Source organism: Prionailurus viverrinus, chromosome D1 (assembly GCF_022837055.1).
Source record: "Prionailurus viverrinus isolate Anna chromosome D1, UM_Priviv_1.0, whole genome shotgun sequence".
In the NCBI taxonomy this organism is placed as follows: domain Eukaryota; kingdom Metazoa; phylum Chordata; class Mammalia; order Carnivora; family Felidae; genus Prionailurus; species Prionailurus viverrinus.
Genome location: NC_062570.1, coordinates 55,737,691 through 55,879,592, shown reverse-complemented (window position 1 = coordinate 55,879,592; position 141,902 = coordinate 55,737,691). Strand labels below are relative to the sequence as shown.

General features: G+C 52.1%; 2 protein-coding genes across 4 annotated transcripts; both read right to left on the bottom strand.

Moving 5' to 3' along the window:
* Positions 1–35,123: 35,123 nt before the first annotated feature.
* Positions 35,124–49,011, bottom strand: LRRC32 (leucine rich repeat containing 32). Of its 2 annotated transcripts, XM_047823654.1 has the most exons (3): positions 48,874–49,011; positions 43,980–44,070; positions 35,124–39,139 (listed from the first exon to the last, which is right to left on the bottom strand). In XM_047823654.1, the coding sequence occupies exons 2-3, from the start codon at positions 44,064–44,066 to the stop codon at positions 37,235–37,237; spliced, it is 1,992 nt and encodes a 663-aa protein (XP_047679610.1). In that variant the 5' UTR covers positions 44,067–44,070; positions 48,874–49,011; the 3' UTR covers positions 35,124–37,234. The 2 variants fall into 2 exon arrangements, with proteins under 2 accessions (XP_047679610.1, XP_047679611.1); XM_047823655.1 differs by lacking the exon at positions 43,980–44,070 and having other exon boundaries at positions 48,874–48,906.
* Positions 49,012–63,116: 14,105 nt separating this feature from the next.
* Positions 63,117–92,324, bottom strand: LOC125146801 (guanylate cyclase D-like). Of its 2 annotated transcripts, XM_047823652.1 has the most exons (19): positions 92,290–92,324; positions 91,795–92,149; positions 88,373–88,457; positions 87,651–87,747; positions 87,439–87,567; positions 86,048–86,128; positions 84,598–84,774; positions 84,213–84,369; positions 83,770–83,919; positions 80,135–80,283; positions 79,626–79,714; positions 79,359–79,413; positions 76,980–77,143; positions 76,362–76,554; positions 69,918–70,092; positions 68,803–68,901; positions 67,875–67,969; positions 67,470–67,555; positions 63,117–63,406 (listed from the first exon to the last, which is right to left on the bottom strand). In XM_047823652.1, the coding sequence occupies exons 2-19, from the start codon at positions 91,808–91,810 to the stop codon at positions 63,298–63,300; spliced, it is 2,106 nt and encodes a 701-aa protein (XP_047679608.1). In that variant the 5' UTR covers positions 91,811–92,149; positions 92,290–92,324; the 3' UTR covers positions 63,117–63,297. The 2 variants fall into 2 exon arrangements, with proteins under 2 accessions (XP_047679608.1, XP_047679609.1); XM_047823653.1 differs by lacking the exons at positions 79,359–79,413; positions 79,626–79,714.
* Between the last annotated feature and the right edge of the window lie 49,578 nt (positions 92,325–141,902).

Below are 141,902 nucleotides of genomic sequence, written 5' to 3'. Positions count from 1 at the left end.
ACGGGTATATAAACAACCTATATAAAAAACCTATGTGTTTCCCCTATAGACAGGGGAACCCGGCTAAGCTGAGGTTGGGTGGGGAGCATTGTCAAGAGAAGCTTCCCTGAGGAAGTGATGCTTGAGTTAAGATGGAAGGATGACATTGAGAGACCATTGCGGTTTTTTTAAAGTTTATTTTGAGAGAGAGAGAGCACAAGCAAGGGAGGAACAGAGAGAGAAAGAGAGAGAATTCCAAGCAGGCTCCACACTGTCAGCACAGAGCCCAACGCGGGGCTCGAAGCCACAAACCGTGAGATCACGACCTGAGCCGAAACCAAGAGTTGGAGGCTTAACCGACTGAGCCACCCAGGCGCCCCAACAGACAATTCATTTTTCACAGTGATGCCAAGACCATTCCCTAAGAGGGAGGACGGCCTTTTCAACGAACGGTACTGGGGCAGCTGGATATCCACGTGCGGAGGAATGAAGTTGATCCCCTATCTCACACCATACACAAAAATTACCTTAAAATGGATCGGCAACCTCAATGTGAAGACTAAACCTCTTAGAAGAAAATAGTTGTAGATCTCTGTGACCTTAGATTAGGCAATAATTTCTTGGATATCACGTCAAAAGCATAAGCAACAGAAAGGAAATCAGAAACTTTGGAGGGGATCAAGATTAAATACTTTTATGCTTCAGAGAACACTATCAACAATGGGGAAATCTTTTTGCAAATCATATATCTGAAATATATATGAAATTCTCATAATTCAGTAATAAGACAAATGTGAACATAGGCAAAGGATCTGGATAGACATTTCTCCAAAACAGGTACACACAGGGCCAACCAGCACATGAAAGTATGCTCTGATGTCATTAGTCATCAGAGAAACGCACTCCAAGCCGCAGTGAGATATTGCTTCATAGGCACTACAATGGCTGTATATATTTTTACAAAAAGACGTAATAAAAAGCATTGACGAGTATGTGGAGAAATTGGAACCCTAATACCCTGCTAGTTGTACTGGAAAACGAAGCAGCCTCTGTGCAAAACAATCCGGCTGTTCCTCAAACGATTAACCCTAGAGTTGCCATATGATGTAGGAATTCCACTCCTAGGAATACACGCAAGAGAAATAAAAACATATGTCCGCACGAAAATTTGCACATGGATGTTCATAACAGCATTACTCATAATGGCTACAATGTGGAAACAACCCAAATGTCCCTCAATTTATGAATGTATAAATAAAATGTGGTATCATCCATGTGAGGGAATATCATTCAGCCATAAAAAGAGGACGAGGTGCATCATCTACTACGATACAGACGAATCTTGAAAACCTCATGCCAAGTGAGAGAAGCCAGTCACCAAAATGTAAGACTCCATTTATAGGAAACGTCCAGAATAGGCAAATCTATAGACACAGAAAGTAGATTAGGGGTTGCCAAATGGTGCGTGTGGGGGAGTTGGGGGGCAGTGACTGGTAAATGAGTACAGGGTTTTAGACGGTGATGCAAATGTCCTAGAACTGATCGTGGTGATGATTACCCAGATCTGTGGACATACTAAAAACCATTGAATCACATGTTTTAAATAGGTCAACTATATGACATATGAATTATATGTCAATAAAGCTGTTATTTTAAAAAGAAGGAAGGATGAAGAGGCATTAACTGTGGACATGGAAGGGGCTGGGGCTTGGGGCACGTCTTCTAAAGTAAGGGGACTGTATGTGCAAAGGCCCTGTGGCTGGAAGCCTGGTATGTTGAAGAAAGCAAGAAAGACCAAGTGACAGGAGCTCATAGGGCAGAGGGGGAAGAGGGAGGAGAAAAGGCCGGAGGGCCAGCTGGGCTAGGTTGCCCAGGGTCTTGGGGACTATGGCATGACCTCAGGTCCACGTAGAGACAGAGGAATGCAGTTCCCACAATGGTGCAGGTGATGGCATTATGGCATGTAGTTCATCAGGCTCAGGCTATCCTGCACTTCCCTCCTCCTGACATCTTCCGTCTGCCTGGGGGACCCTAGGATAGGATGTGCATTCTGGAGGAAGTGTGGGAATCATCTGAGTCAGAAGTCTCTGCGGATGATGGGCTTTGTGGCAGAGCCAAGGTTTATGTCCCAGCTCTGTGACTGCTGTGGGGCTTTGGGCTACTTTTTCCTCTTCTTTCCTCTTCCTTCCTCTCTCTCAGAGCCCCAGTTTCTGCATCTGTATAGTAACAGCTCTTCCTGGTCTACCCTCCTGAGAGGGCTGTGGCCAGGGGGGTCCATGTGATGGCGTCCAGTGCTTTGCAAAAAAAAAAAAAAAAAAAAAGTTTAAAAACGCAGACAAAGGTCGTTGTCTATCTGCCGCCAGCTGCCTTCTTTCTGAATTCCAGGGTCCGCAGACAGTCGGCAAGGCTGCCGCACCCCCGCTCTGGGGACCATGGGTTTTTCTGAGGAGCTGGCTCTCATCCTGAGATTGGAGAGAAAGTCTCCGGCCTGCACGCTGTTCCTCCCCAGCTCCAGGGCATCGGGGTTGGGGTGGGGGTGGGGGTCAGGGAGTGGGAGAGCTGGGAGCGGACAGGCTGTGTCCATGTCCTAGGAGCTGACTAATTGAGGGCAGGGGGGAGGCCAACTGTCCTGCGAGGCAGAGCTGAGCGTGGACTCCCGGGGATGAGCAGAGTCTGGGGCTTCGGCAGCTGGAATCTGCTGGCTTGCTCTTTGAACAAACACTGAGGCCCTGTGTGCAACCTTAGAGATCATGCCTGTCTAATACAGGCTCTGGATTAGAGGCAGCTGGGGCCCGGCGTCGGGGAAGCCTTGCATAATGCCTCCCAGTCAGTCAGGGGCAGAGGAAGACAAGCTGGAAAAAGTCAGAAGGGGAAGGGGCTTGGAGGCCTTCTAATCTAAACGTCACACTGCGCGCACGGAACGGGAGCCCATAAAGCTGATCCGTGATTAGAGGGATGGGTCCCCCTGTGGATGGAAAGATGGGCCGAGTGACCCAGGCTGCTCCCAACGTTTCTGTTGTCCTGACCCCTGAGGCCTCCTTCCCAGACCCTGGGGAGGAAGACACCAGGGGCCTCTTCCCAGTGTCCTATTTCTAGTCCTAGTCACCCCCCTTACACTCCCCTGCGATGGCCTTTCCCACCCTCTCCCCGACCCCTCCTCCCCGTTCGGTGCCTGACGCGGGGCCTGCGTTCCTAGGGTCAGGCCCCGAGCCCAGGATCTGGCCACCATATATCAGCGCTTTGTGGGTCCCAAACAGAACCTGTCTCTGGGCCCTGGCACCACTCCCCACTCTCTAGTCTCCATTGGTGATGGACACCATCACCCGCACGGTGCCCAAGCCAGCCACACACCTGGGGCCACCTTTCCCTGATGCCCCTTCATCTCTGAAACAGCCCCTGCCCTCGACAGGGTTCCAGTCTCCTTCTCTCTTGCCTATGTCCCTAGTGCCCTCTGAGCCTCCCCCTCATCTGCCCGCTCTGGTCCAACCTCCTCCCAGGAGCCAGAGACACATTTGGGACACACTGTTCCGATCATGCTCCTCCTCTCCTCAAAACCATCCCATGACTCCTCAGCACCCTCAGGGGAAAGCCCAGGCTCCCTAGCCTGGTGTTCAAGGCCCTTCCTCATGTTCTGCTGGTTCCTGCTGACGTGGCGAGCCCCTGTACTCCAGCCGTCTATCCTCGTTGGAGACAGACTCCCACCTGGGCTCCCGCCTCCAGACCTTGGCCCCCAGCTCGCCCTACCCAAGGCTTTCATCTCCGCTAGTCTGCCTGGCAAACACCCACCCATTCTTCAAGGATCATGTCCCCAAAGATTTCCCCACAAAGAGTCTTGACCCCTCCCTCACTCTAGGACCCTATCCCACTGTATCCTGTACAGACCTTGATCTGAGCCCCTGTGACACAAAGCTTATAGCCCTCTGCCCAGCCTGGGAGCCTCTCAGCCCAGGGACCAGATCTTATTGGGCTGGAGTGGAGAAGGGAAAGCAAGGGAGGCAGGCAGGAGGGAGGGGAGAGGAAAGGATTTATTTCAGGTTCCTGCTTAATGCCTCCTCCCCCAGGAAGACGGGCAGACGGCCTCTTGCTTGCATTTCTGCTGGTGCAGTCACTGTTACTCGGGTTCACACAGTCTAGAATGAGCCCGGGGCCCTGGAAGAGCATTTAGGCGGCACCTTGTTTTACAGATGGGGAAAATGAGGCACAGGGATGAGCAGCCCCCCTGAGTGTCATTCTACCAGATTGGAGCAGAGCCATCTGTCTGACCCCAAACCCCATGCCCATGCCCTTTCCCTGCTCCTGCTGCCTGATGTTGGCACCTCTGGGTCTTGGGAGCACATCATAAAGGGGACTCTTCAACCCGGGAGCCCCAAGCCACAGGTTCCAGCCCGATGGGGCCAGTGGGGGCCTGGGAGCAGGTGGTGGGGAAGCGGCCCGAGCCTTGCGATGCACGCACACTGGGCTGACCCCTTTCCATCTCACTCCATCTCAGCCAGCCGGGACTATTTGTGCTTGGACCTCCTGATCACAGCTTCCACCACACTCTACAGAGTGAGGCCTCTGGGGCTTGAATCCCAGCCCTGGCAAGTTGTGAAAACGCTGTCACCTCCCTGTGCCCCGGCTTCCTCCTCTTGGAAATGGATACGTTCACAAGGTTACTTTAAGGGCTGTGTGATTTCAAGGAGTTGATTGGAGCCAATCGCTCAGCAGGGCACAGGGCATTAAAGGACCCCCAGGCTGGGATTCCCTTCTCCCCTGCAGGCAGAGATGCAGGCAGGGAATGGGGGAGGGGGACAAGGGCTGCCCCCCCCTCCCCCACGCTTCTGCTTTGTGTCATCCCCGTCCTTTGGCTCATCACAGGGCTGTGTGGCAGGCATGTTTACATTCCCGAGTACCCCAGACGACAGCGGCTGATAAGGATGTCTCTGGTCTGGGAGCCTCCGCAATGACTTTATCTCCCTAGATAGAGCTGGCTGGCCCCGGTTGGGGGACGGAGGGTGACTTCGGTTTCTGAGAAGCCTCCGAAACCATGTTTGCGCAGATGTAACTGAGTCCACCTGGTTCTGGTGGGGTTTCCCGGTCTGTCCTCCTTGACCCGGATCCTGCCCCCTGTGCTCTCCGCTGCCGCCCCCCCCACCCCCTGTCAATCACCCTTGACCAGATTCTGGCAAGCCTGCCCAGCCTCACTTCTCTTCTTCCTGCCTCTGGGTCAATCTGGGAGCAACCTGAGGGCAGCGTCTCCTGGGGACCCATCCCTGCAGGAAGCCGGGCTTCTCACACTTGATGTCCAACCAGAACTGACCCCTTTTCAGCCTCCCTGAAGCACACTCCTCCCCTTCTCCCTTGACCAAGTCAGAGACTGGAGCCATGTCTTGGGTCTTGTCCTTTCTCCCCAGCCTCACACACCTGCACCCTTCTAAGGAACACTCCCTCTGTGCCAGGCACTTTCGTTAATCCCCGGGCTCCTGGGAGGTACTGTTATAATTCCCATCACAGAGGCTGGTGACCCGCCCAGGGGCACGTAGTTGCAAGTGACAGAGCTGGGCTCAGTGGTGGGCAGAGGACTGACTCCAGGTTTCACTGAGACATCTCGGGGGTGGGAGTGGAGTGTGGGAGGAGCTTACTTAAACCAGGCTGGGGTGGCTCACAGGTTGCCGGGGAAGCGGGAAGGCTGTTCTTGTTACTCAGTGCTGTGTATCTAAAACCTAAGTGCTTGAAACAAGACATTCATTTTGTTCTCAAATCTGCATTTGGGCAGGGCATGGAGGGGATAGTTCATCTCTGCCCCACTTGACATTACCTGAGATGGTTGCAGTCAGGAGCAGGAATCATTTGGAGAGTCGTTTGTGCACATGTTGAGCACTGAAGCTGGCCTAAGGTGGAGACCTTAATGGAGGCTGTTGGCCCAGAGCACCTACAGTGGCCTCTCCGGGTGGCTTGGGCTTCCTCACAATATGGCTGGTGGATTCCAGAAAGAGACAGAGACAGACAGATAGAAGCCTTATCACATTTTAAGATTTAGCCTGGGAAGTTAATGTAGTATCACTTTTGCTCTATTCTGTTCACTGAGGCAGTCACAAAGTTCTGCCCAGTGAGAAGAGGGGCAATAACCCACATCTCTTGGTGGAGAATGACAAGGCTCCAGTATGTAGAACTGGAAATCTTCCTGAGGCCACATGTTTTGGAAGGTATGCTCTGCCACAGGAACCTCCTCCTCTGACCTCTCATGACTAGTCCCAATTTCCTGACCTGAGAAGACAACTCCAGAGGCTCAGTTGATACTTCTCAACTTTGGAAGCATGGTCCTAAGTGGTGGGAGCGGGGGGAGACCATGAACCGCCATTTACTCACTGTATGCTGGGCCCTACCTGGGCATAGCGGTCCACCCCCCACTATGATCCTACTTGATGGTCAATGAGGTGCCCATTCACCAGGTAAGGGAACAGAGGTTGAAAGAGGTGAGGTGACCACCCAGGCTACAAGGAGTCATCGGCAAGGCTGGAATAGAACCCAGGTCAGGTCAGTGTGGCTCCAAACGTCCTGTTCTTACCCTTGCACAAGCTGTCCCCAGGCTCAAGGTAAGGAAGGGGTGAGAGGGTGAGGGACTAATAACATGGGCTTTGGGATCAGAACAACTTGGGTTCTCACGGAAGCCCTTTGACCCTGGGCAGGTTACTGCACATCTCTGAGCCTCAATTTCCATATCTGTCCAATGGGGTCATAACCTCTATGTCAGTGAATTTCAAAACAAACCAGTGAAATAAAGTAATCTCTCCCACCAGCTTGGCACAGCCTGTGGCATGTCATAAATGAACCCGGAGCCCTCCTTACACAAGACCCGCGCATCTGTGGGCCAGAGTGGGTGGCGGCTGCCTGGGGAATGGGCATTCTGCAGCTCACCAAGGGGGAGCCCCCGGCGCCCGGTGGCTCTGTGCAGGCAACCACAGAACCACATGTGGGGTTTACCACGGTCTGGCCAAGGCCGGAAGAACAAGAAAACACATCTGATGACGGAGGGTGGGCACCTGAGGTCGGAATGGGCCTCTGTCCTTTCTGGCATCTCCAGGTCGATTCAAACAGAGTAGGAGGGCTGTGTTTCCTCATCTGGGAAGTGGAGACGATCACAAGCACAAAAGCCCACCTTTTGGGGCTGCTTACCATGGGCCTGATGCAGATAGAGCAGCTCACCTTGTGAGCTCAGGGGATCTCACCCGACCCCGGCTGAGAGGGACGCTGCGGGGCAGGAGCAGCTCAGATAGAAGAGGCAGCAGGAGCGTGACCAGGCCGGTCCTTTTCACCACTCTGCTCCCAGCCTCCCCAAACACACTGCAACGAGTTTGTTGCAGGACTAGCCGAATTATGGACGTGGGTATGATTTCAACATTGTAAACTGGAATGCAAACAGAGCGGGCCCAGGGACAACCTAGGCTTCAACTAGAACTGTGTTCTATGAGGTTCTCCCCACCTCCCTGACCCTGGCCTTCAGCCATGTGTCTCCACTTACCCATCTGTTTTCTGGACAGGGGGTCCTTGTGAGATGTTATATTGGCTCTATGAAAGAGAGAAAGAGAGAGAGAGAAGGGAGGAAGGAAGGAAGGAAGGAAGGGAGGAAGGAAGAAGGGGCGTAGAAAACCACTGAGGGGTGGACTGAAGTCCCAGGGTGGCAGGAACACTCCCCAGGGCACACAGTGGGCGCTGAGGCCCCACGTGTCCCAACGCCCTCACCAGCCCGGTCCACAACAGTAGCCCCGGGAGCCTCCGCCCACTTCTCAGAGGCCAAGCCTCAGGCCGTCTGCTTCCTCACTCACATGGGACCTCTGACATCGGTACTTCTCAGGTCCAGGAAACCATGCTCCTGAAAGAGCCACTCAGAAGCCCCGTAATCCCCCAAGAGGAAAGGAAAGCAAAGCAAAGGACAACAAGGGAATGTTTGTATGTGCTCATACCTGCAGTTATATGCACTCATGCACACTGTGCATATCACACATGTGCAAGGCACACATTACGCACGAATCCACCTGTACACACACACTTGTAGATCTACACACACACGTGTGCACAAAGACGCAAAACACTTATTCCCCCCGGCACCCACGCACACACGCCACACCTATCCGTATTCCTACATTAAGGTGCACCTCCAAAGTACACACACGCCTTACACGAACATACACGCATGTCTCATACACGCATATGGATTACCATCAGGCACAGCATGCATTTATGCAAGAAAGCACAAATGTGCACAAACATACATACATATATATACATGTATATATATATATATATATATATATATATTTACACACACCCAATCAGCATACGCTTCCACGGATAAACAGATACATATATTCAATATACTTGCACCACGAAAGCGTATATATCAATGGACACTCATGCAAACACACACATTCCCATACAAATGTAAGTGCACATTTAAGCTTCATGTCTACATAGGCATACACAGCAACACACAACACCGATACACAAGCATCCGTAGCTACACATCCCCGCGTTCCGCACATGCGTGTGCAAACACACGTGCACACACACTTGCATGCACACGTTTAAGCTCCACACTGCACGCCAAGCGTGCACCCTGCCTTTTCGGGCTCCATTGTCGCTGAGCGATCCTGCAAAGATGCAAACACCTAGTTCCACTTCACCTGAAAACCCCCAGCCCCTGGGTGTGTGGGAGGGTGAGCCAGACGCCCTCCCTGCAGGGGGCACAGTGGAAAGTATGACCCAAGTTGACTTTTGCAATAAGAGCAGAGGTGAGGGTTTTTTCCACCCTGTTACCTCACTGTGTCGGGAGGTGACCAAGGCCACCACTGCTAACCCGCCTCCCATCCCCTCAAACCTCACGGGCGTTCGGGCCCAACACCAGAATTCCGAGTTTTTAGTTTTCTCAGCAATGAACTCACCAACGCCTGACTCCAATGTGCCAGGCCCTGGGCCAGGCATGCGGGGCTGAGGGAAGAGCTTGGTCTGGGCCCTCCTCGCAGGGCTCACAGTCGGGAGGAGGGGTGGGGAGGGCTCTAGGTCAAGTCCTTTAACGTGTATTCACGTGATGGCCAATTTGCCAAGTGATCGATCTTTCAAAAGACTGGTTTGCTGAACACATCACCTTATCAATTTAGCGTTACTTTTTTCTTTCTGTTCAGAAGTACACAGCAATTTTATTCGATGCATTGAAACTTGTTTTCATTTTGTCTTTGGAACAGCATCTCAAGGAATATTCAGATGTTCAAAAGCTGAGGGTCAGGGAGCGGTTTGGGTTAATAAAGGCACTTACTAGTTATAACTGGAGCAGGGCGTTCTGGAAGCCCTGTGGCATGGCAGGCCTCACGGGACCCCCGGCCCCCAGATGCATGTGACCTGTACCTGGGTTCTCACCTGGCTTCTCTGTGATCCTGGCCAGGTCCCTTCTCCTCCCTGATTCTCAGCTGCTTCACATACAAAGAGCTCATCTTTAGGGCCTCGCCGACAGTTAATGAGACCCTGGGGCTCCCTGGGACCTCCATCTCCCAGTGTGGCCTGCGTCCGGGCCCACGGGATGCAGAGGGTGCTGACTCTGTTTGGGGTGGCCTAGCCCTGCTCAGAAGTCAAAACCGTAAGTCTGCACTCACCCATACTGTGTGAACCATGACATTTCTGGGTCCTGTCCCCAGCTCCAGGCAGAAGGGCCTAGTGTGCTGTGGGGGGCAGTGGGGGAGGAGCGTGGGGCTGCAAAGGGTGGGGCGCAACTAACTTTCCTTTCCTGGTAACACGCTCGCTCGCTAACCTCATTTCCTTTTTCTGAAAGGAAATGCCATTGACATCACACAACTGGATTTTCAGTGAGGCCCAATGAGAGCTCATGACCCCCTCTCGGGCAAGAAGGATGCACGCAGAAGGCGGGGTGCAAATCTCTCCGGGGTGGACGATCTCCGTGAGCTTCCCCCACCTCCGTCTTCCCCTGATTTGCCCCCCTTTGCTCCTTCAGTGCTGAGATTACTTGCCCCCGCCCAGATGGTGGAACCTTCCTGCACTCGCTCACACTATTCCCTCTACTGAGAACTCTTCCTTTCACAGGCACATTCCTGCCGTTCACCCCTAGGGAGTCAGCTCTCTGTCTCTGCCCCCATCTCCACCTTGGAGGGAACGGATCCAAGTCTCCCTCTCCACTTCCCCAGCAAGGACGTCTCACTGTGGAAACCTCTAAGCATGCACAAAAATACACACACAAAATGCCTCTTCTTCACTCAGCTTCCACCCTTAGCAACTCAAGGTCACTCTGGTTTCTCTGATAGCCCCCAACTCCTCCCCTATTGGATTATTTAGAGCAATTCCAAAACATCAAGCCGTTGTATCCACAAATATTGCAGTGTGCGTTTCTGAAAGATAAAGGCGTGAACAGAACACCGTTATCATACTTAAGTTTCTACAACAATTTTTTATTTTCATCCCATATTCAGTAGTGTTTACACTTCCCCAACTGTCTTGTAAATGGCCTTTTAAAGCTGGTTTGTTCGAAATTCAGGATCCAAACAAGGTCTGTACATTTCACTTGGTTGCTGGGTCCCTTAAACTTCTTTCAATTTGTAGGTTTCTCTCCCCCCCCTTCTTATTTTTTTCTCACGTTCATTTATTGAGTAAACCGGGTTGTTTGTCCCCTGTAGTTTTCCCCATCCTGGACTTTCTCCACCGCATCCCCCATGGTGTTAACATAGTCTTCAATCCCTCCCCTTTCCTGCAAATTGGCAATTAGATCCAAAGGCTTGATTAGATTTGATTAGATTTGGATTTGATTAGATTTGGATCCTACCTCATAGGAGGAGTGTGCACTTTCCCCCAAAGGCACGTAGTGTTTGGTTGTCTGTCTGTCCTTTCAGAAGACTTGGGTGATCGTTGCCTAGACCCACTATTTGGTTAGAGATTTGCAAAACAATGATATTGTAATTTTATCGATCCTTCTCATTTACTAGCTAGAATACTTCCATAGAAAGAAACTTTCCTCATCGGCTCTGGGTTCTCTGAGGTACAATTTATTTAGGAAAAGTGGGATAAATATTGGATGCCTGCACCATGTTTATCAATTTTCAGAATAACCAGTGGGTTCTCTAACATCTTCTCCAAAGATGTCCAACAAGGATTTTGTTTGTTTGTTTTTAGTTTAGTTTTTGGTTTTTTTGTACCATGGTTGTCTCATAGTTTCTAATACAGTTGCTATTTCAATCCATTTCGTCATTATCCTTGTCATCACTCAAAGTGTCCCACATCTGGCCAGTGGGGACCTCTTTAATGGGTGTCTGAGCCCTTCTGACCTGAGGAGTGTTTATTAACTCCCTGACTTTCTAGTGTGACAAATGTTCAGGTTTGCCTTCTGCATTTTCTGCCCAGACAGGGAATCAGCGAGTTCTCCAAGAGGCTGTGGTTCTTTTAGTGGGAAATGGTATTTACAGACCATGACTCTGGATGCTAGGAGTGTTCAGTGCTGTTTGGATGGCCATCCAGACCAAGAGCTGGATGCTTAACCGACTAATCTAGGTCTCTTCAGCGTACAGAGCTAGGAAATACTTTTTTCTTTCTTTTTCTTTCTTTCTTTCTTTCTTTCTTTCTTTCTTTCTTTCAGTTTGTTTATTCTAAGAGAGAGAGAGAAGGAGAGCACTCGGGACAGGGGTCAAGAGAGGGGGAGAGAATCCCAAGCAGGCTCCCAGCTGTCAGCACACAGCCCCGTGCGGGGCTTGATCTCACAAACCGCGAGATCACGACCTAGGCGGAAATCAAGACTCGGATGCTCGTCCCACTGAGGCACCCAGGCACCCGGAAATATCTTTTTCTTAAGAAAATATACATCAAGGGGCGCCTGGGTGGCACAGTCGGTTAAGCGTCCGACTTCAGCCAGGTCACGATCTCGCGGTCCGTGAGTTCGTGCCCCGTGTCGGGCTCTGGGCTGATGGCTCCGAGCCTGGAGCCTGTTTCCGATTCTGTGTCTCCCTCTCTCTCTGCCCCTCCCCCGTTCATGCTCTGTCTCTCTCTGTCCCAAAAATAAAATAAACGTTGAAAAAAAAAATTAAAAAAAAAAAAAAAAGAAAATATACGTCAAAAGTTCATACTGATACTTGAACGAAAACCTAAGGCTATAGATCTTTTAGTTTAGGTTTTTGGCTTTATATTCGTATGTCCTTGTTTCTAATGCCGAAAAGTTTCACTTCTGACAATATTCACAAGATTACTTGTTTCCTCTTACTTTCTCTACGTACGATAAACACCTCAGAACAAAAAATACCAGTAGTATGACTAACTATATGATGCCTGAACACACTTGATGATTTGTCTGAAGTTCTTTTGCCCTTAGAATATATATGCTACTGATGCAGTCAGGGCACGGGGTTTCCAAATCACTCGAAAGAATTCAATTCTGCATAGTGAAGTCATCAACTCAATAGGCAGATTCATTTATTTCATTTTGCTTTTGATTTGGGGAGATTGCTTTTGACTTGTTTTGATTTAATTTTGCCTTTTGTTTTGAGAGAGAGAACATGTGTATGTATGTGGGAGTGGTGGGGAGAGGGAGAGAAAGAGACAGAGAGAGAGAGAGTTTTTTTAGTTGAGAACCTCTCCTTTAATGTTGATTTATTTATTTTTTTTTAATTTTTTTTTCAACATTTATTTATTTTTGGGACAGAGAGAGACAGAGCATGAACGGGGGAGGGGCAGAGAGAGAGGGAGACACAGAATCGGAAACAGGCTCCAGGCTCGGAGCCATCAGCCCAGAGCCTGACGCGGGGCTCGAACTCACGGACCGCGAGATCGTGACCTGGCCGAAGTCGGACGCTTAACCGACTGCGCCACCCAGGCGCCCCATTGTTGATTTATTTTTGAGAGGGAGAGAGAGCATGAGAGAGAGGGGCAGAGAGGGTGCGGGACGGGACAGGGGATCCAAGGCGGGCTCCATCCTGACAGCAGAGAGCCCAATGCAGGGCTCCAACTCACAAACTTTGAGATGATGACCCGTGCCCCCCAAGCACCCCAGAGAGAGAGAATCTTAAGCTCGATCCCACAACCACCATGACATCATGACCTGAGCTGAAATCAAGGGTTGGATGCTTAGCCGACTGAGCCACCCAGGCACCCCAGTTTTGTCCTATTTTTATGGAAAGCATTCACCTGGTTCTAGAGTTAATCTAGAAGATGAGGCCCATTCATAGAGGTCTAGCTTCTGCCCTAATTCCCTTTACCACCTTTCCTCTGTCATCCAATAAAAGACAGTTTTGACATTTTATGTTTTCTGTTTTAGCTGCTTGTTTTAATTAAAGAAAACATGAATGTTTGCGTATTCCCTTCCCTTTCTTTGATAAGTGACAATGTACTATATGCATTTTATTCTACTTTGCTTTTTCACTTAGCATCATACCCCAGAGGTTATGTCATCATCTGAGTGATCCTCCCCTGCCCTTTGCTAGATGCGGAACCACCCATTGTGTGGTCAGCTCACCCCTAGTGATGGGCATTTGAGTGGTTCCTAGAGTTTTACTTCTATGATGGTGCTTTCATGAATAGATATACGTGTATATCTTGTTTAATTTTTTCAGCATATCTTTTTTTTTTAGTTTTTTTTCTAATGTTTATTTATTTTTGACAAGGAGAGAGACAGAGCATGAGCAGAGGAGGGGCAGAGAGAGAAGGAGACACAGAATCCAAAGCAGGCTCCAGGCCCTGGGCTGTTAGCACAGGGCCTGATGCAGGGCTCGAACCCACGAACCACGAGATCATGACCTGAGCTGAAGTCAGATGCTTAACCGACTGAGCCGCCCAGGCACCTCTCCAGTGTATCTTTGAGGATAGATTCTTAGAAGTGGATTTGCTGAGTCAAAGGGTAAACACACATATATTTTTGCTAGAAGTTACCAAATTCCTCTTCATGTAGGGCTTGTTTTTTGAATTTTTTTTCAAACATTTATTCATTTTTTGAGAAAGCGAGCAGAAGCAGGGGAGGGGCAGAGAGAGAGGCGGAGACACAGAATCCGAAGCAGGTTCCAGGCTCTGAGCTGTCAGCACAGAGCCTGACGTGGGTCTCGAACCCACGAACTGTGAGATCATGACTTGAGCCAAAGTCAGACGCTTAACCGAGTAAGCCACCCAAGCACCCTGCTTGCACTATTTAGTATTCCCATCAGGTGACCTAAGAGAGAGCCTGTTTCCCCACAGTCTTGCCAGCGAAAGACGTCCAATTTTTGAGTTTTTGCCAATTTGAGAGATAGGATTTGGTACCTCGGCTTAGTTTTAACTGGTATTTTTCTGATTATGAACAAGGTTAAATGTATTTTTGATATGTTTAGATTCTGGTTCACTTGTGGGCCCCCGGTGCCCAGCCGGTGCCGGTGAGGTTCTCGAGAGAGATTTCTGGAAGGAAGGAGAGAACAAATGAACAAACCAATGAGGAAATCAAGTCATGAAGAGGGTGATTGATTTGCTGAAGCGCTTGTGTCCAATTAGCACCAGAATTGGGGCTAAAATGTATCTCTTCCTCCCCTCCTCCGCTAATTAATTTTTTCTAGTCATCGAACGAGTAAAAGTTTATAGCAAGTTTGTTTTCAGACAATAAAATGAAGAGAAGTTTATAGAGGTTTCGGAAAGTACAAGGAAGTAAAAACCTAGGAAAAATTTAATCTTTCTGCCCCAAGTCAACCATTTTTAACATTTTAGTCTATTTCTTCCCAGTCTGTATGCTTTTCTTTTTTCAGTTATCATCATACTACACATATGGTTTTGTATTCTGTTCTTTTTCACTTAGTGCTTTTCCATGTTAAGAACAACTTGCAAAGATCATTTTAATGGTTGTACAATATTTCACTGTCTGAACAGACATGAATGCACTTAACCTTTCCGTTAGTGCTAGTCTTCTAGATTGTTTCCAGACTTGCTATTGCAAATAAATTCTGCCATGTTCATCTTTGTTCACATTCTAGATGTTTCCCCTTAGGATTAATTCCTGGAAGTGGAGCTCCTAGAATCCCAGCACTGAGTTCCAAGTCCAGGGATTTTCTTGGCTGCGCTCGAAGAGGACTGTTTGTTAAGCTTTGCCTCTGTAGTTTCCCAGAGCCCTGGGCCTGGCTCGCTTCTCAGTGCCTGTGATCTGGAGTAGGGACATACTCCCACCCAAGTCAGATCAGCAAATGGGCTGAACCTGGTGGAGGCTGCAGGTGGACGGTGAGGCCAAGTGGACGTGGTCTCTGTTTTGGAAGCAGTCACCATCCAGGGAGGCACGCGGCTGGAGTCAGACCCTTCCACCGCGAGAAGGGCTCCAGCGCAGCACTATTCAGACAGAGATGGAGGGATCTGGGAAAGCTGCCTGGAGGGGGCATCAGTTGAGTTCAGTAGTAAGGAACATAGGTCTTATCTCACAGATGAGGTTGGGCAATGGCCAGTACCGAGAGGCTTATAAGCCAGGTTATGGACCCTGGATCTTGTCCTAAAGGCAGTGAAGCAGGGGGATGACAGAGTCAGGTCTGTGTCAAGGACAATCCCTCTGGCTTCTGGGGGAGGGGGCAGCAGGTTTGCAGGTGGGAACTGGACAGACTGTTGGAATGAGACCAATACTCAGGCAAGAGAGCATGAAGCCTGAACAGGAGTGGTGGCCACGGGGACGGAAAAGGAGGATCAAGACAAGAGACACCGTGTATACAGTTGTCACTCAAAACGGATAAAGCCCCATCAATGTGTGGCCTTTCTGTGGCCTATGGGAAAGACTTTTGGACTAGCAGTCAAGGTACCGGGGTTCCAGTCCCAGTTCCTTGGGACGCAGGTAAAATTTCTTGCTTGTACCTGGGCCTCAGTTTCTACTTTTGTACAGCAAGAAGTTGCACTGGGTCGTCTCTGAGGGCTCTTGTTTCTGAAAACTCTATGATCTGAAGGCTGCAGAGTGGCCGAGGTCCCTGGAGGTGACAGGAGGGAAAAAAACAGAGGCTGAGTCGTGGGGGCGGGGGTGGGGGAGGGAGCCGGGCCTGGGGTCTTGGGGTCCAGGCTCTCTGTCTCCCCACCCCATCGCAGCATTAATGTCAGTGGGCTGGCCTGGGCCAAGGCCAGAGGCCAGCTGCGGGGAGGGAGGAATTGTCTCTGGCTCGAGGACCAGAGAGGAAAGAATGCAGAGCTTCCAAAAAGCCGTGAACCAGTCGTCAGCCCTGGCCGGGAGCCCAGAGATTTCACAACTGTCCTCTGGGCTTAAACACTAGAGTGAGCCAGCGTGGGGAGGTCTGCTAGTTTCTCCTCTGTGCATTAAAGACTGTCCGCGGATGAGGAGCCCTGAAGATGCCTTCGGCTGCAAGTAAGAGAGACCCTGCCTCCAACATCTCAATAAGGCAAGGACACAATCAGCTCCCTCCACTGCAAGTCCAGAGTGGCTCCAGCGCCAGCGGCAGCTCCTGGGGGCACGAGGACACAGGCTTTTCTACTTCTCTCTTGTCCTTAGCTGGCGCCCCTGTGTCCCCATGATGGCTGTCACTCCCCTCTGGGTTGAGAGACGGCTGCCAGTGACAACAGGGGCTGCATGCTTCCGTGTACGTGTCTGGCAGGAGAGTGCAAGAGGCTTCCCTCCCAACCCTGGGCTGTAAGTCCCTTTCTTTGGCTTGGATTGCACAGCTAGGTCATGTTTCCAATCAATAACAGTCTCTCGCGGGGACTGCCGTGTGCTGACCGGCTTAGGTGAATTGGGATCTTGTGTTATATCCAGGTGGGGGGTGGAAATGAGCAATATTGGGGTCCTAGGAGGACGGAAAAGGAAAACAGGTGCTGGATGGGCACCTAACACATCCCCATGGTAACGAGCTTCCCCTCCTCATCAGCTCACCCGATCCCTACCCAGCTCGGAGCGCAGTAGGACAGGCATCGCGTCCAAATGACCACTGAGGTCACGGAGGCACAGAGAAAGGGAAAGGCTCGCTTGGGTCACCCTGGGTAAGTGGCAGAGCCTGGACTGAGAAAAAGAAATGCACGGCAAACAAACCAAGCAGGCCTCAAGCTGCCAGGCCTTGGCTCAACCTCCTGACCCTGTCCATTCAAGCGCCGCGCCTGCTGCCTCCTCTAGGCCGCCACAGTGCCTGCCCACCAGCGACCCCTGACTCAGAGCTCACCTTGCGGTGCTGGGAGGCTACCTCCCTCCTTAGTCTGAGCGTGCACACTCCCACTCATGGCATGAGGCTTCCCAAGCGCTTCAGGATCCAGGGCCGGGGACGTGGGTTCGAACCCTGGCTTTGAGCTTCCGTGTCCTCCTCTGTGCAATGGGCCCTTGAACCTCACCTATACCTCTTGGCCTAACTGTTGGGCGATGGAATGAAATGAGGAGATGCTTAACTAATGAAGTGTTGTGGGACCATCAGGTGTCCCTTCTCGCTGGGAAAGGGTCATTCCCTGGGCCTCATCTGCACTGGAAAATACCAAACGGCAGCCAGAGAGACCCATGAGACAGCCAGGTGTGGATCATTCGACCACAAATGCCTAGTTTGAATCTGTCATCTGATAGATGAGGAGATATGTCCAGAGAGGGGCGGTAATCCGCTCAAAGTCACACAGGACTAGAACCCGCCCTCCATCCCCGTCCCCCCGGATCCCAGTCCTGCCCTCCTTGCACCAGGCCCCAAGGATCGGGTGAGGTCCACTAAGCAGTCCGAGGTGGGGTGCTGCGGCTGTAACATTGGTGCCTGCCCGCCAGCACGTCCCCAAGTTTCTCGGGGGCCATTCTTCAGGGGTTCACTGAGGCGAGGCCACATTTCCCCTTGGGCGGCTTCCTGTTTGGGCCAAACAATGACTTTTGCCGGGACATGATGCCAGCTGGCTGCAGCTGTTGCCAAGGCCTTGACTTCTCGCATGCAGAGAGAGGAGATCCTGGCCCGCGGGGCTCTGCTGCTGGACTCCCCCAGCCAGGAACGCCACACTCAAATGCGGCCTTTGGGCCTCACTGAACTCGGTAATCCTTTCATGTACCGATCACACACACACGAGCACCTTCTGTTTGCCAAGCTCCGTCTGGGTACCTAGGATACAGATACCTAAGATGAGAGTTGGACAATTGTACAAATATTTACCCTCTGCCCGTGAGGAGTAGGTCATCATACTAGGCACCAGCGATGCAAACCTGAATAAGAAACACCCTACAAACTCACTGACTCACTCAACTGCTTGTCCTCCCCGTCCCTTGCAAGACCTCAGAATTGGTTGTCGGACATTTACGTGCTTGTGTGAATGAGTGAATGCAGCTCCTTCCTGAAATAGTATCTCAGGGCACACGGGAAAGGGGTACTAAGGGGTGCGGATCAAAAGAACAAAATGTTTGTAATGCCTTTTTAAGGGAAAAGCACGCTGCAGATATGTGAAGGGAGGCACGAAGGTAGGGGATGGAGCTAGGACCTTGACCCAGGTCTTTAGACCCCAAGCCTTGCACACCCAGATGCTTCAGAGAGCTTCCAATCTAGTGTGAGGATTCACGGGACTGGAGGTGCTGTGGGGGTGGCCCTGTGTACAGAGGGGGGGGATGCTTGCTGCTGAATAAAAGATGGGGGGGAACCTGAGAACAGAGGGAGACGTGGAGGGCTTGTAGGTGACGGCAGCCGGCTACTTATGGTTATACCAGCTCCCCTGATGCGGAAAATCAAGAGGTGGAAAATCTCCCTGAGCATCTGGAAAACAGTGCGGCTGGCGCTTTCACCCAGGCTCCGCACTGTGCGGGTCGTTCTCCGTCTGCCCCAGTCCACCCCCCATCCTGCTCTGTGTCCTAGGGGGCTGACTTTTGTGGCTGCTCTACCTTTCTGTTAGGTCCTGCCGGTGGGAGGCTGCGGCAGCACACGGATGGGAGCCATGGGAGCGAGGAAAGGGAGGTCCAGGCTTTGCGTCAACCTGCTCCTCCCTGCCTGGCCACAGCCCTGGCAGCTCGTCGTCCTCCAGCTCCGAGCACGCTATCGGCTCTGGAACACCTGTTGACCCTGGAGGCGGTGGAGGGTAACCGCTTCCCGCTGTTGGTAGCCTGGGTGCCCCTTACCCCGGGTTGGTTCCTGTCACCCTGCCCATCTGTTCATTCATCGCTCTCCAGCACCTCGCTTTGAGTGCCCCCACTTCCTGCTGGGATCCCAGCCAGGCCTGCGCTGGGGGCTTCTCCCAACCCCCTGCCTTGTTCTGGGCCTCCATGGGGATGCCCCCCACCACCCATCCGCACCCGCCTGAGACAGGGCAGTGGCTTGGCAAAGTCGGCTTCCCCCTGGGTCTCCTCAATTGTTTCTGGGCCGGGGCTGCTGTGGAAACAAGGAGAGGGAGGCTTCCAAGCCCTGGGACGGGGTCCCTCTGGGTCCCCCATCTCCTGGGACAGGCTGGATCTCCCCGGCCCCTGGCCAAGAAGAAGCAGAGTATCCTGCTGGTGGGAATGGGAGGGGGTCTTGGGAGAGGAGAGGTCTGGACCCAGGCTTGTCTGCCTCCATCCTCAAGTTGGTGGGGAGGAAGGTACCGGAGGCAGGGGGGCTGGGAGACTGTTAGGAGTCAGGCAAGGCAACCCCTCTTGGTTCAGTAGCGGGAACAGGCCCAGGAGTGACAGATGCCACCCAAGTCCCTAAGTAGACACCAAGTCTACGTCAAGCCCAACTTCCCTCCTAGGGAGAAGGAGGGCTTTGTAACCCACGAGAACCTATACCTAGCATGTCCCCCTCCTCCCGGACTCCTGTTCCGTGTCCCCAAGTTCTCACCAAGTGCGCCAGTTCGACTTTGCAAACCACTCTTGACTCTGACATCGTCTCTCCAGGCCAGCACCACCTCCCTCGTCTGGGTTTCGTCATCTACACTCGATACGACCATGGCCTCCTCCCTTGTCTCCCTGACCCTGGTCTTGTCCCCTCCAAGCTGTTCTCCGGGCAGCACCAGCGTGCTCTTTCAGAAATACAGGCCTGAGCATGTCTCCTCCGGGCTTACATGGGGCCAGACCCTTTAACCTGCGTGCACGGCAGGCCTTCCGCGCCAACTGTACCTCTGAAGTGAAACCCTATTTGCTGGTCCGTGATCCACTGGCCTTTCCCGGCTTCCTGCTGTGTGGCTCTGAGTCTGCCTCAGCGTGACCCCTTGGAACGGGTTCCTCCTCATTCCCGGCAGCGCCGGCACTGGGTCTTAATCTGGGTTCCTCCGCAAGCAGAGTATGATGCAAGGTCTCGGTGTGAGTAGTCTGTTTGAGGGGGGGAGGGGGGTGATCCCAGGAAGCAGGAGGAGGGAAGCGGGAAGAGGGAAACGGGAAGGAAGAAAGGCCGTGCTAGGGCGTGTGGGGGACGGTAGGGGACGGGGCTGCCTTCCACCTGGACCCCCGGCAGAACACCTCCCAGAACCTGCCAACTGCAGGATGGGAAGCTGGAAGCCTCTCTGCTGACCAATCCCCCCTCTCCCCGTTCGGGTGAGGCCCTTCACACCTCTTGGCCGTGCTCACCTGCCCGAGCAAGCTCTTATGGCGCTGAGGAGCCTGTAACTGTGTGGAAACTCAACCCAAGCTTGGGGCAAGATGCTGGCCATGGGAGAAGAGCTTCAGCTGAAATCAAAGGTGAGCCGAGGGATGTGACAGTGGCTTCTGGGGTGGCTGTGCAGAAATGTACCTTCATCAGTCCACGTATCTGGGGCGTCTGGATGGCTCAGTCGGTTAAGCGTCCAGCTCTTGGTTTCAGCTCAGGTCATGATCTCATGGTTTGTGAGTTCAAGCCCTGCCTTGGGCTCTGTGCTGTCAGCACAGAGCCTGCTTGGGATCCTCTCTCTCCCTCTCTCTCTCTCTCTGCCCCTTTCCCCACTCACACACGCACTCTCTCTCTCTCTCTCAAAATAAATAAACAAACATTAAAAAAAAAATCAATCCCGGGGCGCCTGGGTGGCGCAGTTGGTTAAGCGTCCGACTTCAGCCAGGTCACGGTCTCGCGGTCCATGAGTTCGAGCCCCGCGTCAGGCTCTGGGCTGATGGCTCAGAGCCTGGAGCCTGTTTCCGATTCTGTGTCTCCCTCTCTCTCTGCCCCTCCCCCGTTCATGCTCTGTCTCTCTCTGTCCCAAAAATAAATAAACGTTGAAAAAAAAAAAAATCAATCCCTACACCTGGCTTGTTGGAGCTCAGCCACACACAAGGTGCCTTGAATTGCCGAAGAGGGGACCGTGGTCAGAGCGCACCTGAGGAGCTCCAGAAGGAGCATGGGCTTTGTTGTCGGGCTTCCTGGGTTCGAACCCCGCTTCGGCTGGTATCTGCCGTGAGACGCCCAGCAGACGACATCACGCTGGAACCACTGTCTCCTCAGCCCTAAGTTAGGGACAATAATATTTCTACCATACGAGGTGTTTATGAGAATCAAACGTGCCCCCAGAAATGAATGCATATGGCAGAGTCTGATGCCAAATACAACTGGCTATGTCCATTTCTTTCTTCCCTCGGGAAGCTGCTGCCCTAGACCCTTCCTCACTCCACTCCCTCTGTCAGGAGCGGCCTGTGTTCTCCATGCCATGGGTTTAACCTCCGTTCCCCACAAGCCCTGGCCTCCGGTAGGCAGCACTGGCTTGGCCCTGTCCTGGCTTTGGGGCCAGCACGTGTACAATCCCCAAGCCTGTACAGAGCAGAAGTAGCTTTTGAGGAGAAGCTGACAGGGCAGGCCACACAGCAATCACATTGTTTTAACCCCCTGGAGCTATCTCCGTCTTTCTCCCAAACCTTCTTCTGGCCTGGCTGCCTTTCTCACTTGGGCAACTCCACCTTGAGCTAATGCCTCCCATTTCGCTCCTCCACACTCATCCCTGCCCTTGGGGCTCTGGCCTCTACTCACCTCTTTTGGGTTGAATGTCATGCCTCTGAAATTCATATGCTGAGGTCCTAACCCCTCTACTTCAGCGTGCGATCTTCTTTGGAAATAGGGTCTCTGCGGATGTTAATTAGTTGAGAGGAGATCCCTCTGGAGCAGGGTGGGCCCCCGACCCAATATGACTGACGCCCTGGGAATTTGTGCACAGAGACCTGCACACGGGGAGGACGCCCTGCGACTGGAATTGTGCCACACAAAGCAGGGAACAGCCAGAGCCAGGAGAGATGCCTGGCACACATCCTTCCAGAGCGCCTTCCGAGGCAGCACGGCCCCGCCCAGCCCTTGACCTCGGACTTGCAGCCTCCAGAACTGGGAGACCATATGCTTCTGTTGTCTTAAGCCATGTAGTTCATGGGACTTTGTTCTGGCAGCCCTGACAGACTCATATGCCACCGAAAAGGGCAACTTCCTTCTCTGCTACAAACACCATTTTCCAATCCTTCTCTTCTAATCTCTGTGTCTGTGTTTGTGTGTTTCCCTTTCTCAACTCCCTGGTAGACTGTGAACTCCCCGGAGGCAGGGCCCGTGTCATTCTCACTGCTGTGTTCTCACGGCCCAGCAAAGACGCTGGCCCACAGGAGCCACTCAGCAAGGTTCTTCTGGAAACTTCTTGAAAGAGGTAGCTTTGATGCTTGCCCTTGAAGCGCAGTCCCTTTGGACAGGCGGAGCCGTCAGGGGGAGGCATTCTAGCGGGGAGAGCCGCAGGGGAGGGCGGTGTGGGAGGAGCGTGCAGCCCGTTTTTGTGGGGGGTGGGGGTGGGAAAGGTGGGATGCTGGCAGGGGGCGGGGGCAGGGGCAGGGTGGGACCAGAAGGTGGGGGTTAAGGTATCAGGGTTTGAATAGGCAATGGGGTCACGCAGAACAACATCAGGGCTCTGGGAAGAGTATTCAGCTGCAAAACAGACTGAAGACAGGAGACCAGGGAGGTCAGGGGGCCCCAATCCAGTGGCCCAGTGATGCCAAAGGCCTGAACCCTCAGACGGAGAGAACATGAGAGACTTGAGAGACGTAAGGAGGATGAAATGTGGGCCTGATGACTGATTTGGAAATACTTCCCCTCTGAGGTGCTTGCCTCCAAGCTCCTCCTTCTTCTGAAGATGCCATACTGAGAATTTCCATGATGTCGGCGGTGACATATAAATCACTCCACCCCCGGTCCCTCTCTGACAGCTGTCAGTCTTGGTAAGGGAGCAAAGGAATGAGCCACCCCCGCCCCAGGCTGCTGAGGTTTCTTCTGGTCCACAATTCAAAATGTCAATTCATGGAAGCAAGTCATTTTTCACCTTTTTTTTAATGGCAATTTTTTCTTACCGCTCCTGCGAAAGGTAAGTTAACTGTATAAAAAACCTGACAAGACAATGGCATTGGATAAGGTGAAAACTGCATTCAGTAAAAATGACCCTGGATAGGGGCGCCTGGGTGGCGCAGTCGGTTAAGCGTCCGACTTCAGCCAGGTCACGATCTCGCGGTCCGTGAGTTCGAGCCCCGCGTCGGGCTCTGGGCTGATGGCTCCGAGCCTGGAGCCTGTTTCCGATTCTGTGTCTCCCTCTCTCTCTGCCCCTCCCCCGTTCATGCTCTGTCTCTCTCTGTCCCAAAAATAAATAAACGTTGAAAAAAAAAAAATGACCCTGGATAATCCCTTAAGTGGAAGGACCTGGGGTATTAGAAATTCAAAAGACAAAGATTACATTGTGTAATTATCTTTACCTCTTGACTGTGACCTTCTTTTCCCTGGAGCTCCAAAGGGGTTTGGAGGTGGGGTGTGGCTGGATTCAGGGTTTTCTGGGTGTGAGGCCAATATAAGCCATGTAAGTCAAAGAATGTCAAAATCACCTGAATTCCTCTTCCCGCTCTTCTGTTTTGGCAAATATCCTCTTTCCAGTCTTTTCTCCCCCTAATGCATGTGAAAAGCCACACTGGGTGGATGGAGTGTGAGGGGTCTCACGATGCGGTAACCTGAGAAAGAAACCATCGCTTCTGTGCTATTCAAGACCCGACAGGAAATGTCAGACAAGACCGAATTGAAAACCAGTCTACAAAATAATTGGCTCAGACTCATCAAAGGTGTCAGTGTCACAAATGACAATGAAAGAGGAGCTGTTCCAGATCAATGAGATGAAAGAGAGGTGGTAACCGAATAGAGTGCAGGATCCTGGATTAAATCCTGGATCAGAGGAGAAACTGTCAAGAGGACATAATGGGCGGCAATTAGCGAAATTTAGATCTGGCTGGAAGATTAGATGATAGGATCATAGCAATGTTACATTTCCTGAGTTGACAACTGTACTGTAGCTATGTAAGAGAGTGTCTTTTTTTCTTAGGAAGCAACATGTTGAAATATTTGGAGTAGTGGTGTATATGCAGCTTACTCTCGGATGGTTTGGGGAAAATACATATATAGAGAGAGAGAACGTGACAAAGCAGAATGTTGACATTGCTACCAGCTGGGGAATCTGGGTGAAGGCTCTCTGAGCATTCTTTGTACTATTCTTGCAATTCTTCTGCAAGTTCGAAATTGTTTCAAAACTACAAGTTAAAAAAGAAAAACAAAAAACCCCACCACCAATTCCAGTCCAGTTCAACTGAAACTTCAGTGTCTGGGAGAAAATATCTGCAAAAGACCTATCTGATGAAAGACTGCTCTTAAAAAAAGTCTGTTTGAAAACACACACACACAAAAGAAACTTCAGTCTCCCACTACACTCGGATTAAATAGATTAACGCACAACAATATCAAGTGTTGCTGAGGATGAAGAAAAACTAGAAGTCTTACACGTTGCTGACGAGAACTAAACATTGAACGATCGCTTTGGAAGACAACTTGGCATTGGCTTTGGGAGCTAAACAAACACCTGCCTTAGGACCCAACAGTCTGACTCCCAAGGTTTTGCCCAAGAGAAACGAAAACTTACGTTCCAACCCAAACCCGTATGTGGATGTTTACAGCAGCTTTGTTTATAATTCCAGCCCCAAACTGGAAACAACTCGAAAGTTCTTCGGCAGGTGAATAGTCACACACACTGTGGCCATCTGTTTCATGGAGAACCGTCCAGTCATAGGAGGGAGCCTTGGTACTTTCAACAACATGGATGAACTTCAAATGCATTGTACAAAGTGAAAGAGCCCAGACCCCAAAGCATATCTACTGTGTGATTTCGTCGATACGACATTCTGGGAAAGGCAGAAACCGTAGCAGAAAACAGACCAGTGATTCCTAGGGCCTGGAGATGAAGAAGGGGGCTGACTATAGAGGGGCACAAGGGAACTTTCCGTGGTGATGGCGATGTTTTATGTCTTGACAGTGGTGGTGGCGACACGGCTGTGCGTATTCGTCAAAACTTCTGGAACTCCACGCTGAGGGCGAATTTTACCGTGCACGAATTATACCCCAGTTACACAAGCAAACACATGAAGAAACAAACTTGAGTTTCTCAAAGCTTCGCTCCTACCCTACCGCTCTCAGCCCGAGTTCAGAAACCTCTCTTTCTGTTCCGCATCTTCGAATCAAGGCTCAGTGTGGAGAGGAGGGGGGTGGGCAGTAAAGTGCCAGGTCTGCTCAGAATGGGGGTGTTGTAAACTGTCCTCAGGCCCCTCTGGGTGGCAGATGCCCAAATTCTGGCCCTTGCTTTCTTTCTTTCTTTTTTTTTTTTTTTAAATGTTTTTAATGTTTATTTATTTTTGAGACAAAGAGAGGCAGAGCATGAATGGGGGAGGGTCACAGAGAGATGGAGACACAGAATCCAAAGCAGGCTCCAGGCTCCGAGCTGTCAGCACAGAGCCCGACGCGGGGCCTGAACCCATGGACCATGAGATCATGACCTGAGCTGAAGTCGGACGCTCAACCGACTGAGCCACCCAGGCGCCTCTCTGGCCCTTGCTTCCATGAGGCAAACACTTGTGGGTTGTGAAGAGCCCCTTTTGTGGTCTCTTCCCACTGGTCCCTGGGCTTAGGTGACATACACCTGCTGACCACCTGAGCCTGTTCTCTCCACTCCTGCTGGGGAATCCTTCTGGAGAGACAAGGCAGACATCTTGGGTAGAGATCTTTCCGGATGACTCATGCTCAGCTTTGGTACACCGTGTCCAGTAGGTCCCACAGCAAATATTCCTTTCTTTTGCTGGCAGGCTCTGGAAACACAGGCTGCTCCCGCAGCAGCCCCCTCCCACCTTGGGCCATCACCCTCTTAACTTCAGACTTATCCACGCGAGAGGTGGGCTCAGCTTCCGTGTCCTCTGAGCTCCAGGGAAGCCACCGTCGCTGGGCTTGAGCCGTGTGGGGTAATGCCAGGCACTTGGTCAACTCTCCCCACAAAAGCTTCAGCAACAACCCTCCTCTCCCGGGCCCATGCCTGCTGCGAGGCTGGAGGCAGGTGACGGGGGTGAGGACATCACCGTCTCTGCTCTAGTCCTGCTGGTCTGTGTCTGGTGCTGCTTTCAAGGCTCTGGGGGACAGCAGCAGTTCTGAGACGGAGAGGTCCCATTTAGCGTCCTGTTACATGTAACTAATAATGTTATTTTAGCCAAGTGGGATCTTACACATACTTTATAACCTGTTTATTTTTCACTTCATACTATGTTTTGAGCATCTTTCCATGTCAGTAAACACACCTCTACATTCAGATCATTTTATTTGTTTTTTAGATGTTTATTTTTGAGAGAGACAGAGCAGGAGTGGGGGAGGGGCAGAGAGAGAAGACAGAATCCTAAGTAGGCTCCAGGCTCTGAGCTGTCAGCACAGAGCCCGACGTGGAGCTCGAACCCACAAACCACGAGATCGTGACCTGAGCCCAAGTCAGATGCTTAACCGACTGAGCCACCCAGGCACCCCATACATTCATATCATTTTAAATGACTGATCAGTATTTCCCTGTATGGATATACCATAACTTCCTATGTCAAACTCCAGTTGTTGGCTGTTTTAGGTTATTTCTAATTTTAGATTATTATTACTAACGCTACGGTTGCATCAATTGATGTGAAGCCGATGAAGCTTTAGTTGCAGGGTCCCTCTAACTGGTATAAATTCAGGCCCCACAAAAGCTGGATGGGCCCTTGGCTCTGATAAACATCCTCACACTCCACTTTCCTTTGGCTACATCTTTATTTCCTTAGGATAAACTCCTAGAAACAGAATTGCTAGGTTAAAACAGATGCACATTTTTAAGATTCTTGGAACATATTGCCTAAGAGGCCTCCAGAAAAAGTGATCTAATTTACACCCCAACCCCGCCCTAAACAAGAACACCCAAGACTGGGCTGGTTTCTATGGGATTATGTTTCTCTGTTATTGTGGCTCCGTTGTAACTGCCATTAACATCTTCTCCCCGAAACAGAGTCCTTGACCTGAGATCCACGGGACCCACGGGTAGAAGTCTTGATGTCTGTGAACTTGGATGAGAAAAACAAATACATCTTTATTTTCAACATTACCTTTGAACTGAAACGTAACGGCTCTTTCCGTCATGGGTGTAGGCCTTTGACAAACCCCTGTAATATTAGCAGTACCTGTTACGTTAGCAGTCCCTTCATCAACCAAAATCACAGATGTTTTCACGCCTTATTACAATTGTTGTTGCAGAGCTCTCAAAATCTTGTTCGTGCTCATCTGTGCTTTGAAAGTGCCGTAGTTATTAGACCTCCCACTAGATCTCATCATTTACTATGTTAATAAAAACATATAGGACTCAATCACAATTATTACCTTAATATTTTGATAACTGCGTTCAGTGCAATTCGCTCCTTTTATAATCATGTGTATTTTTTGTCTTAAAAATTAAAAAAAACTTGTCCTGAGAAGGGGTCCGTAGGCCTCAACAGATTGCCAAGGGGTCCATGGCACAATAAATGTCCGGGCCCTGACTGTAAGAGACTCCTACCTCATGTGTTTCTGAAAGTTGTGCACGACACAGAAAAGAAAGAAATTGAACTTTCATGACCCCTGCCTGGAGCCGGGCTTTGTGTCAGGTGCTGGAGGACAGAGGAGGCAGGATGACACCAAGCTTTTGAGAAGCTCAGAGTCTAGGTGGGAGATACCATTTCGCAGCTCCTGCCACTCATTGTCCTGTGGGCTGGGGGCCAGGTTCTCAGATTTTCCAGGATTTTACGAAAAATCAGAAAGCCAGATTCTTCCATGTTTTCACATAAAACAACTCTTCCAACTTTTAAACGTTGGCAATTAAACCGGACTTTAATAAACCACTGTGTGGGCCAAATCAAGCATGCCTGAGGGCTAAATCTGGCCCAGAGGCCACCAGCTTTCAACCTTTGCTCTAGGAGGAGGACGGAATGAATTCCAGTTCGGGTGGAACAAAGCAGCAGAGCTCGAGTTCCCCTCACCCACCCCTCCACTCTGCTCCTGCAAATCAGGGAGACAGAGGATGAGAGCCCTGGTCTTGGGAAAAGAGGACATGGAAGAAGAAGCTCTGTGGTGGGCAGTTGAGGGGGGAGGGGGTCCCTGCAACCTGGCTGCAGGCCAGATGAGGAGGGGCCTGGCTGGAGGCAGATGCTGCTGTAGGGAGGGTAGCAAAGGGAGTTGTGGGAACGATGAGGTCATTAAGTGATCGTATACCTAGAAAACCCAAGAGGCTTTAGCAGACAAACAGAGAGCAAAAACACATGCAAAAACAAAAGAAACAAACAAAAAATCTTATCTGAATGAAGACAAATTGATAAGGTTATTGGGTGCAAGATAAATATACAAAACCAAGCACCCGCTCTCTGTTTGGACAATAAACACATCAAAATGCAAATAGAGAAAATACTCCATTTACAATAATGACAAAAGAGGAATAGATTTCGCAGGAAAGACACAGGCCTCACATAAAGAAAGCGATACAATCTTGTAGGAGGGTTGAAAACGAGTTCTGAACAAATGGAAAGACACATCATGCTCTTGGACGGGAAGCTTTGATAATCACAGAGATGTCAAAACTCCCCAGATCAATTCCAAACAGCATGAAATGTTTATTTGGAAGAATAAATGCTTAAAAATAGCCAAAATTTCATGAAGATAATAGCAGTGCAGGACTTACCTTATACATGTCAGAGCGAACTCTAAAACCGATCACTTGAGTATTGGTACAGGGATAGAGACACAGATCAGTGAAATACACAGAGGAGGAAATCCACAAGTAGATACCAAACATATGTCAGAATTTGATATTTGACAGGGTGACCTTTCAAGTATTTAGTAAATGATGCGGGCACAATCACTGTCCATCTAGAAGCAAATTAAAATTTGCCCCATTATCCAACTTCATAATCAAAAAGACACTTCCGATTATTTAGAGATTTAAATGGAAAAAATAAAAGAAGAAAAAAATCAAGAGACTTTATGAGCAATCCGAGTGAAACAGTCGAATCAAGAGCTGTAAGGGAAAAATGAGGCCCCAAAGTGCTGTGGAGCAAAGATACAGAAGCAGAGTCGACAGACAAATGAAAGATTTGGAAAACATTTGTTTAAAAAGCGCTAGACAAATAACTACAGTGCACGATGAGGTTTTACAAATTGACAAGGAAAAGATAACCCAGAAAAATGGGCAAAGGACAAAAATGAGTGATTCATGAGAGACCATCCAAATGGCAAACAAACATGAAAAGCTGCTCAGATCCAGCCTAGGGAAATGTGATTTTTTAAAAAAAAATTTTTTTTTTCAACGTTTTTATTTATTTTTGGGACAGAGAGAGACAGAGCATGAACGGGGGAGGGGCAGAGAAAGAGGGAGACACAGAATCGGAAACAGGCTCCAGGCTCCGAGCCATCAGCCCAGAGCCTGATGCGGGGCTCGAACTCACGGACCGCAAGATCGTGACCTGGCTGAAGTTGGACGCTTAACTGACTGCGCCACCCAGGCGCCCCGGAAATGTGATTTAAAGTAACAGTGAGAGGGGGGTGCCTGGGGGGCCCTGTCAGTTGAGCTTCTGATGTGAATCTGACTTCCTCTCAGGCCACGATCTCAGTTTGTGGGTTCGAGCCCTGCATCGGGCTCTGTGCTGACAGCCTGGAGCCTGGAGCCTGCTTCGGATTCTGTGTTTCCCTCTCCCTCTGCTCCTCCCCAGCTTGTGCTCTCTCTCTCAAAAATAAATAAATAAGCATTAAAAAAATATACAAAGTAGCAATAAGAGACCATTCTATACCTGTAGGTACCACCTGCGTTGCTGGCAGGGAGGTGCAGAAAAAGATACTCTCACAAATTGTTGACAGAAAGGTGAGACATTACCGTCTTTTAAATGAAGCTTTATTAAAATAGACATAACTTATATTTCATATCTATCTGTTTGATCTGGAATTTCACTTGTAAGAACTTATCTGACAGAACTACAACTCCCAGAGGCCATGAGCATCTGAACAGGGATGTTTTTGCAGCAGGTTTATAGTTGCAAGAAAATATAAAAGAGTGAATGTCCCTCCATTGATAAACAGCTGAATAAATTATGAATATTCACACTACGGAATATGAGGTATTGTCAAAAATGAATCAGAGCTATATCAGTTGGTTTAGAGGGGGGATTTCCTTGCAGTATTGTTGAGTAAAAACAAGATGTAGGAAAATGTATTTACTGTGATCCTATTTTTATATAACAATGTACATGCATATGTGTATTTGCATGCAATTTACATGTATCTGTCAGTGATAATTATGGAGACAATACGCAGAAGGCTAAGAGATGAGAATGTTAATAAGTTACCTAGGACGAAAAAGGAGGGTCGGTGCAGGCTAATATGGGTGGTACCAGAATGGAGGAGGGAGCCAAGCCCATTGTACCTGTCCTACCCCTGCATCAAAATTAAACAGCGAGGGCCTTTGGAATTGGACTCTTAGCCTGCATCTAGCCCCCCCCTACCCTCCCAATGCTTGGCTCCTGGGACCCCCTCCCTTGGTGATCCCTCCCACCAATCTATATGTGGCCTTCCCTATTTTTCTCCGTGATTCTAGACTAGGACAGTCAAGGCACTGAGAGGGAGAGAAGGCAGAGAGGGTCCCAGTGTCAGGGGCACCTTTCAGTGCGTGAAAATTGGCCTCGGGGTCTAGAGTGCAGCTCTTACTTTCCTGGGCATTTTGGCAAATTCACGCGAGTGAGGGGAAGAGGCCAGAAGGAGTGTTATTAATTCACTCTCTCGATGTGAGTCTTCCTTTAGGCTCAGCTTACAGGTGGTTGTCCTCCGAGAGGACATCTCTGTCTGCCCGTCTCAATGACATCTCCCTGTGGTTGTCCTCTCACGGGACTCTTCACAGTTGGCCATTTTGTCCTTATTTGTGTGTGCCGGCCTGTGTGTGAACGCCCATTTCTCCCAATAAACAGCGAGCACCGCAAGGGGAGGGGTGGTGTATGTATAGCACCTAGTACGGAGTGTAGCCGGGGCTTAAGAAATGTCAGTTGAATTTAGTAACTTACTCACTTATTCCCTTTCTCATTGACTCACTCTTTTATTCATTCCCTTATTCGTTTATGCCCTTATTCATTCCAGAAACATGTGCTATTGGGGCCAATGACTTTTCCCCTGATCTGGGTCTTCCACTTTCTAGGGTGGTTGAGGGGGGGGGGGGGGGTGGGGGCGGCGTGGGGACATGACTGCAGAATTCCAGGAACACGTCCACAACTTGGGAGAGCTGGACGAGTCGGAAGCTCTCCAGGGAGGGAAGGAAGATTCTGGAAGGCTGCAAGGTTGGGGCGGAAGGTGCTGAAGGATCAGAGGAGACACGGTTGGGAGCGTGGCGGGGGAGGCTGGCATAGGCAGACTCCTCTCTGCCCCACCCAGACCCGGCTTTTGCCGGCTCCCGTTTGCTCTGCCTGGAGGAACCTCTCCCCGGGCTCCACATGTTGAAATCCTACCCTTCCCGGCCTGGCCAGCCCAGATGTCCTCGATGTCTCCCCTCACTCCTCCAGCTGGAAGGGCCACTCCCTGCTGCAAACAGTCTTCCCGAGTACAAAATCTGGACCTCCCTCATGGCGCTGACCACTTCCTGCCTGTGCTGTGGTGTGGCCCCTCCCTCCACCCAATAGACCGTGGCCCTGTCCGACTGTTCCCAGGAACCCTTCGGGGCCCAGCACAGAGCGGGTGCTCAAGCTACTCAGGCCTAACCCGTGAGCCACACCGTGCGTTCGGGCAGTGATTGTGACCCCATTTTAGGGATGGGGAAATGGAGGCACAGACAAGTGGCTTGACTTGCCCTTACTCCCAGAGCAGAGCCTAGACTTAGCCCTGCGTTTCTGGCCCCAGAGGCAGGGCTCTTTCCAGGGCAGCTTGGTGGGAGGTGGGAGGAGGGTGGGGTGGGGTGGGGTGGGAGCTGGGTCCTGAGAACCAGCAGGCCAGAGAGATTTGAAGTTCGAATGGCCAAGTTCAGGAAAAGCACAGCTGGGGAGGAGCCAAGGTATTTATTATGCTTGGTTTCCCGCTCCAAACAGAGCTGATGGATGGCGCTGCTCCCGTTCCTATAAACAGCTCGGGCCTCCCTCCCCTCTGCCCCTGCCCACTCTCAGCCACCACAGCCCCAACTGCTTCTAGGGAGAGAGGGGTTGCGGGAGAGATGACCAAGGGAGGGAAGGGAGAAGAGTGGGGGGAGGAGGAAGAGAAGGAGGAGATAAGACGGGGTCCCAGAGACAAGAAGAAAGTGGAGGGAAGTAGGGGGTGTTGAGAGAATATTCTTCCTTTGCCTCTTCCTCTGCGTCTTCTGTGTCCCCTGCATCTGTCACCCCCTTCTCTTTCTAATCCCAAGTTTTTAAGTCCTGAAGGGTGGGGGCCATGCATTCAGGAAGAGCTTTCTGAGCTCTCCTTCTGTGCTAGCTCACGGGCCCTGGGGACACAGAAAGGATTCTGGGTAGAATCTCCCCCCAGGAGCTCTTAGTCTGGTGGCAGATCAGGCAGAGATTCCGCCCCTCCCCCCAGCCCCCTGTGGCCCGCAGCAGCCTGGGGCTGTGGAGGGAAATCAGGGCAAACTCCCCGGAAGAGGTGGTGCAGGCAGGGGTTGAAACAAGAGTTTGGCAGGTGGGTCAGTGTAGGTGAGACACTTTAGGGGGAGGAGGCGGGAGAGAGCCTGGTGTTGGCAGGTGGACAACCCCATGGTTAAGACGGCTGGCTCTGGAGCAGCACATACCTGCGTTCCATCTCGGCTCTGGAAGTTTACGGCTGCCGGAACTTGAGCCTCAGTTTCTTTAAAATGAAGCTGATAACAATAGAAGTCTCTTCAAAGATGGTAAGAATTGCACATAACAATGTACATTAAGTGCTCAGTGCAGGGCTGACTCAGAAGTGCTCAATGATTATCAGCTCTGAGCACCGGGTTGGAGATGGCCAGAGAGAGACGGAGCGCAGGGCCCTTGTGAGCTCCCTGAAGAACAGGGGCACAGAGAGCAGACTGTGGCTCCTGGGCCCTGGGCAGGGGTGACAGCACAGGGGACTGAGAAGGTGAGGCAGCTTGCGGGGCCGTGGGTGCTGCCTTCCTCCCCTCCTGCCCGGCCTGGCCTGCGAGCCTGGCTCCTGCGGGGCCCTGTGCCTTCGGGGAATGCCACAAGAGCTTACTGAATTGAATGGGCTGAGCGACCTGGCACGCAGGCTGTGACGTGGGCGGACGGGGGCCTCCCCTCTCCCTGGAACTTGCCGGATGCTCTGATGACCTAGTTGGCAGCTGTGTCCCTGTTTGGCCGAAAACAGGAATTTCTGCCTTGCTGGGGGTCTTGGCCAGGTAAGCAAACTCCCCTGTTTGCCAGGAAAAGGGGTCAGGGACCTGGTGGGTTCCAGCTGGATTGGAGGTCTGCAGAGCCCTGGGCCGAGCTCAGCCTATGCTGTTGCCTTCCTTTACGCCTTCACTGAGCACGTGGTCTGTGCCAGGGCACTGAGTCACATGCCTTCTGACGCCACGAGCCCCATCTATGAAATAGGCATTTAAGATTTTCCTTTAGGGCACCTGGGTGGCTCAGTGAAGCGTTCGACTTCGGCTCAGGTCATGATCTTGCAGTCCGTGGGTTGGAGCCTGCATTGGGCTCTGTGCTGACAGCTCAGAGCCTGGATCCTGCTTCAGATTCTGTGTCTCCCTCCGTCTGTGTCCCTCCCCCACTCTCTTTGTGCGTGTGTGTGTGTGTCTCTCTCTCAAAAATAAAAAATAAATAAAAATCAACATAAAATGTTCTTTTGGAGGGGCGCCTGGGTGGCTCAGTGGGTTAAAGCGTCCTACTCTTGGTTTCGGCTAAAGTCGTGATCTTGCGGTTTGGGAGTTCGAGCCCCACGTTGGGCTCCACGCTGACTGCTTGGGATTCTCTTTCTCCTCTCTCTCTGCCCCTCCCCTGCTCGCATACTCTGTGTCTCATTCTCTCAAAATAGATAAATAAACTTAAAAAAAATTTTTTTTTTTTTTGCCTTTGGAGTAGGAGCTCTGAGGTGAGAGGTCACAGCCCAGAGGAGCTACCGTGGAGAAATCTCCAGGGTGCTTGGAGGACAGAGGAAGTGGAGCGTCACTAAGCGGGAATTTGTGGGAGAGGAAGAAGGGAAGAGAAGGCACTTCTAAAGGGGATAGTGTCTGGGTGTCAGGCAGCTGAGAAGGGCTGATGGGTCCACATGAGGACAGGCACAGGGGTCTGGGAAGTGGGGGGTGGCGTAACTGCCTGCCCTCCGGACTCCACCTCAGAGCCCCTCACCTGTCCCCCACCTCCACCCCAGGTGAGGTGGCTCTTGTCCCCTCCCCGAGACCTCACAGCCCACACCCTCCAGCTCCCTTCCAGGGACCAGGAATGCTCTCCTCCTTGCCCCCCTTCCCATGGTCTTCTTTTAAGCTCGGTCTTGAACTGCAGCCATCCATTCAACTGACCATCGATTCAATTCTCTGGCCCCCGGGAGACCATTAGCTCTCCAGCTGGGGAGGCCTCTGGGTATCAGGGCCGGATGCTCAGGGCTGACTGGGGCTGGAGCTAGAGATGCGGGCATCAGAGCCACGGAGTGGCTACAATCCTGAGGGTGATGGCATTCCTGAGGGAAGAGGGCCTGGAACAGAGTCCTGGCAATCACCACTCAGACAGCTGGATGGAGATGAGCACATAGCAGAGTCTGAAAACAGGAGCTGCCGAAGGAGGAAGGGTCAGGCCGGGTCAGGGCTTGTTGAGTGCAAGGGTCAGAGGTGTGGCAGAGGAATGAGGGCGGAGGCCCCAAGGTCCCGGGCGGCGAGGACCCAGAGCCTCAGTCTCCCCTCAACAGCCCTCAGCCCATCTCTCCCTGGGTTAGCCATGAGGATCCAAAGCCCGCAGGGGAAGCAGAGGGGGCAGGGCTCAAGCGGATGCCATGAGGCCAATCACCCGCAGTGAGGAGGAGGCTGGCAGGCCACGCTGTTTCTCCCAAATTATTTTTTAATACATTCATGTGGGTTATACAAAGAGCTGGTCCCGAGGCCAGGGCTGTGGCCTGGCTCCTGGGAGGTGAGAGCAGCATTGCGTAGTGTTTTCGAAGATCAGGCACGAAGGGGCCCACGCCCCGCCCTCCAGGCCTGAGGAAGAGTGTTTATGTGCAGTGACCACTTGCGGTTGTGATCCCAACCAGGGCTGGGTCCACCCGGCTGTCCCACATACCACCCGGGCCCCAGGCTGGGGCCAGGATACCAGCTTCTAGCCCCGGCTCTGCCACTGACTCCCTGAGTCCTTGACCCTCTCTGGGCCTCAGTTTTCTTGTCTATAAAATGGGGCCGAGAGAGGGGTGTTTTCATTGTCTCACTCAAGCACCATCGTGAGCCAGACCACGGGCCAAGCATGGGTAAGATGGTGAGGACAGTAACACAGGGTCTTGGGCTGACCCCAGGGCTCCCTGGAAAGCCCGTGATTCCATGGGTGTGAAGAATAGGGAGTTACACCCAGATGAGTATTTCTACTCATTTGTCTAAGAGGAAAAAGTCCCCGCCTGATGGGGACCCGAAAGAGTTTGGAGCCAGCATTCTCTTGTGATATGGCAGCTGAGAGAGAAGGGAATCACTCAGGTCCAAGCCCTAAACCCCCCTCACACCCCCGGGGAGGTCTGAACCCACTTTTTTTCACAGGCTTTGCCACCGACTTGTGAAGCTCTCAGCAAATTCCATTCTCTTCCCCAGCCTCAGTTTCCCTATCTGTGCAACGGGGAGGTTGGACTCAATAGTCTCAAACTCAGGACTTCGCTCAGTGGAGGAAGAGGGAACACAAGAGCAAAACAGAAAAAGGTGAATACACACAGGTCTGCAAAGGAGCGACTAAGGGAAACTGAGGCAGAGGAGGAGGGGAGGGCCTGTGCCTACCTGCCTAGGAGAGAGGCGGGAGAGGAGTGGGTGGGTATATGTGCCCCCAGGGCCTGTTCCCTCGATGTGGGTCCATTTCCTGTCCACCTAACGGCCTACAGCCCCCACAGTGGCAAAGGTCAGGCCCTGGAGACAGGAGGATTTGAGTCTGAATCTCAGCTATGTCGTTTCTTAGCTGGAGGACCCTGAAGGGAGAGTTTTGGAGTTTTGGTGAAATGGGATAAAAGACCAACCTCAGACGGTTGTCGTAAAGAGGCAGACGTGTCACCGCTGCCGAGCCTGGTGCAAAACAGAACCAGATACCTAAGCTTCTAACTCCTGGCTCACCAGCCGGCGTAGGGCTGGGACTGAACAGCATGCCTGCATATGCCTGCAGAGGAGCTGGGGGGCTGGAGCGGTGTTTGGGCTAGTGTGGGCACCACGAGGGTGCCAGGTGGGGAAAGAGCCTGTTTGGAGTGGGAAACGGGATGGTCTACCACCCGGCCGGAACCCAGGGCAACCGCCTCTTAACCAGGAGCCGCTGCAGCCCGCCTAGTAGCCGGATCCATGTGGCTCCACTTCTCTTCCGGTCACAAGCTCTTCATGTTCCAGAGAGGCTGAAAGTCATTATCAGAAGATGTGACAAACAGTCTGCTTGGAACCGGCTCAGACAAGTCTTCTGGGTCTCGCCCCTCCTTTGCTCTGGCCCTGCTGAGGCAGGGCTCGCCACGGAGCCCCAGGACTCAGCCAGCTGGGGCTGGAGAGCTTTGGGGCCCTGGATCTCCACACTCCGTGTGGTCACTGCCTGGCTTGGCGACCACCTCCCCACCAGGGCCGGGAGATGCCTGAGGGCAGGGATGTGTCTCAGTCACCGGGCGTCCCCAGTCCCCAGAGCAGGATGTGGTGCAAAACAGATGCCGGGCGAAGATTCGTTGACTGGATAGGTCGACCTTATTTTCTGTCGCTCCTGAAACTGCTTGACTTCCGGCTTCCACAGCTGGACCACATGTGTGGCCTGGGAAGTGGGTCACCTGCCAGTACAGCGGGATCCAGGGAAAGGAGCCCTGGGCTGGGATTTAGAGAGCAGAGTTCTCAGACCCTGTGTGACCTTGGGTCAGTCCCCGCCCTTGTCCGTGCCTCTGGCTCCCCAGCTGACCCGGCGGGGCTCCCGGCCGGGGCCGTTCTACAGTCTCTGGCCTCCCTAGGCTTTGTACTGCTGGTTGAACTTCTGCCGGCGGACACAGCAACAGGTGGCCAGTGTGGTGAGGAGGACGGCAGAGACCAGTGCGAAGGTCAGGATGATGATGAGGTTGACATTCTTGAGCCCCCCCTTCTCACAGTCCTCAGGACGCACGTGGCTCAGGGATACCTCCTCCCGGGAGCCGAAGCGGCAGGTCAGGTCCTGGGTGGCATCCACGTCCACACGGCCCTGGTGCAGCTGGGCTGCCAGCCAGCCGTTGCCGCAGCAGCTCAGTGGATTCCCCTGCAGGTAGAGGCGCCGGAGGCTGGTCTCGAGGCCGCCCATGGCACTGCCCGGCAAGAGGCTGAAGCTGTTGTTCCTCAGGTCCAGTACCTCCAGTGACACAGCCTGCGTCCAGGCAGGCAGGCGGCTCAGGCGGTTCTCGGCAAGATTGAGTCGCTTCAGGCAGCTGAAGCAGGGCAGGTCTACTTGCAGGATGGCCAGCCCGTTGCCCTGCAGGGCCAGGACCTCCAAGGAGGCCTCCAGGCCCGCCAAGGCCGCCGTGGCCACATCCAGCCCTGGGTTCGCGGAGAGGTCCAGCTCAGTAAGCGGCGTGTGGAGGAAGGCACCCGGCCGCAGCACCTCCATCTCGTTGTCCGCCAGGTTCAGGATGCGGAGGGAAGAGATGTCTGAGAAGGCCACACAGCCCGAGGGGCCAGGCTCACCTGGCCCCCCGCAAGGCCTGATCTGGTTCCCCTGCAGGTTAAGCTTCTGCAGGCTGGCCAGGCTGGCAAAAGTGTAGGGGGGCAGGTCCTGCAGGGCATTGTCCTGTAGGAGCAGTGTCCGCAGAGACCCCAGGGCCCTGGGGCCCAGCCCCAGCGTCTCCAGCGCATTGTGGCTGACGTCCAGGTGCACGAGGCAAGGCAGGAAGCCCGCACGCCGCACCTCAAAGGCTCGCAAGCAGTTTCGGCTGAGATTTAGGAAGCGAAGGGAGGTCAGGGGCTCAAGAAAGCCCTCAGGGACCAGCTCAATCTCATTGTAGCTCAAATCCAGATTCAAGAGCTGGGAGAGGGGGTGGGTGCTGGAGTTCCGGCTGGGGTTCGAGAAGGGCAAGGCTGACCAACCCTCGGAAGGTGCATGGATGCCCTCACCGCCCTGGGGTGGCTCTGCGGGGAGCCGGATGAGGTTGTTGGACACGTTCAGGTAGATGAGTCTCGGGAGCGCGGCCAGGTCAGGGAAGTGGAGCAGTCTGTTCTCCCGCAGGTCTAGCCAGGCGAGCTGATACTCAGCCTGGGGCTCTGGGGCCGTCTGGAAGGCCTCAATACTGTTGCAGCTCAGGTCAAGCACCCTCAGCTGCTGGAGGCTGAAGTCAGAGATGCAGGTGAGAGAATTCCTGGAGAGATTGAGGTGGGCCAGGTGCGGCAGGGCCTCGAAAGCGCCGTCCTCAATGTCCATGAGCACGTTGCTGTGGAGGTCCAGCCGCTCAAGCACGGGTGTGCCCCAGAAGGTATGGCGGGCGAGGCGGGTCAGGCTGTTCTCTGCCAGCGAGAGGGTGCGCAGGGCAGGTGCCTCCCCCAGCAGCCGCTCCACCAGGCCACTGTACAGACTGTTCCCAGACAGGTCCAGAGATGTCACGTGCGGCAGGGGGCCCAGGCCAGGGGCGCTCAGCACGGTGCCCACTGCCAGGCGGTTATGGGCCAGGTTGAGGTGCTCCAGGTGGGGCAGGGCCTGGAAGACACCTGTCTGGAGGAAGCTGATCTCATTGGTGCTCAGGTCCAGGTGCCGAAGCTCTGTGTAGAAGCCCAGGGGCGAGGCCAGGATTCTCTGCAGCTGGTTTCCAGATAGGTCGAGGGCCTCGATGTCCAGCGGGAGCATTGAGGGGACCTGGAACAGGCCAAGACCCTGGCACAAGACCTCCTTGTCTACCTGGGGTGGGTCGGGGAGGGCAGGGAGAGCAGTGGGCATTAGTGGGTGCAGTGGGGGGGTGGAACCAGACACAGCATCTGGAAAGGATGACTCAGCCCCCTCTCCTACCCACCCCCACCCCAGCCAGACCTAGCGAGGGCTCCACATTCCTCCACCCCAGCCTAATCCTCCCATGTCTGGATGATCTCCATCTTGCCCCCTGCTCCCATTTCTGGCACTCAGTCCTGTGCTGGGCATCAGGGAGGGACTTAAGGAAGTTTGATGGATGCACACAGAAATAACAGACAGATATGAGGACAAATGAACTAACAAAACACCCTACATTGATTATTATCCCATTTTACAGGAAACTGAACCATATTTCACCTAGAGTGACCCCAAGCCAGTGGACAACAGGGCCACGCTGATAGCCGGGACTCCTGGTTCATATCCTGGGTTCCTTCTTTGGGGCCAGAGAGTTAAATTTACCCGGCTGCTATTAGGCTAGAAACCATGTGGGGAGAAATGTTTCCAAAATGCAATTTGTACTCCTCTCACTAGTTCTCACTTTGGCCTCCTACCCTCAGACCTCATTCCAGGGGGCAGAGCTCCGGGTCCTAGTGCCTGCCTTCCTCGCTGCCTATCCCCAGAGGAGACCTCCTTTCTGCTGCTGCTACCTGCCCCACCTCCATCCGTGGCCTTGCTTCCCAAGACCCGATCCAGACTGGCCTCTGGAGATGGGAATAGGGGTAGGAAGCAGGGGGAAAGATGGCCGGGGTCCCAACCCACATTCTTTGGTGACAAGAATATGATTTTGCTGTGTGAGCCTTACCAAATCACATCATCGCTCTGGTTTCTTATCTAGAAAGTTAACAGCCTTCCTCAGCACCAACTCAGCATTTTACATTTTATTTAGCACATTCAGGCCCCTCGTCTCACTGGAGCCTCGCAGCAGCAAGCCCGTCAGATATGATCACCCCTATTTACAGAAACCCAAGCTCAGAGAGGGTAGAGAGGCTCCAGGATCGCTCAGCCGATGAGGAGCAGAGCTGGGATTGGAGCCCGGGTCTCCTCACGATCAAAGGCCCAACTTTCGTCTTTCTAGTGCATGTGCCTTCTGGAGCCTGAATACTTTCTGTGCCGATACAGTCTCCCCTTCTCATCCCTTCAAGGACCCCAGGAATGCAGCCTTTCCCAGGAAATGGTCTGACTTCCACAACCACCCAGTTCAGGCCTATTCCCGCCCCGGGGTTCTCTGTATCCATTGACCCCTTCTGACCCCTCCACCAGTCAAATGCCTGGCAACTGCTAAACAAACAAACAAACAAACAAACAAACAAACAAACTCTGTGCCACCCTCTGCCTAATCCCCTCCAGGGCAAAGTCCAGGACCCTCAGTGGGGTTCAAAACTGTTTGTAGCCCTTGCCAACCTGTCCCCTCTCCCCCCAACCCACTCCTGCCCAGCCCACATGCAGTGACAACATCTGAGCAGTGCCCTTCATACCCTCCCACACCTACCTCTGGGCCTTCTCCTTGCTGTTCCCTGCACTGGTTAGGCCCACCCCCACCCAGATCTGCAGAGTGAGCCCAACGTACTGAGCTGGGCAGGTTGGGTCTCCTCTGGGCTCTCCCCGACCCAAAGAGCCCCCGTTGCTCCCTCTCTCAGAGCTTTGGCCCCAGATTGTGACTGTCTGTGTGGGACCTGCTGCGCAGGGAGCTCAGAGCTAACAGGGACTGGTGTGATTGATGGGGATGCCTTGGACCTGGCCCACAAAAGGGGCTCAATCAGTTTTTTTTAATGAATGAGTCACGGACATCTCTGGCTTAGTAAAGGTCTGAGGGATTGAATCAATCACCTTTCTGCAAGGAAAGAAAAAAGAGAGTCGATGTATTCAAACTGGACTCAAAGCCCATTAGAGTAAAAAGACTCTTGGGGCGCCTGGGTGGCGCAGTCGGTTAAGCGTCCGACTTCAGCCAGGTCACGATCTCGCGGTCCGTGAGTTCGAGCCCCGCGTCAGGCTCTGGGCTGATGGCTCCGAGCCTGGAGCCTGTTTCCGATTCTGTGTCTCCCTCTCTCTCTGCCCGTCCCCCGTTCATGCTCTGTCTCTCTCTGTCCCAAAAATAAATAAACGTTGAAAAAAAAATTAAAAAAAAAAAAAAAAAGACTCTGGCCCACCCACTTCTCAGATGGGGAGATGGAACCTGAAGATGGCAGTGACCTATGCAAGGCCACAGTGAGTTAGTGGCTGAGCCCACACAGCAGGAACAGCAGGCTGGGAGCCCCCTGCCTGGCCCAGCTCTCAGCTTCCTCCCCAGAACCCCAAAGTGAGTGTGGTGGTGGTGGGGGGGGGTCCTCATCAGGCATCTGTGTGACTCTTCCCCGTTCCAGGCAGCCCAGTGACCATTCCTACCACCTCCAGTGAAGCAGCTTCCTGGAGGCCTCAGAGACCCACAGATACACCCGCGGTTGGGCGCCCCCACGAACCAGAAACCCAGCCCTGTCACCTTGCCAGCCCTTTCCGTCTCTTGCCCCTTCCTCCCTCACACCCTCTCTGCCAGCTTGGGCCACTAGGCACGGCCTCACCTCCATCCTCAGCTCCCTGGACCATCCTGACTTAAGGAAGAAACAGCAAAAGGAACACAATGACCGCGGCTGTCACGGAGCGCCAGCTCTGTGGCAGGCCCCATGGCGAAGTGCGCAGACCCCTTGCCTCATTTATTTACCCTGCTGTACCCCCTAAGGAAACTGAGGCTCAGGGCAGGGGGGTGAGCTTCCCCCAGCTCTGACGGTCAGAGGCTCCAGGGTACCAGTGTGAGTTCCTTTTCCTGTCAGTGCCGGCTGAGTTCTGATCACTGGGCCCTCAGCTGGCCCAGCACCCACATTGACTACTCCAGCACAGTAAATGGTACCATTTGCCGAGCATCTGCTGTATGGGGGGCACTGTACTGGGACCCATGTTATCCCACACCCCATCTCGCCTCTGGATACTCAAAGGCTCCCAAGACACCAGCCCCTGAGAGCTGAGCCAGGACACAAAGCTGGCCAAGCCCAGGGCCTAAGACTTGCTTTCCACCCTGGTGCCCACGAAGGCTGGCAGGGCGGCTCTGGGCTGCCAGTCCAGGAGGGAGCGTGAAGGCCAGGGTGGCTCTCAGAACTCTGTTTCTAAGGGTGTCCGCTGCGCCTTCGGCTCTGAGCCTCCAGCATGGCTGACATGGCCAAGTTCAGAGCTGTCCTTGACAATCTGCTACCCGCTGTCTCTGGGATGCCAGCATGCCACTGCCCTGCTTTTTTTTTTTTTCTTAGGAGGGAAGAGGACTTTCCACCCAACTCCATTTTGCCACTTGCGCATAGAGGGGAAATGAGGTAGAAAGAGGCACCCGGCAGGGGACAGCACCAGCTCGGGAGACCTGGGTTCAAGTCCTAGCTCTGTTGCTTCCTGTCTGTATGACCCTGGTGGGTCACATCTCTTCTCTCAGCCTCGGTGTCCTCAGTTGAAAAGAGTTCTTTGTAGGATAAAATGAGAGAAAGCCCTCAGCATGGTGCAGGCACCTCGCGAGCCCTACGTATGTGGCAACTTCTTTTCACTATTTTGAAAGTCATCGTCACTCCCATATTGATCTTCCATGGTAGTTCAGAAAGTGCTTTCTGAATGCACTTTTACCCAGAATGCAAAGCTCACTCAGCTTCCCTCTGCCTGTTGGGTGGTCCAGCCCCTTCACTAGGACCCCGCCAACCCAGGGAAGGGCTGCCGGCCCTTCCAGCCCCCGAGGCAGCTGCCCCACCTGTATCATGAGCTTCCGGCCCCAGGTCCAGGTGGGGCTGCTGGAGGGCCTGTGCCTTCTCCAGCCTGACTCTGGCCTTCACCTCGGTGACTTATAAGTGGACCTAGGTGGTCCCTTTTCCCTGTATCCTGCGGGGTCCCAGTGACTTCAGGGCTAGTCTGCCTGGGTCGGGGCAAGAAAAAGGACCCAGAGTGAATCAAACCTTATCTCTGCCCTCAAGAAATTCTTGGTCTGGCAGGGGAACCAGGCTTGGACCCACTCACCCACTACCCCACGTGCTCAGTAGGAGGGTCCAGAAAGAGGAAGCAAACAGAACCAGAGCAGCCTGGGAGTGGTCAGGGGAGACTTTCTGGAGGAGGTAGCATTTGGCCTTGGCAGTACTGAGTGAGAGGCATCCCATCAGGGAAGCAGCAGACAGGCCCAAGTCAAGGGCCCCAGTTAGGAAAGGAGATTTTCTGCATGAGGGACCCAGCTGGCTCACCCCCAATTCCCCACACATACACATACTCTGCATCACCCAGATGGGTCCACTGCCCTGCAGAGGCAGCTTGGGGAAGAAAGTCCAATATCAGCCCCCTGGTCCTAGTTGAATGACCTTAGACAAGTAACCTAACCTCTCTAAACAGCTGTTTCCAATTCTATACAATGGGAATAATGGTACTTACCCAACAGGATTAATAGTGCAGAAGGTATTTAAACATTCTAGTAGGTACTTATTAAATATAAGATTTAAATGCATTAAATGCATTCCCTGGGGCACCTGGCTGGCTTAGTCGGCTAAGCATCCGACTTTGGCTCAGGTCACCATCTCCCTGAGTTCAAGCCCTGCCTGGGGCTCTGTGCTGACAGCTCAGAGCCTGGAGCCTGCTTCGGATTCTGTGTCTCCTTCTCTCTCTGTCCCTCCCCCACTTGTTCTCTCCCTCTCTCTCTCTCTCTGAAGTAATAAATGAATAAGCTTTATAAAAAAATTTAAAAAATAAATGCATTCCCTTTCCTAACTCCTCTGACTTCTGGCTTGTGGGGCTGGGACGGCAGGACACCCTAGGGGCCCTACCCTGCCTAGGTGGGGCTTCTTACCATCTTACAGGGCACCTTGTCTCGGTGTTGGGAGGTGGCCAGGCCCAGGGTCAGCACGGCCAGGAGCAGCAGGATCTGGTGGCTCATGGCTCTGTGTAGGGTGGGAAGGAAAGGGGAACACTGTAAGATCACTGGCTCCTTTCCACTGCCCCCATCCTGTCTGTGCCTGCCTTCGGGGAACCCCAGATCACAGTGGAGGTGGGTGAGAACTGGGTCCAAAGGCTACCACAAAGGACCCCTAGTGCCAGGCCATTGCCCCAGGGAGCAAGAGTTTTTAAGGAGTGGGTGACTTGGTCAGATTTGGGTTTCAAAAGGCCCTACTTGCTAGAAGACTGCCTGGAGGAGGTGAGCAGGAGACAGAGGGACTCTAAGGGCTGCCCTGGGCCAAGCTCAGGGCTGGGGTGAGGTGAGGTGGGGAGCTAGGCCTCTGACTGCATTTCCACCCAGGTCATAAGCAGGTCCCCCATCCGAGTTCCTTAGACCCCAAACGGAATTCCTCAATTCCCCCCACCCCCGGACTTTTATTTTGCCCTTTTTCTTTTGATTTTCTGATTCTGGAGTCGCTGCCATTGTTTGAAGGCTGGGCCTGGAGCCCTGACAGGAAACCCCGCCAGGAGGCCTCTGCCCTGCCCCCAGCACTGTCGCTGTGGACTTCCCCAGGAGCGGTCTCCAGGCCCTTTACTTTCACTGAAGCTACTGCCTACTGCCAGTGCAGGGGGACTCTTAGGCCTGCTGGTGTCCTCTCCGTGTAGAGCTGAGGTGGCACTGAGGGGGGCCACAGAGGCCCTGAGCAGGGTTGCATCCCATCGCCGCTAGCAGCTCACCTGCTGAGGAGCTGGGCCAAGTGCTAGAAGTACACAGATCAAGCCACTGATTTCATTCATTCATTCATTCATTCATTCACACCTAAACTGAATGCCTCCTCAAGTCTGGCTCTGTGCTGGGAACTGAGGCCACATATAAATGCACAGAAGTGGTCATAATGCATACAGAGTGTTAACAAGGAAGGGCACGTAAAGCCCTCCAAGAGCACTGGACTCAGTCACCCGTAACTGACTGCTTTCTCTTTCCCCTCCACTTGCCTCTGTGTGACCTTGCACAAGTCACTTCACCTCTCTGAGCCTCAGTTTCCTCTTTTTTTTTTAATGTTTGTGTTTTGTTTTGTTTTTTGAGAGAGAGAGAGAGAGAGAGAGAGAGAGAGAGAGAGAGAGAGAGAGAATGCATGCACATGCACAAACGGGGGAGGGGCAGAGAGAGAGGGGGCAGGAGATCCAAAGCAGGCCCCGTGCTGACAAGAGTAAGCCCAACAGAGATCTCGGACTCATGAGCCGTGAGATCATGACCTGAGCCGAAGTCGGACACTCAACCGACTGAGCCACCCAGACGCCCCTCAGTTTCCTCTTTTGAGGTTAATGCCAACTTTGCCAAGTTTTGTTAACGATCAAATGAGATGCATTCTATGAAAGTGCCCTTACAGAGCCCTTTATCATCAACCAGGAACTCTTCTCCATACTTTACGTGTATTAACTCACTTAATCCTCACAGCAGTTCACGCACTTGGTTCTATGATTACCACTCCCATTTTGCAGGTGGGGAAACTGAGGCTCGGAGAGGTTAAGTAACATGCCCAAGGTCACACAGCTAACCAGTGGCTGGCACAGGCAATCTGTGCCCTAAACGTCTACACTAGAAGGTCACCCACGGGTGCTTAATAAACGAGCACTGAATCGCCACTCTGAGGGGTGCTTTAGAAGAGGAGGCATCTATGGGACCTTTGAGGGCTGGGTTTTTGTTGGAATCCACCAATGTCCTTGTGATAAAGTTTAGATTAAGATGGCTAGTTCTGAGGCCCCTTCTTGCCCAAACATTCAGGGGCATCTTTTAAACACCATTGCCTGGGTTCCCCTCAGGGCCATCCCCCCCCCCCCCACAGCTGCTCTCCTCTCACCTGCTTTCACAGGAAATTTGGTTCTGCTGTCTAAAAAGCAGAACATCACCCCCCCCCTTTGAAAGCTAGTATAGTCAGAATTGAGTGGAAACCTCTCAGGGGGGCCTTCAAGGCCCTTGGGGAGTGTGCCTGCATGGTTAGTTCTTCCCTCCAGTTTCATCTAGCACTGTCCCCTTTCCCACTCTGGGTTCTGGAAGCCTCCTATTGCCTTCAGTTCTCTGAGTGCCTTTTCACTGCCCCAAATCTTCACTTCCTCCCCTCTCTTGTGCTGAATGTCTCCTTATCCTTTGGATCTCAGCTTCGATACCACTTCCTCCAGGAAGCCTTCTCTGATTCCCCAAGTCTGGGTGGGCAATGTATAGCCCCTCCTCCAGGTTCCCACAGACCCTGAGCTTCCAGTGAGCACAGCACTGAGCACTCCGTGGCTTGTGCCTCCAACCTCTTTCCCACGGTCAGTGCCCCAGGGCACAGAGGACTCACTCTCCCCTGGGATCCATTTCACACCAGCAGGCAGGCCAGGGAGGCACTGAGAATTGACACAAGGCGACGCTGGCGAGAGCAGCGTTCTCCTAGACTCTCCCTTCATCTCCCTGCCGTACCTTCCCCCCCATCAGCGGGTGCTGTCTGTTCTGCCTGAAAAACAGACCCTGGGGCGGTCTGCTGTCTCCCTCCTCCATCACTGCCCCACAATGAGGCACCACCACAACCCTGGGCCTTGAAGCAACACCATACTTCCACCCTGACCCCTTTCAGGCTGCCCTCCGCGCACAGCCAGAGTGAGGTCTCCAAATCATATATGAGATCATGAATCTCACAGCTTGAGAACCTCCAATAACATCCAGGCTTTACACAAGCTCTTCTCTGCCCGCATCTCCCATTCGCCCTGCCCTTACCAAATTCCACCATTCCTCAAACATAGCAAGTGCATTCCTGCCTCAGGGCCTTTGCCCTTGCTGCTCCCTCCACCTGGAATCCTAGTCCCCAGATTCTCACACATTTTATTGTTTCCTTGCATTGATCATTTTCTGCTCCTTTATTTCTGATTCTGTGAGAACAGGGGTCTCTTAAGTGGTGCTCACCAAAGATCTATTGAACGAATGGCAAAGCGAGGGGTAGAGGCTCTACTGCAGGGGCCTCCGAGGTCAGGACAAGGTCAGGACCTCTGGGTCCTGAACCTGAAGGCATTGTTGCCCAAAGGGGCCCTCACCACCCCTCCTCTGCCTGCCAAATTTCACCCTACCCCTGAGGCGGGCATCTGTGCATCCTTCCGCAGTGCCCAGGACTCGATGTGTGGCATTGGAGGGCTATTCACCCTCGAGGGAGCACTGCAGTCACTCAGACCCAGGCTTACTTCCAGACTCTACTGCTTACCGACCCTGCTCCCTGGGCAAGTCCCTTAACCTTTCAGTGCCTAAGCATCCCATCAGTCCAACAAGCAGCCTGGTTCCTGTTCTGCCACTGGCTTCCCCCAAGCACGGTGATGATCAAGCTGAGAATGGCTGTCAAAATATCCTGGACACATCTTTCCCAGCTGGGGCAAAGACCCACAAGGCTGAACGGCCCAGGTGAGGCATGTTGAGGAGGGAGGCCTCTGGCCTGCAGACCAGTAGCCTAGGCAAGAGAAGGCAGGAGACATTTTAGAACTCTGACTGGGAGGAGAAATGCCAGAGGATAACCGTGTGTGTGTGTGTGTGTGTGTGTGTGTGTGTGTGTGTGATAGAGACAGAGAGAGAAAGAGAGAGAGAGAGAGATAGCGGGGGCAATGTCTGCTATTATAATAAGCCCATCTCTACTATTTCAGGACGTTAGACACTCTTCTGAGCATTTGACATATATTATCTCTTTGAAATCACAACCCAATAAGGCGGTTACCATAATTTCCACTTTACAGATGAGAAAACTGAGGCTCAGAAAGGTGAAGCGACTTAGCCCACAGTTACTCAGCTTATTAGCATTTTGGGGGTTAGCCCAGGTCTCCATGACCCAAATGCTGTGTTTTCTCCAGGTGCTGAGCTGCCTGCTCGTCCTCACTTTGCCCAGGAGGAAAACGAGGCTCAAAGAGGTGACTTACCCAAAGTCACACAGTAAATAGCAGAGACTGATTCAGAATCTGGTCTGTCTGCCTTCAGAGCAAATGTTTCCACTACACCAGGCCAAGTGCTCCCTCCCTAACCCCTTCTGACGACCCCCACCCCCTCCCCCACCCCTACCACACACAAACAAACAGGCTCACAGGACTGGGCTCTGGGGTGCTCCTCTCCCTCCTCTCAGCCCCAGTCTCCAGCAGAGTGGGGTCCTGGGAGAGCTGCTGTGGACGTTCATAGCAAGCAGTGAATCACTAAGGGCAAGCCCCATTCTGGAGACATGTGCATCCCACGGGGGAATTAGACCTTAACCCAAAGGAATGTAGCTGTGATGGTGGAATTTCAGGCAGCCCGGGGTGGGGGTGGGGGTCCCTCACATCTTACCACTCATGAAGAAGGCCGGCTTCAGAGCCCCCTGGGAGAGGTGCCCCCCCCCACCCCCCCTCCCCTACCAATCCCCACCCAGAGATGGGCAAGGAAGCTCTTTGGTGCGATGGGATGGGAAGCCCCGGGGCGGCCTGAGTCAGAGGGTGGTGGGAGACTTGGATTCAAATCCCGATCTGCCCTAGCCTAGCTGTGAGTTCCGGGGCAAGTAAGTGCCGGCCTTTCCGCCCCTGTTTTCCCATCTGTCAAATAGGAACGCCGGGCTCTCCCTTCGCGGGAAAGATCAGCTGAGACAGGAGCCGTGGGGCGGAGGGAGGGTCAAGCTTGGCTCCACGCGCGAAGTGGGCGGCGGCGGGAGAGGACTACTGGGGGGCGCGGGAGGCGTCCCGACGGACTCGCCGCACCCCGCGCTCGCCGGGGGCGCGGGACCGCGGGCTCCCCGAGGGGCCGGCAGCCTCGCCCGCGGGGCGGCTCCTACCTGGCTCAGCGCGGCCGCCGCTCCTCTCCCGCGCAGCCCCGGCACATTTTGCGCAAATCTGCCCCCCACGGCCCCACCCCGCGCCAGACCCCGGGGTCACGGCCCGCGGAGGCCCACGGCTGCTCCACTGCCCCACGGGAACCCGACCCGCGAGGGGGCGGCTCGGGCTCCAATTTAAATACCTCTCCTGCCGACCCGCCCCACCACGCCCCCCCTCGGCCAAGCTGCGGGGTCCTAGCGCCCGGCCGGCGCGCCCCCGCGTGACTCGGTTTCTCCGGAACGCGCGAGAGGGTGAAGCATCTTTCCGCTGGAACCCGGGCTGGGAAGGGGCGGGGTGGCAGGGGGCGGGATGAAAGGGCCGGAGGCGGGGGGGGGGGGGGGGGGGGGGGGAGGAAGGAGGGTCGCTAAGGAAGCGCTGGGCGGGCGAGGCCGCCCCGGACCGCCGCACGTGCAGCTCGTGGCCCCGCGGGGTCCGGAGGGGCGGGAGGGGGCCCTCTAGGAGCCGCAGGTCCGCAGAGGAAATCCGGCCTGGCCCCGATTTCCCCGCTGCCGGCGCCGCCGCACTTAGGGGGGACAAACAGGAGAGGTGACGGCGGGGCTGAACGCGGAAGGAAATGACCCTTCACTGGCCCTGGGGCGGCCGCAGAGGGGGTTCCCCACACCGCGGCCATCCCCTCTGACGAGTCCAGGCAGGTCACTTCCCCTCTCTGATTGTGCTCTCGTATCCAGACTCGCCTTCCTCCATCATCTCCCGGACCCTTAAGCCGTCCTGTGAAATGGTACCATCCGAGCCTCCGGTTTTCAGATGGAGAAAGCGAGGCTAGGGATGGGACAGCGAATATATAAATAGAAAGCAGTTGTCTGGGACTAGTAAGGTCCCCATTTATGTTTGGGGAAACTGCGTCTCGTGAAGGTTAAATGGCACATCCAAAGTCACATAGCCTAACAGAGCAGGGATTGGAACGCAATCTGTCCGTAAAGCTAAGTCCAGGTGCCTCTGGGTCCCCTTTTCCAGGCACCATCTTGCTCAGGTTGGTTTAAAGTGCTGTGAGCACGAGGAGCATGGTGGAATCGTCGTCTTTTACATTACAGGTTGAGGCACACCTTCCCCAAAGCCAACCCCTCTCCTAGATGCCTCGGCCCTACCTAATCATGGGTACTCTGTCCTGCAGGGTGTGGACCCAAAGATGGGGGAGAAGGGTCATGGCTGTCTCCTGGGCCTCAGTCCCAAGGATAGAATGTTTCTCTTCCCAGCCCTGAAAGTGACATGGGCTGCTCCATTTTACAGATGGTAAGCGACCACCCAAAGCCTTGTGTTAAATCAGGGCAAAGCTGGGCTTAGAAACTGGGTTCCCTGAAGCCCTAGATGGCTGCCATCTTTACTTCTTCCCATCTGGCTTACTGTGGGGACAGGTGTGGGCAGATGGGGATGGTCCAGAGAGAGGACCAACTGTGATAGCAGGTGGCCCAGGGCCTAACCTAATCTGGGAGGAGATCAGGGAAATCTTCCCTAAGGAGGGGCCTGAGCTGGAGTGAAGGCATGGGTAGGAAAGGGTGCAGGAGCAGGGAAGGGTGTCAAAGCCTCCCCCTTCCCTGTCAGCCGCTGGAGGCCTCCGAGCTATGCTCTTGGAGGTCCCAGCTGGTCATCCCAACCCTCTCTCTTGATTCTAATGCTCTTCTGGTCAAACAGAACCTCAGTTTCCCTGTCCGTAAAGTGAGGCAGATAATAGCCACTTCCTGGGGTTAGTGCCAGAACGAAGCTTAGCGAACCCCGCCTGGGGCCTGGCCCCAGTGGGTGTTAGGGTAACTCCTTGCTGGCTTTATTGGTGATACCTTTGCTGTACCCTGAGGGCTTCCTTTACCAGATCCTTGTCCAAGGGGCCGAATGTCCAGAAACTGCTTCGAAGCATCCTTGCAGCATGGGCAGAGCATGGCCAGGCAGGATTCAGGCATTTCCCGGGTTCCCCCACGTGACCTGCTCCTGCCACACCCAGGCCCAGGCCGGCTGAGCGCCAGCTCGTCTTTCCCTGGGCTGCTGCCAAGCAGAAACCACTGGGCTGGCACAGAGCTTTGGCCGGGGTTGGGTTAGGGCGGGGCCGGAGCTATGACGGGCTGGGGACAGCGGCCTGCCTCCCACACACCCCCAAAGGCTGTGGTTGTGGTTAGTTAGTTCATGGGGTTCCACCTCACCCAGTGCCCGGATGGGGCTCCCCGAGAGTCGGAGACAGATGGGCAACCAAGTGTGACCACCTGCTGCAGGTGCCTCTTGGGACCAGGGGCTAAAGCCAAGAACCCTACATGCTCAGTGCCCCTCCCTTCATCTCTTCACTTCTGCAGCAGTCATGGTGCTGTGTGACTTTCGGCAGGTTGCTTGATCTTTCTGACCTCGGTCTGTGGATCTGCAAGTGAGACTGATAATATCACCTGACCTCCTGGCTTGCTGTAAAGAGTCAAATGCAACAATGTATGTAAAGTACCTGGTCAGAGGCCTGTGGCCCACGGTACTTTCTCAATAAATATGACCTCCCTTCCCTGGCGGGCCCCAGAAAGCTGATGAATAAAAATGTCCAAGCTCCACTCTTGCATCACCAGATGCGAGGCAGATGAGGACAGGGGATGAATGAGTCCAGAGGCCTCGAAGGCCAAGTCCAGGAGTCTGAGCTTATCTGAAGGAGGGGGAGAGGTTGGAACTGAGCAGGGTCAGAGTTGCCTAGCAGCCATGTGGAGGGTAGCTGTCTTTAAAAGGCCACCAAGGCCGGCTCTCCATCCCGTGTTGGCTAGTTTCAGCTCGCACACCTCCGGGAATAGGGAGTTGTCCTGGTCAGTCCATCAGTGGGCAGCTCAGTCTTGACGGTGTTGGTATTTTTGTGAAAATGCCTCCGTTGCCTCATGCGTCTGTCAGTGAAGATAGGAGACGCATGTTTTCCTGTGTCCTCGGGACCACCATTCTGAGATGAGAAAACCCTTTCAGGCACCAAGTCAGGCTCAAGTCTCCCTGGGAGGGCTCCACCTCAGGCCAAGATGACACTCAGGGTCTCAAGTAGGAGCGAGTGGCCCAGGAAGGCAATGAGGTGCACATCCTGTGTGACCTTGGGCAAGTCGCTAAACCTCTGGGCCTGGCTGTCCTCATCTAACTGTAAAACTGGAGTGGAAAGGACCATGGCACCTTGGGCCCTCAATTTGGTTTCCACTGTTCTTTGCTAAATATCCACTGTGGACCAGTCTTTCATCTCCTGTGCCAAATCAGGATAAAGCCACAGAGAAGACTTTCATTTAGGTGTCTTTATTTTCAATTACTGACTAGGAAAACAGGTTCAGAGGGGTTAAGCAACTGGCCCAAGTCACACAGCTTTGGAGTCAGGAATTGAACCCAGGTCTCTGTCCTCCCAGGCCAGGTCTCAGTGCAAAGATATGGTTTGCCCCTGCCCCTTGCCTTGCACCCCTGTGGGCCCCTGGGAATCAGGAAGTCCCTTATCAGTCCCTACTGGGGCCCTGCCTTCTGGGGCAGAACCCTGGGTTCCCCAGCTCTTTTACGGCCCACCCTCTTTTGCTCCCTAGGGAAACTGGGCCCAGACCATACCAGCTAGGGCCACCTCTTGGAGGGACAGTAGGAGAGGAAAGCAAATGTTGCTGCGTATCAGCTCTAAGGAGTTTGTGAGTGAAAGCCAGTGCTTGGGAGATAAATACATAAAGGACGAGTGGTATGTCCCTTGCTCTGATGTGTTAAATGGAAATAAGGAAGGCTTGCAAGGCCTGGTCCTCAAGAACTGACTGTGGGGAGTTTGGAGGCTCTGGGAGGCCCCAAGGGAGAGGGGGATGGTAGATGCGAAAATTCGAGACGGGGCCAGGCAGGCAGGCAGGATCAGAAGCCGCTCCACAGCTTGACTGTGCCGTGCTGTGCCACGGACCATGAAACCACAGTTCTCTGCAGTACCCGGGCTGCTGGGAACTGAGGGTTTGTCCCTTCCAGCCACACAACTTTTTCCCCCATTTTAACCATTTGAAGGTTCAACCCAATGTCACTGTCCCTGAGGACCCAGGGTTATCAGTAGGGGCTTTAGACGAGCCAGGGGAGGGGCTTTACCTTACTCCCAAGCACGGGAGTCAAGTAGAGTCCAGGCTGCCTTGGGGACAGCCCGTCGCGGAGAGCTGGACAACCTGGGCCAAGTCTTTTCCCCCTGGTAGTCTCAGTTTCTCATCTGTGTGCGGGGGACTCATTCTGCCAGCTTCAAGGCGGCGTTGAGATGACACTACAAAAAGCTGAGTGGAGCAGGGGTTGGATCGGTATGATTACTGATATTGTCTTCCTCATGTGAAAGGCTGTGACTCTGTGGTTGACCTGAACAGGAAGGGACCTGTTTGTTGGCAGGTGGAGCGCGTAGTGATAGGAGAGAGCGACTGGGAGGGGCTGACAGTGACTGGGAGGGTCCCGGCGCTGTAGGCTCAGTGGACCCAGGGCGGAGGGCCAGACTCCTCAGGCAAGGCCAAGGCGCGGCGCCCGTGAGGGGAAGGGCCGTGGCCCAGGCAGGGCAACCCATGGTGGGTGTACCCTGCATCCAGGGGCTCCCCAACTTGAGGTTCCCCGCGGTGCTGAGCTCCTGGCGGGCTCTTGGCTCCTGTCTTCCTCCTGGGTGCGGGCGGAGAGGGTGGGTGGGTCAAAGCCCCAAGGTCTGGCAGAGCTTCTGGAAACCGGCTCACGAGTACCCAGGTGATCCCCACAGACCAAGGCCACCCCCTGAAGTTTCAGAGAATGCTGCTTGCCTCCCCTACTTCCGCTCCAAGAAAGACAGCAGATTCCAGGCCCCGAGAGCGTGCTGAGGGGGTGGCTCTCCTCCCCCCCTACTTTTTTTGACCTGCCCCACGTGAGGTACTCCTGGGTTCACACCACAGAGGCCTCGCCCAGCTCCTCTCAAACTGTGGAGACTATCAGAATCCCTGAGGGTTCGTTAAAACAGACTGCCAGGCCCTACCCCGGAGACTCTGGTTCGGGAGGTCCGAGGTGGGGCCCAGAAGCTGCATCTCATGCAAACCCCCAGTGGCGCCGGTGCTGCCCGGCCACAGGCCACCCTTGGAGAAGCGCCATGCCTGTGGGGGTGAGGGGCAGCCTTCATCCTCCATGAGATGGAGGTGACCACAGCCCCTCCTCACGAGCTGCCCAAATGAGGGAGTGAAATGGGAAGCTCTGGTTAACAGGAGTATGAGTCTTTCTGACCATGAGTAAAATTCCGAGACCAGTGTGAGGCCTCTGTGTACTTAGAGTTGGGAAGGGGACGGGCTGGCCCAGGAGCTTGCTTTCTTTCTTTTTTTTCTTTAAAAAAAAAAAAAATTTTTTTTAACATTTATTTATTTTTGCGACAGAGACAGAGCATGAACGGGGGAGGGTCAGAGAGAGAGGGAGACATAGAATCTGCAACAGGCTCCAGGCTCTGAACTGTCAGCCCAGAGCCCGATGTGGGGTTCGAACTCACGGACCGCGAGATCATGACCTGAGCCGAAGTTGGCCGCTTAACCAACTTAACTGAGCCACCCAGGCACCCCTCTTTTTCCTTTTTTTAATTTTAGGGTGGGGAGGGGCAGAGGGCAAGAGAGAGAGAGAGAGAGAGCGAGCATGGGGTGGGGGAAGGGCAGAAGGAGAGAGAGAGAGAGAGAGAGAGAGAGAAAGAGAAAATCTTAAGCAGGTTCCACACTCAGCACAGAGCCTGATGCGGGGATCGATCCCATGACCCTGGGATCATGACCTGAGCCAAAATTAAGAGTCAGACTCTCAACTGACTGAGCCCCCCAGGTGCCCCCCCAGGCGGTTTCTAATGCAGCTTTCCTGTTGTGACCCATTCACTGCTATAACACCCAATGAGATAAATATTTTATTATTATTATTATTGCTATTATTATCTCCACTTTATACAGATGACATACGAGGAAACTCAGACAGGTTTAAGTGATTAACTCAAGCTTGCACAGCCAGTACAAATGAGTCCAGACAGCAGGGTTCCAGCGCCCATATTGTCACTTGATGGAACGTTAATTAGCCAAAAGAGTAAACGATCTAAAACTTTAAATTTACGTGATGCCCCTTGTGCGTGGCATTGTATTTTCTCCCCTCTTGGGTGGGATGAAGAGTGGCCTGAGGAGGGCAAAGCTGAGGGAGAGAAGCAGCCTAGATTTCAGAGAGGGACCCACCTGGGTTCCCATCCTCACTGTGCTGCCCATCGCTGTGTGACTTTGGGCCGGTGGCCTCACCTCTCTGAACCCATTCTGTCTCTGTAAAGTAGAGCAGTGATGGAAGGCTAGGGCTGTTTGAAGAGCTCCTTTGTGTCAGTGCCTGCCTGCCTGCCTGCCTGCCTGTGGCATTCATCCATTCAGTGGTACTGCTTGTGATTTCTGGCTGTTTATTGTTTGCTTTTTTTTTTGGATAGCACCTCTATCTTCCCATTTGAGGAAGGAATGGAGAGGTCTGTGAAGCTTCCCCTGGCTGTGCTTAGAGAACGTGGGGAGGGGACCTGTCTAAAAGGTAGCTGTGGCTGCCCCAGGGACAATGAGAGTGAACAGCCTTCCCATTCTGCAGAGGGACAGGTGGGGCCTCCAGGGAAGGGCTCGGGGGCAGAGGCCTGGGCACACCCAGCTCCTATTGTAACCATCTTTGGCACAGGCCACTGTGACCCCTTCTTGTCCTACTCCTGTTGTCTTCCTCATGACCAGAGGGCCTTCCTAGAACACTTTAAGTACTGGTCTTTGGGGGAAATCTGAGGCTTGAGGGGGACAGTATTAGCTCACGTCACAGAGTCAGGACATGTGATGTTGGGCTGTCTCACTTCCCCCCATGACATCCCTTCACACACACACGCTCTCCCCCCCGCAGACACAGTGCACCTGCAAAAGCACACCCCAGGCCCCTTTAACACACACACACACACACACACACACACTCCCTTCATATATCCCCTCAAAGACCGTACAGGGCACACAGGGCCACGACTCATGAACACAAGCATCAACCTTACACAAACGTGTCGCCCAGGTACACACTGGCTACAAACATTGCAAACGTTCCACAGAGACGCCCTCGCAAGTTGCATAATCACAACTCACAGACACACACATTCAACTCTCCTGTTAACACTATGCACGCAGCATACATCACAAGCATACACGTGAAGCATACGTGATGTGCACGTGATATATATCCCATGCAAGTGCCAGTCACAGACACAACAGACACATTGTCCACAAACACACTTTGTATCCCCTATACACAGCAAAGACTTAAAATAGCCGGGCTCCCGCGCCCAGGGCACATACCCAGACACATGGGCACATGCTTGTAGGCAATGGGCTGTGGTCTCACATTGCTTGTAACTCCGATGTTCTCCAAAGCAGATCATACAGGAGTCGAGTGGCTGATTTGCTGGGGTGTCAAAGGGAAGAGGGGAAAGGACTGTTTGACAGACTCCTGTGGCCTCCCAGGGAGCCTGTGATTCATCCCGATGGTGTACTGTGAGCTCAGGACGCCAGGAGCTTCGAGGCTGGGCTGGGGCTGCAGGATGCAGAGGGCTGGATCCCATCTCCTAAGGAGTGGATGCTGGCCCTGACCCCAAAGCCAGCCCCTCTCTCTAGGTCTGGAAGCTGGGGAATGGGTATTCAGCCTTCCAGACTGCTGTTCTCTGGCTTCTTCTGGGCTGTGACTTCTGCCTGCTTGCCTTCCCTCTCCTCTGTGTGCTGGGGGCAGCAGACCTGGGTTTGAGGCCTGATCCAGACCCCTGAAACCAACCTCACCTCGGCCTGCATCAGGGCCCGCCTGGCCTCCCGGGGGCCGGGCTGTGCTTCCTGCTGGCAGAGGCCATCTTTCAGGAGAACAACGCAGCCCCTCTCCCTGCAGGCTCTGCCGTCAGCGTGAACACTTTCCTATTTAACAGACTCCTTCCAGGCCAACCCGTGTCCCCTCCAGCTACTGCCCCGTCCTCTTGTCTCCTAGCCGGACCTGCCAGGGCTGCTGCCTACCCTTGCTGTGTCCATTTCCCACCTCCGCCACATGCCTCCCTTCTCCCTCCACTTGTCTCCGGCCTCATCGTTCCAACCAGCTCATCCCCAGCTTCCACATCTAGAACTGCTACAGACGGAAACTCTTCCATCCCCAGCTCCCTCGGTCGCTTGGTCACTTGGCTGCCCACTCCCTCCTTCCTGAATCGCCCTCTTCCCTTAGCACCTTGTGACGCCCTCTCCTGGCTCTCCTGCCGCCTCGCCAGTATCTCCTCCTGGATCCTTCTCTGGCCCCTCCTCGTCTTCCTCCTTCTCTACCTGATCTTTAAATGTGGAAGCTCCCGGGTCTCCCTGGCTTGTTTCTCTCCTTGCCTTCCCTCCAGGAGACCTTCCTGCCCCAGGGTCCCCCTTTCCTGTTCATCCATCCAGCCATTCATCTTCCACGTGGCGGCCAGATGGAGTCTCTCCAAAACACAGATTTGACCAGGTCACTCCCCGCTTAAAACCCTTTGATGGCCCTGGGGGGTCCAACCACAAGTCACATTTCCCATTTTCCTGTCTCTTTCACTGCTCACAGGGACCAGATTCCATATCATGCACCGGCACACATCCTCCACCAGCTCCTTTCCTGCTCTCTCCCAACTGTGCTCAGTTATCTCTGCCACACTCCCGCTCTCCCTGCCCTCGCTCTCTCCCACTCTTCCCCACCCCCATCTCTTCCCTCTGTCTCTGTCCCTCTCTCCATTTAGAGTTGCCAGACGACCACCCTCCCTTGGGCTGCCTGCCTTGAAGACATCCTTCCCAGTGTCTGGAAGGTTCTTCGAAGGCTTCTGGATGGCCACAGTTCAGGGGCATCCTTGCTATTTCGTTCTCCCACTGCCCCACTTACACTGCAGACACAGACCTTGACCCCTGTCTATAGCACACTCTGATGTCTGCCCATTCAGCTCCTCCATCCGCCGTCCGGACACATGGCTGTTGGCCTTGGCCTCACCCGGGGCCCAGCCTCACCTGCCTGTTCCTCTGGACCTCGCCCCAGAACTCACCCCATTTCCTTTGGCTGCTCCCACCCTGCAGCTGGGGACTGAGGCCGTCACCGTATCCACGTCAGCTCTTTCTGTGTAGTATGGAGCTCTGGGGGGACAAGGCAGGCAGGATGGCACACGTGGTGGGGGCTTTGGAGTCAAGGTCTAGGAGTCTCAGTAGCTTCATCGAAAGATATGGGGAGAGTAACATCTACCTTGCATGATCATAGTGAGGGTTAAAGGGCAGGTATCCTACCCATATCAGTTCCTTCTTTTCAGTGGAGTAAAGACCCTCCTATGGGCTGCCCACAGCCCAGTACATGTACATACTGCCCAGTGCCCGGGAAGGCCTGATTCAGCCTGATTCAGCCTTTAAAAGGCTCCTGGGCCTTTGATCAGTCTTATAAATTGCTCTTTGGGTAGCTACCAATGAAGCAGGAAGCAGAGGCCGGGTGCTGGTTGGCTCGGGACGACAGTGGGTTCTGGAAGCAAGGCGGAAATGTCTGTCAGCGAGCAGACTGGCAGGAGAACCAAGAGGCTGGTGTGGGAGGGTTCACGAAGCCCTGCTGTATGATGTGCAGTGATGTTGCTTGCTTCTTGACTCCCAGGAATTCTCCAGCAAACTCCCCATTTCTTATGATGCACGGGGAATTTGCACTGGTTTTAGGGCTATATCATATTAGTGCAGGCTCAAGGTGGACACGCAGGGAGAACAAAGACTGCCCCCCCCCCCCCAGCCTAGCTTTCCCCAGGCCATGCACTCAGTGACAATCCCGGAAGTGGGCCAAGTGGATATTGTGATCTTCCTCAAGCAAGGATTTGGGACTTGGGCACAATGGTCGCACAGTCTCCAGGCCACTGAGTCCAGGTCTTGGGTTATTAAAAGTACTAATAAGAATGCCTCACAATAAACATCCTCTAGTTTGAAACTGGAGGGTCTGAGCACTTTGAGAGGACAATGTGGGGCTGGGAATGGGGGTGGGAAGGTGCTGGGCATCAGAGGAGACGGTGGGGAGGGTCCACTGGCAGGAGCCCCCTGGCGAAGAGCCCTGGCCTTCAGCAGTGGGGAGCACGCTATGTAGGAAGGTGGCATGGCGAGCCCTGTGCTGCAGGTAGGCTGAGGATGTCACGGGCCAATGGGAAATGGAGGCAGGAGAGTGGCCCGGAGGTTGATGCCATCACTGAGTATGCCGACGGTGGGGCTTGGGTAAAGGCAGAGCCCAGTGTGGTGGGTGGGACAGGCTTGGGGAGAGGGTCACGGGAAGGACGGGGAAGAGAGGGTGATCATTCCTGGTTCTGACCAGGTGACTGGGCAGAGCACAGTCACGATGGTCTGTGGCTCACTGGGGAGATGCGCAGCAGGCAGCCAGATGCTGGGCCTGGAGCCCAGGAGGAGGTGTAAGTCAGCAACGGAGGAGAAGGCCAGCAAGTGCCTCATTCTCCTGTCCGTGCGTGGGGACCACTACACCTGCCGCTCAGGAGAGGGTCTGGAAGGCCAGGCGAGCATCACCCAGGTGTTATTTAATAGGAGTTTCAATGGCTGAGACTGGACAGAACTCTGACAGAAGCCAACTTGGGCCAGGCCTCTCGGATGGGGACGGGACCCGGATCTGCTGTCCTCTGCTGTCCTTCACTCATCAGAGGGGAGTCCCCCAGCAAGATTCTTCTGTGGGGTGGACCCCCACCTATGGCTCTGTGTGGCCCCATCCTCCCTTCCGGCAGCAGCCCCTGGAGCCTGCTGGCTGGGGAAGGCCCCGGAATCTTGGGGTTGCCAGAGGGCTCCCGGTTCTCTCTGGAACAGCTTGCCTGCCCCCTAGTGGACTTCTGAAGAGTCTCAGGTACTCACGGAAACTGGAAAGGGGCCTTGAAGATTCAGTCCACCCTCTCCACGTCCTGATGGGGAGACCGAACCTCCCAGCAGGGATGGCTAGTGCAAGTCCAGGGACGGAGCTGGGACAAGAGGTGGCACGGCTGGCACTTGGGAAAGAACCCCAGGCTTTGGCATCCCACAGCCTCAGGGGAGCTCAGCAGCAGTGGGGGTGATGACGCCTCCCCTCCCACCGCCCGCCCCCGCCTAGGGCCACAAGGACAGCTGTCTGAGACAACACACACACAACATGCTCAGTAATATGTGGCTCCTTCCTCCTGCTCTACGTTACTTCTCCTCCCCCTGTAAGAGTGTAGGCTCAGCTCTAACAGCCTTTGAATAAATCAAACCTCGATCTTCGTGCAGGTAGATTTCCTTAAAGTGGGGTTCACCTGCCACCACAGTGGCCTCCTCTACCTCCCCTGCCCTGTTATATTTGTTCTCCTTCTGGGGTCACAGAAAGAGGGTTTAGACCCAGGCCTGCCCCCAGTCTGCAGGGACAGAGCTGGACAAGGTGGCTGGGGGGGGCCGAGGGGCAGAGGAGGTGCCCCTTCTGCAGTATGCAGGGGTGAGGGGATGGTTTCCAGGAAGGCTTCCTGGAGGAGGCAGCAAGGGAACAGAGGTGTGGAGGGTGAGGAGGAGCTGGCCAGAAGGAGTAGGAAGCAGAGGGACTAGGGAAGATCATTCAGGCTAGTGTAGGGGTGGAGGTAAGAGCATCTGTAGCAGTAGGAGGGGTGGTGGTGAGGAGAGACAGGGCAGACAGGAGAGCCACGGACTGACACACTGCCCCCTCTGGGAGCTTTTCAGGGACGATCGCTATTTCCCTGGGCTTTTGTAGCACTGTGTAATCGCCTCAGATCAGAAGACACATAGAGGCTAGCGTGGACAAGTTGCTTCACCCCTCTGAGCCTCTGTTTCCTCATCTAGAAAGTGGGCACATAACTCCTGTCTTGGTGAGTGTTGTGGCTGAGACAACGTACATGGAAGCTCCGGGCACAGGGCCTGGCCCACAGCAGGAAGCAGTGAGTGTGGAATAAATCAGCGCTAACATCTCCCAGCACCGAAGAAACTGGCCCAGGCCCGGGCACAGGCACGATGTAGGAGCCAGGCGGGCACTGGCCTTCTGCCTCGGTGACCTTGTCCCCAGCTGCTGAGGGAAGGGTGGGGAGAGGTGAGGACCACAGTGTGGGGGGCCTCTATTCATCTGCAGTGTGTCAGCTTTGGAGACAGTGTTCCCTCTCGGGGCCCCAGGCCTGCCTTGCAGGGTCTGAGCAGGGGCCTCGGGGAGCAGAGCTGCCTCAGCCCTTCTCAGCATGGGCAGCTCAAGGGTGGGCAGCGGGACAAGGGCTACTCTCCCCACATCACCATTCTGGGCGGTCCAAGAGCAAGGAGACCCAGGGCCGGATCCAGGCACAGTCTGACATATACCCCACACATGTACAAGGCATGCACTTGGACACACCCCCCAAATGCGGGCGCACGTCGTGTGCACAGACACAAATATGTGGAGATCTGCCGCTGCTCCCAGACTTTGGTGACCAGCCACACACACTCGGACACGTAACATACACAGCTAAAGCAGGGTACGTGCAGACACCCCAAGGCCCACGTAGACACGATGCACACACACAGACCCATACGTGCGTATACATGCGCACTGACAACATGCACAGGGACATCCATAGACAAGCACACACATGCGGATGCAGACGCACGCACAGGAACGGGGTCAGTCGCCCGCCCAGAGCCCTTTTAACTCCAACATCCACATAATGCACATGAAGCCATGCGGGGCTGTTCACACACATGTGCACGCTTTCACAGCTGTTGTCCCCTCTGACCCAACAGCATCTCTATAAGGCAGGCATGGCAGGGGCCTGGTCTCCGCTGTGCAGTGAGCAGCTAAGGGTACAGAGAGACCCCCTGCCCGGGTCATGGTAGGAAACCAGAATCCTGAATTCTGGTCTCCTGGGTCTGCCCTGCACACCAGGCCCCCACGGACCCACACGTGTGCTCATGGAAACTGTGTTCGCAAAGCCTCAGACTCGGAGGGACCTCGCGGTCACCTAAAGATGGGAGAAAATTCATAGGCTGAACGTGAGCCACAGAGTTCAGTAGGGGACCCACTGAACTTCTGTCCCGCCACCAACACGGCTGCGTGCAGGTGCAGACGCGGTCGTGCACAAAGCCGTGGGCTTGTCCCACAGCTGGTGCGTGCAGGTCCTCCTTCCTGAACACTGCTGCAGCCTCGTTTGGCTGAACGCACTGTCCCCAGGAGCTCAGGGTGACTGGCCAGGTTCTGCATTTCAGGAAGCTGAGGTGTAAAAAGGTTAGGCCCAAAGCCATGTAGGTCGGGAGTTCAGGAGTGGCATCTCCCAAAGCTGAGTCTAGCACTTTCCACACAGCAGCTAATGGCCCCATTCGCACCTCATCCATGGGCCTCTCACATCTCCTCTCTTGCTCCTCTATGTGCATGGGAGTGCGCGTGCGTGCGCGAGCACACACACACACACAAACACACACACACACAGAGGCAGCCTCTGTGAGCACAGCCCCCACCAGAGTATTTTTCCAATGACCCCCAGTTCCGTGTAGTGCCAGCTCTGCCTCCCGAGGGGTCTTTTGAAGAAGGACAAGTTTGTTTAGGGCTGAACCTGCTCCCTGGCCCCTGGCCCTCTCCCCTCAGTCAGGGAAATGAATTCCACCTGCACCAGTCCGCCTGCTCTGAAATCAGCCTCAGGGGTTTGGTGAGCAACTCTTTGATGTTAGAAGCCGCTTTAATGAGTTGGTTGGGGGTTTGTTTGCTTTTTTTCCTGTAAGACAGAAGTCTCATTTTCCTAAGAACTAAGGAATTATCACTCCGCTCCCCTTCTTTCCCCTGAGATTCTGGGGGCCCAAGACCTAGACTCCCAACGCAGTGCTCTCAGATACCCAAAGGGTTAGGCAGGCTAGGGCAGGAGAGGAAGGGAAGGGGGCGGCATACTTACAGCGTTTGCTGTGGTCGAGCCCTGTCTTGGGAACAAGTCTTACGCGGGCCTCGTCGACACCCATTTTAGGGATGGCAAAAGTCTCCGTCCTCGGAGACGACAGACCGCCTGGCTGAGTCTGGGGCCCTCCTCTGCCTGGCTCCAGCTCCTGGTTCCCGTCTTTCCCTGTGGCAGCTGTGCCACTTGGGGCACATGACCTCCTCCCGCTGGGCCCAGGCACTTGGGCTATACAGTGGGAACAGTGTTCTCCATGTGAGGAATAATAAGCCCTATGATAACAAGATCTCAGAGTCCCAACGATTTGTCAAGAACAAAGCACGGCGTGAAAGGGAGGGAATAACTCTATTTTTATTGTTTTTGTATCAAGAGGCAAGTTTGCCCGTAGGATTCATACTGGAATGCATCAGTTAATATCGCTCTAGGGCACTTCTTAACGAGCACTCTGTTGGCTTTCAGGTTGCTGGGCAAGAGCATTCTCTGCGGGGACCGGAGTAGAAGGAGGGTTTGGGGGTACGTAGGCACAAGAGTTTCTGGGCTGGGACAGGCCCCTGCCCCACTGTTTTCCTCCTCAGGGCCCAGCGAAGGCCTGACCCGAGCTCCCGGGCCTGGCCATACCCTGGCGCGCTTTGGCAAAGGCCACCTTGATTTCTTGGTTTATGAGGTCCTGCCAGGGATCCCTAGGGGGAAAGAAGAAACAAGAAGAATAAAACTACCATCCAGAACAACAGTGGTGGGCGTTGAGAGCCCCCAGCTGCTTACGGGGAGCCGCTTCTGCTTCTGCGCCTTCCCCTGATCCCGGCAGCAGCCCCGCCACGGGCGTACCCCGGACCAGGCTCAGGGAGGTGAAGAGTTGTAGAGACTCATTTGCATGTGGGGCTCCGTGTCCAGCCTCCCAGGAGACGGGGAGCCAGCCCCAGGTCTGTCCCCTGCTCCAGATGTGAGCTTGGGAAGCCAGAATGCCGAGGGCCGAGGGGCTCTGTGGATCTTGAGGTACGAGGCACATCTGGGTTAGGGACACTGGGCCCCCACCATGCACACTCTTTGGTTTTCTCATTTGCTTCCCATATGTGCCTGGAGAACGGTAGGTTAGGGTTATGACCTTTGCACGGAGAAGAGAACAAGGCTCTCAGTGACAGCCAGGGCCTCACATCAACCTGGCAGGGGACACTTTTGAGCCTGGTTGGCAGACGTAGAGGGAAGAGAAGCGACCATTCTGTGGAGCGTCTCTGTGACACGTGATAGGAGGCACTTCCGTGGGCACTGCTGCTGTGGCCATACCAACACATGGAAGGGGGCTTTGTCCCCTTCCCCTCATCTTCACTGGCTCCCAAATACACCAAGGTAAAAGGTATCCCAAACACCCCCAAATACACAAAGGTAAATGGCTTCTGTAGCTACGGCAAATACGGAGAGTAAGGATAAAAGCATCTTTAGAAAACTTGGCTTTAGGGGCGCCTGGGTGGCGCAGTCGGTTAAGCGTCCGACTTCAGCCAGGTCACGATCTCACGGTCCGGGAGTTCGAGCCCCGCGTCAGGCTCTGGGCTGATGGCTTGGAGCCTGTTTCCGATTCTGTGTCTCCCTCTCTCTCTGCCCCTCCCCCGTTCATGCTCTGTCTCTCTCTGTCCCCAAAATAAATAAATAAACAAAACAAAAAAAAACCTTGGCTTTAAAAAAAAAATCAAGTTACAGTATATTGCTGAAGTAAGAATTTGGAAACTGCCTTTCCCCCCCTTTTTAAAAGTTATTTATGTATTTATTTTTAGAGAGACAGAGAGAAGGAGAGAATCCCGTGTCTGTATATCTGTTGGTCTGTCTGTGATCTCATCTCCAGCCACGCAGAGGGGCACGTGGTGGCATTTCCACGTGTGCATGTACCAGAGGCCCACGACAGGTGTGTGCCCACTTATGTGCGTGGGCCCCATGTGTCCTCATGCTGGGTCTGATTCGGGGGGCCTAGGTGGGTGCCGATTCTCCCCTGCCTGCCCGAAGGCCTCGGAGGCTCCCAAGTCAGGTGGAGTTCATGGGGACTAATCTCAGCTCTCTTCCCTCCCTGAGCCAAGAAGATGAAAACGTTTCTGGCGCTTTCTAAAGTTTCCATCAGGGAGTGGGAAAGTCATCAGCTGAGTGAGCTCAGGATGACACATGTTCGCCAGACCTGCCATTCCACTCCCAGGATGGGGTGGGCCAGGGCCCAGATGGAAGCCGGCGGGAGCTTGAGAGCTCACCTTCCTGGGGTCCCGGCACTGGGAGACCCGTGGGTACATCAGACAGCCAGATCTCTTGGGGCTTGTGTGAGCAGGGGAACGTTCCATAAATGAATGAAAAAAACAAGAGTCAGGAAGCAGCAAGTGCTATGGGGAGGCAGTGCCGGGAGATGGGAAGGAGGTGACAGCAGGGCTTTCTTCAGCATGTGTGATCAGAGCCGCCTCGTGAAGGAGTGGCATCAATGCTGAGGCCTGCAGGATGGGAAGGGACCACGCCAGGGCATTTCGTTACAGGGGATAGCAAGAGCAAAGGCCCTGAGGTTAGAGAGCAGCTCAGTGTGTTTTGCGGCAATGGCAAGGAGGCCCTGAGGAGCGGGTGGTGTGCCGTGGAAGGTGGCCAGGGAGCCAAGGCCAGGGGCAGGGGCGGGCCCAAAGGAGTGGGCCTCCAGGGTAGCATGAAAGAGTTCCGGCCTGAGCCTCAGAGCAGTAGAAAGACCTAGAGGGTCTGTTCAGTAAACAGGGGGCTTTCCTATTGATCATGTTGGTGTTCGTCTTAAGAGCTCCCTCTGGCTGCCAGGTGGGGGGCGGAGGGGCACAGAGGATGGGGGGCGGCCCCTTCCCCGGGCCAGGAGAGAGGTGCCAAAGCCAAGCCCCCAGGTGGAGCTGTGACGGAGGCAGGGCTGCTGGGAAGCGTCCTCCACCTTTCTGACTGAGGATGGCGAGGCCACCCACCACGAGAGAGCCCTGGAGGAAGGCCAGGCTGCCAGGTGAAGTTCCAGAAGGATCTTGCTGAGGGACAGCAAGAGTTGTACAACCCAGAGCTCGGAGGGGAGGCGGGGCCAAGGCCCATGATGGATGTCATCAGCATCTGGATGGGAAGGGAACCCCTGCATTTCAGAGTCCGGGGCTGGCCAGCTGGCGGGGAGCCTGCGAAGGGTCAGTTGGAGAGGAAGGAGCACAGCTGGGGAGCCAGGGAGGCCTGGGGCATATTTCCGGGAAGAGGGAAATATTTCTGGCAAAGGGGAAATGCTGTCGAGCCGTCAAGTTGGGAACTAAAACTGCCCACGGATCTAGTGACATGGATGGAGGTCACTGGTGACCACAGAGTCTTCTGGGCGCGTGGGAGTGGAAGTCAGACTGCGGGGGCTGGGCAGGGAGTGGTGGGTGAGGAAGTGAAGTCAGCGTCAGCAGACGGGCCTTCTGAGAAGTACCGCTCCCCACGGGGGCGGGAATGGGGGGCACCTGGAAGGCTGTGAGGCAGAGGAGGCTTGCTCTTTGAGGGGCAAGAGAGGTGGGCTGGAACAGGGGACCCTCATGGACGAGAAAAGGCCACAAAGGGCCACGGCTGTCCTCCTGGGCATGGGTGAGCCAGGGAGCTATGGCACATGGGAAGGCCCCAGCCCATACCCGGTTCCTGTCCCCACACTGCTGCCCCAGCACACTGTCTGCACAGAAACTGGGCTGCATGGAGACATTTATGTGAGCATAAGCTGGTTCTGCACCCAGGAGCTGGGGTGTCCTTGGAAAAAGGGTGCACCTGTGTGTCCTGTACGCTGGCCAGTACCCCAGTGTGTGCCTACCCACCCCCTCCCCTGTCCTACAATGCTGGACCCCGCTCTGTGTATGTCCCGCGCATTTCTTGTCTTTGAGAGATGGAAGGGGGGCAGCCTTGGGTGGGGGGCCATCCCGGAGGAGGTGAGAGGAGCCAGTTGGAAGTTCTGGTGATGGAAAACCCTGGGCGGGAAGCTCCAACATGCTGGTGCTGCTTAGTGGGGCTCAGCTTCCACACCTGTGGTCCCCAGGACCTTTCCAGTTCTAGGAAACTGTCATTTTCAGCCACCGGTAACACCCGTGCGCCCTGCCCTCGGCCCCCTGTGGACCCTTCTACTGCTTGAATGGAAGGGAGTGAGAAGAGCACATTGCAGTGGAGCCCTATTGCTTTCCTCGCCACCCCACTCCCATTCCTTCCCTCTGGGAAGGACGCAGGGTCGTGGAGGACAGGGGACAAAGGGAAGGGCCAAACTGCCAGCCAGGCACAAGCTCTCTGAGGATCTTACTCACTTGGCCCCTAAAGTGTGAGTGTCCTTTCATCTATAGATTCCTCATCTGCAGAAACAGTCCGAATTGACATCAAACGCCCAGTAACTCTTTACCAAGGCTCCAAATGGGGAGACGGTCACGCGCCCAGCACCGAGGGAAAGGCCGACCTAACCATCGCACGCCCGCATGTTGCGATCCCGATGCCGTCACTGCGAATGTGTGTTTATAAAGGGCTCTGAACCCTACGGACAGCACAGACCAGAATGAGAAATTATCCAGGCACCGTGACCTCATCCACAACAAACGCATCAGCAACAGGCTAGCAGCAGCGGTCTCTCAGGACTGGAAAGAGGTAACTATGTAATCGTGAAAGAATTCTGTATTTTCCAAGTTTTCCGCATTGGGCAGGTAATAATACGCTTATGATCAGAAAAATAACAAATATCAAATTTCAAACAAAAGATGCAGCGCTCTGCGGGCAATTCCTCTTACTCACCCAGGTTTGATGTTCAGCGGGGTGGGGAGGGGCCTGGGGAAGCCTGCCTTCCCCACCAGCCAGTAGGTCTCCTCTTTGCCCTTCCCCTGGAGGAGAGAGGAAAGGGGACTGAGCACGCCTCGGGCAGGGAGTGAGGCCGGAGGAAAGGGCGCAGATCCAGACAGCTCTGGAGAAGCGACTTCTCCATCCCGGCCCTTCTTCTTATGAGGAGTCAAAGAGGGAGTGGCTCCCGGGAAGAAATATATTTTTTTTAGAATTTGGGGAGTGATCAAGACACGTAAAGGCGATCGGCTCTATCCTTGACTCCAGGCGGGCATTTCCTTCTCTATCAGATGAGTGAGAATCTGTCCCGCTGCCCCCAAACACTGGATTTTCCATCAATGCCAGGAAAGAGAGTCCCCTCACCTTTAGCTCAGTCTGGCCTCTGATGTCAACTGTGTAGCCTTCATCCAGGCTGAGCAGCGTCTGGACCGTGCTTCTGTTGACATGAATCCTGTATGCTAGCCAGAGAGGTAGTAATCTAGTCACCACCAGGTGGCAGCATACCTAGTGTTTCGTAGTATCAAGACCCTTAGCCCCCAGTTCCAGCCAGTAATGCACCCAGTTCTGATTCATACGGCACCCTTCACCTAACCTTCCTGTCCCTCTGGTAGACCAGAGGCCTCACTAGGGGCCTCAAGGAAAATCGGATTCCATAGATTGAGTGTTAAGAGGGACTCACGATGAAGTCAGAATGTCTAGGAAGGTAATTTTTAGTGATAGGGAAGTCAATGAAGACAGAGTCAGAGGGACAAGCAGTTATTTTCTTTCAAGAGCAGGACTCCCCGGTAGGGCCACTGCATCTAGTCACGCAGGACGTGTCGAAACGACGTTAGGGAGCAGACAACTCATGCAGCTAGAAGCACACGTCCCAGGACTTCAGATTTGACAGCTGCTCTAACCAAGCCATCAGTGTGGCCTCTGATGCCAGCAAGGGCCTAAAGTGACATTGAAAAATCGAGAGGGGTCTCCTCATTGGAAAGATGTGGAAACCCAGGCCTAGAGGAAGAGTATTTTCAAGGACAAGCCGGTGGCAGAAGGGGCTAGGACCCAGGTTTCCTGCCTCCCAAGTCATTGTTTCCTCTCGGCTAATTCTCTCACGAGATCATCCCAAAAGCCCCATGGAAAGTTACAAGAACCAGCGACCTACGTGATCTCCTTACAGTTGTTTCATTGACAACTAAGGTACACTGCCACCAGGTGGTGATTTGGTTACTAAGCACTCTTTCAAACAGCCAGGCTGCAGGGGTCACTGAGAGTCCTTATCCAGGCAAGATAGAAATATAACACTCACGCAGTCCTGTGGACTCCATCCGGGATGCGGTGTTCACAGTGTCACCAAAGAGGCAGTACCGAGGCATGGTGAGACCAACGACCCCTGCCACACAGGGCCCTGAAACTCAAATGTGTCCGGTGAGCGCCAGGAGGTCCTGGACCCAAGGGAAGTTCCCACGACAGTTTGCCCTTGCCCACCCCCTCTTCTGTCAACACATCCTGGGCTCCAGCTGGGGGGTGAAGATGAAGCTATATGGAGTCTCCAGTTATACCCAGAGAAGAGAAGATATTGGTGCCAGTCTCTGTGCCAGGGGTGGGGGTGGGCACACAGATAAATCAGAGCCAGCGTTTGCTCTTGGGGAACTCCCAGCCTGGTGGGGGAGACGTGTAAACTGTGATCGATGTTGTCAAATGGAGGCATCAGAGCTGTGCTGGCCCCAGAAGGGAGTCTGACCCAGCCCAGAGGACTTCCTGGAGGAGGCAGTGCATGAGCTATGTCTTGAAGGATGAGAGAATGAGGGGACAGGGCATGGCAGGTGCCAAGGCACAGAGGCAGAGAGCCCACAGGTCTGAGGGAAGCGGCAAGCAGCTGAGTCTGCATAGGACGGCAAGTAGGAAGTGGTGAGAGATGATGTCGGAGGGCGTAACAAGGGCCTGGGAGGCTGGGGCGGGGGCGGGGAGGGGGGTGTGGGGACAGGAATTTGGACTTTATCTTGCAGGTGAAACCATGGAGGAAGGGGTGGGGACCTGAGAAGGATGCCCCAAGGTCTCTCCTAGACCCATCCCAGCAAACGTTTAGTTGTTTGCAGAACCACAGAAGGTCTCTGTCCTGCCTCTCCTACCAGACTATCAGCTCGTCAATATGAACTCAAAATAGCTTTGACAGATGCTGAGACAAAATGTGTGTGTGTGTGTGTGTGTGTGTGTATGAAACTGAGCATCACAGATTCTTTAACTTATAACATCTTAGAACCTTCAAATAATAGAAGAAAAAAAGGAACGTAAAATTTTCTATCCTAGAGTTTTAGGATCTCAGAATTCTAGAAGCACACCATTGGGGTTGCCCCAGCCAATGCCCCTGGAATGATTGGGAGGTTGACGTGGCCCGTCGCCCCCACAGCCCCCGGTTTGTACCTGAGTGCAGACCAGCCCGGATGTAAATGGGTACATCGGGCGCGTGCCTCATCCGGAAGCCTCTCACAGAGCTGAGGATGTCTAGGGCCATGTTGGCGATCTCGGCCGCATGCCGGCTCCCGTTGCGCCGGGGCAGCCCTGAGGCCACCATGTAGGCATCCCCGATGGTCTCCACCTAGAAGTCACAGCCTTCACGCTCCAGTGCAAGAACACGCCCTCCTTGGACCGTCCCAGCTCACACAAGGCCCTTCTGGGGAGCCCTGACCCACCCCTCAAGTCTCTGGCCCACAGCGTCGTCTCTACCAGGCCTCCCGTCCCAGGTGCTCTAGCGGCACTTAGATCTGCACGCTTCACATCGCCTTGGTCTGAACTGCAGTTGACCGTGGCTATCTGGGCTTCTCTGGCCCCGGGCCATGAGACCGTTGGCATCGGACCTGGGCGCCCCGTCTGCACAAGGCCACAGCAGCAGATCAGGACTTCATCTGGAGAGGAATACATGTATATTGGATGCATATACACCCCAGGGGGTTGGAAGATAAGTATACCTAGTATGCCTTCCAAGGTGTACTAGGAAAAAAATGTAGGTGTTGGAATCCTACAGATGCGGGTTCAATCCCTGGCTCTGCCATTTACCTTGGGCAGACCACTTCACTTGTGCGAGCCTGTTTCCTCTTAGGTGGAATGCATATGAAAGATAAAGTGTTGAAAGAACTAGGCTCTGGGTACCAGAGGGGAGGTGGGCAGGGGGATGGGTGAAACAGGTGATGGGGGTGAAGGAGGGCACTTGTGATGAGCACCGGCTGATGTATGGAAGTGCCGAATCACTAACTTCTACACCCGGAACTGATATTACACTGTATGTTACCCCCAAAAAAATTTTTAAAAGAACTAGGCTCATCACAGATGCTCAGTGGATGGAGACTTCCATCACCATCGCCATCATCAGCATCCTTTCCTTGGCTGATGGTTGTGGGGATGAAAGAATCCCACAGTCTCAGAAGGGCTTTGAAGGCCACCCACCTGCCTCTTCAGTGGCTGGCCTGGCCTGCTTACACCTCTTGATGTGAAGGCCCCCCTTCTAGAGGTGGCTGCTTTTCCCTCTAGGCAACTCTGACTTTCAAAAGTTGAGTGGAATAGAAACCTGCCTTCCACCCGCTGCTCTCAGCTCTAGCTCCTGAACTCTAGCCACGAAGCGTTCCCAGGCAGCTTCTTTCTTCCGAACGCCCTGTTCCAGCTACTGGGGATACAGATGTGCACCCTGGCCCTCCTCCCTGCCACAGGCCAGGCCAGCCAAGGTGAAGATGGTGACTCTACCCTCCAAGTCTTCCCCTCTCCAGGATGAAGAGCCCAGCTCCTGCACTGCCTCTCCCAAAGCCAGCAAATGCTGGCACCTCCCGGACCTGGGGAGCAGGTCCTGGCCGGCTCTCAACATCTGCTCTCCCTTGGCACCTGGTGTGCAAATAATCATAATCATAATCATAATCATAATCATAATCATAATCAATACTTCCCCTGACCATAGGGGGCACTGCAACTCAATAAATCTCTTACACAACATTTGCTGTAGACTGTGCCTTACTACCCATGTTCCCCAAACCTCTCCCTCACCCTCCCAGGCGACCTCTACCCCACCGCCAGGAAGTGATCTGCCTTAATCATGCCACATTCTGTTTAGATACTTAAATTTGCTCCCTGTGGCCTGGCAGTCAGGGACTCCTGTGATCTGCAGAATTTCCTGACGAAATGCTAACGGTCACTCCTCGTTCCCCATGCTTCCACCAATGGGAACCTTTCTGCTGTCCGCAGAGACACTCAGTGCTTGCTCGATGGCCTGGTCCCCCTGCCCGAAATGCTCTCTCTCAGTCCCTGTTTGTCGAGATCCAAGCCCTCCATCAGCCCAGCTCACACTTCGTGGAGTCCCTAAAATCTTCCTGGTCACCAGATGTTTCCCTCCTCTGGGCCGTGAGCCCCGTCTGCCTCCCCATCACCTGCGGTTGTCCACCCTGCGCTTGGGGGCTGGCGGTGAACGTGGCAGGGGTCGGGCACATGGCTACACCCCACGGTGTACATTTTCACAAAGGAGAAAGACCTCCCACCCCATGCGCCAGGAGGGAAACATATGAGCGAGCCCCGGCTTTCCCTCTGCCCACCCACCTCTTCCCACAGGAGGAAGAACCCATTATCTGATTGGCAAGATTGAAAGGACGAAGCGCTCACATACTGGTATAGCAGTTATCACATGCCAGACGTCGTTCCGAGTCCTTTACAAACATCAATTCGTTAGACCTTCACAAGAATTCTGTGAGGGAGGCACCATGACCGTTGCCATTCTGCAGGTGGACATCGGGCCGGAGGATTGAGCGAGCCACTTGCCCATGTCACACAGTGCAGATGCGACCTTGATCAGTCCAGCCCCAGAGCCCGTAGGCTGTGCTGCCTCTTGACACGCATGGCTTGCGCCCCTTCTCTCTCTCTTTTGGGGACAGTGCCTGCTGTGTGGGGTTTTCCTCAGCGACTGCCCTGCACGTGGTCAGCACCTGTGCGTAGGTCAGTCTGGCCTCCCAGAGGCAGCCCCGGAGAACTGCAGCTCGCTGGCCTGACTTTGAGTCAGCGGCCGAGCGTACAGCTGAAATTCAGGGACGGTACATCTGCTTTGGAGACCCAGCGTTGCCTCAGTCGGGCGACCCCAGGTCCGGACTGGGGAGGAGAGGCACATGGTGGTGTCTCTAAGCTGTTAGACTGCCCTCCACCTGCCTGTAGTGTCATTAATAATCACCCCTACAACTCCAGTGACAGCAAGACGATCAGGCACAGGTCCCACTCTCTAGGAGCTCAGACCCATGAAGATGATCACTCAGAGACTCCTATCATAGTCGGCACTCAGCAGCACGCAAGGGTATACGCAGGTGTGGCCCTTCTGTGGATGGGAGAACACAGCCAGAGAAGCGAGGGCAAACGTTTCCATACTGGCAAAACACAGATGTGAACTCCAACTCCACCACTGACTTGCCGTGTGACCTTGGGCTAGTCACTTACCCCTCTGAACCTGTGTTGCATCTGAAGGGATAATGGTCCGTTCCTCTGAGGGCCATTGCGAGGGTTGAATGAAATACCCTGTGATAGTCCCTTGGCTGGGCGAGTCCTCTGTAGATGCCTCACTAACGCTGGGGCCCACCCCAGACCTCTGCCCCATCTGTGCTTTCAGGGCGAGGCCTCGGCACCTGCTCGTGGTGGTGGTCGTCATGGCCTTGGTGAACGAATGATCCGTAGCCCTTCCTCTCACGCTGCTCGCTCTGTAAAACGATCCTAAGCCATAATAGGCAATTTCACCTCTTTTTACAAATGGGTGTTTGGAGCTCGGAGAGGTAAAGTGATTTGCCCAGGGTCGCTTGGCAGTATGGCTAAGGCCGGTCTCTCCCGCTGGGGCTGAGGGGCTAGGGTAAGTCCCCTCCACCCCTGTAGCCCACACGGGCTCTGCTGGAGCTATGTGCATAAAGTGCTCATTCAGTGTGTGCTGGGAGGGAATCACAAACCCCTGCAGAACCAGGAAATGATGGCCTGGCTGCCTCCCAACCCAGACTGGATTAAAGAGCAGTAACCAGATCCTGCTGGGGACGAAGGGGAAACCGAGGCGGATGGCGTGAGTGATGAGAGACGCGCTCACACATCGTCAGGAACAGGCCGCCTGTTTCCCCACATCTGGAGGGGTGCGCGGGCCTTGTTTTATTCCATTTCATCCTGCCAGAAAGATGCAGACCTCTTGGCCAGAGTTCAGAGCAGATCAGAAAGTATGATTCAGAGCGGGGAGGGGCACATGTGTGAGAAAAGATTAACAGGAGAGGAAGAGGCAAGGCCAGGGGTGACTCAGGGCACATCAAAGCTGCGGGGTTCAGCAAGATGAGATGAGGAATCTTTTCCTGGGGCCCACAGGGCCAGGGCGGCTCTGGAAGCAAGAGGGAAACTCAGCCAGCGTGAGAGACAACATCTCAGAACCAGGAGCTGAGGCAGGAGTATAGGCTCCAGAATGGGGAGCAGGAGGGAAGCTGTGTCCTTGGCATGTCGGTGGCTCAGGTCTCTGAGGCTCAGTGTGCGGCAGGGTGGTATAGTGGACAGAGCCAGGCCGTGGCGGGAGACGTTGCGGGTTCTAGTCCTGGCTCTGCCACCTACGGGCTGGGTGACCTTGGGCAAGTCACTTTCCCCTCTGGGCCTCAGCGAGCTCTTCACTCAGTCAATATGTATTTCCGGAAAACCTACCATGTGTTGGATTTGCCAGGCACTGGGGACAGACGGGGTTAGGTTAGAACCATACGGTGTGGCTGTGCTTTCCAGGGGGAGTTATGAGAGCACCACACAGGAGCTCCTAACCATGTCTGGGAGGGGAAGGAGGCTAACTTGAAGCCAGAAGGATGAGTTAGGAGGGGGCCAGGTGACGTGGAGGGAGACCAGTGTCCCAAGAGGAGGCAACCGCATGTGCAAAGGCCTAGTAGCCCCGTCAGCAAAGCATGTGTGAGGAATACGGGGTCTGCAGAGATGCAGCGGCCAGAGATACAGGTAAAGAGGTAGGTGGGGCCAGCTCCTGGAGGGTCTTGTGGGCCACTATGAACCTTTGGTTTATCCTGAGGATGTTCATCTCTTAGGGCTGGTGAGCCCCAGAGAAGGGAGGTCTTGGGATCAGAATGCCCAAGTTCAAATCTCAGCTTCACATGCCACTGGAAATATGTAATTAGATGAGCCCATTAGTCACCTGTTTCCTCATATATACAGTAGGGGTACCATTACCTACCTTACAGACTGCAATGATGATTAAGTGGATTAGTACATATAAAGCACTTAGACTACTGTCCAGTATACAGTAAGCACTCAATAAGTACTGGCAATTATTGTTGTTGGGACACTGTACATAATGCTATCAGCAGACTGCCTGGCACCTCAAAGAGGTGCCTCTGTCCAGGCATCCTGTCCACTCTGGCTTCTGCCACAGGGCCTGGCCTTCCCCTGTCCCTGCCTCCCTGGAGGGCTATGGCTGGAAGGGGACTGGTGGGTCACAAAAGGAGGTTAAGGCCAGTGGAGTCTGAGTGTGGTAGTTTCTGGGGAGCTCCCCCCCCCCACCTCCTCCACTGTGTCGGAAGTGACCCAAGACCTCTAGCAACTGGACCAGAACGAGGGGCAGGACTGGGGTGGGGTCCCCACAGCAGGTACAGAGGTACAATTTGCTTACACAGCACTTTTTCAAGGGGGTTAGGAACTACCCATCATCTGCCAACCCCCAAGGTTGAGGTCACCATTCCTCATGTTTTATACATAAGGAAACAGAAGTCCAGAGAGGGAAACCATTTGCCCAAAGCTACACAGAAGCTGGTGGCCAAGCTGGGACTGAAACCCAAGGTCGAGAGATGCACAGGGACTAGATCTTGGAAGGTCTTGACAGCTCTGCTCCTGCTCCCCTCTCCAGTGTCCCTCAGCCGCCACCCACTCCACCACCAGCCCACTTCACGTCCAGCCATTACAACCCGTTCAGCACTCTTCATACTCACCAGGCCCATCCCCTCAAGGCTCAGGCTTTGGCACATTATTTCCCCATGGCTTGCCTGGAGGAACCACACCCAGACTGGACAGCGCTAGGAAGATAGCACCTCCTCCAGGAAGACTTTCTTGCTTTTTACTCCACACGTCTAACCCTAGCTGGATTGGGGGCCCTTTCAGCCTCCTTTGCCTGCCCTGACCATCACTTTCATTGTGGGCTGTCTTCATCTTTTATCTATAGCAGTGAGCTCTCCCTGAGGACAGGCACAGGAGATGACTCATCTGTTGGCCCTTGCCCAGCACGGGTGGAGTTAATTTCCCCACCTCTTGAATCTGGGTCGGCCCCTTTCTAAGTAAACTTTAATACCCAACATGGGGCTCAAACTCAAGAGCCCAAGAACAAGAGTTGCATGCTCTTCCAACTGAGCCAGCCAGGCACCCATGGGTTGGCTTTTTGACTTGCTTTGACCAATAGAATATGTCAGAAATAGCCATGTGCCCAATCCCAGCTTAGACCTCAAGAGGCTTCTGTCTTCTTTCCCAGAACCCTGCCATACCACGTGAATGATACCAGCCAACCTACTTGGGGTTAACAGACCATGTGGGCCAGAGCTGTCCCAGTCAAGGTTCCAGACACATGAGACGGCCCAGCCAAGATCGACAGAACTTCCTAGCTCCCTTGCAACTGACCACAGATGCATGAGTGGTCCAGCTGAGTCCAGAGAACTTTCCAACTTCCCTATAGGTTTGTGAGCAATAATAAAGGCTTATCATTTTACATTACTGGGTTTTGGTGTTATTTGTTACACGGCAATAGCTAACTGATAAAGCCACACAGGTAAATGACTAGAAGTGAATGTATGACACAAACACAGCAGTGCAGGAAGGAGAGCTGGAATGCCAGCCTTCTGGTGTTCTCACCTTATACACATCATGGCTGCCCAGAACAGCATCAAACAGTGTGTAGAGGTCGTTGAGCAAGCCTACCACCTCAATGGGCTCGCTCAGGGCTGAGATGATGGTGAAACCCACAATGTCACTGAAGTATATGGTAACCTGGTCAAAGTACTCTGGCTCCACAGTTGCCCCCATTTTCAGAGCTCCAGCCACAGACCTGAAGAATGGGAAGGACCAGAGTCACAAGGTAGGAGGACCCCCTTCCCATAGTTTGGAGGGAGGGATTTCGGGGGGAAAATTCTTGGGTTAAGCACTGGGGAATCTGGATCAGGCCTGCTTGTATCCTGGCTGCCCTCCAGCACATACCTGTCCCTCTCTGGACATCACTTCCTCTGAAGTCAGATGGGGGACACTGTGCCCTCTCCTTGCCCCCGAGGAAGTGACGTAGCAGAGTTAATAGAAGGGCCCAACATAGTGCCTAACACAAATAGGGGTTCTGTGAAAATATGTTAGATAAATAAACAATGACTAAATTAAATGGATTCATGGAACCCAGACTTACTAAGTGCCTACTATGTCCCAGGTCCCATGCTCAGAGCCACTGAGGCTAGAGACATAATCAAGTCCTAAGGGGCCACTCACGGAGGGAGCATCTGAGAGAGTAGCCTCTCTGTCTTCTGCCTCTCCAGCTCCAGTTCCTCAGTCCGCTCCTGGATCAGGTCCTCCAGGTTCTGGGAATACTTCTCCAGCATCCACAGCATAGAGTCAGCAACACTGGTCTTCTTGCCTTGATTGAGGCTTTTGAACTGAAAATGGAACAAAAGTCCCAATTCATCCATGAAGGTCAGCACACTTGCTCTTGGGTTGGCAATCTGGGCCACGAGAATGAAGCAGACATAGTCCCTGCCTGGAGGAGCTCCACTGGTGAGGAGCAGATATGTAATAGACAAGGGACGGCAGCTGGAGGGAAGCACAGGGGAAGCACAGACAGCTGGAAGGAAAAGTGAGTTAGTTCTATATGAGGCGGGCCAGCAGGGAGAGGACTTTACAAAAGAGCCAGCCCATGGCCAGCATTACCATTAACAAACACTAACGCTACTGCTCTGGTTCTTACAACAACACTGTGGAGTGGACATTTGTTGTTCTTCTCAAAGGTGGATGGATGGATGGACAGATGGACAGACGGATGGATGGATGGATGGATGGGTAGATGGATACATAGATGATAGACAATAGACGGATGGATGGATGGATGGATGATAGATAGACAGATGGGTGGATATGATGGATAGGAGGATGAATGGGTGGGTGAATAGACAGGTAGATAGAAAAGATACATGTAGATTAGTTATGTATGTAATCATTTCTACCTCTATTTCTCTCCTTGTTCAAAAAAATGTTTTACAAAATAAGATAATAAATAAGTAAGGCCACTGGGACCAAAGGAGGGAAAATGCCTGCTATTTTGGTCTAGCAAAATGCATGTTAGAATTTGGTCACAATTTTGAATATAAGCTTCCTAGCAACAAAGCAAAGAGGGAAATATAGATTATATGATCCGCAGAGTCCATGAGACAGCGGAGCATTAAATTGGTTGCTCCAAAGAAACAAAACTGCTGGCTGCTGAGCAGAGAGAAATGCCTGTCTTAGGTCTTCATATGAGGACATTCATATGTGGTCATAAATCACATCTTCAATGAGAAACTTACAGGAAATACGGCAGTGCGTTCCCTAAGGAGATTTACTAGAACCTTCCCCAGTCTGGTTTGTACCTTCCCAAAGTGCAGTCAGTGGGAGAAGCAAACTAATGACGGTCAAAGTGAGGGAGTCCAGCCCTGTCTAAACCCAGAAGCTTAGTGTGTGGGCAGGTGCGCGTGTGTAGGTGCACATATCCAACCTCCATGAATACCACTTAGCTCAACCCAACATCTGTAAGGTGGGGAGTGGCTGCAGCCCCTCACGTGCACCTATTTTATACCGCCCATTAAAAGCAGAGGCGCAAGCTTAAAGGGCAGTCGGGGTGGGCATGGCAGCTGCTGACCCTGAGGCACCAAGAACCTGATGCTGACCAGAAGCTCACCTCTGCAAGGAAGGCCCTCGTTATACAAATGAGAAAACAAAGGATCTGAGAGGTGAGATAACTTGCCAAGGACTTCATAATGGTGGAACTGAGTTTCAAACTGAGATCTTTCACGTATTAATTTTATCATTGGCCAACCCACTGAATTAGTTTAAAAACTGGAATGCGCTTTCCATTGTTTCCCCCGGTTGCCCAGGAACGCAATCATAGGATCTGCAAATAGCAATTAATTTCTTCTTCCTTTCCAGTATTCATTTTCCTGTCTAATTGCATTAGCCGATACTCCCAGAACAATGTTAAATGAACGTAAACCCAAGCCTTTTGATTTCCAGGTCCATGTTCTTTCTCTAATGCCTCACTCACTCTCTCTTTCTCAGAGAACCACCTTTTTTCTTAGTTATCTCACCCGATGGTCACTCAAGTGTGGCGAGTCAGACCACAGTTAGTCTTGCCAGGCAACTTTTAAGGAGGTTGAAGCTCAGCAGAGCAATCAACGTGCGCCATGTCAAGGAGGTCAACTGCAATGTACGTGTGAACGAAGGCATTCTGGCCTTTAGCCTCCCCACGGCGTGGTCCAGTCCCTGCCTTTGTGCCGAGTGCATCACATGCCCACCTCTGCCTTCTCCACCCCAGAGCCTTGGGCAGGATCTTTCCCCACAGTCACCCATCGCTGGCCACGGCAATCTCTGATCCCTGGATGGATTCCAGGCTCGTGTTTTAAGAATTGCTGGTCCTAGCTCTGCAACCCACCCCCACGGTGGCCACTGAGAGCTCATTTACTCTGAGATCCAGATTTCTCATCTGTGCAATGGCGACGCCACGCCTGATACCTGAGCTGAGGTGAGGAAAGGAGGTGGGAAGTCAGGGGATGTGGGAAGGATTCTCAGGGGACACCTGTGTGCTCCTTTTGTGTGTCTTCCTCGCTCCCGCTCCCTCATCACCTGTCTGGACGCCCCTCTTGCTCGCTGAGCCTCTCCTTGGCAACGTTTGCTGCGGCTGGGGAGTAGAGGGCAGAAAGGGAGGCACAAAGATGTCACCTCAGGCTTGATGGGTTAGTCTTGTGGGAGCCATTAGCCAGCTCAGTCAGGCCCACACTCTCCACCACCGCCCTGCAGACTCGTACAGACTTGCCTCACCCCTCCTTTTATAGATCCCAAGGCAGGCCTGGGGGTGGGGGTGCACCCGAGCTCCTCACTAATTCCACTCACGGACAAGGGGAACCAGCATTGATTGTCTCCACAGCCACAAACGACCTCTTTGCTCTGGGGCCAGGAGGCCGAGATTTCCAGCACCAGCTCTGCAGACAGACAAACCTGAGTTTGGATTCCAGCCCCACCTTTCACTTCCTCAGTTACCTTGGGCGAGTCCCTCACCAATCTGTGCCTCAGTTTCTCTCCCGTAAAGCCAAGATAATAATAGTGCTTTTTGGGAGGGCTAGCCTAAGGATTAAATGAAGTAAGCACAACATAGCATGGGCCTCGGCACTTAGGAAGGCACTCAACACACATCCCTGGAACCCAGGGATCTGAGAAAGTTTTCCTCAGAGGGTGGACCTCGGCCATCCCCCCTTCTCCCCCGCAGGAGTGATGGTGCTGGCCTGTTGCCCCTTTGCTACATAAGGTTTCTAGGCCCCATAGGTAGTACCTGGCTGTCACTGGGCAAAGTGAAGTGAACCGATCTGCTAGTTCTTGGGAGCACTGGCCTGGGGTGCACTGACCTGGGTGTAGATCTGGTCTAGACTGGGTCTGTCCTCTGGAGCCTCCTCCCAGCACTGCTCCATCAGCTGGATACACTCGGGCGGCCCATGGTCAGGGGACACCAGGGGCCGGCACAGGGGAGGGGGCGACGCCACCTTCCTGATGATTTCTGCAATAAACACCATGTGGACGATAGGTCGGACGGGCCCAGGAGGACTCGTGGCAAGGGGTTGGCCTGGGGTCCTGAGAAGGAGGGCAGGGTAGGCCCGTGGGGGTGTAGGGATCAGGTCCTGAGGGTACTTCTCGCCTCCCCTGGGCATGCTGGCCAGTGGACCCAGGATTGCCCAGGGTGTGGCCTGGGAAGGGGTCTCACGCTAGGAGCTGAAAAGTGGGTTTTGACTTCTGGATCTGCGCCCCCCCCCCCCCACCTCTCTAGGAGATGGTGGACAAGACAGTGACCTTTCTGAGCTTCAGTCTTCCCACCTGTGAAATGAGCTTAATAAACTGCCTTCTTGAGAGGAGTGCAGAGGGAAGAGATGATAGATGTTAGGCACCTGGCCCCTAGCAAGCACCCCCCCCAACCCACAAACCCAGCCTCTGCCGCTTGCCAGCGATGCCCCACCGATGTGCTTGAAACCTTGACGCTGTGGCTCTTGCCTCCAGTCCTGCCACCTGGAGACTTTCCGGTGCCAACTCCCCATGTGTGAAACAAGAGTGTATGCTTTCATTATCATCATCATTATCATTACTTTCCCAAGACAGCCCCTGCCATGATCTTCCTGTCCCCACTCCCTGTGATAAAGACCACCAGACTAAGTCGAGGTCCGATAGATCGGCGTTCTAGTTCTGGCTCTTGCTATTTGCCATCACTCTGTGCCTCAGCCTCCTCATCGGACAACTGGCCGGGAGAAGCTCCCCCTCAGGAAGTTGTTGGGGGCACTGGGGAAGCTGAGGGATTCACAAGGGCATTGGGAGGAAGTGGGGCTGAGTACCAAGCTCAGATTTTCAGCGGATCAGGAGGGGACTTCTATATCACCCTCTTACGTTCTAAGTCATATCACCTCTCTGAGCCTCAGTTTCCTCCCATATAACAAGTACAGTTATAAATAGTACAGACCTCCTAGGGCTACAGGTTACTCCCTCAGGAGGGCTGGGATCCTCCTCTCTTGACCGAGGAGGCGGGGGACCCTTGGTGCCACCGAGGAGAAGTTTCCTTCTGGATTTCAGTTCCCTCCACATTCTTTGTTGGCCCCCTTGTTGGGGGGTAGTGCATGAGTCCCTGTCTAATTTTACATGTAGGGAAACTGAGGCTCCTGGGAGTGAAGGAGTTCGCCCACAGCTGCAGGGCTGGTAAAAAGCAAACTGTAGAACTGAGCCCAATCTCCTCCAGGCCTACATGATTTTCTTTGCCCAGAGGCTTCCAGCCTGCAGGCATCAGACCCTGAGGGCCTCTGAGTAAAGGGCCTGGAAAGTTGTGTGTGCTTACAAAGGAGGGTGTGCAGATGGAATCAATAACACATCACACACACACACACACACACACACACACGTACGACTCTTTTTCAAAAGTATTCAGATGGGGTTGTGATGAATAAAATACAAATCCATTTCAAAGCGCTGCTGACTTCAGAGCCAATTCTGTCTTTGGGGATTGTCTCAGTCAGCGGATATTAAAAATCACATAGCATGTGAGGCTCCAAACGTTTTTGACATTAAAACGGAGTCCTCATATGTGAATGTGCTGAAAACGGCTGTCCCAGGCCAGGCCAGCCACGGTCTCACGTTCCCTCCCCCTGCCCGGCCCGCTGTCCACACCCAACGCATCACGGTGACAGACCGGCCATGTCAGCGGTTGAGGGAGGAGGCCACACACCCAGCTCTATGGGAGTATGCTCCATGGATGACTCCAGGAGATTTTAGGGCAAGGACACTGAGCTTGTCCAAGTCCCAGACCCATTGCTTCCCCACCGAGAAGCCCCTTCCCTCTCCGGGCCTCACTCAGCTATCTCTAACGAGTACACCTACCACCTCCCGGGGTTGTCCAGTGGAATAAAGCATATGACAGAGAGAGCTCTGGAAGCTGCAATTCCACCCCCCACCCCCACTGCACACACACACACACACGCGCGCACACACACACACACACACACACACAGGATCTTGAAAAGATGTTACTTCTAAGATCAAGGAGCGTTTGCATCCAAGTTGGGCATTCAGGAGAGAATGTGGGATCCCCCATTAGCACCTCCGTAAAACCTCCCAGGCGAATATTTATTGGGTGCCCACCATGTGTCAGGCACTTGGTCTAAAGAAGTTCACTGACTCCTCACAACCACTCTAGGAGGCAGGCAACATAGTCCCCATTTTATAGACAAGGAAACTGAGGCTCAGAGCCTGACAGGGATTTCCTCAAAGTTATGAAGTGAATTGGCGTGGAGCTGGGCTTAGGTTGGTGTCCCCCGGTACCTGGGCTCTTAGTGTTTTACTCCCCGAGACCAGGGACAGCGTGCCCTGGGACGTAGCAGGCCCTGGACTGACAGCCTGATCCAATGGCGGCCATCAGGTTCCAGGCCTGATCCCTGCACCTGAAGCCTCATGGAGCCCAGGCCTGAGGGCCATACACTTGTGGACCCCATCTGGCTGGTCTTCCCTCACCCAGCGGGCAGATGTGGGGGGTCGGGCCACTGAGGATGTTGAACAAATGGCCTGACAAAATCCCCCTCCTTCCCACTCCTCCACCTCATAAATTTGGAGCTTGGAATGCTCATTACTCACTGAGCAGTGCTTTAGTGGAGAAAGGAAGCAAGCCAGGCCTCCCATGAGTTAATGATTTTCCTTTGGGGGTGGGAGGGAGTAGTGGGTTCAGCTCCATCACTGCCCTGGCCTGTGGGCTGAGATGCCGGGGTGTCTGTGAGGACAGGTCCCTGGGACTGGACACAGACAGGAGGGGGACAGCTAGAAGAAGGGTCTGGGAAACCCTGATGAGAAACACAGAAAGGGAGGAAAGGTTTCTGAAGTTGGTCCTCCGCACTGGGGTCAGAAAAGAAAACATCTAAGACTGAGTGATGATGGGGAAGGTGTGAGTGACCATCCCGCACACCTAAAGTATAAGGACAGAGATGTTCTTGAAGGAATCCTGTCTGGGCAGAGAAGCAAGCCCCTAAATACGGAGCAGCCTGGCCACATCAGACGAGGGCCAGATGTCTGGCCCATTTTTATTTCATCCCCATTCTAAAGATGAGAAAACTAAGGCTCAGAGAGGGTAAGCGATTTGTGTAAGGTCATGTAGTAAGTTAAGTGATCCAGCTGGGGAAAACTGGGGTCTATATGGACACAAAGTCTATGCAAATCAAGGCGGGGTGGTCAGGGCATGAGCATCCACAGACATGGCAGTGACCTTAGAAGAGGCAGAGGGGGTTGAGGTTTTCACCCAGAAATCAATATCTTTAGCCCTGGAGCTGGTCAGCTGCCATTTTGGTGGAGCTGCTGAAGGCTGCCTGGCTTGAGCCAAAGAAACTTAATTCTCGTGGTCAAACCAGGCAAGTGTGTCTGTAAGGTTATTTCCACCAGGATTTCCTGGTGGCCACAGAGCTCCCCAACTACACGGGGACTCCAGCCAGCGAACAGCCAAGGAAGGAGGACAAGGGCACTGTACCTTCTGCGGAGAGCCCTGAGGAGCAGTAGGGTGGGCCTCGAGTCAGCACCTCCTGCAGGATGATGCCGATGCTGAAGATGTCTGCTTTGAGGGTGCCCCGTCCCGGCGCCCCGGGCCCCCGCAACAGCTCTGGAGCCGTCCACAACAGCTCTGCAGTCACAAGGCAAGGCCACACTGTCCTCACCCACTGACCACCAAACTGGGCCAAGATGGGCAGGCACTTCACATATGTGGTGTCATCGCCCTCTACCTACAGCCCCCAGGAGGACATAGGTGTTTCTGTTCTCCCCCATTCATAGGTAGGGGGCCTGAGGCAGCTCAAGGTCACACCACAGGAAGTGCTAAAAGATTGGACATCTCCCCTGTCCCCCTGCCTCACAAGCATTCAATTTAAATAGAGGCCTCAAAACCCACTGGCAGCGCCTGCCCATCCCTGAGCTGACCTTCTGGGGCTGGCCGGGGGCGGGGAGCCCGCTGAACGTCCAGGAGCTCTGCATAACCGTGGTCAGTGACCTTGAGAACAAAGCGCCCATCCACCACACAGTTTCGGGACTTGAGGCGTCCGTGAGGGAAATGTCGATGGTGCAGATACCGCATGCCCTGGAAAGGACGTAATGGTAGCCCATTATGTGATGAATCAAAGGGACCCCTAGTCCTCTCAGCATCTCACAGACCCCAGAAACACTTTCTGCCTCCTCTCACCTTCTCTCATACTGTTCAGATTTTTCTTAGACAAAGTAGGAGACCAGGTCTTGGAAATCTGAGCGTCTCTTTTCTCCCTGCCCTCCCCATGGCCCCCATAGCTCTAGGCCCAGGGACGGTTCTCACACGGATCAAATCCAGCAGCAGAGAGGCCTTGAAAGTCCAGTCCAGCCGCAGAGCTTCATTCCGCAGCAGGTCCTCCAGGCTGCCCCGGGAACAGTGCTCCAGCACTAGAGCACTGACCCCAGGGGCCACAAAGAAGCCCAGGCAGGCAGCAACGTTCTCATGCCGCATCTCCCGCATCTGTTGGGGGATTGGGCATCTTACCAGCCCCCAGGGGCACATTGAAGGCTGAACCAGGTACAATCCACATCTGGGTCTCCAGTATTTAGCACCCAGTACAGGGAAGAGCACAGAGAGGCACCAGAAATGTTGGGTGGATGGATGGATGATGGATGGATGGAGATGGATGGATATGTGCATGGATGGGTAGATAGATGATGGATGGTTGGGTGAATGGATGGATGGATGGATAGATGGATGAATGGATGATGGTTGGATGCATGGATAGATGGATGGATGATGAATGGATAGATGGATATGTGGATGGATGGGTAGATGGATGGATGATGGATGGATGAATGGATGGATGAGTGGGTGAACAAGTGAATGGAAGCGTCACGGGAGAATAAGTGAATAAGCTGTAGCGAACTCCACAGTGTAGGGATCTAGGCCTGTTTCCCAACCTAAGTGGAACTATGGACCTGAAAACTGTAAAGTTTCTCCCCTAAGACTCAGAGACTGATAAGGAGAGGAAGAAGAGCAGAAGGGACCAGGCTCAACCAGAAAATAGCGTCTGTCATGGCTGCCCAGCAGGTCAGAGAGCTTGAACCCAAGCAGTGATGCTAGCATTTATCAAAGGCACACTTCTGGCCAGAGACAATTCTAGGTTATTTCATATGTTCTCTCCAATCTTCCTAATTCCCCAGAGGGTAGATTTCATTAGCTCCATTTTACAGGAAAGCTAAGCGTTTCATGGAGGCAGGATTCTACCTGGGACCTTCCTGATTCCAATCCTGTGCTCCGTGCTCCAGCCACAGTGCTTCTCAGGATACTGACAACCTCGGGGGTGAAGGGGCTTATGTGGTTAGTGATGACAAGTGACCGGAAGCTCCTTGAGGGAAGGAACCATGTCCCTCTTCTCCACAGCTGTACCCCCAAACCCAGAACATGGCCTGGCTCATAGGTGGTGCTCAAAACACAGTGACTAAATGGGTGGATAGGTGGAGGGATGGTGGGTACAGGATGAGGTCCTTCGAGGGTGTTGCTGATACTGATGGAAGGGACTGTGCCCCTGGGGGTCGTGGTGATGGTCACGTTGAGGTGGTGACGTGACTTGAGGAATGCTCGTGAGTGAAGATGAGTGTGTAACTGTGGTTGAGGTGTCAGCCATCGGGCAGCAATTGTGATGATAGAAAGGACTCCTTTCTGAGGCTAGAAGCTTCTACGTTGAGCGGGGACCACTCCATACCAGCAGGGGTCCCCTGCCAGCGTCCCCTCCCCTCCTTGGCCCTACCTTTCTCAGGAGGCTGAGGCAGCTGGGCCGAAGCTCAGGGGCTGTGCCTGCTTCAAACCTCTTCAGCCACACCCACTCCCCCTGTTGGAGGAAGAACGAGAAAATTCGCTGCTGCTGGTCTCCCGCTGTGCGACCTTGGGTTAATCCCTCTGTGCCTCTCAGCCCCGTCCCCATAAATGTATCTTTTCTGTGTGCTGCAAGCCAGGCAGGGCCTGGCCGGCAGAAACCGAAGTTAGACTTTCACTTTGGTGGGGCAAAGCCAGGGGCTTTGGCTGACAGACCCGAGTTCAGTCCTAACCCCGCCACTGTCTAGCTCCGTCTGTGAGCTTGAACAAGTGACTTTGGTTCTCTCAGCCTCTTGTTCCAGTTCTGTAAAGGGAAGATGATACCCCCCACTCGCCCTGCAAGAGCTAACACTTGTTGCATATAAAGCATGTCAACATGCTCCCAGTGTCAAGGTCAACTTTACTCTGCAGGCCTCAGGCACCCACAACACCCCAAAGCCTGTGAAGTGACGGGGGCTCTGTGACCCAGAGACTGTAGGAGAGGGGACGGCGGGAGAGAAGGAAGCCTCGGGCTGGGGCTCGGTCCTCGCCCCGGCCTGGCCCAGAGCTAGCTGCAATCTTAGCCCTCTCTCCCCTGTCACGGATGGATTTTTGCCTTGTCAGCCTCACCCACAGCCTGTCAGCAAACTTAGAGAAGCAGACAGAACATGCTTTGTACAGCATTAAAGCCTCCTTTCAGCATAGAAGAAGAAAAGATGGGATTCCCCTGGGGAGGAAGTGGAAAAGAAGGATCATAAGCCTCCTGTCGCTTCCTGTACAATTAGCCTGGCTCATCAGCTGTGAGTCACAGAATTTGAGAATCGGAACATCAGTGAATTGTCGAGTTGGAGAACACAGCACCTGAAAAGCCACAGTGTCCTCAACAACTTTAGAATCCTGCCGGTCTAATCTCTCACTTTGTGGCCTCCCTATCGGCTGACGGTCTGGGGCTGTGTGCTTCCCTCACCTCTGGGCCTCAGGGACCTGGGATCTCACTGTCCCTTGCCGAAACAGGCAGGAGGGTGACCTAGACTGGCCCCCGTGCTGAGAGAAACGCTGGGTGGACCCAGGCTGGGAGAGCCCGGGCCCAAGTAGCCAGCAACTTGTTGTCCCAAGGTCAGATCACAAACCATGCTGAGCTGGGAATTGAGAGTCCTTCTCCACTCCTACTATGCCACTGATTTGCTGTGGGACCCAGGAAAGTCACTGGCCCTCTTCAAGCCTCGGTTTCCCATTTTGTAACAGGAGTAGGGCATACAGAAGCCCAAGAGGCTGTGGGCTCCCTCAGCTTCTCCCAAACTCACTGCAGCTTCTCAGGCCCAAACCTGTGGTGGCAGAGGCCCTCACCTGGTACAGGGCCACATTGGTGGGCTCCTGGGGGGCCGGCAGGCTCTTTGCTGACCCCTGGGCCACCGATCTCAGGCTCCCGCCATCTGCCACACTTCTTGATTCACTCACATTGTCCACGTGCAGCCTCTGGAGGGGGCAGGTGCAGTCAAGAGCCTGGACCAGGCCTCAGTCAGCGGCTTGCCCACCCAGCCCAGTGCCTGTCCCCCTACCCGTCTGCTTGGCGGCCGATGGATGAAGGTGAGCTCCTGGGCTGTCAGCAGGATCCGGTGGGGGCCCCGTAGCAGCTGTAGCTGTTGGATGCCCAATCTGGAGGCAAGAGAAAGTGCAGGACAGAGGGAGGGCACACGTATCACTCCCACCTCGATCTGGCCTATTGGGCCTGCGCTGACCCAGAGCCCTCTCCCTCTTTCTCTCCCTTCTCCCCAGCAGTCCCAGCACCGAGGGGTCACTGCTGAGCACTGCCCCCTACCCAGGCCCTTGGCCCAGCTCAGGCCTGATAAGCCTACTGGTCCCTAGCCTGGGAGTTCCCAAACTGCCCGGAGGCTTCCTGAGGTGAGGGCCGGGGGCAGGCTCAGGGAACACAGAGGATTTCAGACCCAGGAAGAATTGCTTTCAAAACTGAAGGGCCCTGGGAGTTGTCCTGGTCAAGCCATCATTGTGCATGTTCATAGCCTGAAGCTCAGGGATGGACAGTCTTACGTAAGGTCCCAGGCTTCTTCCCCAACTTTCAAGTGGACCTTTTCTCAAGGCCCCCCAGCCTCAGCAGGGCCCTGACTGAGGCTCTAAGGTGGACAGGAGTGCTGGACTGTCCTGAGGTCCTGGGATGGGAAAGCCTCCTGCAGATTGCCAGGACTGTGCACACACAAGAGAGGCCCTGTGGGTGGGGGGCACAGAGGGGCAGAAAGAGGCTCGGGTGCAGACAGAGTCTCACCTGATGAGGCAAGTGAGGGTCCCGCCAGCCAGCAACAGGACACATGCCAGGACAAAAGCGAGGAAGCTCCCCGGGAGCTGTGCATCTGCGGGTGGAGCAGGATGGACGTGAGTCCTAACAGTAACAACCACACAAGGAGGGCAGCCCCCTTCACCCAGCTCCTGCACCTCCTCCTGGGCCTTCCTCTGGGAAATGGAAACACAAACCCCAATCCAGACCGACCCCAGGGATGAGGCTCAGAATGACACTCACGTAGGAAAGTCCTATCTGTGGACTGGTCATCACACGCAGGTATTGAGTCCCAGTGTTTCAGCCTGGGTTCTTGGGCTCCCTGTCCCCGGATCCCCATGGTCCCTGCTCAGATCTCATTACAGTCCTGGTCAGACTATGGTCTTTTGTCTGATGGCATATCAAGTCCCTTCCCAATAGACAGAGTGGCTGGATAGCAGCGCTTGTGTCTTATTCATCTCACTGTCCCTGGCACCTAACACAGAGCCTGGACACGGCAGGTGCCGAATAAAAATGTTATATCCCTGTCGATTATTGTCCTGCTTCTTGCATATCCCCTCTGATGGGCCCCTCGCTATCTGTTTGGACAGCCAGTTTCATTGTCCTTCACTCTGACCATTAAGAGAGCCTTCCTGACACCAAATCCAAATCTCTAGCCCTCATGTCAGGAGTTGGATGTAAAGAGGCTATTAAAGTTCACTGGCAAGGTTGGGAGGGCACCCCTACTTTGCTTGGGCCACCCTAGCATCAGCTTAGGCTGGCAAGGACGCTGAATGCCCAGCCCCAATCTGGAGAGAGGACATTGACCTCTGCTGCCACAGAAATGGGGCCATCCCTTCTGCCTTCCATGCCTCCTCTCCCTTCTTCCTTCCGCTGGAGGATGAGCTCTGCTGTCTGCCCCCTGCTGAAGCCCTCCAGTCTGAGTCCATCATAATAATAGCAGCAAATACCTTGCAATCCCTATTATACTATTGCACATTGTATTGCATTGAGCACCTATTCTGGCGATGTTATGTATTTCAATTCACTTATTCTGCACAATGACCCCTGGAAGTAGGTATGGTCATGGTCACAATTTTGTAGAGGAGGAAACAGAGAGAAGTAACTGTCTGTGAGTGGCAGAGCCTGGGTTCAAACCCTGGCACTTGCGCTCTGGCATCTGGGCTCCTAACCACCGCATCATCCTGCCTCTCACCCAGGCTCCGAAAGGGTAAGCTTTGAGTCTTAATCTGGAGGAGACAAGGGAGCAAACGCACAGGGTGCGACAGAAAGCACAGTGTGCCCCAGGCCTAGGGGGCAGCGAGTGCCAAGGTTCTGAAGCAGGAGCGGCCTGCGATCCAGGGAAGGACAGAGCAGAGCAGGAGGAAGACAGACCAAGATGCTGAGCGGGACAGGGTGCTGTGAAGTCAGAGGCCAGGACTCTGGTTTGGCTCCGGGTGAGGCCAAGCCTCTACAGGTCCTGGTGGGGGAGTGATTATGTTTCCAAAGGATCCTCCAACCTGCCAGTTTGCATGAGGACGAGGGGGAGGCAAGGCAGTGACCCTGTGAGAGATGACGAGGGCCTGGCCCAGGATGGAGGCAGTGACTGGTGAACAGCTCTGCTTCCGGGCAAATTCTAAAGATGGCGCCCCCAGGGTGTGCTGACCAACTGGATGGGGGGTGTGAGGAGACAGAGCGTTCCTGTGCCTGTGGGAGGTTGGGGGTTCCATGACTTGCAACGGAGAACATCATGGGAGGCAGATTGGGGGACAGATCAGGAGTGTTGTTAATAGGTTAGAACTCTATAGAACAGAAAAGGTGACTGAGAAGGTGACGAGTGAGGGGGCCCTGGAGAGGGATGGAGCAGCAGGGAGGACGGGAGTTCGGCTCCCTTGGCTGAGCAAGGCCGAGACTAGCAGCTGGCTCTGGGCCTCAGCACATGGAGGCTACTGGGGGCCTTGATAGGACTGCTCGAGTCAGTGAGGAGGACTCCAGAGAAGAGGGGAAGGGACATTTAATCCAGTTAGCACCCACACCCTTCCGACGGATCTTGTTGCCAAAGGGAGTCAAGGAATAAAGCTTAGGCTGAAAGGAGACGTGAATGAATGGCTCTCTAAGGCTGACATTCCAAGACACAAACAATCAGAGGAAACAAAGAACACGGCACATTCTCTTGCTGACAAGACCCTGAGGCCCAGGGAGGAGAGAAGCCAGCCCTGGACAGGACAAGTCCAGCCGGTCCCAGCGCTCCTAGGTGCCACTTGAGGAGTGCTTCTCACTGAGAGCACGTGACCGCGTAGCCCCTTCCCATCTCCTTGGAAGTACAAGCCCTGCTCCTGAGGTCTGCCCCACCCCCACCTCACGCAAGGACAAGCAGTTGAAGGTGTCAGGTCTTTGTTCCTATTTCTACATGAGAAATGGAGACCCAGAGAGGGTATGCAACTTGCCCAAGGTCACACACCTAGTCAGGGGCAGCACTGAACTGCAGCCCTAAGTACATTTGCCCCAAAGCCCCCGCTGTCTGGTCTCTCAATCCATGGTGGTGATCAGTTGTATCGGTGATAATCATGACAACACAGGCCAGAGCGTGAACTGTCACTTTTAGATCCCCGAGAGAAGATACATCCTGAGGCCGCTGCTCAGGCTCCCACAACCCCCTAGTGTCCCCTCTCAGAGCCCCCTCTCAGAGCACCTGCCCTTACCCCGTCCCCCTTTACCCAGGGAGCTCCATCCCACGTGCCGGCAGTGACCACGAGTCTTATCTGCCATTGTATCCCCAGTTCTCAGCACTGAGCATGGGACACAGTGGATGCTCAGTAAATGTTTGCTGATTGATTTGTTGAATGAATTAATTAAAAACCTGTTAGATGGTGAAATCTGTGAGCCAGGGCTGACGGAGAAGGATCTCCTCTGAGCTCCATCAGCCCCTGGCTGCCCCCTTCATGGCTCTGATCACACTGTCTTGTATTGTTTTCAGCTGTCCCTGTCTCTGTCACCAGGCAGAAGCCCCTGGAAAGCAGGCCCTGGGGTTGGTCTTCGAGTACATCAGCTCAATGAGGGCAGGGACATCATTTCATTCACTCCTATATCCCTGGGGATGAGCATAGTGCCTGACACGTGGGAGGTCCTCCAGCAATATTTGTGGAAAAAGGGGCAGAGAAACAATTGGGTGAAGGCTTCTTCTCATGAGCTACCTTCTAGTCTGGGGAACAGATGGCACTGATTCTTCCCAGCACGGGACACACACCCTTATGAACATGAAGCAATTCACTTGGGGGCTGTGGGGATCGTGGTGGCCGGGGTGGAGGGGCAGCCCTGATTGGTAAGACAGGTAAGATTTAACCAGGCAAGGTGGGGAGCTCTCCAGGAAGAGGAAAACGCATTGGGTGATTGGATGGATGGATAGATGAATGGATGGAGGGATGATGAATTACCTCTCATGCATAGCATATTGGGGTCAAACCAGCAGCTGGAGTCACGTGCTGGAGGGGCCCCTCCTGGAAAGTGAATGGCCCTGTCCAGGGGCTGCACTTGCCACGTGCCTGTGTCCAGAATGTGGGTGGGGACCAGCTGGCTTCCCTGACCATCTGTGTCCAAGATGACGTACTGAGCCAATCTCCTGCCCTTCTCATCCGTCCGGATCCTCTGGCTAAAGCCAGCCACATTCAGAGCCCCTGTATGGTCTCCCAAGTGGGCCCCCGAGAGTCCTGCCCCATGGCTCTCAGAGCGGTTCAGGGCATGGGCCAGCAGGACAACAGCATCATAGATGGTCCCAAAGAGCGGGGACACCTGTGGAAGAGAAGGTCCCTCAACCCCATAACCCCGTGGCACAGGCTCCCAGACATCTCTGAGCCCTGCCAGCAGCAGTTGCATGGATTATCACCCCCACCCCGCCCCCAACACAGCCCTCTCTGTGGTCCCACCATGACCTCAGTCCCCACTCAGTGGAATCACAGTCTCCGTGGCCACCACCAACTCCGACGTCTCACAAGCATGTCAAACCTGCCTGATGTGTCCAAAACAGAACTCCTGGTTCTTCAAGGTTCCGTCTGGTTCTCCCACACTAACCCCACTCCTCCTGAATCTTAGGAAATGGAGCTACCACCTGCCCGGCTTCTCGAATCTAGGTTTGATTCCTGACGCCTCTCTTTCTCTCTTCCAGTTCGTCGTTGAATCTTTTTGGTTTTATTTCAGAATCTATTCCCAACTCAATTGACCCCTCACCCCTCTACTCCTGCCATCTGGATCTGAGCCCCTCACTGCTCACCTGGCCTGCAGAGGAGCCCCCTAAAGGTCTCCTTGCTTCACCTGGGTCTCTTCAGGCCCTTCAGGCAGCCCAAACGATATTTTGTAAGAACATGAATCAAATTATTTCTTACTTAAAACCTGCTGATAGTTTCCCATTCACTTATGATCATGAGCTGAGACTCCTTTTGCCCTGGCATAAAATGCCTCACATGGTCTGGCCCCAAGCTTATCTTGGACCCCTGTCCCCACCTGTCATGACAGTCCAGCCTCTCCACGCCCTCTGCCTGTTCCTCTAGCCTCCGAAGTTCACTTTGCCTCTCGCCCCTTGCCCCTGACCTTTCCTCTACCTGGTCACTCTTCACCCAGACCTGCACCTGGCTGCCTCCTTCCTGTTCTGGATGCAGCTCACGTGCCATCTCCCCGCAGTGGGTTTCCCTGCTTATCTTAGTTCCTGTCACCCACTACTTTATCCCAGCTGCTCTCTGTCAGTTTATCCTGTTTAGTTTTCTTGGCGACATCGCCATGATTTGGATTTGGCCATATGGTTGCTTGGGTGTTACCTGTCTTGCCCTAACATAATGGAAGCTCCCTGAAGGCCAGGTCTGTCTTACCCATCACTGTGTCCCTGACCCTGACGCCTGGCCCCATGGCACGTGAGAGGGACTCAAGTCACATTTGTCAGACAAATGACCGGTTGCAAGGCCCTTCATCTGCATCTGCATTCCTGTCATCGCATGCAGACACTATTGTCTTCTTGTCACCAAGAAACAGACGTCCTAACAGGGACCCGAGCAGCGGAGTCCTCTCTGCCCAAACTGAGCTGGCAGCCACACCCCCACCGCTAACACTCCTCAGATTCACAGCAGCGACTCCAGAAAACCTTCCCATTCCCCCACGCCCCGGCATCTCTCCTACTGATCTGCACACTTTGTTAGACAGACGCAGAGGAAGGGGAGGGAGAGAGTCTGCATGAGGAAGAAGAGCTGGGCCAGAGATGAGAATCACAGGCACTAAGCTGGAGATAGAAAAATAGGAGGCAAAAAGTCACAGGAGAGGGTGAATTGACAAAGCAGGCCAAGAGTAACACACACGAGAGAGAGAGAGAGAGAGAGAGAGAGAGAGAGAGATGGAGACAGTGTACCGAGGGAGAGGCAGAGACACTGTCAAATAAGGGACAGGTCACGTGCCCACCAGGAGGCGGGACTGGTCGGCCAGGTGGGTAGCGGGCCCGGGCCGGGAAGGCCTAGAATGCACGCACACCTGCCCACGACCCAGGGCTCCGGGCCCTGCTCGGGCCTGTATCGACCTACCTGTTCTGGCTCCAGGTGGGCAGCCACCTCTCCAATGGCCCTGGCAGCTTCCAAGGCCTCGTCCACAGGGCCGGACTCCAGGCTGACGGTGAGCACTGCGTCATAGACCTCCTGCAGGGGCCCGCGGTCGCCAAGGGCCGCGTAGGAGCGGTTGCGGTAGGGCAAGGCAAAGAGCAGGGTATCGTAGGGCAGGAAGACCAGCCTCCCATCTGCCAGGCCCTGGGCCCACGCTCGGCTCAGCAGGGCCGTCTGCTCCAGGCCCCCCAGGAGCGCCGAATGCATGCAGAGCACCACCACTGGGGGTAGGAGAGGCGTGCTTACCTTTGCAGGCCTCCCCTGAAGCCCAGAGTCTGTGGCCCTGGAGAGCTGCTCGTAACTCTCAGGTCCACGCCCCTACCATGAATAGATTCCTCTTTGCCTTAGCGAAAGAAATAGGCCCCTGGCGATAAGCAGCCAATTCCATCCCCAGGCACCCAGGACAGAAGAGAGCCCTTGCCCAAGATAAGGGTCCTTCCTCTCTTCTCCACTTGGGTCCCTGACCAGGGGGACCGCCTCAGTCAACAAAGGGCTACCACTTACTCTGGCTGTGGTCTAGGTTCCCTACTGCAATCCCTTTCTCTAGGAAATCCGGGAAAACAGAGCCACCAGGGAAAGCTGAGAGTCTCCTTGCTGGGGCCCAAGGACCCCGGTCATGTGGAAGTCAGAGCCTGGAGCCCTGATCTCTGCTGAGCCTGGAGGGCCATGCTATATGGGCCACGGGCCACAAGCCAGCTGCTCCCTGCCCCAGTATAATTGGGGGCGGGGGGGGGGGGCGGCTCAGAGACTCACTCACTACAACTGGGGGTAAATAGGACCCGAGCTTCCTTTTTCCCATCTCTTCCACCCAGGGGTTATTCTGGACGCTAACCAAAAGACCCATTTGTTTTGTAAGTGGGGGGTGCCATTCTGTATTTTCCCTGCTTTCCCTGCACAAGGGAAAGCCGATCCCCACAGCCTGGGAGGAAACCGTGGACTGGGAAAAACCCACACTGATGGCAAGCCGCGCTCGCTGTGTGCTGGGCACTGTTCTATGCCCCTTATCTGCAGTAGTCCTCGTCCTCACAACCCTGTGATGGAGGGGGGTCATTAGCCTCATGTCACCGATGAGGAAACTCTAGCACAGAGAGGTTTAGTGAGTTGCCTGAGGGCACACAGCTGGCAGGAGGTGGGGTCAGGAGTGAGACTCTGGCAATCTGACTGCAGAGAATATGCCCTGAACCACTCTGCCCCCCTGGCTCCTGAAAGCCACCAATGTGGTTGGAACTCAATATCCAGCAAAAGGGTTGGAGAGTCTGATGACGCGTCCCCCACCCACTGCCACCATGCTCCAGTCATGCAGAACTGAGCCGATCCTTCTAATCCCATTAACATGTTACCTCCATTCCTCTGCCCTAGCTGGTTCCTCTGCCTGGAACCCCTTCCTCCTCATCGCCGCCTGCAATCACCTTCTCATGCTCAGGCCCTGCCCTGGTATCACCTCCTCCATGAAGCCCTCCCCACCCCTAAGCAAGGCAGCTCCTACCAGACCGGAGCTCCTCACTGCCGGGACCTGGGTGCTTCCTCCCCACCCCCTCCCCAGAGCCCAGCCAGGGTCAGGCACAGAGCAGTGCCCAGTGACTCTTGGCTGAAGGAAGTGTTTACAAAGCACTCAGCCACACATATCTGCTCCTTGTGACCCTGTGAGGTGGGTTTCAACTATCCCCATTTCACCTGCTGGAGAACTGGGGCTCAGGGAAGTGGGCTACTGGTCCTAATGGGCAGCAGGCTAACCTGGGCCAGGTCTCACTCCCTACTTGGTGCTGACCAGCAGCCACACCAGCTGGGAGGTCCGCCCACCCCGCCCTCCCCCAGGGGGGCACTGGCTTCAGTTTCCTCAAATGAGAAACATGGTGGTTGCGAGTTTCACAGAACAACACTTTCCCCTGCTACCTGCAATGCATTCTCGCCTTCACCACTTTTATTCCATTCTATTTTATCTATCTGTTTCATTCTTCTCTTTCTCTCCTGTTTTCTTTCTTTCTTTCTTTCTTTCTTTCCTTCTTTTGTAATGTTAGTCTTGATTCACTAAACTGGTTTGTTGATCACAACCCATAGTTTGAAATCATCCCAGTCTAGATTAACTTTAAGGTCCCTCCGGGGGCGCCTGAGCGGCTCCGTGGGTTGAGTGTCCAACTCTTGATTTCAGCTCAGGTCATGATCCCAGGGTTGTGGGATTGAGCCTGTGCTGAGTGTGGAGCCTGCTTAAGATTCTCTCTCTCTCTCTCTCTCTCTCTCTCTCTCTCTCTCTGCTCTTCTCCCAAGCTTGTGCTCTCTTAAAAAAAAAAAAATCCCTTCTGTTTTCCAGGTGCTACCTCTCCTCTACAGTCTACCCACCATGCCTCACCTTAGCTAACTACTTCCTTCAAGACAGGCAAATGTCACCTCCTCCAAGAAGCCTCCTCTGATCCCCAGGGCCCCAGCCTTGTACTTCCTCTCATTCTCCAGGCCTCTGTTCCCTCTGATGGCCTTGAGCGCTCTGTCGTAACCACCTGTCTCTTATTACTTATATAGCTGTCTCTCCATTACCTAGTCAGCCCCTGGAGACCCACCACCACCTGATCTGTCCAGTTCACCTGTGTGTCCCAGCACTCAGCACAGCAGGGCTCCATAAATGCAAGAAGCGATTAATCGTGGGGAAAAAAAGTGATTCTGACTCTAACTCCCTTCCCGGGCTCAAGTACCCCTACGCTCTCGTTTCCTTCAATACACCAGACATGAGGCAAGAAAGCCCTTTGACTCCCACTCCGCAACCAACACTTGAATCAGAGCTCAAAATCCGACTGCCCTGCCTGCCAGCTGTGCGACGTGGGCAAGTTACCTACCTTCACTGAGCTGTGAAGCACAGACCTCAACGGGACTGGCTCAGGGGGCTGCTGTGAGATGAAATGCAGGGCCGTTGTCCAGAGCTCAGCCCACTGTCTGATGCTGAGGAAACCCCACCAGCAGCCATATGAAGTGCATGCTGCCCACACGAGGAAGGCACCCGTGGACACTTACTTTTCAGGCCGTCCACGCGGCAGAGCTGCTCCAGGACCTCCGTGGCCCCCTGCTCCCCAGGTCCTAGAGAGGTCACCAGCCCCACAGGCAGCCCATGCGTCCTCAGGGTCACGGCCACCTGCCGGGCTGTGGCCACCCAGATGTCCTGGTGGGAGGACACGATGGCCACGCGAGCCCAGCCAAAGTGTCTCATGACAGACAGCAGCACGTGGGCAGCCGAAGGCAAGGTGGCCACCGGCTCACCTCCTCCTTCTGGAGCTCCACAAGCCCAGGAGAAGAGGGTCTTGCCCCAGCCTTGGGCCAGCAGGGCTGCCGCCTGACAGTAACCGGGATTGACAGGGCCCACAAAGGCAGCCACGGTATTCTTGTGGGCCAGGAACGTGGCCAGAGCATGAGGGGTGTCACAGCCCGTGGCAAGGACCAAGGAAGCCAGCCTCGAGCCCAGCACCAGTGAGGAGTCCTGGTTGGCTCGGTCCACAGCCAGCTGGGCTGCTACACTGGGGAGGGCCCTGGCAAAGATGGGGTCACAGTCCCAAGGACCCAGCACCCCCAAGGTGAAGGTCCCTGACCCGAGGGCCGGATCGGGGAGGAAGCCAGCCCACAGGATGGCACCCCAAAGCACCACAGACAGAAGAGGTGGGAAAAAGGCTGTCCTTGGATGACTGAGAGTGGACCCCCACGGGCCCTGGCAGGACAGGCACGTCTTCCCATGTGGCAGCATCCGATACCAACCTTCAGGGGACAATCCCTCCCGGAGTCCTGGGAAAAGGGGACAAAAACAAAGTTTGCTTTCTAGCATTTTCTGCCACTACTTTCTGTATGACTTTGAGGCACACAGTACCTTCCCCCAGAACCTCAGCCTCCTCATTGATAAAACGAGGGATTGGGACCCATCATGTCTGAAGACTCCCAGCTTTGGGGTCTAACATCCTCCCCAAGACTGACTCACAGCCTGGGCAGAAGCCCAGTCATTCGGCGTGGGCTCCAGAGTCCGAGCTGGCGAGACCTGGCTCGCTGCTTTCCATCCTCGTGGGCCTAGCCCAGTCTCTGAGGTTTCTGAGCCCCATTTCCCTCTTCTGTGAGAATGTGGAAAACAAAGCCTACTTTATGGAGTGGCCATGATGGTTGTGTGCCATAACATGCAGCACTCAGCGCAGTCCCTGGTCCTTCCTTAGGTGTTCAATAAATCCTGCTTCTTTCAACCTACTATTACTGTTGTTTCCTGCACTCATCATCCTAGGTGGACCAGTGCTCAGGGCCGCTGTGAGCCTTCCCTGCCCCTTACCCTCAAGCCCAGCCCCATCCCCTGGCACTTGACTCCACTGGACTCCAGGGCCCTATGGCACAAGCAAGGCCTGGGTATGGTGAGCGCAGGCACAGTCCCATCTCGGATCCCCTCAGGCCTGTTCTCTCTCCACTGTTCAGATGAGGAAACTAAGGGAGACTGCGAATGGGGTTGACAGAGAGACAGGATGAGGACAAGTCTCTCCAACTCATCCTCCACCCCACACAGGACCTCCTTGACCAGGACATTTGACTAGAGGACCCCCCACTCTGCCCTTCTGTCCCAGGACTTTGACGTCCACCCTGCAGTCCTGCCACCCCGGCTCAGTCTCTGCCCACAGCCTTGACATGGTCCGTTCCCCATCTGGGGCACCCAGCCAAGTCCTCCCACCTCCTTCATGCAGCCGGCAGCCTTGCACTCTGGGGGCCACAGGAAGGCATAAGATCTCATCTTACCCTTAAGAAAATGCCAGGCTGGGGGGGTGCCTGGGTGGCTCAGTCGGTTGAGCATCCAACTTAGGCTCATGTTATGATCTCGTGGTTTGTGGGTTCAAGCCCAGCATCAGGCTCTCTGCTATCACCTGTTAGTGTGGAGCCCACTTTGGATCCTCTGTTTCTCTCTCTCTCTCTCTCTCTCTCTCTCTCTCTCTCAAAAAAAAAAAATTAAAAAAGAAATAAAGAAAAAAAGAAAATGCCAGGCTGGTAAGAAGGTAGGTTCCAGCCAAGAGAAGAGTTGACCACAAGTGCAGGCAATAGGCAGAACCAATAGGGAGGTACTGTGAGCTCATGGAGGGCTTCCCAGAGGAGGCAAGCTGGAAGCAGCCTACACTTGGAAGTGCTTGTCAGGAGAGTTCTTGCCTGGGTGGCTCAGTCAGTTAAGTGTCTGACTTTGGCTCAGGTCATGATCTCACCGTTCGTGAGTTCGAGCCCTACGTCCAGCTCTGTGCTGACTGCTCAAAGCCTGGAGCCAGGACCTGCTTTGGATTCTTTGTCTCTCTTTCTCTGCCCTCCCCTGCTCTCACTTTATCTCTCTCTCTCTCAAAAATGAATAAAACATTTAACAATTTTTTTTTTCAAAAAGCAAGTCTATGTCAGGAGAGTAAGGGGGTGCCCTCTCAATGCCAACAGCCGTGGTCTGTGCAGGGAAGCACATTAGAAATTATGTCTAGTTCAGAAGAATAATAAGGTCCTTGGAATTACACAGAAGAATAAACCCTGATTTTATCCCTCATTTGTCCCTGACTCTGGGTGAGACGTTTAACTTCTCTGAGCCTCTGTTTTCTTGTCTGTAAAATGGAGATGATGATAGCTATCTGGCAGAGTTGTGGCAAGGGCTAAATGCATAACGTCTCTACGGTGAGGATATCACTGTGGCAAGCAGGTAAGGAAGTAGTAAGCAGTACTGGCCAAGCGGAAGTAAGTAGGTACAGTACTTACTATGTGGAATAGTTATCATCCCCAGCGCCATCGCAGTCACCATCATCACCATCTTGGGATCTTGGAAGAGCGGCAGGTGTACTGTGGTGTAGAAAGCGCTAGACAGGGAGGTGGAGGCCTGAGTTTCAGCCCCCGCTGCCCTTGAGGCCTCAGTCTCCCTATCTGTAACAGTAGCCAGTTTTTGCAGGGCGGGCCAAGCTGAGCCCTTCAGGCCTGTGATGCTACGGTTCTCCCAGCTCAGGGCTCGGCAACTCGGGGGGGGCCCTCTCCTGCCAGCCTCTGAGGAGCGCTCTGTGCCCTCCCTCCGCTTCTGCCATGATGTGCCAAGTGGTCTCTTCGCTTCCTCAGGGCTCAGGATGAACCCCTCTGAACAGCTGGGCTTGTTCTGGGCTCACAGAGAGCTGATCATTTCTGGTTGGAAACATAAGCGTACGTGCACCTCTCCCCCTCATTTGTGCTTTCCAAATCACCTGTGATCCACTGCTTTGCCTTGTCTTCCCAGAGGCCCCAAGAAGAGAACTTTTACCCTCTTTTTCAGAGAAGCACACTGACTCCGGGGGAGAACAGCAACGTGTCTGAGTTCTCACCAAAAGTTAGGGCTGAGTTGGGACTGAAGCTTGGCTTCCTACCTCCCAGCCAAAGACAAAAATCACCCTTTTATCAAACACCTAGACCACCACAGCTGAAGGATCCTTGGAGATGGAACATCTAAACCAACTCCCCTGTGTACAGATGGGGAAACTGAGGTACAGAAAGGCATATGGACTTCCTTCAGTCCCACAAAGCAGCAGCAGGGTCCCCAGCCCCTGCAGTCCTGCTGGCCACACTCAGTGTCCCTGATGGCATACAGGGGCTTAAGGAAGACTCTGGCAAAGCTGCTTTTAGCTCCAGCTCTCCTGCTGACTTGTGGAACAGGGTCCACACCCCTTTCTCTGCCCTGGTTTTCCCATCTGTACAGGGAAGGCTTAGTTTAGCTGTGCAGGTCTCCAAAGATCCGTCAGCTCTGATGTTCTGTCAGTAAAAATCAGGAAATGGGTGGTGTTTGTCTCTGAAGCTGGCCACGTCCCCTCTCCCAGCCCTTCCCCCAGGAGCGTGTGAACAGTGCCGGCACTGTGGGTTAATTCAACCCCATCCTGGGGGAAACCGTTTGTATTTTTAGGCTCTAGGAGATGGATGCCGATGATTAGGCACAGGGTGCTTGGCTCATAGAGCCAGGCTCATGGAATTAGTCAACTCATAGTATCCTAACCCAAAAAGATGAAGATGCCTGTGGTTATGTTAACAGACAAATGAGAAAAATAAAAATGGTAATAGGAACCCAAGGAAGGAGAGTGGAGGATTTCTGTTAGAGCTGGGGCCTCTTCAGCTCCTGTAGCCAAAGGTCATCCTGCTGACCTCCCAACCCGATTTCTTGCCTTCGTTCAGGACAAGCTCCCCGATGACCCACCTGCCATGCTGTCTCATTGGGGCTGACTCACTGCCTCTTTGCAGGTCCTAAGGTTGCTGCATCAGTGTCCTCAGATGTCAAGCCCTCCAAGAAGACTCTAGTCTGGAGATTCCTCATTCCCACCACAGCCCCTACAGTTAACACTCCTGCTGCCTGTCAGCTTCCTGGGACTCCTGCCCAGGGAGTGCTTCATATATGGCTCATTCCCTTCCTGTCCCCAACAGGGGCGTGAAGAAGCCACTTGGAAAATTCGATCTGTTCACTTGGAAAATTCGATCTGTTCAGATGGTAGGGCTCTGGGGAGCCAAGCAGGGAAAGGAAGGAGAGAAGGAAGGAGAAAGGAGCTGAGGGAGGGAGGATGTCTTCAGCACTCCGGACAGCTCCAGGCCAGGCTTGTTCTCCCTGGAGGAAGGAAGGATGGGCAAACACTAAAGAAACCAGCATTACTGAAAATCCAGTATTATTGTTATTCCAATTTTATCGATAAGGAAAGTACACTACCCAGAGAGGTTAGGTAATCTGACCAAGGGCACAGAGCTAGTAAGTGGCAGGGCCAACTATTTCTGCTCATCGCGCCACATTGATTCTTTGGGATTCTAATGGTGGTTTTTCTATCTTCCTTTTTGGGATGAAGCCTTTTGTGGAGATAGATACCACAGTCTCCTGGATACTCAGCTCTTCCTCCTCCGTCTGCTTTCTCCAACCTGGGTGAAATTAACCGTTACTAAGTACAGTAAGTATTTACTATGTGCTAGTAACTATATATCTCAACTAATTTAACCCTTGCAACAACCTTGCAAAGTGCGTGTTGTATTTTGCTTTCTTCACATCACTTTATTCATGCTAACATGAATAAAGGCACTGCCCACTTAAGACACATCAACAAACCAAAGAAGCAAAATTGCTTTCCCCTTCAAGAGCGAACTTTCTAGCATGGGTAGAGATTCAACCAAAAAGAAACATAATAAATAATTAGGTTTATTTTTTATTTTAGAAAGTGATAGGTGATATAAAAAAAGAAAGGTAAAGGGAGGTAATAATGTATTATAATTCAGTATAAGTATTTTCTATACTGCTGCACAATCTTCATGTTTATAATTTCAATGGTCAAGGAACACACCGGGTGGATGTGTCACAAGTTAGTAATTATCTTTTTTTGGATATTTTTATTTTGTTTTGTTTTGTTTCATGTTTATTTATTTTTGAGAGAGAGAGGCAGAGCATGGGCAAGGGAGGGGCAGAGAGAGAGAGGGAGACACAGAATCTGAAACAGGCTCCAGGCTCTGAACTGTCAGGACAGAGCCCGACGTAGGGCTCAAGCTCATGAACTGCCAGATCATGACCTGAGCTGAAGTCAGACATTTAACCGATTGAGCCACCCAGGTGCCCCTTTTTTGGGGATATTTTTAGCCTTAATCTTGTCCTGGACCGATTTTAGGGCCTTTGTTTTTGTGCCAGACTTATGCCTGTTTGCTCTCTCAGCTCCATTCCCTGACCTTCCCAAACCTGACTGGGCTCCTAATTGGGAGACTAGGGAGGGACCTCTGTCCCAAGGAGGGCTGATCCTGAAAACTTCATTCCCAGCATCCCTTGCCACTGTTTTCTGGATGGATTTAGCCAATAGGAGACCCTGACAGGAGACTGGAGGCAAGGAGAAAAATAGAAGCCAGGAGACCCCCCCCTCCCCACCGCCCACATGTGGAAGGTGTCCCAATGATAGCTGTGTCTCCTCTCTGGTCCTAGCGTCATCAAACACCCCTCCTGATGTGGCTCCAATGTCTGGGCTTAAGTACTACCACCTCCTTCTTCTTTTTGTCCCTCCCCGACCAGGGGTGGAAGAGACTTCCTGCTGTTGCCAATCTCTGAACTGCTTCGTATCCCAACACCTTTGTAATCACTCTCCCACTCCAACTTCCCACTACTGAAAGTACTGATGAGGACTCTGTTTTCCAGGGTGTATCCTGATCTATATACTATATATCTGAGTTGCTTGCAATTTCCCACCATTATGAATAATTCTTTAATAGATATCACGCTTTTATCATCTTTAAAATTTTTTCTTTATGATAAACTCTCAGGAATAGCCATACTAGATCAAAGAATAACAACACCTTTAAGGTACGTTACATATTGCTTCATATTGTAATGTATTAATGCCAAGATATTCTTTAGATAATTGGAGACATTTGCATGTTGCCTGAGCATTAGCTGATACATGGTTATTCTTAAGATTTTTAGGTGAAATAATGGCAAGGTGGTTATGTAAAGAAATTTGTCATTTGTTTTCAACTCTGCATACTTGAATTATGTAGATTCAAGTAGAGGGAAATGACATGATGTCTGGGATCTATTTTGAAATTATTATACAAAAGGCGAGTGATGAGTGAAATATGAAAAGATCTTAATTTTTGAGAAATTTTTTTTTTCAACGTTTATTTATTTTTGGGACAGAGAGAGACAGAGCATGAATGGGGGAGGGGCAGAGAGAGAGGGAGACACAGAATCGGAAACAGGCTCCAGGCTCTGAGCCATCAGCCCAGAGCCTGACGCGGGGCTCGAACTCACGGAGCGCGAGATCGTGACCTGGCTGAAGTCGGACGCTTAACCGACTGCGCCACCCAGGCGCCCCAAGATCTTAATTTTTGAATCTAGGCTATGGTTGTATTTGGGTTCATTGTAACTTTTCTTCCTACTTTTGCTTGTGTTTAAGAACTTTCATAATAAGAGAAAATAGTGTTCATACTAATTAACAATGTAGGTATACAACTTTCACCAAATCATTTTTAGCATTCAGTATAATAATTTTTAAAAATATAACCAGCGTTTTGAAAAATAATGCATTGTGTTAGTTTTCTATGTTGTATGATAAATTACCACAAACTTAGTGACTTAAAACAACACGTGTATGGGGCGCCTGGGTGGCGCAGTCGGTTAAGCGTCCGACTTCAGCCAGGTCACGATCTCGCGGTCCGTGAGTTCGAGCCCCGCATCGGGCTCTGGGCTGATGGCTCAGAGCCTGGAGCCTGTTTCCGATTCTGTGTCTCCCTCTCTCTCTGCCCCTACCCCGTTCATGCTCTGTCTCTCTCTGTCGCAAAAATAAATAAACGTTGAAAACAACACGTGTATTATCTCAGTTTCTGTGGGTCATAGGTGTTGGTGCAACTTAGCAGGACTCCAGGTTAGGGTCTCACAGGCTACAATCAGGACATTGATCAAGGCTGAGTTTTCATCTGGAGGCTCAACTAGGGAAGGATCTGCTTCCAAAATCATTCAGATTGTTGGCTGTCGGATTCATGAGAGCTTGCCGCTTCAAAGCCAGTAACGAGTCTGCTAGCAAGAGTCTTAGAAAACATAACATAATCTAATACAACCTAATCAGCAGAGTAACACCATACTGTATTCTTTACTATATTCTATTGGTTCAAAGGAAGTCACAGGTCCAGTCACATTCGCAGGGAGACGTTATACAAGGGCACAAATACTGGGAGGTAGGAGCTGTGAAGGCTACCTTAGAACTATACCTTAGGCATATAATAGTGAAAGAAACTGACAGCCTTGGAGAGTTCATTCCGCAGCAAGCTGGGTCAGGGCTAGAACCAGAACCCAAGCTTCCCTATGAAAATTGTAATCATCTGCTTTATGACTTTGCTAAGGGGAGAGCCAGAACCATCTTCTTTCCTTCCCTCCACACTCCATCTCTAATTTCTATCATCTCCCTCTTTCCCTGCCATACTCCGGGCAGGACCTTGTTCTGTAGTCTAAAATCTCTTAGGAAGGTCACATGAAGGTCATTCTCATACTAAAGGACTGATGGTAGATACAGACTTGCTAGGATTTTCCAACGTGGGGTATCTGCTATGTAACAAAGACAACAAGATGATTTGCTCCAAGAGAACGAAGGTTTACTTTTAGACACGTGGGGACATAAACAATCACTGGGGACAGTATTTGGATGGGAGGAACAAACAGTTCCTATCTCAGAGTGGATAAACCCGTCCTGGCAACAGTAACCAGGAGGGAACTCTGAGCTCCACAGACTTCAGTTAAAATCCTCAACCATAATACTCTCTGAGTGACCCTAAGGAAGTCACTTAGCTTCTCTGAGCTTCAATTTCCTTATCAATAAACAGTGATACTATTATAATATCTACCTCACTAGGAAGCTATGAGTGAGTGTTAAAGCATTCAGTAAATGATGAACATTACTAATAATAATCACTATCATCACCATTACCGAGCACTGACTAGATGCAGATACAGATCACATGATTCAAAACAGAAAGTGTTCAGTGCCCTTGAAACAGGAAAGGGGGATGTTTAAAGAAAGAAAATTATGGCAGTCAGGATCTCAGCTAGAAGCAGAGGCACATGCAAATTAGGATAATCCCGGGAGGATTTATTTACCAAAGAATTATTAACAGAAGGATGTAGAGCTTGTGCTAAAACTGGGGTTAGCAGCAGCAGAGCTGCTACCATTCTTGGCCCCAAAGGGAAGGGAGGGCACAGTTACCAGACCTGGGAAGGGTAAAGTTATGAGAGAAGGCTGCCTTGATGGGGGCAATGACCTTTGGTTGAGGGATACAGCCAACCTAAGACAATCCTGCATGGAAGTAGCAATGGAAACAAATATCTTGATCTCACTCTTCTTGATCCTCCATGTCTCTCCTTGGTCAAACCCAAGCAGAAGCCGGCAGGCATAGAGGTTTGATGGTGTTTCCCACGCAAGCCAGCCTCCCAGGTCAGAGTAGGCGAGGGGAGGAGATCACCTGGCAGGCAAGGCGAAGGTATGTGGCACAGTCCACCCCTTTGCCTCTCAGCATTCACTCCTGTCTTTCATCCAGTGAAGTCTTGTCCCTAAGATAGACGTGCAAAGTCTCATCGGCTACCATATTAACAAGGTACTGTCAATTCACCTTGCAACCACTTGAGACTAACACATTAGTCATGGGGCTCCTGGGGGGCTCAGTTTTTGAGCATCCAACACTTGACTTCAGCTCAGGTCATGATCTCACGGTGCATGCATGATCTCACGGTGCATGAGTTTGAGCCCCACATTAGGCTCTGTGCTGATTGTGCAGGGCCCGCTTGGGATTTTCTGTCTTCCCCTCTCTCTCTGCCCCTCCCCTGCTCATGCTCGCTCTCTCTCTCTCTCCTCTCTTAAAAATAAACATTAAAAAAAAACATTAGTCACTACTAGTGTTCTTTATGTAAGAAAGTGGGTACAAAAGAAGCAATTTACATAACGCGTGGCTGCTACAGTCCCCATCTCCATAGCTGATTGGTCATCTAAAGTGCTTAATCAGGGGCACCTGGGTGGCTCAATCTGTTTAGCGTCTGGCTCTTGATTTCAGCTCAGGTCATGATTTCAGTGTTGTGAAACTGAGCCCCACGTCAGGCTCGTGCTGGGTGCGCAGCCTGCTTGAGATTCTCTCTTTCTCTTTCTCTCTGCCCCTCTCCCACTCACATGCAGGGGCACGCATGCTCTCTCTCCTTCTCTCTAAAAAAATAATAAAATAAAACACAAAAATACAGAGCTAATCAGAGCTGCCTCCATTTGCCATTATTCTATGTCCCCCTCATCCTCTTGCAGCACCTCACGTGGGGCTTCTCCACCTGGTATAGGGATCCAAACCCTCATTCCTAAAAAATCTTGAGTCCTCAGTGGTCTGCTCTTTACTGGGCTGCTCCGTTGATTATTGACCGGGACTTCTGGGCAAGGGAGGACTGACAGGCTCCTCCTTTAATGTCCTGGGTGCCAGTCACAGTCCTCCCTTTTCCATTGTGGGGCAACAATGACATTTCCTCATAGCAATGGGGACCCATCGCTTTGGCTTATATAGTGTGACTTCCTTCTCTGCCTATTGATTCAGGGTCATGAAGATCTCGAAATGGTCAAGGGGCAGTTTCAACTTCCAATTCCTAAGATGAATTACTGCATTCTCTGGTGGAGCTGTTCCTCTCCTAGACACAGGGAGCTCCAAACTGCCAAGTTCAAGATCGGGCACAGGTGGCAGCAAACACTCTTCCAGCCAGAGGCCACTCCTCTTCATTTTTTGGTTCCCTCATTCTGCTCTACTGTCTACAGGAAGACCACACACTTGGCCATTAGTATAAAGCGTATATTGCATCCTGTGAGTACAAGCTAGTGTCTCCCAGCTCGTTCTATAACTGAATCTTCAGCAGACCAGTCCACAGGTCCATCAAGCCAGATGCTTCTGGATGATGGGAGATGAAGCCAAACCAGTGAGCCACCTGCTGCAGCTCCTCTGCAGCCAGATGTTCCCCTAGTCAGATCATTGTTGTAGAACACACTATGGTAATATAGGGCACTCCTGCAAACCCAGGAATAACAGTTCTGGCAAAAGCACTGGGCAAGGAAAGCAAATCTATGCATAGTTCTATTCCTATCTCTGCGAGGAGAAAAAAGGGTTGCCTCCTCTGTGAGGGGAGAGATCTGATATAACAGGTAGCTGGCTGATCCCTCCCCCCAAGGAAATGGTGCCAGTCTGTGCATTTGGTGTGGTCTCTGCTATTGGCAGGCTGGGCACTGAGCTGCGGCAATAGTCAGATGAACCATGGAAGTCCATGTTATGGAACCCACACACAGCCTCCATTCTGGTTCTTGTGGCCATTCTGGATGTGGGCCCATTGAACAAGCATTTGGGGTGGCTGGAAAGCAGCTGACTGATAGCCACAGCTCATCTTGTTCACCTAAGTATTGAAGACTTCCTCTGTCATAGATACCCCTCTGGTGGGGCATTCACACCCCGTGCCTATTCGGAGAGATGCATCCACATACCTCATTGACACCAATTTTCCTATCCTTAGGATGGCCTAAGACCTTGGCCATCCAGATGACCCATTATCAACTACCCATGAGTCAAAGTGAACTAAGACCTCAGGCCATCTCTCCTTCTGCACAAAATGGACAACCGGAGGGATCCTCTGAAGTTCTGCCAACTGGGGAGATTTCCCTTCACCACTTGTATTTCAAAGCCAGCTTCGGTTGGGGATTGTAATCTAGCTTCCATCCACTCCTGGCCAATGCCAGAGTATCATGATATCCATCCTTGAACGAGGCCCACTTTTTCCTCCTCCACTAACTGGTAATAAGGAATTCCCAATAAGGTCATGGGTGTGGGTTGAGGGAGAAGTGGCAGAAACAGGAGTAGGTACCATGGGAGCCTCAGCCACCTGCTTGGTCATATCTGCCACCTCCATTTTATTAAGGAATGGTTCTGTGCATGTCAATATTATGGTTCAGTGCATCAGATAACACCCAGTTCACTTGTCAACTCTGGTAGCACAGTCACTGAGTGTCTGTAATGTGTCTGTTTCCATCTCTACCAGGGCCAGGAGCAAGTCATTAACTGCTTCTTAAATGGATAGAAGTTGTTCACAGAAAAGAATATGAGTTCACTCTGCCACCACCACCTGCTGCCATGAGTGAGTTCCTCATACTTTAGTGAAGGGAGCGTGCTCCAGCTTCTCCTAGGGGTGTGAGCAGCTTGTGTATAATAGATCTGTTTCAACATGTTTACTTTCCTGAGACTTTAGACTCTTTCCTACACAGAATTCTAAGGAAGTTCTGGCATTTCCACTTCATCCAGTGAGATCATCATCGTGTTCAAATTTCAGTTAGGCAAACTAGAGACAATTAAAACCACTCCTAGGTGATCAAATGAAAAAATGAACCCCCAAATCCCAGGCTAGGGCATTTGTCAGTGAATTTGGTCCCATCGAGCCTTATAATTCTTTCCCTGGGTCTAATGTCCTTGTAATCCACTCCCACAGGTTCCTTCCAATATAGATTGACAAAGTCTTCTTTTTATATGTTTATTTATCTATTTTTGATAGAGAGAGAGAGAGAGAAACAGAGACAGCAGGGGAGGGGCAGAGAGAGAGAGACAGAGAATCTGAAGCAGGCTCTAGGCTCTGAGCTGTCAGTGCAGAGCCCAATGTGGAGCTCAAACTGACGAACCGTGAGATCATGACCTGAGCCAAAGTTGGACGCTTAACCGACTGAACCACCCAGGCACTCCTTGACAAAGTCTTCTAAGAATTTCACTGTATAGACAATCTTCTTGTGGTACAGGCTTTGTATTTCTCCTCCATGCCATGCTGGGATTAAGCCCCAGTTATGGGCCATGAAGAACAATGAGGGTGTGTTCTCAGGAGCGCAAGGATCAGCTTCCAGAAGGACTCCTCTAGGTTCAACCTCCGAAAGGCTTTTGTGCAGAGAAGTGGGTGCATTCTGACATGGAGGGAGGGGCTGGCAAAGGAGGTTTGGGGGAATTTGCAGGTCAAAAATTCTCAGCCCCAACCACGTCTCCCCAATGGCCACTCCTTCCTTGTTAGTGCCCCACGTGCAATGTAAGACACCTGGGCTGGGGATGCTGTCACTCTGCAGCCTTTACCACCAGAACTTGGGTTTGGTCCTGCTCTATCTCTCTGGTAGCCACAGGACCTAAGAGGCTCGTTCCTTCAAGCTCTCATGGAAGCCTCCCGTGGCTCGTGCATCTTCTCAATTATGTGATCGTAAGTTTTCATTTATTTCCCATGTATTTTCTCTTGGGCTGTAGGAAGAAACCGGGTGTCTCCCCCATCTTTATGACTAGTATTGTTGCCACTGGGCCAAGTGCCAAGGACACTTGATGTGCCGACTGGTCTTCCAACCTGCACTGCAACCCGTGCTACCACTAATGTTCATCTGAGCCACAGTGACACTACCAGAGGCCGTGAACTCATCCTATTTGCCTCAGCAAGGAGATTATCCCTATTGTACAGCTGATGATAGGGGTGCCATAAAGAGTGTTGCAGTAACTTGAGGCTAATGGTAGAACTGTTGCCTCCCCAGGCCCAAAGAAGAGGGAAGAGAGAGTTTTCTGGAGCCCAGAAGACAGCTAGCTGCCTCAAAAGGTGAAAGGGCACAGCCAGACTGCAGCATCCTACAGGGAGGAATCTAGAGGGTAAGAGACCCTGCTGACGTTGTGCATACAGGCCAGCCCCCTGCAGCCCAAAGAGGTGGATGGGGGTAAAGACTTGACCTGGGTGGGCAGATGAAAGACACCGGTGCAGCCACTTTTCCCCAAAGGGAGTCAGGAGCAGACAGCTTTAGTCCTTCTAGGCCTTGAAGAAGGAGAGGTTTGCCCAGGAGCAGATCACAGGGGGCACCTTGGGAGAAAGGAGCGACACAAGCAGATGTGCAGAGACCAGAGTGTGGCAGGTACATCCAGATGTTGGCTGCGTGCCTAGAAAGGAGGTCAGGGTCAACACACACCGCTCATGAGCTGGCCTGGGCCCAAATCTCCACTCATCTGGAAGACGCTATTTCTGGAGTCTGTCCATCTTTCTGGCTTGGGACCTCGTGCACTGGGCATCCAGAGACCTCAGGAAACACTGCTCACTGTGGCCCACACAGTGAGGGCCCCACACATTCTACCCCGCTGTCTCCCAGGATCCACAGCCTTCCGGCCCTGCTGTCACCAGGGCTCATCTGACCAACTCTATCTTTAACTAGTTTGTCCTTAGTGCCCAGCCCTGCAATCAGAAATGGCCTCCATGCCTGATGGGGCCATGGTCTGCTGTCCGCTTCCAGAGAGAAAGTCCCGTGGCAATAACAGCCCTGATAGAAGAAAGTGCAAGGTGCACACGGAGCTTAGAAGAGGGGACCAACTGCCTGGGCAGAGGCAAGGAGGGCTCCAAGAGGAGGTGTCACCGGCCAGGTCTTGGGTGTCCACAGCAGTCCTGCAGGAGGGTAGGAGAGGAAGGCATTGGAAGCAGTGGGACCAGCATAGACAAGTGTCTGGAGACATGGGAGCGTGAGAACAGCAGACTTCCTGTGGCTGGGGGACACGGCAGGGGATGAGGCTGGAGGGACAGAATGAAAAAGGGTCTCAAATACCAGGTTCAGTAGTTTAAATTTTGCCCTGAAGACAAGGGGCTGGTATGGGGGTGGGGGAGGCACACAGAATACATTTTCAAGACCCTACCGTTGAGAGTACGTTTTCACTTTCAAGATGTTACTATCGTTGTGCCCATTTTACAGGATTCGGGAAAGGTATGTAACTTGTACAAAGTGACCTGGCTTATGCAAGACGCGTGCATACATGCTATAAGCATATGATCTCTGAATTCTTGGGGAGACCAGCACAGTGCCGTGTGACGCTCTAATTATCTACTGCCGGGAAACACCCTCACACTTAAAGTCTTACCATGACAACAGCCACTTATGTTGCTCGTGAATCTGCAATTCGGGCGGAGGCCCGCAGGGAGGGTTTGTGTCTGTGGCACGCAGCATCGGCCAGGCAGCTTGCCTGAAGCAAGTTATAAGGGTGGCGGCATGTCTAGGACCAGGAGGCAGTTCCCGGGAAGGCTGGCAAGGCCTCCACTGGTCTCCCAGGGTCTGGTGGAGACTGAGTCACAAGCAGAGGGCTTGTCGCCTGGCATCAGGGTTGATACCAGGAGGTGGCCTGGTGCGTCTTCATCTTGGGAGGGAGTGCTCTCTACAGGAGGGTTAGGGTCCACTCCATCTGTTCCCCCTGGAGAAATGGAAGCCTTCAGCTGAGGAAGAAGCTGTACGTGGTCTCTGTGCCTCTCACACAGGGAAGGAACGCCATGTAGTATCTCTATCCCTGCTTGCACACGTCCACTGGTGAACCACCCACTGTCCCTGGGCCAGCTGCCCTGATGTGGGGCTGCTTGGCTGTTAAGGCTTCTGTCCAGCCTCCCTCCGGCCTCAGCGCCTGCGTCCCTGTTCTCCACTCTGCCCATGGAACAATCCTGCCCCCCATCATCTTCATCAGCCCCGGAGAGTCAAGAAGCATCACCAAACGTAAAGTACCAATAAATAGCCAACAGTCAGGATAATGACAATAGCCAACACCCAGTGCACGTTATGTTTAGAACTGTTCTAGGTGCTTGGCATGTGATAATCTATTTAGCCATTACACTCCTGTGAGATAGGACAGACCTCCCCTGTCTTGTTCATTCCTGGGTCCCCAAGACCCTGCCTGGCACTTATCAGCTAGATAATATGTGTGAGTCGTATTGTTGTAGGTTGTATTGTATTGTATCCTCGGAATCCTTAGGGTTGTCGTGAGGACGAAGTATACAATGGATGTGACAAGCAAGAAAGAGGCACACGGTGTGGGGCTTCCTCATCTCCTGCTCTTTGTCACTGAGGCCCACGCAAAGCCAGGTGTAAAGCCTGAGCTGGGGGTGCTTCAGGGGGGCCCCTGGGAGTGAGGGTGATGCTGCAGGACTTCAGAAAAACTGGGGTGGGCGGGTGAATGGAAGGATGGACGCAGATGGGTGGATGAAGAAATAAGGGTTCTTTCGAAAGACAATGTACTGGTGTGGACTCAGGCTGGTATTTCAGTCTTTATCCAGCAGAGGGCACCAAGGCTCCAACAATTGGCAGAGGAGCCTTTCTTGGCCCTGCAGGAGGGCACTGTAGCCCACAGAGGGCCTGGCCCGCATATTGTCAGCAGCCCTGGCAGGGTGGCGACGGAGGGAAAGACATCAGAGTCCATAGGGGTGCAGGGCGAGGAGCAAAGAGCACAGGCTACAGTCAGACCCAGGAGTCCACCTCCTGTAAGGGGGACCTTGGGGAGTACCTCACACCCCGGAGAGGTTCCCTTTTGTAACATGATACACAAAATACGTGTACCTTCTAGGCTGGCCCTGAGGATTAAATGAGATGCACTCTAGGGGGTGCGCAAACCTCAGAGAGATTTGTCTGCCCTCCCTGAGGCCACCCAGCAAGTACGAGGTGGTCTCTAAGGATCCTAAGGAGATTTCTATGAAAATAGAGAGTTGTATTAGGATGAAAGCCGTTCTGGGGAATAGAGACAGTTCTAGGTGAGTGTGGAAGACTTGGGGGCGGGAAGCTGCTCAGAGGCTAGGGAGATTCTTGGAGACACTGAGGTAAGGAAGCCCACCTTGTCATGATGAATAGATACCTGATCCCCCCTCGCAGCCAGCCTAGGAACTCCAGGTGCACCAGCTGGACGTGGGTCTCGAACCCACGAGCCACAAGATAATGACCTGCGCCAAAGTCAGATGCTCAACTGACTGAGCCACCCAGGTGCCCTGGGAAATTAAGACTTTTGTGTGGAACTTGACTTGCCCGTCTGCTGGCAGCTGGGTGTGCATTTGCCAACTCAGCGGGTACTTCAGGAGTTTTTCCTTTGGCATTTATTTTATGTATTGTGGTCACTCCTGCTCCCTGCCAGGGATTTATCGCAGGGACCAGGCCTGGCTCACCCTGCCTCAGACTGGGCTTGTGTCAACAGGCCGTCCCCTGCAGAAAGCCAAGCCCGGTTCCATACGGCTTCAAAGACATAAACAGCAAACCAATGCCATGTTTCCCTGGAGCCAGCGGCCTGGCCAGGCTGAGGAAGTGTCCAGCCAGAACACAACAGCAAGGGGGCTCCCAGTGGTAAGCCGGTGCCCTAGCCTGGGCCGTGGCCTTGGTCTTGAGCAAGAAGGTGGTCCACACTTGCGGTGCTGCTATTTCTGAAAGCGGCTTGCGCAGGACAGGCCTCCCTTTTTGGGACAGGACCCCAAGGCAGAGCAGGGATGCTTTGTTTTGCCCTTCTTCTTCTCGTAAGGCAGCATCTAGAAGCCGCCAAGGTGCTGCGGGCCAGGGTAGAGCTGGGTGGGACCACACCCGGCCCAGGACCGACTCGGGTTTCAGGAGCCCCCAGTGCTGCTCGTCAGGGTGAGCCGCCAGCCTCCGCCACCTGGAGGGTCTGCATCTTCCCGGGTGGCAGAACTCCCGGCCCCGGGCTCGAGCGGGATCTTTGCATTCATTTCTGACAAAGCTCCTCTGGGCACATCCTATTCGCGAATCCAGCTTGTTGAGACTCGTGTCTTCATTCGCCTGTGACATCAACATTTTCTGATGTCCCACTCGGTGCCGGCTCCGTCTTTAATACTAGGAGACAGGACCACTAAGCCAGGACCCCTGTTCTAAGCTCGTGGAGAAGGCGGAGGATTGCAGCCTAGTGGAGGGCGGAAGCCCCTGAGGAGGTGGGAACAACGCTTTGGAGTGGACCCTGTGGCCTGGGCAACCTCGGCCCCTCCCTCCTCACGCGCATGTGGGACATCGAGCCCGCGGGCCACCGTTTCACCCCGATCTCCAGCAAACTGAGCAGCGCCGAAGCAACAGAGAGCAGCTTGGTGGAGACCCGCCTGTGGACAAAGAGCCAGCAGCGAATGGTGAGGAGTAGATGGGAGAACCGAGAAGACCAAAACCCACAATGTGATGAGAAAGTGAGCCACGCTTGTCACATGGGCCCCTGCCAGTGCCCTGGAGGGCGTGAGGCTGAGATTTTGCAGCCTGAATTGCTATCAAATTATTGTCCATGGGCTCAGGACCCTAGACAGGGCAGGTCTGGCACGGTGTCTGTAGAACTAACCATGAGCTGGGAACAGAACTGAATGCACAAAGCAGACACTAGGCCACGGAGGCCTAAGGAGCCCCCTGTGGCTACATATCAAGGGGTCCTGGGCAGCGAGTCGGGAAGGAGGCCACTCTTCCCTGTGCTAGAAAACCACCAGCAGCTGCCTCCAAACAGGCAGCCTGCTGCTTCCCACCTTGACATCTGAGCCCACCCACCTCTTGGGCACTTTTTGCTTCCTTTAAGGACACACTACATGTGATGTGGCCTGTCCCCAACCCTGACGGTCACACTCCTTCCCCCCTAAAATGCAGATCTCCAACCTTTGGGGTCAGAAATCCAATAATACTATGGCAGCTTCTGGATAGCAGATCTCACTTTATTTCTGTTGTGTCTTCTCCAGGACTAGAACCATCCATCCAGGTCTGCTTCGAAGGGTCTCTTGGCTTCTCTTCCCACTGCCACATTTGCATCCTTGGGTTGTCACAGTGGGTGGAGGACAGAGTGAGCAGGCTAGACTTGTACGGGGTTGAAAACTCTTCCTGATGGGCCTGTGACCTTGGGAGCCTAAGCCTCCTCACCTGTGAAACGGAGGACATTTGCACCTGCCTCTCAAGACTGCCGCGAGGCTTGTGTGGGGTGACAGGTGCCCCTGGCACGGGTAGGGAGATGCTCAGTAAATGTCTGTGAGGTCTGGATTCTGGAAAGCACAGGTCCGGACTGCAAGGTGAAATCCCTGCGGGTTTGATGGTAATCAAGCCAGATCCTAACCCTCGGATAAGTCAGAATTCTCTCTCCCTACTGAGTCTTGATCCATGTCTACAAGGAGAACATTCCAAGGACTGGAAACTTGCAATTAAGGCCAGAGTAGGCTTCAAAGAGAGGAAACACTGTTTACAAGAACCTGAGTGCCAGCAGCAGTTCCTGATGAGAAATGACTGCCAGTGCTCATGCCCCAGCCGTGCTTGTGTGTGTGTGTGTGTGTGTGCGCGCGCGTGCATGCATATAGTTTGGGATTGCTTGTGCAGTCGATGCCCACTATCTGGGTCTGGGCTGTGACAGGATTGGACGTCCTCTCTGAGTGCTGTGTGAGACTTTATGAGCCTTCTTTGAGACAAAGGCAGCCAACAGGGCCCAACATGCCCGCTGGGGCCAGCCTCACAGCTGCTGTTTCCATTACAGGGAGGAGCCTGGCTCTGGTAGGGGCCGCGTGGCAGTGGCACCTAGCTCCCAGCCCCAGGCCAGGGCATGGATGGGAAAGGGGACTCTGGGCAGGGACAAGGAAGTGGGGGGGGGACCCAGAAACACTGGTTCAGAAATAGGCTGAGAGAACAAAGCGGGGCAGGGAACTGGGGATCAGTGATCAGAAAGAGAAACAGAATTCAGAACAAAGTTGTCACAGACAAGGAAGAGGTAGAAAGCCAGAGAGCAGGGCAGAGAGGGACAGAGTCTATACTTCTAACAGTAGAGTTGGAAGCACTAGAAACAGAGAAAGGAAGAAGGAGAAAGAAATGGGTTCAAGAGGGGTGCCTGGGTGGCTGAGTCAGTTGAGCATCTGACTCGGTGTCAGCTCAGGTTGGGATCTCACAGTTTCACGGGTTCGAGTCCCACGTTGGGCTCTGTGCTGACCCGTGTGGAGCCTGCTTGGAATTCTCTCCCTCTCCCTCCCTCTCTCTGCCCCTCCCCACTCATGCTGTCTCTGTCTGTCTCAAAAATAAATAAGTAAAATTTTAAAACATTAAAAAAAAAAAGAAATAGATTCAAGGAAGAAAAATTAAGATGGGAGGTAGATATTCAGAGTCACAGCAAAGACTAAAGTCGCAGAAAGAGAAAGGAGAGAAATTCTAAGAGAATCAGAGACAGAAGGGAAAGAGTACATGCTGAGTAGACAGGGAGCAAAAAGAGAGACGGCAGAGATGGGAGGTAGGAGAAGGCAAAGCCAGGAGGGCCTTAAAATCTACATTCGACCCTCCCTCTATTTTCCTGCGGAGGAAATCGAGGCCCAGCAAGCCAGTGGCAGAATCAAGCTTAATATACAGGGGACAAAGACGGTGAAAAGAGAAAGAAACCTGCAGAAAAGATGAGAGGCTAACAGAAACCCCAAAGGGGAGGAGGGCACGAAGAGAGGGGGTGGTAGGCCTGGGGTCTGGCCGCAGACCAGGCCTCTGTGGCAGGGAGACCCGGGCACTCAGAGCATTGGACTCCTGGCCTCTTCCTCATTTGGGGGTCTAACAGTGGCCCACAGAGCCAACGGCCTCCTGCCTGACTCAGGTCCCAGGTCCTAGGTCCCAGGTCCAGCCAGAGAAACCGGGGCCGTGGTTTGGGCTGAAGAAGTCTGAATGCAATGATATCTATTTTCACATTCTTGTTGGGTTCAGTGATTTGGTTCCTCAGACCTCTTCAGATTAACAAAGAGTAAATCAGAAGGGAGGACATGAAGGGAAGGACCTGAAATCAGAAGGGAGGATACTAGCAGGTGTAAGAAATATCAGCCGACAGCAAAGTAGGACATGGTCTAATTGTGAACAAGAGATACCAGAGGTCACCACGTATCTAGATCGGGGACCATATGGAGTAGGAGCATCAGAATTGGGAGAGTGGGGGGTGCCTGGGTGGCTCAGTCAGTTGAGCGTCTGACTCTTGATGTCAGCTCCGGTCATAATCCCAGGGTTGTGGGATTGAGCCCCACATCGGGCTCTGTGCTGAATGTGGAGCCTGCTTATGATTCTCTCTCTCTCTCCCTCTGCCCCTCTACCCTGTTCCCATGCTCTCCCTCTAAAAAAAAAAAAAAAAAAAAAAAAAAAAAAAAAAAAAAAGAATTGTAACGGTGAGTGTGCTTCGCCACAATTCGTAGTTATCAAGAACGGGTAACCCACCGTAGTGCACGCTGCTCACAAAGATGTGGAAGAATAGCATGCAGCTGAGGAAAAGGGTCTCAAATCAGGAGTCCAGCAATGTTTCTGAGGGTATGAGATTTCTAAGGGGAGTTTTAACGGTGTGTTTTCCCCATTTGATATTATTTTTAAAATTCTCCTCCCGGTTGATCAAGAATACACTTATCGCGGGGCGCCTGGGTGGCTCAGCCGGTGGAGCGTCTGACTTCGGTTCAGGTCATGATCTCACGGTTTGTGCATTTGCGCCCGCATCAGGTTCTGTGCTGAGGGTTCAGAGCCTGGAGCCTGCTTCGGATTCTGTGTCTCCCTCCCTTTCTCGCTTTGCCCCTCCCCCACTCATGCTCGCTCTCTCTCTCTCTCTCAAAAATAAATAAACATTAAAAAGAAATGTTTTTTAAAAAAGAATACACTTATTGTGATGAGCACCGAGTAATATATAGCACTGTTGAATCATTAAATTGTATACCTGAACTAATATAACACTGCATATTAACTATACTGGAATAAAAGAAAAAGCAAAAAGAAAAAATTATCTTCCCAGGTATGAAAACAAATGGTCTCTTTTTCATTGACAATTCAAAATTAAAGGAGATTTTGGTAGAATAAACCTTGAATTTCTTGGTGAGGGTTACTAAAGAAAGACTGAGCATTGCGTGAATCAGTTCAACAAATGTTAACCTTTACTTCCCATTGCCAGGCCCCTGGACCCATATGAGGGACTAGCCCTGGATGGGGTAGCAGAACACAGAAAGGGTGAGAAGGGTGTCCACACAAAGGAAGGCGCAGTGGCTATAGAGATCGGTTCTATATGTCAAATAAATAAACATACTCAGTATCGTGGAAGCCATGTTTCTCACTGTTGGAGGAGAGGGTCATAAATATGGAAAGAAAAATATAGAATTAGCTGTGTGGTGCTGGAGTGGAACTGGAGGGAGTGGAGTGAACTCACAGTTTTCCAGATAGATAGGCTTTTTAAAAAATGTTTATTTTGAGAGAGAGAGAGAGTGCATGTGTGGACGCAAGTGGGGGAGGGGCAGAGAGCCAGGAGAGAATCCCAAGCTAACAGGCTCCGCTGTTAACTCCGAGTCTGATGCGGGGCTCAGTCTCATGGTTAGTAAGATCATGACCCGAGCAAAAATCAAGTCGGATGCTTAACTGACTGAGCCATCCAGGCACCCCCAGATGGATATGCTTTTAGCTCTCTCCACTGAGAAGACCTGGGAGAATTAAACCCCAATAGCGATGAGCACCCCTAGTATCTAGATCTTGGCTTCTAAAAAGATGCAGGGCCCCTTTTAGAAATGGCTTATTCCTGGGGCAGGAAAAGAACAAGATGAGCCTTCTGTTCTGGAAAGTGAGGAAGTACTTAAGGATGGGGATATATCAAAGAGACACAGAAGTCACTGTCTAATCTGGAACACTTTGTACATGAAAATAAATAATGATAGTAACGTTATAATTCACTGAATAAAATAAGAAACCATGCGTCCAAATTGTCGGGGAGGAAGGAAGGAGAGGAGGAGGGAGGGAGAATTTGACGGGGAACAGGATATTTATATCATTTCAAAATACCCACAAAAATACGTTTTCATTACAAATGGAAAAGGAATAATTTTCTGCAGTAATCTGCCTGTGCAGAAGCTTGGCAAACACAATCAAGGTGATCAAACAGCACCAGTAATGAGACAAACTGAAATCACGTGCAGCCTGGTAGGATGCACTGAGAACACAGCGTCACCTCTGTGATATTCCTGCTAAAGATTCAAAACCTGAATCTAATCATGAGAGAACATCAGACCAACCAAAACTGAAGGGCATTCTACGAGGGCAAGGCAAGAATAACTGGCCTATAATCTTCAAAATACCAAGATCCTGAAAGTCAAGGAAGGACTGAGAAACTGTTTCAGTGTGAAGGAGACTAAGAAGCACAACATAACAGGAGCTTTTGAACTGGATCGTTCGGCCACAAAGGCCGTTATTGGGACAACTGGAGAAAGTTGAATGGGGCCTGAGGGCTAGATTATGGTAATGTACACATGTTCATTTCCTGATTTTGATGGTCCTATTGCGGTTACGTAGGAAGATGCCCTTGTTTGTAGGAAACACTAAAATATTCATTCGGGAAAAAAATAAATTACGTGTACTGTAGTTGCAACTTCGCTATAAATGTGAAATCGTTTTAAAATTTTTCATTAAGACTCTCAAGATGAAGAATTTTTCACATGTACAACACCAAACCTTCAACGAACTAAGAACCTGGATTCATAAAACATCTCCATAGCAAAATCAAAGTCAGTGTGATAAGGGAAAATTGTAGGCCTACAGGACCTGCGAACGCATTTGTGAAAACCCCAAAGAAAACACAAGCAAAGTCTAGGGCATCACACTCCAGGAGCCTTTCCCGAGAAGCGGGGGGCCGGCCCCTTGCTCCCGCGCAGGAGCCTGTGTGGCTGGGGCGCCGCCTTGGGTCATGAGGTCCAGCCTGGTTGACCTCTGAATGCCTACCTCTGAATGCCTACTCCAGACTTGTCTGCGAGAAGGGCATAGACCCCTCTTATGTTTAAGCTAGTATTATCTTGGCCAAATTTTATCTTACCTAATATTCAGCACTAACAGTTTAAAGGAGAAAAGCCGCATTTTCATCTCATAGATGGGGAAAGAAAGGATTCAACACAATTCAATGTTCATTCATGATGAAACAAACAAAAATCTCTTAGACTCGGAAGAGAGAGAAGCTTCCTAAACCTCACAAAGAATACCTATAAAACCTCCACCAGCAAATAGATTCAATAGTGAGTTGTTTTTTAAAAATCCTCTTTAAAATCAGGAACAAGATAAGTGTTCCTGCTGCATAGCTTCTGTGAAACTCTGTTCTGGCGTCCTTAGCCAGCACAATAAAACAAGAAGAAATGGGAAGTATAAAGCTAGGAAAGGAAAAAGCCAAACAAAACTCTCATTGTTTGCAGATACTGTTGTCTACAAAGAATCCACAAACAGTCCTCAAACAAATAATTTAAATAGTAGAGTTTAGCAAGATGAGTGAGTATAAGAGAAATACATAAAAAGAAGCTGCATTTTTTTATACTGGCAACATAAAGTTCAAAAATGTAATTTTTAAAAAGATGCCTTTAGGGGGCGCCTGGGTGGCGCAGTCGGTTAAGCGTCCAACTTCAGCCAGGTCACGATTTCGCGGTCCGTGAGTTCGAGCCCCGCGTAGGGCTCTGGGCTGATGGCTCAGAGCCTGGAGCCTGTTTCCGATTCTGTGTCTCCCTCTCTCTCTGCCCCTCCCCGTTCATGCTCTGTCTCTCTCTGTCCCAAAAATAAATAAATGTTGAAAAAAAAATTTAAAAAAAAAGATGCCTTTATAATAGCAACAAAAATTAAACTGTACCTTGAAATCAACTTAAAAAGACAGCACAAGAGGGGTCTATACCTCTTTTTCAGACAAGTCTGGAGTAGGCATTCAGAGGTAGGCATTCAGAGGTCAACCAGGCTGGACCTCATGACCCAAGGCGGCGCCCCAGCCACACAGGCTCCTGCGCGGGAGCAAGGGGCCGGCCCCCCGCTTCTCGGGAAAGGCTCCTGGAGTGTGATGCCCTAGACTTTGCTTGTGTTTTCTTTGGGGTTTTCACAAATGCGTTCGCAGGTCCTGTAGGCCTACAATTTTCCCTTACCACACTGACTTTGATTTTGCTATGGAGATGTTTTATGAATCCAAGTTCTTAGTTCCTTGAAGGTTTGGCATTGTACATATGAAAGTTTTTTTTTATGGAGAAAGATTTTAAGCTTTCTTGAAAAACATTGAAGAAGACCTTCCAAAAATTGGGACATATTTAAGAAGCATGAAAAAAAAATGATCAATTATCCATGTCGATGTTCTCCAAATCAATTTGTAGATTCCATATCATCCCAATAAAAATTCCAACAACTTTTGGAGAATTTTGCAAATTGATTTTAACTTCTTAAAAAATTTTTTTTTTTTTAACGTTTATTCATTTTTGAGACAGAGAGAAGACAGAGCATGAGCAGGGAAGGGGCAGAGAGAGGGAGACACAGAATCTGAAACGGGCTCTAGGCTCTGAGCTGTCAGCACAGAACCCGACGCGGGGCTCGAACTCACGAACCGTGAGATCATGACCTGAGCCGATGTCAGACGCTCAACCAACTGAGCCACCCAGGCGCCCTTAACTTTTTTTTTTTTTTTAATTGACGAGCAAAAAGGCCAAGATACTCCCGAAAAAGAAAAATAAGGTGAGCGGCCTGCCTGACCAGCTGTTGAGGCTTATAAAACCCCAGAAATTAAGAAAGTGTGGGCGTTGGCACAAGCAATAAACAACTAAAGCAATGGGACACAGCAAAGACCCTAGAAATGGGCCCGTGCGCGTGTGGAGATATGACAGCTGACAGCAGCATTGCAGATGACCAAAGGACTATTGACCGATTGGCGTTGACGCTTCTGGTTATCCTTCAGCAAAACACGAAATGCGACCTGCACCTCACACCAAACACAAAAATCGATTCCAGATGGGTTAAGAGTTCAAATGCAAGAGCCAATTTTTCTGTTGTTAATTTTTGGAGAACGCGTAGGAACGCTTCCTTACGAACTTCCTTTATGGAATAAGATACTTAAAAATGCAAAAACGCCAACCAAAAGGGAAATGGGCAGTAAGTTGGACCGCTCTCGACCTCAGAACTTCTGTTCCCCGAAAGATACCCTGAGGTCACAACACGAGCTGCAAAAGTGGGTGTGGCACGTTTTATTTTCCAAAGATTGCAGCTACATTATCTCCCATCTCACCTGCTCTTGCGGAATCTTGCCACTCCCCCTCAGGAAGTAGAGTTTAGGCGTGACTACACCTCGGTCGGTTAAGCAGCTGACTCTAGGTTTCAGCTCAGGTCATGATCTCACCAATCGTGAGATTGAGCCCTGCGTCGCACTCTGCACTGACATTGCAGAGCCTACTTGGGATTCTCTCTCTCCCCCTCTGTTTGCCCCTCCCCTGCTCATTCTCTCTTTCTCTAAATATATATATATATATATATATATATATATATATATATAAAAGTAGAGTTTATACCCTCTCCCCTTGGACCAGACAGGTGCTCATAACTGCCTTGACTAAAAAGGTACAGCCAGAGTGATGCCATGCGACTTCTGGGGTTAGGTCATGAAAATGCCAGACTCGTGGGGCACCTGGGTGGCTCAGTCAGTTGAGCATCCAACTCCGGCTCAGGCCATGATCTCGAGGTTCGTGAGTTCAAGCCCCACACCGGGCTTGCTGCTATCAGCGAAGAGCCCACTTCAGATCCTCTGTCCCCCTCTCTCTGCCCCTCCCCTGCTTGTGTGCTCTCAAAAATAAATAAACACTAAACAAAAAATTGCCATACACATTAACCTCCATCTCCCGCTTCTGGCCTTCTCTCCCTTCCCCTTACACTTTGTAGGTGACACAGAGCTGTTTTCTGGCTCAGACCCTGACTTCATCACAGCTGTTAGTGCTAATGTTTGCTTGGGTTTGGCCTCTCCAGCTATCTCTGCAAGACCCTCCCATAGGACCAGCTGGCCTGGGGACCTGCCTCGGCCTTGCTTGGGACATATATTTTCGCAGTCTCCAACCTGAGAGGTGGAGAAAGGCATGGAAATCAAAGGCATATCCAACATCCATTTGTGTGAGGTGGTGGGGAGAGAGGGGTGACCTGGAGTGAGCATGCTGGGGTACACTTAGAATGGGGACCTATGTCCCCACCCGCTGTCTATTGCTGTCCACCAGAGTCATGCCCAGTAAGGGTGGGAAAAGGTTGGGACTTGGAGAATTCCGAGTCCTTGCTTTGCCCCTCATATGCTGTGTAACTCACGGGATGTCACTTTGCCTCTCTGAGTCTCGGCTTCCTTAACACCGGGGTTCTTGTGTTCATCATTTTCATCCATTTAATACCTAGCAGGGGGTCTGATAATATGGAGCAGGAGCTCCATAAATGGAGTTGAAGGAATACTCTCTTGCCCTGCCCCCCACATCATTCCTACCCAGTAAACTTCTACTCATTTGTCAAGGCCCTCTCATATATCATCCCTGCCGTAAGTTCCCCTTGACCCAGCAAGCCACCTGGGGGTCTCCATGCTTCCCCCATCACAGTACTCAGCTCTGTCTCCCGTCTTAGCCACTCCTAACTGGGAGCCCTCTGAGAGCAGAAATCCTATCTGAACCCCCTCTGTGTCCCAGGACCCGGCCCAGGAAATTGGCTGCTAAACTAATTATTTAATTAGCACATAAAGAAACCTGTCCCTTTAAGAGGACCCAGAAGGGTCTGCTTTGGCTGATGGCCACTCTGGCTGAAGGCCACACAATAGCCAGACGGGGAACCGAGTCCCAGGCTTCTTTGAGCTTCCCATCAGCGAGGCCAGTCACGGGGCTGTTGGGGAAAGTCACCGGCTTCCAGACAGCTGCTTTCTCAGCTGATCTCATGACACACATGAGTCTCTCATTTATTCATTTATTTTCCAATAGTGGCAATATTCCAAGAATGGCATACTTCTTTTCTGGTAAGATCTACAGATATATATATATATATATATATATGTGTGTGTGTGTGTATATATATATATATATACATGTATATATATGTGTGTATATATATATATACACATGTATATATATGTGTATATATATATACACATATATATATAGTCATTATTGCTGTCATTATATATAGTCATTAGTGCTGATTAAATAATTAAATAATTAATAATTAAATAATTAAATAATATATAGTGTCATTAGTGCTGATTTAAATACATTTTTATACCTTTCATGCCGTAGTCAAAAGGCACAGCTCTCCATTATCTGCATGTGGACCGTCTGTGGCCAATGCGGACGCCCTGGTGGCTTCCCTGGGCCTCCTCCTGGGTCACCTCTTCCTCTCGCCTGATGCTGAAGACTCGACCTTTCCAATTTGACCTGAACCAAATAAAATCGGGTGTCTTGAGGCCTGCTCGCACACCATGGCCTCCTCCTGTCTAGAACAACCCAGCCTAGCTCAGCTTGGCCTGAACTCGCACAAAGGGCGGTCCCTCAGGGAGCCCCACTCTGGTTGCCAATCTGCCCTACCGCCCCTCCACCTGCTTCCTCATTTTCATACAGTTCAGCCTGGAGCACCATGTCTCCGAAAGACCCCCCCCCACCGTGGATGCAGAGTGGAGACCAGAGTCACAGATGCTAGGATGTCCCGCCCTGGGTCACCTTAAACCACCTGGAGTTCGCAGGCAGCCTCAGGAAACAGTTCCGGCCATGCTGATAGCTTCTGGCCCCAAGCACCTTCCTCCCTCTACTCTCTGTGTTTGTTCTCCTCGCTTTCTGTGCTGCTTGATTTACTTCTAGGGTCACCCCCAAAATAAACTATGTGCACCCAAGTCCTTGTCTCAGAGGCTGCTTTGGGGGGAACCCAAGCAAAGACCGCCAAGGAGATTGATGTAACAGTGCAGGGACAGGTGATAGGGCCTGACCCCGAGGAGGGTGGTGAGGAGTCAGAGAGCCCGCAGATCCCAGAGGAGTTTCAAAGGCAGAACAGATAAGATCTGGCAGCTGGCTGGATATGCGGCACGGTCAGAAAGTGGGAGGCACGAGTGACACTCAGGTTTCTAATTCGAGTGACACCTTTACTGCCATAAGAAACGGTAAAGTAAATTTGGCAAAAACAAAACAAAACAAAGAACTATGACCAGCTTTAAGTGGATCACAATTTCAAATTTTACATACAGTAGAGTTAATCCTCATAACAATCTTGTAAGATATTCCTGAGTCTATTGATTTCCCATAATGTTGAAAAGAAAAAAGGGATTTAAAGTGGCTTTGTAAGATTTTATAAAAGTACGAGATGGTGTATATATAGGATTGTGCATCCGTCAATGGAGTGTTAAAGGCAGTTGTGAAAATGATGATGTAGAAGAATATTTAATGACACGGAAAACTGTTTAGGGCGTTTTATAAAGTTGAGAAAAATTAGCCTACAAGAAAACAGATGAGCCCCAGTTGCGGAGGTATGTATATACATGGGTACATGTAATGGGTTCCAAATGCAAATGACTCAGATGTACACAAAAAAGCAGTAAATGCGTTTTTTCTAACCAAATTTCCATTGTTTTACAAACCCCCATTCTGTGAGCTGGAAACTTACCCTCAGTCCCTTCTGGGTTCCCACGTACACAACCAACTCCACCTCCTTTTCCCTGTTCCTACAGGTAGGTCCTCAAGTGCCATCTACCCACAGTGGCGTCCCCTGAGACACCCCATCAGCCTGGCTGAGCCCCGGTTGTCAGCCCTCACAGGGCGCTGCCCGGTCAAAGCCTGTTCCCATCCACCAGACCTTTCAATCGAGGCAGGTTTCTGGGCCCCTGTGGTAGGTGGAGAAAAACTCCCCCACCCTCCAAGAGATATTCACTTCCTAATCCCAGAACCTGTGAATGTTAATTTATGTTTGCAAAAGAGGAACATTGCCTTATATGGGAAAATGTGTGATTAAGGTAAATATCTTTTTTTTAAGTTTAAAAACTCCCATCCCATGATTTCAAAGAGGAAACTGAAGTCCAAAGAAATGATTTCCCCTACCCAAATCACCCCTAGAGGCTCTTGACTTTTCCCCTTCTCTTTCTCACATCAGAATAAAACACAACGGAAAAGAAAAAAGAATAAAACATAATGGGGCCTGATAACGTGCTATCAGTAGGCAAACTGAATTCATTCATAACTTCAGCATTTAGTAAGAACCTATCTACCGCATGTTCCGCTAAGTGCTGGGGCTCCTGGACCCCGACCATCGCTGAGCTTAGTTTCCAGTGACCAGAAGGAATCTTCCTCACCTTTGTTGAGTCAGTCTCTTTTCTCTCAAAACTCTACATATGCACCTGCAACCCATCAGAGGCGAATAAAACGTTCTCAGTCCTTTATTCCGGACGTAGTTCATACATTCAGTTGGGTGCCTTACCTGGGCTTAGTTCATACATTCAGTTGGGTGCCTTACCTGGGCTTAGTTCATACATTCAGTTGGGTGCCTTAACTCAGGCAGAGACAAACCAAAAGAACAGCAGGGACTTGAGTTCACCTCATTCAGCTCTGCTTTGGTTCCTGCACGAGAGGCAGACATGTAAGGATAATGCACACGTATGCACACATGGATAGAGACAAATGAGGGACCCAAGACTGATATCTTTATTCTATTTTCACCTAGGAAATAAATTTATGGGTGTATTTAAATCATTACTTATTCACAATTTTTAATGATTTGCCTATTTTAAATTATTATTTTCTATTGGTTTATAGTTTTAATTTTACTTATTTTTAAAATTATAGTTACAAAAATAAATGCAAAATGGATGAAAGACCTAAATGTGAGACAGGACACCATCAAAATCCTAGAAGAGAACACAGGCAGCAACCTCTCTGACCTCGGCCGCAGCAACTTCTTACTAGACATGTCGCCAAAGGCAAGGGCAACAAAAGCAAACGTGAGCTATTGGGACTTTATCGAAATAAAATCTTCTGCAAAGTGAGGGAAACAATCAACAAAACCAAAAGGCAGCTTGCAGAATGGGAGAAGATATTTGCAAATGACATATCTGATAAAGGGTTAGTATCCAAAATCTGTAAAGAACTCATCAAACTTAACATCCAAAAAACAAATAACCCAGTATAGAAATGGGCAAAAGATATGAATAGGCACTTTTCCAAAGAAGACATCAAGATGGCTAACAGACATGGGGCACCTGGGTAGCTCAGTCAGCTGAGTGTTGGACACTTAGTTTCGACTCAGGTCGTGATCTCATGGGTTGTGAGTTGGAGCCCCCCATCAAGCTCTGTGCTGGCAGCATGGAGCCTGCTTGGGATTCTCTTGGTCTCCATCTGCCCCTTTCCCCACCGTCTCTGTCTCTCTCAAAATAAATAAATAAACTTAAAAAAATATGGCTAACAGACAAACGAAAAGGTTCTCAACATCACTCATCATCAGGGAAATACAAATCAAAACCAAGTTGAGATACCACCTCACCCCTATTAAAATGGGTAAAATTAACAACACAAGAAACAACAGGTGTTGGCAAGGGTGTGGAGAAAAAAGAACCCTCTTGCACTTTTTGTGGGAATGCAAACTGGTACGGCCACTCTGGAGACCAGTGTGGAGATTCTTCAAGAAACTAAAAATAGAGCTACCCTATGATCCAGCAATTGCACTATTAGGTATTCACCCAAAGGATACAAAAACACAGATTTGAAAGGGTACATGCGCTTCAATGTTTATAGCAGCATTATCAACGATAGCAAAACTATGGAGAGACCCCAAATGCCCATCATTGGGTATCCCATCATCATGATGAAGGGATAAAGAATATATGGTATATATATATATATATATATATATATGTGTGTGTGTGTGTGTGTGTGTATATATACATATATATATATATATATATATTTACAATGGAATATTACTCAGCCATCAAAAAGAATGAAATCTTGCCATTTGTAATGATGTGGATGGAGCTAGAACGTATTATGCTAAGCGAAATAAGTTGATCAGAGAAAGACAAATACCACACGATTTCACTCATATGTGGAATTGAAGAAACAAAACAGATGAACATATGGGAAGATGAGGGAAGAGAAGAGAGAGAACGAACCACAAGAGACTCTGAATGATAGATAACAAACTATGGGTTGATGGAGGAAGGTGGGAGGGAGATGGGCTAGATGGTGATGGGGATTAAGGAGGACACTTGTGATGAGCACTGGGTGTTGTATGTAAGTGATGAATCACTGAGTTCTACTCCTGAAACCAATATTGCACTGTATATTAACTGAAATTTAAATTAAAAAAGGGGGGGGGAACCAATAAAAGTACACATTTTAAAAATAAAAATAAATTAAAAAAATTAAATTTTGTTTAATGATTTTCTTATTTATAAGGCAAGTTTTTATTGAGCTCGGATTGGCATTTAACATTATATTAGTTTCAGATGTACAACATAATGGTGTTTGTATATATTGTACAATGATCATAATAAGTCTAGTTAACATCCTTCCCTATACATGGCTGCAAAATTTTTTTTCTTATGATGAGAACATTTAAGATCTACTCTCCTAGCAACTTTCAAATAGCGTCGTATTGCAACTTGTAATACAGGGTTATTTACTACAGTCACTATGCTGTACGTTACTTTTCCAGGACTTACTTATTTTATAACTGGAATCTTGTACCTTTTGATCACCTTCACCTATTTCACCCACCTCCTACCCCCACCTCCACCCCACCGCTGGCAGCCATCAGTCTGTTGTCTGTACTAGTTCAATTTGGGAGGTTGTTTTTTTAGATCCCACATATAAATGAGATCACGCAGTACTTGTCTTTCTTTGTCTGACTTACTTTACTTAACGTAATGCCCTCAGAGTCTATCCATGTTGTCACAAATGGCAAGATTTCCTTCTTTTTTATGGCCAAATTATATGCCCTTTTTCATATATCCGCCACATCTTCTTTATCCATCCATCCGTCAACGCACTCGGGTTGCTTCCATCTCTTGGTTACTGTAAATACCGCTGCGATGAACATGGGGTTGGAGACAGCTTTCTGAGTCAGTGTTTTCGTCTTCATCTGATAACTACTCGGAAGTGGAATTGCTGGCTCATGGGTGGTTCTATTTTTAATTTTTTGAGGAGCCTCCATACAGTTTTCCGTAGCGGCTTGCACCAGTCTGCATCCCTACCAACAGTATACAAAGCCTCCCCTTTCCCCACATCCTCACCAACACTTGTTATTTTTTGTCGTTTTGGTAATAGCCATTCTAACAGGTGTGAGGCAACCTTTCATTGTGGTTTTGATTTTCGTGTCCTTGACGATCAGTGATGTAGAACGTCTTTTATTTATTTCTTCATTTTAAGCAGGCTTCATGCCCAGCACAGAGCCCAGTGCAGGGCTTGAGCTCACGACCCGGAGATCAAGACCTGAGCTGACATCAAGGGTTGGACTCTTAACCAACTGAGCCACCCAGGCACCCCTAGAATATCTTTTCAGTGTCTGTTGGCCCCACCTGCATATTTTCTTTGGAAAGATGTGGGTCCAGACCCTCTGCACGTTGTTTCATCAGATTGTTTTTTTGTTTTATTTCATTTTGTTACTGAGTTGTAGGAGCTAAATGTTTTGTTGTTGTATGCGTAACCTATTTTGGATATTAACCCCTTATCGTATATATGATTTTCAAATATTTTCTCCCATTCAGTAGGCCGCCTTTTCATGTTGTGGATGGTTTCTTTTGCTGTGTGGAAGGTTTTTAGCTTGAAGTAGTCCCACTTGTTTATTTTTTCTTCAGTTTAAGATAAAGATCTTAAAAGAAGGAGCTTATCTTGGATTATCCAGATGGATTTTAACAACAATCACGTGTATCCTTGTAAGTGAGAGGCAGAGGGAGATTAGACAGACATGAAGACAGGACAGATGTGTAGCCACAAGCTAACGAATGCCAACAGCTACCAGAGGCTGGAAGAGTCAAGAAGATTCTCCCCTAGAGCCTCCCGAGGGAGAGTGGTCCTGCCAGCACCTTGATTTCAGTCCCGCGAATCTGATTTTGGACTTCTGGGCTCCAGAACTGTGAGCGAATAAATTTCTATTGTTTCAAGCCAGCAGGTGTGTGGTAATCTGTTACAGCAAGCAGCCCCAGAAAATGGTACAGCCCCACATCAGGGCACTGTGATGGTCCCACCTGGGTGTGGGCCAAGGAGAGCACCGGGGGGGTGTCCCCTCCCCAGGGACCCAGGATCTCCCTCTCTCTCCCCTGGCCTCTCCAGGGCGGAGGGGCATTCTGTGGGGCTTACTTGGCTCACCCGCTTGGACTTCCCAGTCATCTCTGCTCTGCAGTCCAGCACCTCAGCGGGCTGGCAGAAAGTCAAGTGTCCTGGCCTCCTCGGATGTGCTGAGAGGGAGGGCTCAGGTCCACCATCTGCTCATGGTGTTCTACAGCACCCCCCCACTGCCGGTGGGGGACAGACAGGGCCTCTTTTCAGCACCCACAGTTCCTCACCTTCCCTCCAACCCGTGTCCCTCGGCTCCACTAGAGCATTCCTGTCTGGTCTGGAATCTGGGTTGCTGGACTCTTCTTCAGTTCTTCCAAATGTGTTGCTTATCCTCAAACCTCAAAAGCCAAATGTTGGCTTCCTTTATTATCTGTAGCCCACTGTGGCATGAAGGTGCCACCCCCAGGAGCCCACGTGAGGAGAAGGGCAGGGGGTTGAAGGAACTGTGGGAGAAGGAAAATCAACATGTAGTAGCTCACTGTTACATATGTATTACACATGTATGTTATGTATGTGTAATATGCATGTTATATATTGCATGTATGTGTTATGTGTGCGTGTTTAGATATGTAATACGCATATACACATGCATGCGTAATACGTATATATGTTATATATGTAATATACATGTTATATATATACAATTGGGGTGTATATGTCTGTATATATAAACAAATGGAAATTCTACCCAACAAAAGACGAGAAGTGGTTATCTCCGAGTCACATATATTTTCCCCGTGGTATTCTACATGTCCGTTTCCCAAAATACCTAACATGAACAGGCATTATTTTTGTAATTGAGGAAAAAATTGTTATCACAGAGAAATTATTTAAGAGGCATAACGCTCAAAAACAACTGTACAGTAAGAAAGCAACAAGCACAAAAATAAATCTGTAATGACCTAAAGATCAACGCGTTTGCTCCGAAAGGGCACGTGCTTTGTCTTCTGCTTCTCAGCAGCCAGTAAGCGTGAGAAACACAGCCACAGTTCAGGAGATTGAAACGGACCAACTGCTCAGAAGGACTGCTATTCTTAGGCCTGAAAGCAGACAGGAATTTCTGCCAAGGATCTGTTAGACACATATTCTTAATCTGCTTTTGTACAGAGAGGAGAAAAATGAAGCTGAGTGGCAAAATGTCTTGCCCAGTGTCGCAGCTACGAAGAGGCAGAGCTGAGATTTGAACCTGCAGAACAGCCGTGCAGAGTGATCCTTTTGAAACATAAGTCAGAGGTAAAGGTGGTCCAAAGGCACGAGCTTCTAGTTATAAGATCAACGAATTCTGGGGATGTAACGCGCAGCATGGTGACTAACTATGGTTAAAAATACTGTGTTGTATATTTGAAAGCCACTAAGAGAATAGATCTTAAAAGGTCTCATCACAAGGAAGAACAATTTTTTAGTAACTATGTGTGGTGTTGATGTTCACTAAATTTATTGCGAGAATCATTTGGCATCTATCAAATTATTAGGTTGTATACCTAACACGAATACAATGTTATGTGCTAATTATATCTCCATAAAAATAAATAGGTATTAAATAAATCAACTCATGTCATTCCCATGCTCACAACCTCCCATGGCTCCTTAATTCGTTCAGAGAAAAAAATCAAAGTCCTTCCGATGGCCTGTTACGGCTGGTGAACTAGCCCAGTAACCACCCTGGCCTCATTCCCTAATGTTCTCCCGTGCCCCTTCTCCACCCCAACAAACCATATCAACTCCACCTTGGGGCCTTTGCCCTGGCTGTTCCTTGGCCAAGAACCGCTCCCCACCCCTACCCCCCACCGATATAACAATACGGCCAAGTCCCTACCTCCTGCAAGCTTCAGTTCAAAGTTCCTCTTCTAAGGAGCCATATACCAACTGCCCCATTTAAGATTGTAGCCCAGTCCCTTTACCCCCCTCACCCCCCTGCACTGCTCTATTTTTATTCACAACACTTGTCACCTTCTAACACTCATGTTTGCCTTTTGGCATCTGCTCCCTCTTCTAAAAGGCAAGTTCCCTGAGGACAGGATTTGTGCCCCGAGTGCCCCACCCACGTTACCTGAGTGCCACTGACGGGACCTGACATATAGTAGGAGTTCACCAAGTATTTGTGAGGTGGTTGAATGATGCTCAGAGGACGCTCCCCGCCTTGCCCGGCTCAGAGTTAGTACTCTGAGTCGGAGGCTGTCAGGGTCAGGGGCACTTCCCTCTGCTTGTGCTGTATTGGGTCAGGTCCTGGGTCAGGCACCGGGGATGGGAAAATCCTGTCCGCAAGGATTTCCCACTCTCATATGTGTGTTGTCACTAAATGCTCATGAGACCCACAGGGGTGGTTACGCGGGGATGCGTTCAAGGGCAGCCAGAATCAGGTAAGGGCAGATCTGTGGCCCCCGCCAGCTGTGGCAGCCTGGAGATAGGATGTGCCCAGGTCACTACCAAGATGGGGTGAAGCTTACAGTCAGAGAAACGGCCTCACCCCTGGCCGCCACGTTCACCGGCAGGACCGGCCCCATGACCCTGGCCCACTTGGGTCTGTTCCAGGCTGCAGCTTCCTTGGGTTTAGAGCTCTAGCTTCTCAGCAGTCATCCTGGCCACTTGGGCAACAGTCTAGTAACACAACTCCCAGGCACCTTCACGCAGTCTGCTGTGCCCTCGAAGGACGCTAAAAAGCAAGCCAGACCCTTTACCCATACTCCTTAGCAGTGTGGGCTTAAATAGGGCAAGTGGTCCCATATAGAAGAGTAAAGATTCATCCTTATACACTAAATTCTTTCTTGTCAGTCTTATGCCATGATTGTTATGACTTTTCAGGATTAAGATTAATTAATCTTCAATCGAACGTTCAATTGAACGCTAACTATGTACTTGTACATCCCTTACTGAGTTTCATTCTTATAACAACCTTGCAAGGTCAAGACCACCTCTCCGTTTTACTGAGGACCTGTGGTTCACACGAGGCCACCCCTGGTCAGTGACTGAGATTCGGGCGCCCATCCTCTCCTGCCTTCCTTTATTTATACGTTGCCGTTTTCTGAGCATCCTCCCCTGCCCAGCCCCGTGCAGGCCTGAGAGGAGACACATGGGATCTGAACGCAGATCCCCTGACTCTGCTCTCATTCCTCTGTCAGGCATTCGGACTCCATCTCAGGCGTCACTTATTGGGAGCCTTCAGCGTTGGGTGGTTTTTCCATACCTTAACACTTGAATCCTTGCAACAGTGCACCGGGAGGGAATCTGCTGTCTCATTTTACAGGAAGGAAAACAGAGGCTAAGAAGTGGCTGGCCTATGACTATCCTGCTGGTAGGGGACAGAGCCTGGGACCCAACAGACCTCTTGTGTTTAATCCCCACCTCGGGTTTCAGATTCCAGTTTCACATATGCTCTTGGGTTGCCTTACGCCACTCCGGCTGGGTCCTGGGGGTCTTATTCCTCTCAACGGAAGCAGCCCCGATATCTAATAGCCCAGCTGCCAGCAGGCTGTGGGGGAGGAGGGGGGCAGAGGGAAGCAGCCCTCTTAGGGGGCCCATGAGTGCAGCCATTGTTTGGGGAACCGCTCCCTGGCCAGGACACGGGAGCTATCCGGGCCAGGCTGCTCTGCACAGGGTGGGGACAGTGTGTCTCCAGACCACCTGGGGGCCGGGGGTCACAGCCACTCCCTCCTTCCCCCCAGGGAGGCAGTGCTAGGATGTGGTGCGTCCAGCAGGCTCCCCCTGGCTGTGCTGGTGCCCTTCGCTGTCCTGCAGCACCTGCCTGGCAGAGGGGTGGGGTGGGCATTCAGGCTTGCCAGGCCCAGGCTGGCCTGAGTCAAGAGCCAGGAAGGGGCTTTGGGAGAAACTAAAACCACCCCTCCGCTGGGCTGGGGGACCTACGGGAGCCACTAGGGTGGGAAAGGGATCTGGAGAGAAGAATCCAGAAAAACCAAGGCAAGGAGAAAGGAATGGAGAAGGCAACACAGATGCAAAGAAGAAATCGAGAGAAAAAAGCAGAGAGAGGAAAAAGACAAAGCCAGAGCACAGAGGCCAGGAGACAGACAGACAGACAGAAGGAGAGGGAGAGTCTGAGAGAAGAGCGGCGGGACTACCCCCCCCCCCCCGCCCCCACCTCCCGGACAGGGTGAGGCCTCGGCTGGGTTCGGCCACAGCCTGCTGGACTCCAGGCAAGAGGCAGGGACCACACCCATCTGGAAGCAGTCAGGGTCCCTCAAGGAGGAGGGTGTGGGGAGGAAGCCAGACATGAGCCACGTCTGAAAAGAGAAGGCAGCAGAATCTTGCAAAGGCCTGAACTGGCACAGGGCGGGGATGTTACACAGACTGGCTTCCCTGGCCCGATGTTGCTCCAAGGGCAGAGGGGACAGAGCGCCCGGCGGTCTTGGGCTCCATAGCAGAAGGACTGGGTGGGCGGGGTTGTCAGAGAGAAGCCTGCCTCTCTCACCACCGCGTCTTTGCGGAAGAAAACAGAGGCCCAAGGAGGGAAAACGTCTGGCCCAAGGTCACACGGGTTTCAGGTTTTCTATAAATGCAGCCCCTGACATTCATTCATTCATTTATTCACCCAGTTACTCCACGAGCACTGGCTGAGCAACTGCCCCGTGCTAAGTGCTGTGCTCGGTACTAAGAGGACATTGGTGAGGAGTAGATGGTCCTCCCCTCCCCAGAGTTCACAGTCAGAAGGGGGAGGCAGGCATGACGACACAGTACGCTAAATGCTGTGATGAAGGGGTGTGGAAGCCAGTATGGGGATTTGAGGGTACATCCCCGAGGAGGAATAACAGGGCTAAATTGAGAGGTGGTGAGGAGCCAACCAGGAAGATGGGGTGGGGGTGAGCCCGGCAGAGGAGACAGAATGAACAGAGTGCATTGCGTCAGGGCCACAACATTCAGCTCCCGGTGCATCCCGGTGCACAAGGAAACTCAGTTATTTTGGTTGTTATTAATCTGACGCTCCTCCCGAATCACTCCTGCCTTGGGAAGCAGGAAAATATTACATAATGTCATCTAATACGGTTTAAAGCTGGGTCTGATCTGATTTCAATGATTTCTTTATGTAATTTTCAGTCTGTCTTATTTACAACTGTTCCCTCCCTCAGATGGCTTCCACCTCCACCTGCCTCCCCAGGTGTGTGTGTGTGTGTGTGTGTGTGTGTGTCTGGTGTGGAGGGGGCCCTAATGTGAGTAACCGGGCAGATACAGGGTTGCCCTAAAGAGCAGGTGCAGTCCCTGCCATCTGCCTCTCCAGGGTGATGATAGAGTCCTCGTAGGAGTCTCCAGGCCAGACCCCGTGGTGGCCCTGGCTGTTTTGGCTACACCTTGACTGGTGGTGCTTACAAACCCACAGTCTCTTGTTTGTTCCCCAACTGACTCCCTGCCCAGTGATCTCCCCTCAACCTCCGCTGCCCAGGTCCTTTACCGTCCTGGGACTATTCGCTCACTTGTTCTCAGTTCAACCTCCAAGGTTACTTGGAATGCAGGATAGCCCAGGAACGCAGGTGCTCAGGACTCCCTCTCCTAGACCACAATGTAAGGTTGCATGATCCTGCTACAGTGAATGCATCATCCTCTTTTCTTATATATTTACCTCCAATTTTCATTAGTATGAATGATCCTGTAATACACATCTTTGAACCTTTCTCTTCGTGCACGTATGTAAATGCTTCTCTGAGGCAGATACCAAGAGGTGGTGAATCACGGGTCAAATACACCACGGTAGGAGTCTTCTAAATTCTGAATTGCGTCTGTCAGTTGGTCCCCAAAAGGCTACACCCACTTACATTGCCAACTACTTGACAACATTGGATATCATCGATACTTTTCACCATTTGTCAAATTTTGGAAGTTTTTCAAAATGTCTTCTTTGTCAAACTGATTTCCCACGCAACGTTCCCTTTAAACTTCCACTTCCCTGAGGAGCCGCGAGGCAGGCATCTTTGCAAGCGTAGATCCATTTTCTCTTGTGACTTTCCTGTTCAAACACTTTGCCCAGTTTTCTAGCAGGTTGCCTATCTTTTCTTGTTGGTTTATATAAGTTCTATTTTCCAGGTATTGCTCTCTTCTTATGTATGTGGCAAATATTTCTCTTGATTTGTCATTTGAGTTTTGACATTGTGCTGCCTCCTTTTACAAAGAAGTTCCTAACTGTTATGACATCAAATGTAGCAAACTTAGCCGTTAGAGCTATTGTCTTTTACTTTCTATTTCATTTTTTCTAAATTAAAGTTAAAATTTGCTCAGGTCTCCTGAATGGCCTCCTACACAAGGGACTTAGTGAACCACAAGGGATTTAGTCCCAGTTTCCCAGCCAGTGAGAGAGCACCTGTGCCACCATCACTCCTGTCTGCCCCCCGGCATCATCTGGACCCACACGGATCCGACAGTTGAAGCAGGGCCCTTTGCCGGGCCACATGTTCCTCCAAGGGGCCACCCCACCTTCTCCACTCCAAGCTCAGATAAGGGTGCTCAGCACCTGGGCTCCTTGCCTGGAAGGTCTTCCTATTTGGCCCACGGCCATGGGCAGTCCTGGTGGGGCGGGGCTCACCCTCCATCCTCCTGTGGATAAGACTTCAGTCCCTTTTTCTCCTCTGGGATCTGGCAGTTTTTACTTTTAAGCCCACAAAACACTCTAATTACACTCTAATTACATACACTTCCCCTCCCTGACCACACTGTTGGCCCCACCCAGGGATGGCTGTGCTCCCCAGAGCTGGGCAGAAGATGCATGTTCGAGCATCTGCCTCACTCCCTCGTAGCCCCTCACACCCTGACAGCCTGAACCCATGATGTGGCAGCTCTTCAGAGTCCCTGTTCTCCCTTCTCATTCCCAGGCAACCCCAGAGCCAGGGATCCAGGCTGTTTCCAGTATCTGCCTTCTCGAAGATGCTGATCCACTGTCCCCTCCCCGTGAGGACCCCTCATTCTTGTAAGACACCCAGGGGCTTCCCCTGCAGCAACTTTCTCAAAAAGGCCACATTTAGGGGTCACCTGGGTGGCCTAGTCAGTTGAGCGTCTGACTTTGTTTCAAGTCATGATCTCATGGTTCATGAGTTCAAACCCCATATCAGGGCTGTCTGCTGTCAGCACAGATTCTGCATCAGATCCTCTGTCCTCCTCTCTCTGCCCCTCCTCTCCCACTTGCACTCTCTCCCCCCCCCCAAAAAAAAGACAATATAACTTAGTTCCTTACAGGACAGTCCTTCTGAGCCCGCTGCTCATCTGAACTCTAGGGTGACGACTAAGGTGCCTAGAGACATTCAGAGTAGCACGCATCAACCACTGTGCCTGAAATGTCACCATATATATACTTCATTCCATGGTGTAAAATGCCTTTTTAGGGGGCTTTCTTTAAATGCAATCATGTTCTGCTCTTAATGCTTTAGTATGAATTAGATTGTCATTGGATCCCCTTGTGACAAGACAATAACCAGACAGCCCAGATTTTCCAGGAACATCCTGATTCTAAACACTAAAATATTATATTAATTGATATCTGTATAACCAAAATCTGTACTCCCTTTATGTCATTCTGTTCTTTTCAACAAAATGATCTATTAAGTGTGTGACCACATATGGCTTAATTTTGGTAAGTTATTCACACCTAACCCCTGTCCCGGCCTCTGAGCTAGTACTGGGACCACAAGACAAAGACACTTTACATTGATACAAGACGAAGCCCATGGCCACAGGGGAGGACAGGTGGGCACCAACTATATCCTGCAGAAGATAAATCCTGGAACAGAGGTTTGACCCAAGCACTTTGGAGCCAGCCAGAATGGGTAACTAACTGCCCGATGAGGACGGGAAGGCCCTGAAGGACCTCTGGATGTAGCCACATGGAATAGGCTGTCAAAGGCATTCAGGCAGACAGAACAGCTGGGCAAAAGCCCAGAGGCCAGGGAGAGCATCTTGCTTCTGGGGAATGGCAAAGCCCCCAGTGCTGTTAGGGCCGGAGGACAGGGTGTAAAGGGGATGCGGGGCAGGCACGAAGACAGGGGCCAGGTCATGAAGGGCTTTGCCTTTACCGGGCTAGAAAGGAGCTTGTGGGTTTTATCCCACTTGCAATTTTATTTATTTTTAATTTTTATTGACACACAGGAAAATTCACATGTCATAAGTACACATGATGAATTTTTACAAGGACACCCATGTAAGCAGCATCCTGATCAGAACATGGAACATCCCCAGTACCCAGAGGTCCCCCCTCAGGCCTCTTCCGGTCTTCACGTTCCCCACCCCCAGGTTAGCCACTGTCCTGTCTTCCGACACCATAGTTTCATCTCACCTATTTTGAATGTTATGGAAGTAGATTCATACAGTATAAACTCTGTGGTGTGTTTTTTTCACTCAGCAGTATGTCTGTGAGGGCCACTGATATGGGAGCAGGAGCAGGAGGAAACTCTCTACTGTGTGTGTTCATTCCGCTGCTGATGGGCTTGTGGGCAGTCCCGCGTCTGGGCTCTCTGGCCTAGTGCTGTGGACGTTGCTGTGCATATCTTTTTGGTGCTCGTATGTACACACTTGGGGGACTATTTCAAAAAGAGGAGTTTCTGGATCAGAGAGTACACACATGTTCGGCTTTAATATGTGGTGCCGAATAGTATTCCAGAGTGTTCGTAGGTGAAAAGTCTTAAGCAAAAAGGAGGCAGGAGGAGGCAACCCCTCTCTGAAAAGGCAGAGTAATGAGGCGTGCAGGGACATCCCAGTGGAGCTGCCCTGAGGCTGGTGGATGGTCGGTATGGAGCTGGGGGGAGGTTGCCACCTCGGCTGGAGAGGGAGATCAGGGAGTGGTCAGAGCAGGGAGGACAGAGAGCATGTGGCATGGGGGAGGACTGGGCCTGGCCACAGCCATGGTGAGGGAGCCATGGAGACAGAGGAGCCTTCAGAGGCTACTGAGAAGGCATAGCCTGAGGAAGAGGAAAGAACCAGCCAGGGGAGGGGAATGAACCACAGGCACCAAGGGGGGAGTGTCTGAAGGAGGACAGGTCTAGAGGACTGAAGACACTAAGAGGGCCTTCCTCTGGTTTCCATGTTTGGACCTCCCCTCTCCCTTTCCTGTCAGAGGCCTGGTCCTTCGCATGGATGGCTCTAAAGCTCTTTCTTTGATGTGAGATCCAGACAAGGGCTCGTGTTTGCCTTGGGAACCCAGAATATCTCCTTGGACCCTGACATTAGCATCCTCCAACCTTTCAGCCTGAGGGACCCCTTGCCCCAAGACACTGACAGATCTTACAAAAAAAAAAAAAGTAGGGCTGGGGTCTTGGCTCAGAGCTGCTGAACGAGCTTACCTAGCAGGCTAACTCCTGGGGACCTCATCTGAAACGCACACCTTGAGTCAAAGGCCAGTAGCACTCAATGGGTCTTCGCTCAGTGTTCTCTGAATTTTTTAAGTTCAGTGAGGTTCCTCGTGTGGGCGCATGATCTCACAGGCAAGCTTCACTCACACTTATGGTCACAGTCAAGCCCGCAGTCGTGCACCCGCACGTGCACACACATACACACACACACGCACTCATAGCCAGGAGTATATGCTCCAAGGAATCACCGACTGCCAATTGAGTGGGAGTGCTGTCAGCAGCCAGCAAGCAAGATACAGGACTCTGTGACATGGGAGATGTCATGGTCCTGAACAAATGGGGTTCTATGTCAGCCCTCAAACTCCAGAAAGGGAGTGATGCTTTCAGGTGGGAGGGGCTTTGAAGTTCCCCTCAGTACAGTATATGGGAGCACTCACCTCAGAGAGCTGTGACACAGGCCCAGGTTGGAGACAGGGATGGGCTGCCTCAGCCACGCTCACGGGTGCAGGAGTGTGACCTCCATGCTTAACTTCTGCTGCTGCTGGTCGTAACTCTGAGCAGGTGAAGGTTCTCTCAGACAATTCAGGGATCTGGGGTGCTAGAGTTCTGGAGGTGGGTGGAGTTCAGAATGCCAAGGCAATGGCAAAGGCCACCTGTCCTTGGTCACCTTCATTCAAAGGTCACCTGTCCCATATGCATGACAGCAACCCCTGGTGTCCCCTCATTTCCACTGGTGGCCCTGGTCACCAGCATCTGTCCCCACTGGCATCTGTTGAAGGGCACACATTCCCATCTGATCAGACCCATCTTAGATCTGGGCAAAAGGACCTCTCCCTGGTCCTTGCATTCTAGAGGGTCATGCATATCACAAAGACTGAAATACAGCTATATATATGTGTGTGTGTGTGTGTGTGTGCATATATATATATATATATATATATACACATAATCTTGTAAGAAGTTATTTTGAGGGCGTCTGGGTGGCGCAGTCGGTTAAGCGTCTGACTTCGGCCAGGTCACGATCTCGCGGTCCGTAAGTTCGAGCCCTGCATCGGGCTCTGGGCTGATGGCTCAGAGCCTGGAGCCTGTTTCCGATTCTGTGTCTGCCTCTCTCTCTCTGCCCCTCCCCCGTTCATGCTCTGTCTCTCTCTGTCCCAAAAATAAATAAACGTTGAAAAAAAAATTTTAAAAAGAAGTTATTTTGGAAGCCCACTAACCGATTGAGCAAACAAAAAGACCAGAGATGGAAGTCAGAGACCAAGTGCTTTATCCCCGCTAGGCCAGAGGCCCCAGGGCTGAGAATACATCATTGTGTAAGCATCTCTGTGTCAGACACACTGAGGTGTTAGGAGGCAAAAGGGCATTGGAGAGGCAGACCTCTCACCCCTCACATACCCAGGTGGGCTCTTGGCTACCCCCAGCCTCACCGGACAAGCCAAGCACGGATCAGCACGGCTGACACCTTAACCTCACAGCTAGTCTGAGCACCCCTGCAAAGGGCTTTGGCATGCTAATTCAATCATGGCCAGGAGGACGGGTGGTAAGTGGATGCAAGGAAGTGAGGCAGCAACGGGAAAGTTCCTGAAGGGCAACAGAAGCCCTGAGACACTCACCTGGGACCTGGTCAAAACTCTGGGGATGACATTTGGGAAGCCACAGCCATGGGCTCCCCCAGACTTGCCGAACCTCAGAGCTGCAGGTCTACAGGTCCTGGCTGCCTCTGTACAGCGGAGGGGGCAGGCCCGGGGGGGAAGCAGGGACTCCTTCAAAGGCATAGCGTTGCACTGGAGTAGAAGCCAGGTCTTTTGATATAAGGGCTCTTCCTACCTCCCCAAACACTGCAGGAGCTGTGGATGTTCCAGACCTGTGACTTGCTCCCTCATGAGTGGAGTCATCATTGTGACATAATGATGTTAATGAGACCAAGGCACTGAGCCTTGTCCCTAGGCTGGGCTCTCATCCCTTGTCTACAGTTCCTATCCCCAAAAGACAAGCATAATCTTTTTTTTTTTTTAAGTTTATTTTGAGAAAGAGAGAGAGTAAGAGTAGGGGAGGGGCAGAGAGAGATGGGGAGAGAGAGAATCCCAAGCAGCCTCCACATTGTCAGTGCAGAGCCTGACCGGGGAGGGGGGGAGGGTTCAATTCCACAAGCCATGATATCATGACCTGAGCCGAAATCAAGAGTTGGATGCTCAACCGACTGAGCCACCCAGGGGCCCCAAGGCAAACATAATCTTCAGAATAATTGGGGGAACCTGCGTGGCTCAGTCAGTTAAGCATCTGACTCTTTTGATTTTAGCTCAGGTCATGATCCCAGGGTCATGGGATGCAGC

Bases quoted from the DNA above. Each gene is read 5' to 3' on its own strand.
- LRRC32 (XM_047823654.1), bottom strand. From the start codon at position 44,066: ATGAGCCACCAGATCCTGCTGCTCCTGGCCGTGCTGACCCTGGGCCTG. The intron at 39,140-43,979 runs GTAAGAAGCCCC...GACCCACCCCAG, and splicing joins ACAAGGTGCCCTGTAAGATG to GTAGACAAGGAGGTCTTGTG.
- LOC125146801 (XM_047823652.1), bottom strand. The intron at 77,144-79,358 runs GTGATGAGGGAG...TTCCATTTTCAG, and splicing joins CAAGAGGGGCGTCCAGACAG to TTCAAAAGCCTCAATCAAGG. The intron at 67,556-67,874 runs GTGAGGGGACTC...TCTCTCCTCCAG, and splicing joins GAGGCCAGACTGAGCTAAAG to GGGAAGGGCAAAGAGGAGAC.